The 141,785-nt window shown below is 40.9% G+C and overlaps 15 protein-coding genes across 19 annotated transcripts; 6 read left to right on the forward strand and 9 right to left on the reverse strand.

Annotated features, from left to right (window-relative positions):
* Nucleotides 1–9,409: 9,409 nt before the first annotated feature.
* On the reverse strand, nt 9,410–10,727 carry LOC108145345 (putative gustatory receptor 57a). Its single transcript, XM_017270735.2, has 2 exons — nt 9,582–10,727; nt 9,410–9,526 (listed from the first exon to the last, which is right to left on the reverse strand). The coding sequence occupies exons 1-2, from the start codon at nt 10,725–10,727 to the stop codon at nt 9,410–9,412; spliced, it is 1,263 nt and encodes a 420-aa protein (XP_017126224.2).
* A 7,021-nt stretch (nt 10,728–17,748) lies between these two features.
* Nucleotides 17,749–18,607, forward strand: LOC108145476. Its single transcript, XM_017270930.1, has 2 exons — nt 17,749–17,827; nt 18,015–18,607. The coding sequence occupies exons 1-2, from the start codon at nt 17,758–17,760 to the stop codon at nt 18,605–18,607; spliced, it is 663 nt and encodes a 220-aa protein (XP_017126419.1). The 5' UTR covers nt 17,749–17,757.
* A 5,127-nt stretch (nt 18,608–23,734) lies between these two features.
* On the forward strand, nt 23,735–75,515 carry LOC108145475 (zwei Ig domain protein zig-8). 2 transcript variants are annotated; one of them, XM_017270929.2, is made up of 8 exons: nt 23,735–24,443; nt 52,868–53,034; nt 61,731–61,808; nt 61,888–62,020; nt 69,073–69,192; nt 69,283–69,379; nt 70,925–71,022; nt 73,361–75,515. In XM_017270929.2, exons 1-8 carry the CDS (start codon nt 24,359–24,361, stop codon nt 73,675–73,677), a joined length of 1,095 nt encoding a protein of 364 aa, XP_017126418.1. In that variant the 5' UTR covers nt 23,735–24,358; the 3' UTR covers nt 73,678–75,515. The 2 variants fall into 2 exon arrangements, with proteins under 2 accessions (XP_017126418.1, XP_041565789.1); XM_041709855.1 differs by lacking the exon at nt 70,925–71,022.
* On the reverse strand, nt 54,739–57,968 carry LOC108145474. Of its 2 annotated transcripts, none has more exons than XM_017270927.2 (6): nt 57,791–57,968; nt 57,195–57,726; nt 56,658–56,792; nt 55,753–55,975; nt 55,637–55,698; nt 54,739–55,358 (listed from the first exon to the last, which is right to left on the reverse strand). In XM_017270927.2, exons 1-6 carry the CDS (start codon nt 57,807–57,809, stop codon nt 54,917–54,919), a joined length of 1,413 nt encoding a protein of 470 aa, XP_017126416.1. In that variant the 5' UTR covers nt 57,810–57,968; the 3' UTR covers nt 54,739–54,916. The 2 variants fall into 2 exon arrangements, with proteins under 2 accessions (XP_017126416.1, XP_017126417.1); XM_017270928.2 differs by having other exon boundaries at nt 55,756–55,975; nt 57,791–57,967.
* Nucleotides 75,516–75,611: 96 nt separating the features above from the next.
* LOC108145343 (neurosecretory protein VGF) lies at nt 75,612–77,261 on the forward strand. Its single transcript, XM_017270732.2, has 2 exons — nt 75,612–76,153; nt 76,210–77,261. The coding sequence occupies exons 1-2, from the start codon at nt 76,093–76,095 to the stop codon at nt 77,259–77,261; spliced, it is 1,113 nt and encodes a 370-aa protein (XP_017126221.1). The 5' UTR covers nt 75,612–76,092.
* A 383-nt stretch (nt 77,262–77,644) lies between these two features.
* LOC108145409 (oleosin-B3) lies at nt 77,645–78,917 on the forward strand. The gene is made up of 2 exons (XM_017270809.1): nt 77,645–77,837; nt 77,902–78,917. Exons 1-2 carry the CDS (start codon nt 77,780–77,782, stop codon nt 78,915–78,917), a joined length of 1,074 nt encoding a protein of 357 aa, XP_017126298.1. The 5' UTR covers nt 77,645–77,779.
* A 23,324-nt stretch (nt 78,918–102,241) lies between these two features.
* On the forward strand, nt 102,242–103,599 carry LOC108145412. Its single transcript, XM_017270814.2, has 2 exons — nt 102,242–102,296; nt 102,359–103,599. Exons 1-2 carry the CDS (start codon nt 102,242–102,244, stop codon nt 103,597–103,599), a joined length of 1,296 nt encoding a protein of 431 aa, XP_017126303.2.
* A 777-nt stretch (nt 103,600–104,376) lies between these two features.
* LOC108145411 lies at nt 104,377–104,839 on the reverse strand. The gene has a single exon (XM_017270813.1). The coding sequence runs from the start codon at nt 104,818–104,820 to the stop codon at nt 104,377–104,379; it is 444 nt and encodes a 147-aa protein (XP_017126302.1). The 5' UTR covers nt 104,821–104,839.
* A 911-nt stretch (nt 104,840–105,750) lies between these two features.
* LOC108145342 (mucin-2) lies at nt 105,751–106,968 on the reverse strand. The gene is made up of 2 exons (XM_017270731.1): nt 106,429–106,968; nt 105,751–106,344 (listed from the first exon to the last, which is right to left on the reverse strand). Exons 1-2 carry the CDS (start codon nt 106,966–106,968, stop codon nt 105,751–105,753), a joined length of 1,134 nt encoding a protein of 377 aa, XP_017126220.1.
* An 888-nt stretch (nt 106,969–107,856) lies between these two features.
* Nucleotides 107,857–108,962, reverse strand: LOC121467700 (flocculation protein FLO11). Its single transcript, XM_041709901.1, has one exon. The coding sequence runs from the start codon at nt 108,929–108,931 to the stop codon at nt 107,873–107,875; it is 1,059 nt and encodes a 352-aa protein (XP_041565835.1). The 5' UTR covers nt 108,932–108,962; the 3' UTR covers nt 107,857–107,872.
* Nucleotides 108,963–109,517: 555 nt separating this feature from the next.
* LOC108145341 (uncharacterized threonine-rich GPI-anchored glycoprotein PJ4664.02) lies at nt 109,518–114,930 on the reverse strand. Of its 3 annotated transcripts, none has more exons than XM_041709910.1 (2): nt 114,001–114,930; nt 109,518–112,956 (listed from the first exon to the last, which is right to left on the reverse strand). In XM_041709910.1, exons 1-2 carry the CDS (start codon nt 114,791–114,793, stop codon nt 109,658–109,660), a joined length of 4,092 nt encoding a protein of 1,363 aa, XP_041565844.1. In that variant the 5' UTR covers nt 114,794–114,930; the 3' UTR covers nt 109,518–109,657. The 3 variants fall into 3 exon arrangements, with proteins under 3 accessions (XP_041565844.1, XP_041565843.1, XP_041565842.1); XM_041709909.1 differs by having other exon boundaries at nt 109,518–111,603; nt 112,498–114,930; XM_041709908.1 differs by having other exon boundaries at nt 109,518–114,930.
* A 93-nt stretch (nt 114,931–115,023) lies between these two features.
* On the reverse strand, nt 115,024–116,324 carry LOC108145383 (cell wall protein DAN4-like). The gene has a single exon (XM_017270777.2). The coding sequence runs from the start codon at nt 116,250–116,252 to the stop codon at nt 115,233–115,235; it is 1,020 nt and encodes a 339-aa protein (XP_017126266.1). The 5' UTR covers nt 116,253–116,324; the 3' UTR covers nt 115,024–115,232.
* A 93-nt stretch (nt 116,325–116,417) lies between these two features.
* On the reverse strand, nt 116,418–117,265 carry LOC108145385. Its single transcript, XM_017270780.2, has one exon. The coding sequence runs from the start codon at nt 117,255–117,257 to the stop codon at nt 116,622–116,624; it is 636 nt and encodes a 211-aa protein (XP_017126269.1). The 5' UTR covers nt 117,258–117,265; the 3' UTR covers nt 116,418–116,621.
* A 667-nt stretch (nt 117,266–117,932) lies between these two features.
* LOC108145340 lies at nt 117,933–118,619 on the reverse strand. The gene is made up of 2 exons (XM_017270729.2): nt 118,065–118,619; nt 117,933–118,008 (listed from the first exon to the last, which is right to left on the reverse strand). Exons 1-2 carry the CDS (start codon nt 118,617–118,619, stop codon nt 117,985–117,987), a joined length of 579 nt encoding a protein of 192 aa, XP_017126218.1. The 3' UTR covers nt 117,933–117,984.
* A 935-nt stretch (nt 118,620–119,554) lies between these two features.
* Nucleotides 119,555–120,328, forward strand: LOC108145384 (early nodulin-75). The gene has a single exon (XM_017270778.1). The coding sequence runs from the start codon at nt 119,555–119,557 to the stop codon at nt 120,257–120,259; it is 705 nt and encodes a 234-aa protein (XP_017126267.1). The 3' UTR covers nt 120,260–120,328.
* Nucleotides 120,329–141,785: the final 21,457 nt, after the last annotated feature.

The following is a 141,785-nucleotide window of genomic DNA, read 5'->3' on the forward strand; positions in this document are numbered from 1 at the left end:
TTTGCTTGGCTTTCGAGTTGAGTCCTTAACGAGCGTGATTTAATTCAGACGAATCGCACGCTGCCAACAATCTGTCCATTTTCTAGTTAATAAAATTCCAATTAGTTGAAATTGCATCTTCGTCAGCGAGGATTTCACATTTGCTCACCTGTGTGTATCACCTGTATGTACATTTGTAAGCAAATATGGGTGTGTGATTTTAATTAGCATTAACTCATTAGCATTTTTCATAGTTGTTTGTTTTTGGTGGCTGGCGGCGAGACAAACTTTCTCTGTCGCGTTGTAAAATCCTACTCACTGCATTGACATTGCATTTACGAAAGTGCAGGGAAAAATCGGGAGTTCTGTAAACTGAGTTGTTGAATTTTTGGGAATGCAATATTAAAAATCAGCAAATATAAGAACGAGCTAAAAAATGATATATCAACAAAAAATATCGCTTTTATAAGAGTTTGTGCATACTTAAACTTTTGGAAAGCCTGTTTTTTTATTTTTTAACATTTTTATTTTAATCCTCCATATTAAAATTAGATTAATAATTTATTATAATTAAAATGTTTTGAAGATGAAATTTGTTTTTAAAAGGAGCAACATTTAAATATTTTTTGAAACACTACCATCTTATGTGGCAAAATAAATAAAAAGTTCAATTAAAATATAAAGTTTTCAAATAAAATAATAGTTCGTTAGGATGCATTGTTATTGACTTTTTCAATCCAAGTATGATATTAATAACTAACTATATAAACTAAATAAAAAACGATTTGTTTTGCCAATTGAAACATTCAATCATTCCAAGCCATAGTGTGTATTATATGGTTCTCCAAATAAATATTCTCTTATTGAATTCATTTCGTTTTATCATTTCCTGCTCATCTCTGTCGAGAGTTTTTGGTGGAATGGATGCAGACATACGAGTGCTATGCTGAAATTCTCCTGCCTCCATCGCCACCAGCAGAAAAGTTCAAATAAACAAAATGTTATTGCAATGAGAAGCACTGCGCAATGCAGTGGCTGAGTTAAAGAGGCGCGGTGAAAGGGGTCGAGAGGGGCTCAAAGCACTCTTACAGTTGGCATACAAAATTAACAACTTTTTTGTGCTGCGCCAGTTGCTAAGAAGAAGACAGAGCAAGGGCATAGTTTTAATATGAATTTGCATGTAAGATTAACGATGGCAACGCAGGATTCTCAAGGGACCCTTAGCTGCCTTGCGACTCCTTGGCTCCGCCATCTCCTCGAGTTGCTCCAGCTTAATTGAGTTCTTGAACTTGGCTGCTGTTGCTGCCTGTTTTCCTGTTGTTTACAGCATTACTAACTCGCTTATTATGTAATTGAGTTGCTCGAAATAGCAGCCACACATGCGACAGCCCATGAATAATGCAATTATTGTTGCAGGTGCTGGGATGTTGCAGCAACACCAACGGCTGCTTAATTAACTATTAATGTGGGTGGGTGTGCACATGAGCCTGGCTTTGACAAATGGTCATGTCACGCGTCTGGGCCTGGAATCTGGCCAACTCCGTAGTGGGACTCAGGGACTGAGCCATGAGAAATGGCAAATTCATTTACGCGACGCTGCATTTCCCACGCTGCTAAACGGAAAATGCAAAATGAAAGACTGGCAGTGGCATGGGGCCTGCAGATTTTGGGTGGTGTTCCGGGCGGCTAAGCGGAAGTGGCTGGCATGTACGTGGGGCAACAGCAGCTCTAACAAGTGACAACATCCAACCCACACCACCAGCACCAGCAACGAAAAGGAGAGGAAATGCCTGGAAAATTGCATTTTGAGTGCAAATATTAATTTCAGCTGCCGCCACAGCAACATACAAAGGCTGAAGCAACATCACTAGCGGCAACATCGACGCCAGCAACAACACACGGAGAAACTGTAGTTGAAGTTTAGCTCCATTTTATCACTTTAGATTTTTTTTTAATACAAGTTTGCAATTTTGTGGAAAATATAATATTTACTGAATAATAAGAAGATTTAAATGGTTCATTTAAGTTTTTATTTGAACTTACTATTATCAGAAATACAAAAAAATAGATACAATTAGAATGCTTGTAAAAATGGTCCTATATTCCTCATATTTTTAATATGCAATTTCAAAATACATATAATCATTATAATCATATATTACAACATTAACAGTTTCTAAAATGTTCAGCTTGGATGTTTAAAAAATATATAAACAAAAATGTATATACAAATACTTATTTAAACCTTACATTATTTTTTTTAGGAAAATTCTTTAATATTTGTCCATGTGCAGCTGGAAAAACTGTAGCACCAACAGCAGCGTTGGAAGGAATTGGTGCCTTTTTCAAAGCAATGTCCGGGCTGCAGCTCCATCTCCTGGTATTTGTGTTATGTAATTTTGAAAGCGTGGCCAACATTTGCTAAAACGCATTCCGCAGTGACAAATGCATTGCATATCCTGCAGCGAGTGCAGGATCCTTCTTCTTCGCACGGCACTTAGCTTAATGGTGCAGAGCTGCTCGGACATGTGGCTCTAGGAGGCGCTTGTGGTACTCCTGGCACATTTCCTCCGGGTGCGGCATGCGTCTCCAGCTTAAACGAATTAAAATGAAAGGCGTAAAAAGCATAAGTCAAATGCAAAGCTTGACCAAATGGGCCGACATCTGCTTAGGAGGGTTGAAGTGGGGAACCGGATGATGCGAATGTGGCGCGTAAAATGGCTCAAGGACATCTGGCTCAGCCAGCCAGATATATGACCCACATGCAGCCCCACATTTTAAGGCCGCACTCGGCCTCAGTCGAAACTCAGCTGAGATTTCCCGCCTGATTCCGTTTCGGATGCCGAAAAGGATGGCTTATTCCAAGGTGAAAATTATTTGATTTCAGAAAATGTTTCCTCCAAGTTTTTTTTATTGCTAAAATCTTAAAATATTTAATATATATTAATTCAAATTTATTTAGTTTTTTCATTAAGTTAAAATTAATAATTAAACAAATAGAATTTATTTAATGTTATTGTTATTTAATCTGTTAGGTGTAACAAAAATACATCAAAAAATGATCTTATTTTAGGTTATTGTTTCTGAACTGTTATTTAATTTTTTACACTTTATAAGTAGTCTTTCATTTTTTGGTTGCACTCTAAGTGTATGAGTAAGAGTCACTCTAAGTGTTTACCAATAAATGTGACCTTGCTTTGAACGGAAAGTATTAGAGTGTATACGGTTTAACCGAGTTCAACAAACATCTCGATTTCATTAGTTGAACTCAACCAATGGGTTGCCGTTTCATTTGTTGGCGAGACTGGGTCGCATTCGCCGCATCTGCGGCATCTTGGCTGGATTCAATTAAAGTTGACTTAAACCACACGCAGTCACACGCACCCGCACACACTTCGAATCCTTTGGAGGACATGGAGTGTTGCCGGGCATGTTGCAAATTGCATGCTGGTCGCCATTGCAACAGATTTGCGGGTGGCTCAAAACATTTTCGCTTTCTAGCGAGCTCAATGTTGCGCATACGCAACGTATGCCAGATGCTGCAGCAAAAGTTTACGATTGAGAAAGGGCGAGGGGAGTGGAGGGCAGGGGAGCGAGAAAGTCCTCGTTAGACGTTGACACAAAATGTTATTTCACTTCAATTAAATGGATGCGCGGGTCGAAAAGAGGAGGACTGCCTGACGGTGCCTGAAAAGATGGCGCCTAAGCCATTATGTGAACTTTGTGTAGGTGAATATGCGCGTATATGTGCTGCTACATTGTCAGTCAATTTGGCAAGTGCCGTAACCGCGAAACTTTCCTAACGCGCTTGCAGCTTGTTGCTATATACACTTTTAGAGTCTGCCGAAGGAGGAGTGCCTCCGTTTTTGTTATTTTATCAGCCACCCGCTTGTAATTACGTAAGCGAGGAAGTTTCTTCACAGCATGCGCTTTCAATTTCCGCATTCCAAAATGGTTTGCCAAAATCGAATTCAAATTACAAAACGATTTTCGCTTCTGTTGCTGGCATCTCACTCTGTCTTCATCCACCTGAGTACCTTATTGATTTTGGCAAACAGATCCGGCGGACGTGTTTGTCTCAGATTTCCCGATCTGGGCAAGTGACTGGGAATTCCGCTTTAAAATTGTTTCTAAATGCTGTTTGTGAGCGATTTTAAAGCAGTGCCTGCGGGACGACAAATTGCGGTCCGGCTTCGAATTGCAATCGAATTAGTGTCGCTGACTTGTCGCTTTGTCGAATCTGATCGCATTTTGTGCGAAACACGCATGACAAACTGCAATGGCAATCGCCTGCATTGGATAATACACCAAAAGAAAACAATTGACATGCATAAAACTGAAAATAGTGAAGGTTTTGAAGACCCTGTCTTACTTTTTTTAAAAAACCAAAATTACATTTCTTCATTTGGTTAAAAATAGGTCGAAGTTTGCCGGTTAAACTACCAGAAAAGAATTTTTTAATTTTTAAGTCTTAACTAATATTAAAAAAATATTATAAAAGTAACTTTGGCTTCGGATATTGAAATAGAATTTAAAAACTATAAGTTAACCTTTTGTTGCAAAGGGAAAAAAACTTCTTCTTTGATGTTCTTTCAAACTAAACACATTTTTTTCAGCAAATGAAGGCAATCAAATCGTAGCAACTTTCTTAATAAATTATAGTTCCTATAAAGGGAAGCACCTTTAAAGAAAGATCGTCATTTAAAATCGATTTAATTCCTAAGGTAGCCTTGTGACTGTCCTTTTTCTTTATGTGTACATACTGGGGTACTGCCGGGGAGATAGGCTGGACGCGGATTCCAAAGGGTATAAATAGAATAGAACGCTTTCTGATGTCTGGCCATTTGGCCAGTTACACAGAGTTTTTGGGTGAGGGCTTTGTTTGGTTCACGGTGTGGGGTAAGCGGCATTGATTTGGTTAGACCGCCACTAAGCCAACTGATTTCTATGGTTTGCATGTGCTTCATGAATGCGTTTGGCTTCCAAGGAAAGAATGCGCAAATCAAAATATTGGTATTTGAATTAAAGCGAAGCTTTTGACTCTACCGCGGCTCAAATGCATTAAATCAACGCTTAATTGATGGCTGATTGGGCTTACCGTTTTTCACACACCGACTGAAAATTCAAATAAAACCGTTTGGCAGATAATCTTTAAAACTCCAGAAAATATGCGCTGTGATACTTTGTTTTATTGCTGTTTTTCCCAATAAAATATTCTTTATTTTGTTCAACGATTCTGCAGAGAGTCGATCTTAATTGGAAAACTATAAAGCAATGAAAATGTTCTAAAGAAACAATTAAAGCAGGGGTTAAATTGCTTGAGTGAATGGCTTGGCCAAAAGTGGCCTTAACCCTTAACCTTTTTGTTGGCCCTTGGCTTTTTCCCTTTTTTTTTTTTTTTTTTTTGCTAAGCAGCCTGCACAAAATGCTCATAATTTGCTTGTTTCAGTGCACTTGAATTAGACGTGCAAGTGTGTCATTTTGAGCCATGTCCTTGCAGCTGCGACACTTGTGAAGTCGTTTGCTTGGACTGTGTAAACAAAATGAGCGAGCAGTAAAGAGTAGTAAATGCATTAATGGATGTGGATGCCAGCCAAAGCCTGGCCCACCTGCTCTTGCTCCGCCTTATCTCCTCAGCCTCCTCCGTGTGAGTGGGCCAGGTGCTCTTGACATTGCCCCGAGTGAAAGGAGGCTTCAGTGTTTACGCTGCGACATGGCGAATGCTTCAGCCTGGAGAGTTCTTCTTCGTCATCGTCAACGTCCTCGTCCTCATGCTCGTGCTCGCCGTCTTTCGTCTTTGATTGCGTGCTCGTCTCACTGGGATCAGAATACATATGTAGGTATATAGTATATGGTATATCACATATAGTGGGGACTCGTCTTGGGCTCGTTAAGTGTTGCCTCCTTATGGCATTTCATGCTATTTTAAATGCATTTGAATAAATAAACACTTGCACGCTCGTAAAATGTTTATTACGTGGGCAAATGTTTGTGTCTGGCCTCATTAGGAATGAAAGCCGAGGGCCGGGGGACATTGCGAGTGCAGCAAACTGCCGTTCGCACTTAATGCATTTTTAATTTAAAGCCGACACCCTAGACGTTCAAATTGCATCGAAATTGCTTTAATTGAGTGGATTTGCATGCGAGATTCGATGCAAACACAATCCGATTCAAAGTGTCCCCGAAGGCAATTCAATGGCACTTTAGGTGTGGCCAAGATTGGGCACAACTTTTTTTGCCCTTCCCTTTCCCGGAAGTAAGGAAGTGCGTTTTAATTGATTGCCCATCAATTATGCACATTGCGCGGCGCACGTGTTGTATGCGTGATATTGCAGTTGGTCTTTGATTAACTCACTGCCGCAAATATTTGCCGGCAAATCTGTTTAAATGTTTGCCCCCCAGAAGGATAACGAAACTATTATATTTGCATACGACCTGCCCCAGAAGCCCACTTCTCTTTCCTCTCGTCTCGACTGTCAAATGCTGAGCAAACATTGCAAAGACTCATGTATCTCGACTTTAGCTTGACACTTTAAGTGGAAGTTATGCAAATAAATAAATGTAGATTGCCTTGACAGACAGGGAGATACATATATGGATAGAAAGACACATGCAGAGTGGAATGACAGTTATGCCTGGAGTGAGGGCAAACATACAAAGCTAATTAAAGGATGTGGATAAGCTACTCCTTATTGACAAATGCCTTCAAATGACCGATTCTCTTTATCAAACTGACTCAGTGCCAGCCCGCTGGGCCGCATAATTATAATGAATCCTTTTTGTCAGCTAACTTAACCCTAATTTGTACCAGCTCGCATTATCCATTATCCCTGGGCGTAAACACATTGCCATTGTCTTGCACATACAGGTGCGAAAACGTTTGAGAGTCGTCGGTGCAAAAAGTCGCCGCCTGCTACGTCTGCTAATTAAGCACCAAAATGGAAAATGTCGAGGAGTCGAGGTGAAAAACTCAACTATTTGTGCATTGTTGCTGCGACTTTTGTGCACAAAGCCAAAGCAGATGCTGCCAGAGCCTCAGATTCATCCTCATAGCCACGCCCAGTCTAAAACCCCCCCTTTTTTCCCAGCTGATGCGGGCAGCTCGCGAGCTGTGAAAGCTTCAGCCCTGACCACATTTTAATTGGGCTAAGCACACGCCATGTGCTGCCGCTGCCTGTGTGACGTGCTATTAGTGAAACTTTTAAATGAGTTAGTTAAGTAAAGCGGGTTACGTTATTATGAGTTTTGGCTTGGACATTACAAAAGCTTGTCAGCTCTGCCTGAGCTAGGGCTTCCACACGCTTTCATTCTTCGCCTAAAACAATATGTACGGACCAGAGTCCTTGCCAGGGGGAAAACTTAGGAAGGTTTGAGGGGACTTTACCCACCTTCACGTTGTATTACAGCCCAGGGATGTTTCTTTGTTTTGCATTAAGAGTTGGGATATCATGTAGCATGCTTCTTTAAAGATCATTTCAAATTTATTTTTGGTCCCTGTTTGTTTTTATGAAAGAGTGAAAGCTTTTTATGCTAAAAAAACATATTGACTTAGACTCAGACGCAGAAAAAATATTGATTTTAAATGCAAAAAGTGGACCTAAAATTAGGTAATATGGCCAACATTTTGTCTCAAAAAATGAAACACTAAATTAAATTCAATCATAAGGGTATAAAAGTAGTCCAAAACAATACTTTAAAAATGGATATAATATAAGTATATGATGTGTTACTTAGTGTGAAACACTTGCATTGAAAACATTTTGTCGAATAACAATAAAACTACAAAAAGCAAATTAAACTAATATAAATTGATAGTAGTAAGCTTTTTTTGACATGTTTTCTAATTTTGTTGAAATTAAACAACTCTCTTGTTGTTCTATTGAGCTTTAATGTCACGTCCTGTATTAAATTATATACGAAATGTATTTGTTCTGTTACAGTTTAAGCTTAAACTAAACCTTTAGACCGAATAATTTGAAACTAAAATAAGCCAATGCCCACATTTGCTAAAATAATCCAATGACAAAATTTGCTTATTTTGTTGAAATCAAATAAATATGTTATAGTTAGTTGCCTTGTATAGGTTTTTCGCCACCATCAATAGCAGGCTGAATTTAATGCGAATGTTCTATGCGTCTCACATTCGATATTTTATTGGCGCAAACATTATTCGGGTGATTATTCGTCCAAAGTGGGCGCAATCAATTTTCAATTAGTCGCATGCAATAATTTCGAACACATTTCTTGAAAGGCAAAAAGGCCGTTGGTAATTATTGCAAATTATATGGCACCGAACATTTGTGTATAAATGCGAATCAGTATTGGCGTATACGAGAATTGCAGTCATTCCAATCGAAAATACTTGAATACAGCAAAGAAATGGAATGCGGCGAAATGAGCGAGTTGGTGGGAGGGCGAAAAAATATTATTCAATTACGCATCATGTCCAGGACAATGGTTACGACGAGCATAAAAGCCGTCTTCCCATAAATACACCAAGCCGCCCCTTCAGTCAGCCTCCAATGTGCTGGCCGTATGGTCGTAAATTCAAGTAATAACAGTCGTGTGGATCGCGCAGGAATACTCATAATAGTTTCGTCCCTTAAGCGAATGTTTCAACTTTGATTTCCGAAATTAAATCAATGTGTGAATGGTTGGTGCAAAAAAAACAGCATCGCATTCCATCGCACAAAAAGAAACAAAATGTCACGACATTTCCGAGGAATACTTCTCCTTGCCACATTCCTGATTGACCAGAAAAATCGATAGAAACCGTATGCCTCAGAAAATTAGCAGGGAGCAAACGCCCATGGATATTTTCACCTGAGGGGTTGGACTGCATTGATAAAACGGCCGCCTGCCCACAGGTCATTCCGTGAGGGAAATTTACATAAAATTCAAATAAAATAAAACGACAAACGTAATAATCATTAGGCGGCTCTCCTGGGTGCAGTCGACACAGGACACTGGACAGATGCCTGCAATTGGGAGTTTGGTAAGGAAGCTGACTTATTTATGGAGTTTCCATGCTAACGAACCACTCGCAGAGAATTAATTTAGTCCCTGATAAATAATACCTATGGGTCGGCCATAAATTCGAGACCATTTAAGATATCTACAAGTCAGCTATACTAAACGTAGATTTTTTATTTAATTTTAACACTAATATTTTGTTACTCGTGAGTTAAGAAATTAAAGTCCAAAATTGCGTTCACCTTAGAAATGTTATTATTTATTAATGAGAAGCTCAGATCTGAACATTCTTATATCGATGATTACTTTAATCTTTAAAACTGTAAAGCATTTTTATCATCACCAAAAAGACCACCGGTTGGATAATAAATATTTAAAAAAAATCCTAGATACTCTTTAAGTATAGGCATTTAAAATAGGTAACCTATATGTAAAATTGCTAAAGATTAATGACATCTTAGTTTCCAATCCACTCCTGCAGGGCAATCTTCTGCTGTTCGATTTGTTCACCCATCTTCTGGGTCATGGCGAACTGGATGAGGATAAGGAGATAGTTGACCAGAATTGTAGTGAACTGATTATATAAAACGAGTTAATTTCTTTCGTGTAATATTCTGCACATTACCCACCAGTCCGATGACCCGACGGTTGAGGACGACCCCGAGGCCACTGGTGAACTCGATCTTGGCCTGCAACTGCCAGGACATCAAGGATTTGACCAGGGGTCGCAGCGAGGTCGACTGGGGGAAGCAGTTGTCCATCTGCTCGGCGAGTCGAAGACACTTTCGAGCGTCGGAAATTGTGCGATCGCAGTAGAAGGGTGCAATCAAAAGCTTGTAGAGCGGCGGAATCATGCAGAGAGCCACGTATCCTAGCATTCGATATCTGCTCATCTGATCCTCCCCATCCTCTTCCTGCTGGTCAGGTGCGCCTCCTCCGATTCCCACGGACTGGCCAAACAGAATGTACAGCTCACTGGTGCTCATGGCTAGATCGTGGGCTATGGCTGACCAAAGACTGAAGGCATACACCCTGTTGATTTCCTGGACGAGGTAGTGCAGCTCCTGTACCATAGACACCACCTGGCGTATACGCAATTCTCGAACTTGCACCTGCGGAAATCGCCATTCCAGAAACTTCGGGCTGAGCAGCTGCTGCAGCAACCGGAAACGGATGCCCAGCATTTCGGCCAGATTCATGTGCACATATCCCGTGAAATGTGGTCCTCCTGTGACAATCGCATAGCAGAAGGCACATAGCAGGAAAAGAGCTCGGTCACCACTGGCCACCTGGATGGCAGCACAATTGATGGCCACCAAATAGATAGATGTGACCACAGCCAGCATTACTATGTTCTTTCTCAGCATCTTTCTGTAATTGAGATTGGCTCCAAAGTCTCCAATCAGCCTGCAGTCCAAGGCAGCCAATCTTAGATAGATTCCCAAATGGCGGTGTGCCGATATTTGCAGGGAAATCACAGTGGCCACAAAAACGAAAGTGGACATGACCAATTCCAGGACTGCAATGCCCAGGACCAGACTATCGGCTTTCATCAGACGTTCTTTTACATCCTCAACGGCCAGAAGGGCGCTCAGGGAGCTGAAGAGACCCGTTAATACCATTATGGCCACTGCCAGGGAGTAAACCCTCATCCACCGTCTGATATTGAAGTGCGGTCCGTGCCCGCTGCATCCCATCGTGAACTGCACCCCACAAATGAAGGCGGCACAATCGAAGACCGTTTCCGGTTCGCGAAAGAGGTACAACACGGCCATCCCACAGGATTACTGTTGTCAAACTAAAGTTCTATTTTGTACAAAAATCCAAAAAGCCGATTTGTATATTCTTGCACTTAAAGTAATGCCTATGAGTTTGACTCATTAATTATATAAAAATGTCCATACACCTAATAACAACAAGAATATTATAAAAGAAAATAAACTGTATCTCAATTACATTAAAACAAAAAACTGTTTGAAAAAAACAACGATTTTACTTCATTGTTTTATATGTTTTATTTTAATGTTTAAACAAAGATCACTAAATTAAGTTGATTATAAGTTAAATTTTTTTATTTTTAATTTTTGTAATTGTTTATTATTTATAACTTTAGAGTAAAAGTCTGCATTCATTTGCTGTGCATATTTTTTACAAATGAGTTACAGCCATTAAAGCAATATAGTAATTACCTTGATAACTTTTCTGATAACTTTTGACAAGTGCTTTTCCCAATTTATGAACAATTTATCATGTCCAATTGCCTATGGTATGCAATCTCGGTAAAAGCGGTAACCATAAACATGTTTTGAACATAAACCAGTAAGAATATAATGTTCGAGTGTCCCGACTAGCCAGTACTTACTGACCTCTTTCTAAATAGGTTAAGTACCCAAATAGATATTCTTAGTTGTGTGTTTGCAATTTGGCTTAACCTTACTGCCGAAAAGTTTCGGAGTTAATATAGATTTTATGGCTCCATAGATCTACAGAGGAAAAATTTAGTATGGTAAACAAATTCAGCAACAGTACCGGAAATGCCATTTTTTGTTTGTTCAAAAGTAGCATTTTGCAGAATAAACGACCGTTAGCGCAAAAACTGTCTAACCAAATTAATCGAAAAGTTGAATTTCAATTAAATTGGTTTTGTGGCGAGTTACTTGTTTGATAAATTTGGAAAATAAAACTACTGAAATCGAAATCGAATAACTTAATTTCCTCAGCCGGGAAAACAAAGTGAAAAAGCAGTCAGATTAAAGACCATAATCCAAGGGATTATGGCCAAGCTGGGAAAAGTTGTTAATGCCCGGTGACAGAGCTCAACCCTTCAAACTGGGCCAGTTCGGTGATATATAAGGCATGATTCACAGCTTGCCAAGGAAGGTGAAATCAACAGAGATGTGGGCCAGTTGGTGGGTCGCATTTGTTGGCTTTAATTAATAAAACTTGATTAACGGGAATTTTATGATTGTCCAAATGGTAGCAGGTGGCAATCAATCATCGCCTTCGCCCGTCCACTCTCGTCGCTGTTAATTATTTTGCATTAAATATTTATGAAATTCCCGAAAGAAAGTCGCGCCAAGGGACAATTCAGCTGGGAAGAAGTGTAAAATTAATTAGGCTGTGTCCGGATGAAAAAATGTCAAATGATTGCAAATGACAACCGAATGGAATGGAGTCGGTTAATAAATTGTTTGTTGCACATTGTGGTTCAGTGCACATGGACACAGACATAAATAAATTCGAACACGAAATTATTTATGCGCAACTGTTGATTTTCTGGCTGATTAACCTCTGGGAGCTTAACTAGGAAATAAATGTTATAAATGAAATGCATAAGCAAGTGATGCTGGAATAATCTGCATGAACTCCGCCCCAAATCAGTTAATGGAAACTATTTACAGCGGTCGGGAGTACAATCCTGTAATTAGTGTTTTTTGCAAATTGTATTTATTATTTATCGCCTTCCGCCTCAACGCACAGCCAGTAACATATGCATCCACATTTGCATTAACAATGGCAATTACCAAATCCAATCGGATCCAATTTAATTAAATTTACTTGGCTCAAGGGCCGTAGGCCTGTACTTTTTAGGATCTCCCCCGTACTTTTCCGGCCATTTGTCCTTGTCAATCGCCAACGCGCCAACTCCTTTTCCACACATTCACACACATCCACACACATCCTGACAGCTGGCTGACTGGCTGACTGACTGACTGATGAACCGCCTGATTGACTCACTGAAATGTCCGAAAGTAAAACAACACCGGGTCTCAAAAAAGGAAATCACATCTCCGCCCATATGGATTCAATTAACGCTAATTTAAAATGCCAACATATCTGGAGAGGACTACCGAAAATAGGAAAAATGGAAAATTCACAGTCAGTTTTCTACATGACCCCCATCAAAATTTCGTTGTCAGTGGTTCGGGTTTGTCTCTCCAAAGGGCAAAATCGGCAAAAACAGAAAGGACAACCGTTCCTTGTCAGCCTTGATTGAGGCCAATAAGTGAGCCAAATCAAATTTTGAGTTTCGAGTGTTTTAAAAAGGTTTATGAAAAAGCCAGCTTGAAGTGGTCGTAACCATGATCGAAAGGAAAAATATTTTAAAAATAGTGTGTCAGTTTTTTAGGGTATACATTCTGTTCTACACATATTCCAATACCTCTGAGCTTCAGATTGGGGTTAATCAAAACAAATTATTTCCCAAAATTTGACTTTCCATTTCGAAGCTTACGTTTGTAAAACTCTTTTTTAGCTAAAGAATAAAAAAATATTTGGTTTTTCTTTTGACGGGTTAGTTATTACCCAAGTTTTGTGTCGTATACAAATATGAATAAGTAGGTAACATTCCATAGTTTTTTCCTCAGCCAGGAACTGAGTTTACCATGAGTTTAAAAGCTGGAAACCAAATTGGCAATAAGAGAAACCCATTTGTAAGCAATTGCCCGACTGAGTGCGTCCTAATGCTGCTCACAATTAAATTAAATAACACCATAATTAATTACTGGCCACGCACACACTCACGTCACTTGATTTGCTGGCCAAGAAGGTGCTAATGTCCGGGCCCATTCATTGTGGATGGTGTGCGTGAGTGAAATAAAGAATGATTTATGGCGGTAAGCTAACTAACGTTCTGTTCGGACCACGCATGTTCCTGTTCTCACAATTAGATGCTGACCCCCCCAACCACCCGGGATGGAGTTGGGGGAAGAAGGCGCCTTTCCAGTGCCCATAAATCGCATCGTAAATAAAAGGGCCCGCATCACAATGGAGCCATCAACTTTTGATGCAACTTATAACCGTATTTGGCCATAACGAAGCCAATGGGCCTGCATTGATTGGATATATCGAGCAGAGCATCCTTTAAGCGTCCGCCCATCAACCTCTCAAATGTCCGCCCATCAAAGAGCAGTGATAACACGGCAGTCGGCAGCGTTCGTGCACAAAGACGCTTAATGTTAACGAGCAAATGGCCGTGGAGTAAGTGCACTCCTTTCTCCTTTTATAAATTGTGTTCTGCATAAAGTTTATGCGAACATAATACGTATAGATATATGTATATATATATATATAAATATATTTATAGTCAAGGGTTATCATCGCAGCTGTTTTATCTCGCACAGCTGCTGAAATATGCGCCAGTTCCTTCAGAAATGCTGCCCACTATCTTTGGCCCATCTTTTCCGCGCTGCATGTTCATTTGAAGCGGTTCACCTGCCACTGCCACTGCCACTGCCACTGCACAGCATAAAAACCACTCAGCCGTGCCACATAAAACCAGCAAAAAGCGATGAAATTATGGTGCCTGCTCATTGTGCTGCAGCTACTCACCTCTCGCACTCAATCCGCAACGCCTCGAAGTTGCACAGATGCCCTGCATTCCACGGGAGCTTCTCTGGCCTGGGTACATTAGTTCTCATCCTCCTCCAAATTCCCAGTAGTCTGTTCTATAACAATAAAGCAGGAGTACATAAGTACACACAGAACAAATAAATCATAAAAAATGCCATAAATTTCCATATCAAAATTGTTTTTTTTAAGAATTAGTTTCATTTATACACATTAAAATGCGTTACAGCAATAAAACTAAATACAAAATTAAAAAAAAATTCAGTTTTATAAAAAAGTATTTAATCAAAGATAACATTAGTTTATTTTAAATATATGGTTTGAATACCGAGTATAAAAAAGTAAGATTTAAAACAACTATGAATTCAATAATATATCGTAAAATTCTTATTTAAAGTTTTTATGTGATATTGCTAAAATGTTGCTTATTGACATAATTATAATAATATTCGCTAACTAAAGCATACACAAATTGTCTTATAGGTTAGTTATTAAACATTAAAAATTAGTCCATTAGGAAAAAATTATGGTAAGCTTGTCAAGAACAAAATTTAATTATATGAAATGCGATACTTTATGCACCGGCGGTATGGAAGTATTGGCGCTCCAGCCACGAAAAGTTGCCTTCGAGGCAGGCAACTCGATTATGCTGCAGGTTCCCAGGGAAACGGCAACTTTTCCTGCCACATGACGACTTGTCGGTAGCTGGTCTTGGTTTTTGTTTTGCAGCCCCACGTGCGTCAGAACTGATTAATGAGCTGCAAACGATGTTGAGCGCAACGCCCGCTGCCACGGCATAAATCAGGAACAATCGGGGTTGTACCACATCTATATAGGGGAGATTGCCTTGCAGGCGTGGCATAATTATGCTAATAATGGCGTTGAAGTGGCATTGTTCGCGTGCGCAGACAGCTTGGCATTCATCGCCTGCGTTTCACTTGTTGCCCGGCAGCTGGTTCGCCTTGACAGTTTTAATGTCCTCCAAAGTAAAGACCAGAGGGAGTTGCGAATCAGTTCCATTATATCTTCCTCTCCTAGGGGCCCATAGCCCAAAACTTCGCCGACAATTGGCAGATGTCAGCTTTAAGCCATTTTAAAAAGCAAATGTCTGACAAAGCTGCAACTAAAACTTTTTATACGCCACTTTGCCCGGCCATTCACAACTTGTACGTGGCAAATAAGAGTGCACCCGGGGACCGCTTGCGTATCGCTTGCCAAATGGGATAGACAACACTCCCTACTCGGCGCTGGCTTGGCCTGGAAACAGATTTAAGTATGCAGTTGTAAGCCATAAAATCAGCTTAATACTTCCGCCGAGCCACAAAATCTGAATTTATAGTCAACACAAGAAGAGCTCGCAAAAATTAGGTTCAGTTGAAGCAGTCGATTCACGGGTTACCCAACCGAATGCTCTTATGGCTTGTTTTAACAGATTTGTAAGTATAATGTTAAAGAAGAAGAAGACGTCACGTATTTTAAACAAAACTTAAAAATAAGTGATGCATAGTAAAAAGATTATTGTCTCTGGATAAAGTAAGATTACAATGATTTTACATTTGACTTAATAAAGACTTCTTTTTTAACAATCTTTCAAACTACACGCTACAATAGGAAATATGATTTATAATTTTTGCTGCAGCAGAGCGAATGAAAAAATGTTGTTTAATTTGTATTGTTTGTTGTTAAGACAATTGTATAACTACTTCACGTCACAAAGTTTGATAATTGATAAATGTTGCATGATGAATGTTACCTCGTTAAGAGGACATTGCATGAACAATAATGTTTGTTATATATTTTCTTATTTTTTTAATCTAAGTTTATATATTAATTTTTTTATTTTTAAACATAAAATGTTCTTCTATCTATAAGTTTGTTCTACAACTTATGAAACAACCTAAACTCTTTCTAAAAATACAACATCCCTTCGTAAGGGTATCAGAACTAAAGGTCTTAAATAAAAAGTAAGAGTCCTAACGAGAACAAATGTATTGCCGCTGTTGCATAAGACTCGTTTCTGGGTTTCTCTGGTGAGGAGCACCTTGTGACACGGTTCGATTGGCAGGTCAGTTGGTCACAGGAATTTCTGTTGTTGTTGCGCCTTTGATAAATGCAAAAACTGTCGACCTAGCATCAGGTTTGCTTTCGCCCTCTGTGCTGCTCATTTGCCAAGTTTCCATATTCATATCAAGCAAAGTGAAAGTGCTTGATTAGCAAAAAAAAAAAACAAAATAAAGAAATCTGCCTGCTTATGGGAGTATCGAGGTATAAACATATGTGTACGTGTGGAATGACTGATTGGCTGTCATGTCGGTGATTAGTGTTTATGCAAATGAGTTCTAAAGACTTGGCCCAGGCATATAAATCAATGCTGAGGTCGGGCCAAGACAAGTTTCCTGGAGCAAGATGAGCAGCAGCCACAAGTGGACGAGGCTGCTCTTGATGGGCCTGATTGTTCTTTTGAATTGCAAAGGCAATCCCTTGGGTAGAAATGATGATCCACCTTAACGAAGCCCATCAACTAATGAATTTTCTCTTCTCACTTAGCAAGGCGGCTAAGGTTGCGACCCCTGAGACAACCGGAGATTCAAGAACTGGAGAATTCTTTGCCGGAGGGTCGATCAGTTTCCAGTGGCTTCGCTGCCCTCTCTGGCTTTGCCCTGGGCTTGGGCAAGGCCCTCACTGGCGTCTTTATTTACGACGTCATAACTGCCAATATAACCGAGGTCGAACAGAGCAATGTTTCAGCGAACAGTGGTTCGATTAGGGAGATATGCTTTGATTCTGGCAACTCCAATTCAGATATAACTTGTATTGTTTATTACAATAATAACTAAGAGCTATCTAATACATTTTTATAAATTATTGTCGGTCCCATAGACATTTCTACGCCTAAAAAAATATTACAATTAAGTTCATGTTTGAATGCTTAAATTTGGTCATACTTATCTTCATAATTTGTATATAAGTTACAGCATTAAATAATGTTCGCTTTTTAATCGAGCTGGATTCCATCTTGAAAGTAAGTATTGTTCCAATTAACTAATCACTTAAAACTAATTTAGTAATTTAAAAATTATTGGATTCGAATGTTAAATGTTTTTTATAAACCTTTTATTAATTAGGCGTTCAAACTATTTCTTCCGATTTTAGAACTACATTTTTTTATATCAAAAAAACCTTTATAAGTCGCAATACCTCCAGATTGGCTGTGATTTTTAAACGAAGAAGTCACGCTTAAGCATTATCATTATTCTTATTAATGGTCCTAATAAAACCAGTTTTGGGGTCGCAGCCCCGTCTGGGGTCAAATCATTTTTTTCTGCGGAATTTGGGAATTTGCATATGCAAAGCTTGAAACTTTCTTTGGCTTCTCGTCACAGATAAAAGTGAAGCAGAACCCGTCGGCTGTTTCAGTTGGGTTTCTACGCGATTACGTGAAAGATCGTCGGGAAGATGAAATCGTTTGGGTATTTGACATTTGGCCTACTCATCATCACCGCGTGCATCAGTGCCGGTGTAGAAGGTGAGTTGTGAAAGTGTAACTACTTATTAAAATCCTACCAAAAATCCAGCCTATGTGAAAAGTGGCTTATGAAATATGAACGTTTCTTTTTTTTAAGGGAAAGAATACCGCAATTTTAAATTCAAATTTAAAGACCAAATTGGAATCAATTATTTGGCTAACTGAATTTACCTTTATCCATCTGCAGCTCGTCGCCTGGCCCTTCGCCCATTGTCTGGAAGGGAACTTCGCCGAGCTCTGAGGGAATCCGGCATAGACACGCATTCTGAAGCTGGAAGATCGGTAGCCTCTGCCTTGGCCGGGCTCAGTGGATTTGCCCTGGGCATCACCAAAGGAGTGGGCGGCTCCATTCTGTTCGATGTGGTCACCTCGAATGTGACGATTGACTACCTTACCAGTCTGCTGAACTCCACCGCCTCTTCAACGAATTCAAGCAGCACCGGCACCGCCCAGGAGATCTGCTTTAATAGCCGCAGTGTCGACGGAGAGGTGATCAATGGAAGGAGCAATGATGACATGGATGAAGGGCAATGGAGACAGGATACTACTACTGGCGTTAGCTCACCTACTACAACTTCACTAACTACTTCTCCAGGTACTACTACAGGTACTACTACAGGTACCGGTACCGGCAATCCTGGAATCACCTGCATCGTCCTCTCTAAAGGACGTCGCAGGCGTCAGCTGCAAATTCGACCTGGAACATTGCGTTCTGCGACCACCAAACGTCGTTCATCTCACCGCCCGTCACTGAAAAAGTACCGCAGGCATAGGCTCTAAGCCAACACAAGCCCTACTTTAAGTTAACTTATTTATTGATTTCGATTAGTTTATTAAAATTAAATTGTTCCGAATTTCGTGGTTGGCCCTTATTAATGGTCGGATGACTTGGAGAAATCCTGGATTGACATATTTTATGATTTGCTGACATGCACTCTGGGCTTCATCGAAAGACATTTGGCGGGGAAAGTGAACTCGCTATCGAAAACGAAACACACACGCTATCGCATGTGACACACACGAAGGCACCGAGAGAAAAGAAGGTTTGTTCATATACCTCGCCCTAAATAAACGATGGAAAATTCTTCTTTGTAATTGGAGCCTGTTAAATCCGTTTTCTTTTGGTCCAATATTTTTCCTCTGTGTGCCCATTTGCAGCGTCACGCATATCGCAGTGGCAGAATGGTTATTAATACAAACGGGCAGGCACGCAGTGTGCCACTCCCACTTCCCCTTTACTTTGCCTTCGGTCCTTATGTAAACATTGAAATGTCATTGCCGTCGAGGGCAGCGGCCCGGCCACATAAATCCTCCTTGGCCACAATTTATTAACTTTAACACTAGCCGATGTCAACGGCACCCCCTTTCCGGCATTTTCTTCGGCTCCGCTTATTGATTTGGATATTTGGATTTATGTGGTCCGAGGACCTCTACCCACAACTTTGAATCTTCTTTCACGACGAAGCTAAATGCAGTGTTTATGTTATTGTCTGATCCCAGTGTCTGTCAATGCTTAAGCAGGAGTTGCATTAGGGACCATTTATTATTTATGTTAATGCCTGGAAAGTTCTGTCATGGTCTGAAAAAGTAGTCAGTGATTAAAGTGCGGCAGCGACACGACCAAACTCAAATTACCATATCTTTGCCTCTTCAAACGGCCATTGAGACTTTCTCAAAGCGTACATATGGTAATGACAGTCAAAACTCTATAAAGTAAATTGAACTGGAACAAAGAAAATACACAATGTCCTAATGAAAAAAGTTTTAAAATGGTTGTATTAAATTTTTTGTAAGGTACAAACGTTGCATTTATTTTAAGAACTTTATTAAATTATTTGTATTAATTTAAATGCTTAATTATATATATCCCAAAAAAAGGTTGTTTTGATAATTCATTTTAGTTAGCATAATTTTTATACATTGAATTCGTAATAAGTTTTTATTTGCGCATACTTATCGCTCTTAAAAGATCTTATTTTAAAAGATATTTTTAACTAAGTTTAACTTATATTTTTGAAATAATTTATATTTTATAGACAAATTTGTATTGGTTTCATAGATTAAGCTTTGGTTACAAATTTCCTTATATCATTTTGTTTTCTTTGCCGAAAATTCGGCTTAAGGAAACTCGACTGTGTGCTTGTATATTCATGAGCGAATCAGCAGCAAAACTACAATTATTTTGCACTTTAGCAGCGCAGAGAAAGCCAGCTTAATGACCGGGGCCATGACCCCAGAAGGGCAGTTGGTGGTCCCCTCCTAAGCCTTTGCCAGAAATTGCGTACTAAATGCGCTAAATTACTAACTAAATGCCGCAAGTGCCGCCCCTGGGCATGGCTAGAATTTCACAAATGAACGCCCTTCTCGGGTTGGCGGGGGTGGAAAATGGCCAGAGGGGGTTGGTATTCTGGGTAGTAGCAAAGCCGAAAAACTGAAGTCAACCCAAAGCGAAAGCGAAAGCCAAAAACTGCCGACAGTCGATGACATTTGAGCGATAAGGGAAACTGTTGTGTGGCTTACTTGGTAGCTCCCCCAGTGATTTTCCATATTGGGCGGGGAGGGGAGGGAGGGGAGGGAGGAGGGAGAGGGGGTCAGAGTTCGAGGGCAGATGTGCTGCTCCTTGTGATTGTTGTTGGCATTAAGTATGCAGGCGTGTGAATTGTGAGGGGATGAAATACAAATAGTAAATGCTCCTCTGGCCTTGGTCTTTTGCAAGCATTTTTACAGTTGCTTTTTACAACATTGAAAATTGTTTTAAATGTTAATGTTGATGTTGCGGGCCTGATAATAAAATCGGGCGAAAGTGTGGCAGGATGGGCATTCCGAAGTCAACAAATAATTGAGATGTTTTGCGGAGGCCCTGAGTGTCGTCACACACGCATTTATTCAGCGCCACCGCCCCCAAATCCACCCAAATCCGCCCACTTTCTTTCCTTTCTCCCCGGTGGCTTCGAGTCAGCTGTGAAGAGTGCGCGCACTTGTGTTAAATTATGCGGGTTTGATTTTTATTGCACTGCCGCTCATTTCTTTTTCCCTTTTCCGTTTGTTTTCCTTGCTTTGGTTTCCTTTGTTTTATAGGTTTTCCCCGATGAGATGGGGGCCTCTCACACCCGCAATCAAATTCATCTCGAAAGTATAAACAAGTTGCAGGCCAGAAGTGGGGTGACGAGCACGCGTGTGTGTGTGCGGCCGTAATTTGGTCATGCCTCGTTGCCCCAACGAGCTGTTGCTTGGCATTTCAATTAATGGCACTTGCCACCCTCGTATCCCGCCTCCTCCGCCCACTCCTGCCCTCCAAGGGGTCATCTCGACCGCCGCTGCACTCCTAATGAAGCCATCTCCAGCTCCAGTTCCAGCTTGAGAACCAGGGACACAGCCCTGACTCCCCCAAAACGAAAGTTATGGTTTTTCCACATCTGGCTTGTTGTCAACAGAAGTCGAGGTACATCTATACACCGGAAAAAAACACAATTAAAATTGGATGGATTTAACTTACGGTCCTCGACTCCAAACCACAAAAAACTATCTCCGACCGCAATTTCTTTAGAATTAAGAAAAAATCGTTTTCTTGTGACCGAAGACAAATAAAGTAAAGTATCATAACTAATAAACCAACCAGAAATTTAAAAAGAATTAGAAACAATTGAAATAAGAGCATTTTGAAAATTTGGTTATGACTCCAACAAAAAAATAAAAATTTATTATTCAAATATATATTCAAAAAATATTTGCACATAAATAAAATATGTAACATTCATATATATTCTCAAAATACTATTTGCACACTTAAGTCCCTTATTATAATTGTTAATGGATTAAACATTTGCATTAACTATTTTGTCTATACTTGTTCTTGTTATGCACAGCTTTCAGTTACCTCAACACAACTGAAAGTACAAGCTCAGTCTGTTTTTTTTAGTGCACGATTGCAACTTCGCGACGACACGTGACCGCAGGGACAACGGCTGGGCCTGAATATGCCGCATCGCACGTCTTAATAGATTTTTGATTTGTTTGTTCACCCCCAGAATCATCCTCCCCTTTACTCCGGATCCATATCCGAATCCAAATCCAATTGTGAGCCGAGCGTGCGTCTCTGATTGGAATAATGATGTGGCAAACGAATCTGGAACATAAACGGAGCCAGATTTGTCGAATTTTTGGGGAGTTCCTTGTTTGTCAATATAGAAAATCAATACGGAGCGGAGCCTTTTCCTATTGTTTTGTCACTACCCCTCCGTTAAAGCAGCCGGGTAATTCAATAAAGAAATCACGGGAAATAGGGGGAACTGGGCTTCTGTCAGGTGGATTGAGCGCTCAAGGCCCCGAAAAGGAAGATTAAAAGCGAGACCTGAAAGTTTGTCTGTTCTGTTCTTTATTTCTGGCGGACAAGATGGATGTGGGATGGGAAGGTATTGGGCAAAATTTTACAAATTGTTTCAATTAAAAAGTTTACTGATTTTGCTTTTTCGCCTTTTACTTTATCTATAATCGGCTTGCGATTGACACGTGCCCCTACCACGCCACGCCCCCCCCCCCCCCAAAGCTCCTGCCTTAGTGTCTATCGTCTATCGAATGGTGTAATCGCTTTTGGGGCGCTAATTGCGGCGACCTTGGTTGTGGGGTGTTTATAAGTCCGCGTCCGCAAGTTGATTGCATAATACTGGAACTGTCCGTCCAATACAGTCCGACTTTGGGCAATAGGCAGTGGGATGTGGGAAGTGGGCCAGTCGTAAGCTGGGAAAGCCAAAAGCTGGACCAATTAATTAAATATAATCAGCTGGAAAAAAGTTCAGTCCAATCTGCAAATATATTTCACAGTCGCTAATTAATTTAATTGATTTAAACGCTTCGGCTTGATCAACGGCGGGGAGGTCGGCGGGGGCTATCGAGTGCATTTGATCTGTTTGTTTGTTCAAAATTAAATTGACTTGTAATTAAAAGTTTCGCCATTGATTGAAATTCTCGTGTGTGCTTTTTCTTTGTGTACGTGGCTGGGGGATGAGTGCCGACAATAAAACCGCCGAAGGGAGGTGGAAACAAAAAAACTGCTAATTACGAGCATTAATTAAAAATGAATTCTTTTTTGGTCGATTAAACTGCTGGAAACTTAGAGCTGAAACCAATTTCAAGCGCGGGGAAATTTTCTCTTCACCCTCAGCGCGTATAAGAGCGAACTCTTATACGGTGTCTTAACTGACCTACGCCAGGATATATTCCCTTGGCTTTTCTTACTGTTTAATATCCTAAGGTATTCCATAAAATATGGTTTATTGAGTTAAATATTCTTTTTATTATTATTGATCTAAAATTTGAATTTCAATATTTCATATTTATAGAAAAATTGCAAGTTTTTCATTTGCGTTTAGCTTGTAACATTTTTAAATACTTTATTAGTTATAACCCAAAATATCAATGTACACATACAGGATAAATAATAAAAAGTCACGTTCAAAAATTGCTTACTAAATGTTATTCAACCAGAGTCATACCTACTCTATACAGCTGCACAAATTTGTTATAAAACCTAAAAAATTTCATGTTTTGAGAAGTCAGTGATAAAAAATCCATATGAAAATTCACATGGTTGAATGTGGAAATTATCAACCTAAGGTATGGGAAAAAGCATTATTTACAAATATTTCAATGAAAAGGCAATAACGTGTGAGTGCCTGGAATTGCACTTGCAATAAACAAACAAAGAGTCTTAATAGCTCCACTCAAAAGTTGCTAAGCAATTTCGTGCTCCAATAACCCGGCTGAAGAGAGCATTTCTCTTGCCGCTTTCTCTCTTCGCTCTTAGCCCTTGGCCGAATGGGGCCGAGTGCCGAAGGCAGCCGAATGTGGAGCATTCGTCATACCACTGGCTGCACGAGCTCCGATTACTATTCAGTTCCATCCTGCGACTCGAAAGCGAAGCACGCGTTTCTTGATTTATGTGCGCGGAATTTTAGCCAAATATTTTGTCAGACTTGTGTTGTGTGGAGGGTGTCAGGCCTAATGAGTCTACAGGCCTGCGTGTTAATGGCGAATTAATGACGGGCGATTAAAATGCAATAGCCACATGCATGGGCCCAGTAATGAGCTGAACCAACCACCACTGTAAAGTGAACCAGTGCTATAAATTAGAGTCCCCTCCGAGTGTTGCCTACTTAGTGGCTTTTGGGCTTACGATCTGTTTGAAGTGTTCAGAGCCCGTTAAAACCTTTTAACCAACCTACACTCCCCCAACCCAAAAAAAAAAGTTGTGTAAAACGGTTTAAGCAAAACAAAACACCAGAAAGACCCAAAAAAAAAAAAAACAAAAAATAAAGGAAAACTCTTAGTGAAAGCGAACCAAAAACAGGGCCAAGCCGAGAATACACTTTCATTGCTCCCCAGGCAGAGCTTAGCCGAGAGTTGGGCCCGGCTCTAATTTGACGGAATCGTTAGTTGACCAGCCAAGTCCTCCCCCGTGCTGGCGGATCGCGTGCCGACTACAAGCGTAATAACAATAAACTTGCGGATAACAACCACAGATACAGCAGCAAAATGTCCCTGCCATCCAGAGCCAATTTCGGATTACTCAACTGGCTCATCGGCTGGCTGCTGCTGCTGTCGATGGTCCTGCTCAGAGGTGAGTCGTCGGGCTTTTTAATTAAATAATCCAATTTATTTTCATTTAATTTCGAATTAAATTTAATTTGTTTGCGCCAGGCGCTGGCAGTTCTAATTGCCCCCGACCCAGTGGCCCCATGCAAACCCTCTCGAAGGTTTTCCTTTGTCGCCTTCTAATTTCCGGAAAACATGGGCGTTCCGGAGCGGTTGGGGGTGTGGGCAGAATGCGAATTGAAATTCTTTAATTTTTGTGCTAAGAATTTTAATTTCGTTACAAAGTCGGAAAAGTTTCCCCTTTTGTCTCTGTTTGTTCTGGCGCAAGTCAAAAGGTGAAAGCATTTAGTGCCCATCTGTGTGTGAGCCCCAAAAGCGGAGAACCCACAAACGTTCAGGCCAAATAGAAGCATACACAGAGGAAAAATAATGACAGTCAGTTTTTTTTTTATATATATCCTTACCTTCGTTTTTTTAGGTTTCCTTATGTAAATCTTTACTTTTACTTAACTCAGAGCTTGGCAAAATAATAGAACTGTTTTTACAGCACACGTTGGCAACATTTATGTTTCCTTAACTGAATGAGTGTTACAAAGTTAAAAAAACAAACATTTTTTTATTTATTTACAAACTTTAAGTTTAAAGTTATAAGCTACAGCTACACAAATTGGCAGAGGCCATATTATATAATTGGGCTTTGGCAGACTTTATTGTGAAATCAATTTAACATTATTTTATTGATTGTCGTTGTTTAATGGGGTTAAATTGAATTCAATCGGATCGCCTTTGTTGGCCGATATATGTTTTTAATTAAATGTTTAAGACCAACTGTAAAATAACCATAATTATTGGTATAAAATTCTACTTCAATTTGTTTTAGTAAGATAAATTATTGATAAACAGTCCATTTAATGTTGCCATATTATATATGTGGTTTTCGTGTACCGGCTTTCAAATCAAACATTTAAATCAAGAGTTTAATACTTAAATGCAAATATGGTTATTAATTACTGTGCAATTATGACCCAATGAGTTTAAATTGAACATTTAATGCACAAAGTGCTGTGCAATCAAGAGCTCAATACTTAAGTGCAGATACGAGTTTTATTTCCCGTGCAGTCATGACCCAGTCCTAGTACTAGTCCCAGTCCTAGATTCGCCATCATCAAGGTTGGTCCAGCGACCGTTTGAAGGGTCTGGGGATGAATGGCGAACCGCAGAGTGCGGCTGCCACATGCAACGTGTGAGTTGGCGAGTGTGGGCTGGGCAAACAGTTTCGTATAATACTTCCCAACACTGGGCCAGAAGTCTCACTTTCAATGCATCAAATGGGAGGCACGCACAGCCACCGCGTTTGAGATAGAATTGTGGCAAAATAAAATATAAAGCAAAAACTAACAAATACTAACGAGCGACAGACCCTTGGAAAATGCTGTTGAAGCTTGGTCAGGGCCAAAACGCTGCTGGCTGCAGCTGCAGTTGCAATTGCTGTTGATGTTGCTGTTGATGTTGCTGCTGCGTTACATGTGGCATGTTGCAGTTGACACACGAAACTATTGCAATTGTGTTTGGCTTTTGGGTTTTCAGTTTCTGGTTTTAGCTGTCTGCTCGCTGGCTTTCAGCTTTCAGCTTTAAATTTTCTGCTCTCCGTTTTGCAGCCGCCGTTTGTCATTTCTGAAAACAGTAAATTGCATTTTTATACAATTTTGCATCATTTGCCTTGGCAGTGGTTCGTCTGGGCTTTGTAATTTTCAAATGAAATACTTTCCGAATGCAATTCACTTTTGCGAAATTGTTTCCCTTGTCTTGCTTTTCTTTGACTTGCCAGTTCGCCTTCCACTCGCCCATTTTGTTGGCCTTCTGGCATCTGTCTGGCCATTTCATTTGGCTAAAAGCTACTTGAAGTTGGTTAGGCACAGACAAACAGAAATTACTCATCTTGGCAATGGAAAATCTGCAGAAAGGCACGAAACCCAAGCAAATTCCTGGCGCATCATTGGGGAATGCATTCTGCTAAGACCCTTTGTTTTTGCTAAACTGATAAATTTAGGTAAAATGGCCATAGATATAATGATGATAATTATATTACCCTAGTAATGTTTTCATTATATGATTATGGATTTTAATATGAATGTGGAAATAGCAGAAACAAAAGGTATATTTATTAAATAATCTCGTCATGTTGTAGTTGTTGTGATAAAATAACTTAATATGCTAAGTAATAAATAATTCAGGGTAGTTGTAAGCGGTGCCTGCAATCTTAATTGTTTACAATATATTTCAGTTGCATATCGTCAATGTCAGTGTGTTTTAATATTTATCCTTGTATAAATATTATTCGTATATATATATATATATATTTTTAAACCTAATAGTCTTTATGATTTTTAAATTGCCAACTTTGACAGAAAGGCTTTATGATATTTTAAGGAATCTTTTTTTGGTCCAATAGACCAATAATTAAAAAATGGTATTTGCATGTCCAAAAAAAGTTTTTATTGAAAAAATGAATATATAAATTTTGTTGCATGTTTGTTTGCACAGAGATGGGAAGTTTTGTTTCTTTTCCTCAAATTAATTGACAGGGAAAACTCGATAAATTTTGGCAGATATTTCCATAATGAATTCATAAAAGTTTCGATCGTGTCCTTTCGCGGTCTCATGTTATTTGGTTTTCTGGTTTATTAATAAATAAATTTTGCCCTTGCGGTTTGGATGTTTGTATGTGCGTGTCACGCTGTATGCAAAACTGCACTTATTTGCACAGCTGTTTGCCATTTAAGGCAAACAAACGGGTTTCCCTTTTTTTACCACACAGCTCGCATGTCGCGAATTTTTGCCCAGTCGCTATTAAGTATTTTTGTAAATATTTCTCGTGATGCTAAAAAGGGAAAAATTATTGATTGAGCAGAGAAAAGATAATAGCTGACGTGATTTCCCGTTGAGTCCAGTTAATGCTGAAGTTATGCGCCTGTGGAGCGGCATAAAAATAATTGATTGTGGAGTGATTGCCAATGGGCGGAGCACATCATTCAGCGGTGTCAGACTGATGAATGAACCGACGCATTGGCCCAGACAAATGCCGAACAGCACGCACATTCATCCATTTCCATTCGCCGAGTTCTGCGGAGGCGCCTCAAAGTATGCAAAGCACATACTCAAGGGTTCGCAGGATCTATTTGCCGGCGGGTCCAGGTTATTCACACTTGCTTCGGGGAAAAACCCAGCGGCTTCTTCAAGGCCGACAAACAATATTCATTGGTCGTGGGCGGCAGACCTGATTTCTTCTTCATATTTTCCCTGCACACATAGATATGGGTACAAAATACACATATTTTTTATTCTCAAAAGCCGCTCCAAGAAATAAACTTTCTCTGTTGTTGATTTAAATGGCATATGGCTTTACATGAATTTGTGATAAATGTGTGGCTAAAAGTTCAACCGGAAGGGCTCCAGACTACGTTTTGCATACGGAGTTTAGAGAGCAGCTCAAAGAGTGTCATTAATCATTTAATTGACGAGGGGCTTCAGTCAAGGATGATCAAGGACTACATGAAGTGGTGTAAAGCTGTTGAAACTGGCTTTTAAATAATATATAATATGGTAGGTTTGATGCTAAAAAATTCGGTACATGTCCTCAGTTTAAAATCTACTATCACATTAATACGAAAAGAAAAATGTTTTAAAACGATTTTTTAGTTTTAAATACAAAAAGATTCAACTTACAACATATACAACACATTTTTTTGATCATACTTATTGTGTGTAATATTTATTTAATCGTGATTTAGAGTTGTTTTTATCTTTAATTGTGTATCTTGAAAAAATAACAATTGTTTTTGAGAAAATAATAATAATACTAATACCATGATATGATTTTAATATTTAAATTTTTAACTTGCAACAGTTTCTAATTTTTTTTTGTTTAATTTTAATGTTATATATGCACACAACTTATTAACTATTCATATGAAGGATTCACAACGTTTGCAATCGATTTTCAGTAGTTAAGTACTGTCAAATAGTTTCTTAATTAAACTGCTGCTTCAAAGTTTTGTGCCGAGAAATGTCGAAAAGTTTCGCAAGTTGTTGACATCAAAAGTATATATTTTTGTAGGCAAATCCAGGGGTTATCTTATTTCGCCCACATTTCTAGGCAGGTCAAACCGCCAAGATTATTTTTTTATAAATAACACTTATGGATTTGACATTTATATGACAGCCAAGGTTTTTGTGTGTTATATGTTGCAAGCAAGGTTGTGTTGTTGCCTCTTCGGCCCCTTGAGTGTGTGCTTTTGTTGTTTGTTTTTTAGGTTTTCGTCAGGAAAATATAAATGAAAATTGTTTTTATTTTGCCACAACCGGAGCTATGCTTCTGGGGATGCGGAACGCGGAATATGTGAGGCAGTGCGTAAATACATATATGAGCATTATTTTTTGATTCACTTGGCACAGAGTTTTCTAGCTGAACTCAACTATTTCGGTCACGTAACTATAGAGAAGAGCAGAGAAAACTTCGTCAGCCGAGAAAGAAGAAAATTTATGCATTTGATGTGAACTAATTTTCAGAGTCCAAGCATGGTTGCGAATTGTTTTGTTTATTGTCGGGCAAATTATATGCTGACATAAATTAGCTCAAACTAGAGTGCTTCGGGCCCCCTCTTCGTTTCGACTCCTGGCATTGTTTGGGCTTGTTTTTACGACCACCGAACAGCCTTGAGCCAGAATACTCGGCTATTAAAAAGCACTTCACAATCGAAAACTCTTCACCAGCTGCGCTTTCTCTCAGCTTTTAGCTCGATTTTATTTTAAAGCCTTTAGCCAAAGTGGCAACCCAAATTGAACCAAAACACTCGCAGACAGACAGACAAGGGTCGTAAAACGGATATACTCGCTATAAGTTTTGAGATGTCGATAAATCCACAGGAGCAACATAAACCAGTTGCGCGCCACTAAAAATCGTGTAGGCCCCAATGATTTCCCAAGTAAAATTCGTTTTATTAACACCGGGACACGTCACACGTGCTTAGGACAAAGTTTACGTGGTGGTCTGAGCTGCGATGCCTTTGCTGTTTTTCCCGGGGCGTGCCAGTAACCTACATGAGATGTTGCTTTGAGCCGCCTATCCTCGAGCCCGTCTGAGCCGCTTTTATTAAAAATTCCTCACACAATCGAGCGGGGGACTGTGGGGTTATAGTGAAGTCGGAGACGGAGTTTGTACACAGGATACAGAGCAAAGGATGCCGAAATAAGCATGTTTAAGGCAACCAACTAGCAGGAAACAACCAAAAATTGTCTGTGTGGCCGTTGGTGTTGCCGTTGTTCCTGCTGCGATGTAGCAGTTTTATTGCTATGTCATTCCAAAATATATCACACAGACACATCAGAAGCAACGGCGTCGACATTTCACAGAACTGAGCCGCATTGGTTGCTTATCCTTTCGTCGCTGTATTTTCGGTGTTATCCTGCAAACGCGATGGGGGTGACTCTGGGTACATAGAGTTGAAGGATATGCTTAAGATTTCCATTGTGGCTCAAAGGTTTAAAAGTACCGAGGAAAACTATTCACTAAACATGTATTCAATGCGAATTACCTCGTATTTTTTTTTATTTTACTAAGCTGCCGCTATTATTAGTTACAATTTAAAAAAAATATTAAGGCTGATTAAATTAGATATCTTTAATTTAATAATTGTGTTTTAAAAAAAATATTTTCTAAATTTACAAAACATTTTAAGCTTATTTTTTTCAGGATATTCAAAACTAAAAACTATTTGGATTTGCATTAGTAGTAGTAGTAGTAGAAGCTTATATTCTATCTTTTCTACAAATTGCTTTATTATTCCAAGCTCAAGAATATTTTGTAATTTACATGAAGGTAAATCCGCTAATATTAACTTATTTAACTTAAAAATGTAAGTTTATTTAACATTCCATAACACTCCATTTAAATTTATTTAAGCACTATCAATTTTCCGTTACTTTAAAATTGCGATAAAGTGCAAGCAATAAATATTTTGATAAGTCTACAAAATAAATAATTAGTTATCAATTTAATAAATTTTGTTCTGGTCTCGGCACTGTTATTTATGGCTTTTAAAGCTTATCGTTTAGTTTATATCAAACAAAATTAAAATGTTATACGTTTTCAAACACACAAAAATGACTTAATTGTGCAGAATTTATTTCTGACAAAAAATAAAGTGGTTGCATTTGGTGAGCAAACAATTTACCAGCTATGTGTGATAAAAAAAGAAGAGTTTGTATTTATTAAATTAATTGAGATATGACATTGTAATTTCGGAGGTCAGAGGTGTTAAGGAAAAATTCCTGTTTCGATTTGGAAATTTAAGGGGTATCAAATAGGCAACTGTTGAAGTGGGTGCGCCCCACTTGGCCCTTATTTATTTGCCGTACATGTCCGCCTCACTGGCTTGTTATTGTTGCTGCAGCCACAGTTGTTGGTATTGTCAACAGCGTTTGGCGCCCGGGGGCTTGACGCATTTCTCATGCGCTCGCGCGTGTCATATTTATTTATTTCGCCTTGGATCGCCCCTTCAACCAGTCCCTTTTTTTGTTGATGCTGCCGCTTGTGTGCCGCACATACGAACAGCTCGCAATTGTGTTGATGTGTCATTTCCTTTTTTTGAGCTCTTATACAGTCAAAGCGTTTTTCATTTCCCGTTTCCTTAGTCATTGTTGGCCGAAAGTTTGCCACGCCCCTCGAGTCGATTTCATGTCCTTTGATATTCGGCGACTGAGTGGGGGGCATCCGCTTCGAATTGATTTGCCCCACTCAAGGGACTCAGTGGCTGGGGAGCGATGGTTCGAAAACAGAGCGCACTTAATTAAACCAGCCGAAACAGTCCCGGCCAAAAGCTTCACCCGTTTATCCAGCTGCGAACACGAATTGACAGCCAACTAACATTTATGGGCGCTTGTCATGTTCTACATTTTTATGGCTCGGTTTCGACAATTATGCGCATTTGCTTTCTCTGAAAAGCGGAGCACATACACACATACTTTCACTCTGCGGAATGTAAAAATTATAAAAAAAAAGAATTAACGAAAACACAAGCAGGCAGCCAACCAACAACTGTTCCATATTTGGTTCACTGAACTCAAGCATTTGCCTTAATTTTGTGGTGTCCTTTGGCGAAAAAGAGAAACAGAGCGGTAGGCGTTACTTCGAGCACCCAAGCCGTCCTTGCGCATACTCTAAATTTATAGGAAAAACTTTTAATATTTTCATTTTAATCTCGTTAGCGCTTTGGATTCTATTTCAATTACCCTGTTCGACGGAAAAACAAACAACACAGTGTTAATACTTTATTGGATTGGGAAAATATTATTATTTAATCTTGATGTATATTTTTCTCTGCGCAAAATACCATAAACGGAACATTTTATCAAGTTATTTTCAGCCAATCTTCATTTTCATTATGACGCGGAATGATAAAAATCGAAAAGGATTTATATATATATATTATATGGTTAAGACTCAGGCGAGAGAGTTACGAAATTCAAAAGGTCGAAGATAGGTTATTTCCAAAGATTTATAGTCAATTTAATTGAACTCAATTCAATGAAGTACAAAAAAGTACAATTTTAATCGACTTAAATAATACCAAAAATCATATTTAGATAAAATATTCAATGCTATTTAAAGAAAATCATTAAAATAGTTCTTAAAAACTCAATTTAATAATTTATATTCTTAATATATTGTTCATTTTCGAATTTTTAATTTCTGCGACTACGTTTGATTAACCCTATCTTAGAGTATCGACCTGCAGTGCTTCTGAATATGCAACAGCGGCTGCATTGCAACTGCGTGCAGTTGTGTGAATTCGAGTGCATTGGCAAGTGGCCAACAGCGGCAACAATAACAAAGTAACAATTGGGTGGGCCGTTAAAAACAGCAGAAAGCAATTAAACTTGGGAACGAAAAAAAGGAGAGCGGAAGACGCTGCGTATACGTAATAAATGATGCCGAAAACTAGGCAAAGGTTGCCACAGCACCCGCAACCTTTGTTTTAAACTCTGAGTTATTTGCCGATGGAATGAGGCAGTATTTTCACGTCTAGTCTGGGGCAATTACAAGTTTTGTGTGCAGCGCAAGATTGAGCGGAAAACTTTTTACGCTGCCAGCTCGATGACCCCGAAAATTCGCTCAGTTCTTTGCCAGCCTATAAAGATTTGAATTTCATTTCAAATTACTCGGGGCTATATAGGTTATATGCCAGCGCTCTCTCATTGACATTCATAGAGCCGGGCCATCTATTGAACTTTTTACGCTCGCTCGCAAAATGTGCTTTTGTGAGTGGGTCGCGTTTGGCCGTGTTGTTTGGGGATTTTGCACTTGGCCATTTTGTTTGTTGGCCGGGTGTTTTGGGCCATCAAGCTGCCTGGTCGCAGTAATTAAGCCGCCTCAATGGCTGATCAAAACGGCATCGCTCGCAGACATTTTCAGTCCCGTCTGAGCGCGACAATTTGTTTGTGCTTTTCTGTGCGAGTGGCGTGGCGTTGGGCCAATGTTTGTTTTGGGCGAATTCCCATAACGGCCTGCCATTTTTGCGTTTTTTCTCGTTTGGCCTTTTTTGCGGTTTCTCCGAATATTAAGCTACAATTCGTGGCAGTTTTGGCGGCATTGTTATCTGAGAGCGCTGTGCTTTGACAGCTCTCTGAATTAATCCAAAAAAAATGGAGCTAACCATTTAAAAAACAAACTGTAGAACCCTGCTAGCGATGCCTGCGTGTAATTTAAGCGAGCCTGAAAGCAAATTGCTTTTATCTGGACCCAATGTTTTCGGCATCAGCTGCAAATTATTTGAACAAATATTGGCAACCTTGTGCAAATATGGAATGTGGCCGCCGTCTGACTCTTGATGTTAATTGCACAAACAGCTAATGGCCAAGACGAACGATTGGCCTGCGGCTGTTGGTCCTGCCAGGACCTCAATTCGGTTTCAATTTGTAGCCGCGCACTCCGTCTTTCTCCGATCCTGCCACAATAAATTACGGCATTAAATAAAGTTTGTCAAAAGGAATACATACTGGGCAAATGTTTCCGTCTCAAACCTCCAACTCCAGCTCAAGCTCCTTTCAGTCGCAATCTGATTATCCCTTGGGCCCGATGGGCGTGTGTGTGTGTGCGTGCGGCCTGAAAAATTGCACAATTCTCAAATACACAGGACACACTCTTACAAATTGGGGCACATATGTTAAATTTCACAGACCCAGAGGCCGGGCGTCCGGCTACGTGCGGACATTAGATGGCTCTCCCAGGGCCTCCTCCGGGCAATCCCTGAAGTCCAGGACAATGCGTAGGATGGATTTGATAATTTGCTGGCCGGGTCATAAGCAAAGCTTAGCTGAAAGCCGAGCCAATGGCCCCTAGAACGGCCTATGATGTATAGCAGCCCTTCTGTCCAAACTTTGAGCGACAATCTAAAATAATTTTAGCTTTAGCTGGAGCTAAATCTGGAGCAGGAGCACAAGCAGGGCTGGGCACGAGCTGCCCCTTTTGCTAAATGGTTGTCCTTGTTCATGTAGCACTTAAGCCACATCCCGTTATCCGACCGAGAATTGTCTACACGTGTTTCACCCGCAGACCCATTGAAGGAATAAGGGCCCCCAATGGAACTGGGTTTAATTATAATTTGGTTTGATTTCGAAATGCATGATTAAAAGTTATTCGAAGAAAGCAAAAGTCATAACATGCAAACTGAACTGGTGTGAAACTCCAAAAACTGATGAATTACTCAACACATCGTAACATTCCCATAACTTTGTTACGTACCGCATGGCGAATACGTTATGTGTGGCCTAAGTACTTGGCAAAAAAGGCAAATGGAGAATAAACTACATGCAATTGCTATTATTACGCATCTGCTGGAGTTCTCGAATGAAAGCCATTTCGTACACAGTAAAAAAGTTTTGAAGAGGCAATAGTGCATTAATCTTACCTTATTTACAAAAAATGTGGTTACTTAATTATTATTTGTATTTTACTATATTTTTATTAAAATTCAACCTAGTGGTTTTCTCTCTTTAATTGAAATTTGAATACTCAGAGACGAGAATGTTGTATAGTTCCCTAAACTATTTCTTTTAAGGACAAAGCTTGCCTTGACTCAGAGTTAAACACTCGAATTTCGGTTGAGCTTTTTCCTCTGTGCATATTTCACTATAGCTGCAGCTGAGAAAATCTGCAAAGAAATTACAGGGCCTGTTTGGCATGCTGTGTGTTTCTTTTTGGCTCGTATGTGCTGTTATTAATTTTGACTGCAACGACTACGACGACTACGACGACTGCCATTGGGCAGCTCAGAAAAAGAGACTTTAGACTGGCAGCAATTCTAGTCTCATATCCCCGGCAGGTCTAACTTCCATTCGGTAGTGCTGCTGCTGCCATGGTCGTAATTATTTTTAATTATTTCTGTTGGCAACCACAAGCTTGCTGCAGGTGCAGCCCGACTGCAGCTGCTCTGATGTATGCTGGGAAAGTTGTCAGGCAGTTAATAAGCCGACTCTTTTGTGGTTGTTGGCACAACAGTAGATGTTGCAGCCGAGAGGCAATTTTCAGTTGGTTTAACATGCCTCGATGGCTGTTGGTTTTATGTGTTCCTAGCTGCAGAAGGCCTTAAAGTTGATTTGTGTGCGAAAGTTGTTAAGCAAATGTTGACAGTCTCTTGATTTCTCGTTCTCGTTCTGGTTCTGGTCCTTCCCGAGGGACAGACAGTCGCACTCATGGGTGGATCATTTAATAACCTTCTGAAATAAAAATCCAATATGGGACCGCAGTCTAATCCCACTTTGGCTTTTAGCTGCCACGAAAGTCGCTTAATGTGCGGGTAGGGAGTCGAGTTGAGTCGAGTAGAGTCGACTCCTGTTGACAGCTTTTGCACAAAAAGTCGCAGCACCGAAAGTTTTGCATACTTTTTGGCGCATTATATATTAATGATACATTTGCCAACCGTCTGGCCCCGCAAGGGGTCCCTTAGAAAGCTGAAAAAAACGACCTTAGCTGCTGACTTGTCTTTTTCGCCAGCTCACTCCGCAGTCCTGCATCAGTCAGTCACTGGCACATTTTATAATCCACAATGATTGATATCAGTGTGTCTGTGCGAGGGATGAAGGATATGGGATGGTCGCATTAGGTGCACTCACTTGACGGAAGCAGCGGGACAAACGAGAAAACAAAGAGCCAGCGCCTAAAAGCCAGCAGCACGAAAAATATCGCCACAGTTAAAATGTCACAGTAAATTCATATTCATTCATTATGTTAAAATCCCCACGGGACAAACACAAAAGGTCCATGGAAAGTGCACAAAAACAGAGCACAGGACGAGTAGGATCCCCACACTCGCGCTCACACTCACACTCACATGTGCATAACATAGATTGTATATGACAAAAGTGTTGAGCCAGAGTAGGAAGAGCTGCGAGTGTCGCATTCATTTTCATTAACCCGTTTTTAGGCCTGGCCCAGGCCACTCCCTTTGCGGGCTTGTCCCGCCCCAACGCCCACTGCTGCCCCTTTCCGACCCAGCAGCTGATGTATCACTTGCCTTAATCTACGGCATTCCTGACAGCATTTTGTAGCTGCCTTTGTTACCTAGATACTTATATACACATGCATTGGGAGCAGAATCCCTAAATAAATGTATGAAATAAATTATATGTTTTAAGAAAAATTAAGGATTAAATGTACCTCTTAAAAAAGATTTTCTTTAGTTTGATGTGAATACCCAAAACAAAATCGTGTAATTTTTGTAGGCCGAATTTCCCTATCACGACAAAAATTATTGTATTAGGTTTTGGAAATACAAGGACACAAACACAACAACTACATCCTCTTTAGTACAAGATCTAATAATTGTAATAAATCGCAAGAGTAAACATGATTTCAATTACCAGCCAGGTTGATATTTTCACTTACCAAAACATCTAAATTGCATTTACCTATAAATATCCTTAAAAAAAACTTACTGTAGCTAGCCATAAGCCTTAGCCAAAGCATTACATTTATTTTGTATGATGGGACAGCTTGTAAATAAATAAATAAATATATATATTTATTGTGCAGAATAAGTTCGGTAGCAAATGCTTTAAGTTCAAACATGTTAGCCATACCACATTTTTATTAAATTTTTTTCTGCGAAATTTGATAGTTAATTAATTAAAAAAATATTTTTTCTCCTTGTGTACATCAGAAAGGGGCTTCGTGTGGAGCGGGAACACGCCAAGAGGCCAGTGACTTCCACCAACTCAACGTATTTCCACACGACCGAGGTTGTAGGCCCATTTCGCATGCCTGTGAATGTGACAAGTGTGCCACGTTGGAGATAATTGCGGGGTGGATATGCGTGTTACACGATTTCGTCCTTTCGATATTCATAAAGTGATCCAGTCGATGGGCTATTCATCGATTTATTGATCCCCCTTAAAACAACTTTCAATTGCTTTCCCTGAGGCTCGAGGCCCGAATAATTGAAATGCAGTGAAGCAGCGAAACGTCTATTTGTATGAATGTTTGCTTAGCTTAATCATCTGACAGGCATCTGTGTGCGTACTCATAGCTAAGGCACACACGTAATTGCTAAGCAGATACACAGATACACACTGAGGGAGAAGTCGCAGCTGCCATTAACCAATCAGGCGAAAGTTCGCAGAGGCACTCGGGCATTGAGATCCTCATTGAGATGTGTGCTGATTTCAGGTGGTTGCCGTTAATTAAATCGCTGGGATAGAAAATTAAAGCAACAGATGGACGGCAATGTACTCAGAAACAAATCAAAATTGTATGCGACATTGCAGCTAATTATCATTTTATACTGCAAATAAGAAACAAATAAATCTCTGTTTATTTGCGACTCTTGTGAGTTGGATACGGAGGCGTATACGTGATGTGGCCACAGTCGACGTCGCCCTAACTGTCAGCGTAAATATTTAATATGCTAATAAACAACCATATGGCATTTCATTAAATACATTATCATAAAAAAATTGCGCATGCACTCTCATAATTTCATTAGCACTCGCACTCTCACTGAGTTTGTGCTTCAGAAATTCTGTTTAAACCGTCAAAAGCTGGCAGAGAAAGAAAAGAAAGCTGTGCAAACAGAAGACCCGCCAGATGATGGCAACGAAATGGAAGATGTGTAATGGTGGTGGCAGAAAGAAAGAGAACCCTCTTAGCCACATCAGAGACGTGTTGGAATTTAATTCTACTTAATGTTGTTGAATGAGAAACATTGAGGCAGTGGAGCCCCGAGGGTGGCGAAATATTTCATTTTTGGGTTAGCCTTTCTATTGAATTAGCATAGATTGTTCACTCCGGAACGAATTCGACTATCGCTGACCCAACTGTAGTGGCTTCGAAGCAATCCACCAGTCACACGTGGCAGCCCTTAGTATCCACTCCTTCATTTCCGCTGAAATATGCAAATAATAAGCTGGAAACGAGAATGGGCCAACCAAAGGCATTGGGAAAAAGAAAAGCTTCTCAGCGGCAGCTTTGCTGAGCATTTACAAATAATTTCCACGGATGAGGCTCCCAGCAACAGCAACGACAAAGGAAGATTCTTTTTACACATCCTACACTTGTAATCATTTATTTTTTTTTTTTTTTGTAACTCGCCCCACCGCGTTCCCGGCTTAAACCGAAAAGGATTTATTCTCGTGCTTAAGTTGGCTTAGCTGACGGTTTTAAATGTAATTAGTATGCATGTTTGCATTTCGTTAGCGTTTCCGACCGGCGACTGTGAACTTTTCATTATAAATCACGCTCGCACAGCCGCAAGCAAAGGAAACTCGAGCGTGTCCTTGCAGGCATAATGATTGCCCAAAAAATGTATTTAAATACATTTTAATTAAAGCCGGTACGCAATATAAAATAAATAAAACGAAAGCGAAAGTGAGAGCGAAAGTGAGTCTCAGAGCTGCAAATTGCCTGAGTTGGCAATGAGGAGCATGGCAGTGGCAATCGTTGCTCTGTTGTTCTACTTACTTTGACTGATGAAGATTTATGTGGCAAAGTTGAGGTTATTGCTGTGGTTGCCAAGGTGCACGAGCCCCAGTCGAGTCAAGACGAGACATCCAGGATGTGGCAATTTGTTTCGAGTGCTTCTCGTTGTCTCATTGGCAACCAGGTGAGCGGCCAGGTGGAGTTAGCAGGTTAGGATCCAAGGCAGACCAGGGCTGAGCAGAGCAGAGCCGTCAGCCACTTATTGCCGACAAACCGCGACAGTGACAAATCCAAAATAATTTCATTTTCTCTTTATTTGCACTCGATTATTCATGGCCCTGGTCGAAAGTGGCGTTTAATTAAATTTGACATCGTCTACAAATTTCCATTTACCAGTTATGAGTTCACAACAAGTGAGTTGACCGGGTGTTTGCTTAAAAGCTTTATTTTTGGATCAAGAGTACTTATTAATTAAAGACAGCTGTCTGAGGGGCAAGAAATTAAATATTGTTTAAATTGATTTGATAGGTATAATAAGGTAATTATATTCTGTGGTAATTTTGTTAATTGTTATAAATAACTCACGTTTTTTACTTCGTACGGTTACTGCACCTGTTTTTATATGTGTTGTGAAAACTGACAAATGAATGCATTTTTTCTCTGAAAACTTATGGTAAGTGGTTTTGAAGTACCCACTCAAATTACAAATAAACATGTATAAAGCATTAATAATGATTACTGAAGTATTTTTTATGGAGTGATCCTTTAAAAAAATAATTCATCTCTGAACTTGATATACAATTTAAAAATCCTGTTTTACTTCTTGATTTCCTTTATTTGTTCGGAATGAAACAAATTGAAACAGAAATTTAAATATGTTTTTATTTATTCCATTTTAGTTTACTTACTACATTAACAAACAAAATGCAATATTTTTTCCCTATGTAGCGGTAGTCGGATGTCAAGGATTTCGCTGTTTAGTCCGTTGCTGTGTAAGATTAGCGAAAAGCGCACTCAAGTCCGGAAAAGTGTTGGCCAAGCAATTTGCCATTTGGCATCGGCTATTTCCACCCTTTTTTTTGGCCTCTTTTTCTCCTCTTGATTTTTGCTTGCCCACTGCAATTTGCAATTTGTTTATTTTGCCTGTTTTGGTGTATCCGCCAGCTCTCTGGGGCCTCGTCCTAATGAATCTGGATTATTAATGTGCTCTCGTATTTCTTCACTTGATTATACATGTAATTTGCGCCCAGCTTTCGCTTTGTCCATTTCGGTCCTTTTGCCGCCTTTCTTTTGCTGTTTGCTGATGCTTTCCTTTGGTTTACATTTCATGATTTCCCATTGTCAGTATCCGCATCCTGTGGCCCCCTCCTCCGCGTGTCGTGTCCTGTTTGCCAGAATGTAAACAAAAACTCGGCATCAGAAACAAAGTGGACACCGACAGCAGCTTATAAATTAGTGAGTGACTCAATTAATGAATGGGCCAAATTAATGGAACTTCTGCTTCGCTGCGGCGGCCTGAAAAGGCAAAAAAAAAAAAAAAAACAAAATAAAAGTGAATCGGCTGAGACGGAATCAGGTAAAACAGGCTTAAAGGCGTCCCAGTTTTTCCATTAAAACGGTTCCATGAACCTTTTAATTTACTTTGGTGGGGCGGGCTTTTCAACGAAGTTTGAATAAAATTTCATGAAAATTTTAAATCACTTCTCGCTTAGCCTTCCGGCACAAGTCTGCAGCACTTTGCAAAAAAATACTTAATCATTTAAATTGCATCAAGAGCCAGCCAGCCGGGCAATCCAAATGTATTTAGCCACAGAAAGTATGCCACAGCGAATTCCGTCCGTTGACCATAAAAAGCAAAAGAAGAAAAACACAGTGCAATTCAAAAGGCCGCAAGGAGGAAGGAGCCAAAACCAAGGAAGCGTAGTCGGAGTCGGAGTTGCAAAGATAAGTAAATCATGCAACCAGAGGAAGCTGAAAGGAGAAAACAAGGATAAAGCGAAAATGTATATAAATAAGTTTTGTATTAATCATAGAAATAGCCGGCAACAATGTGCCTGCTAATGGCGCAAACTTTATGGCTGCCGCTGCCCTCCCAAAAGTGTGCAACATTTAAAGGAGGGTAGAAGAGGACTCACAGGTGTTTTAACTGCATTGCGCTGCTGCTGCTGCTGGCTAAAAATTTTATTACATTTTCTGCTTAAAAAGCCGAGTAATTAGTTTGGATATTCAACCCCCGGGCAGTGACTCGAGTTTCCAGGACGCACTTGGGGCTTCCATGGCGGGCGCTATCCTTTCGCCTGGTGTGGAGTGTCCTTTTAGTGCTCGGACCAGGCTAATGAATAAGAATGTGTCTGCGGGCGCTTGGGTCCTGTGAAGGCGATAAACGTTTGCTGTGATTATTTGATTGGAAAGCCATAAAAACCCAAGACAAGGCTTCATTTCCGTCGGCAGGATGTGTTTGGTTCGCATGTGAACACATCCCGGCGTTTAATGGCCGCTTTTATGGATACTCACTGCAACGCATACTGTCTGCCATTGATCGCCCTTTTTCGTGAGTCATTAAAATGTTTATGCCTCTGTCCGTTGTGGCCTAATTGAAGAACTCTTGAGCTGGCCCACGCACTCCTTCGTTTCGGTTTGTCTCGGTTCGCTGGCCTTAATTAGGTTGTAAAACTTTAATTACGACTCGGCGCAATCAGCGCAAATCATTTGGAATTTATACCTATGGCCCAGCTCCCAGATCTAATTTGGATGGCCCTGGACTGGGTGACAATCAGCTGTCCCTGTCGGCGCATTAATGGAATATTCACATCCTGAAGCATTCATGGTCACTTTCGGCAAGTTTAAGTGATGAGCAGTGCTTAAAGTTGCCAAACTCGCTTAAAGCCCGCAGGAGAATGGGACGAGAGGCTGCTCCACCAGGGCGTAAAATCGATTTCGTGATATATTAGACACACACATTAACGTAGAAGTACACACAGAGACTCATGTGGAGTGAATGCCTTGCGAATAGTCGTAGTCAGACGGAAAAAGCCGTGGGCATAAATTGGATGTGCGCCCGATACTCGACGAAACTCATCAAAATGCAAAACAAAATACGCAAAAGTAATTCCCATCTACATCTAGTTATTTATTTTCTCATATTGCCACAAGATGTTCCATCCGAGCATCATTTACTTTAGTTGTATGTGCGGGGAAGGGATTTGGGGGGAATAACTTTGAAGGAGTAAGCTAACTGGTCCCACATCGTGGATATTAGTCAGCTTGGTGGGAATTCTTTAGCCTGTGAAACTGGCATTTAAGTTTTGTGATTGCATTGTCCAATTTTCAGCCTGGCTTTCATGTGGCTGCTGGCAATTCAGTGCTTGACAGCGGGTCAGAACTGTACCCACAGCAGTTACAGTGGCATGCCGACCGCAAAACGTTTTTGCCATACATATAATTAAGCAAACTATTCAAATATGACGCATACGCCATGTGGTCACGCATCAATTAGCGCCAGCGACTGCAGTTAAGCATACATAAATCAGGAATTGCGCATACGCCAGGTTGTCACAACCGATTTAAATTCCTTGTCACGCCGCCCAACCGCCAAACATTAAAAATGGTTGACAATATCGAAATGCCCTCAGTTAACCACTTTGCATTGCAGTTTCGGCCAAGGACAGTGTTCGCGTAAATTGACTATGTTTGACTTTAATCCCTCTTTGCACTCAATTACTTTGGCCAAGTTAAATTGGCTTTGTCCGACATCCAGCTAAGACAAACTTAAAGTGGCTTTTGTTTTTGCGGCTTCATCACATTTCAACTTTGGCGGTTTGCATCGCAAATTTCAATTCACGCTCACTCATTTGATCAATTAGAATATGTGTTGCATTCATATTTCATGGTTTCCTGCTAATTTAAATTGATTAACTTATAATTAGTGCGCTTTGCATATATTTTATGAGCATTGAAATAAACAACGCACCTAATTAAACACACAATTTGTAAATTATTGAATTAATTGATAGAGTGTGCTTATAGTTCATAACTTGTTTGTTCCGTGAATTGGGGAAAAAATGAAAACAAATGTGATGGAAACTTTTCATTCAACAAGAAAATTGAACAGGCAGTGTGCTGAGGAGTAGGATTAAAAGTTTCTGAGCCACAGGACTCATAAAGCCTTCGCCATAGAGACTGTTGTAAGTACCAAATCAGGTTTTGGTCTTATGCTTGTGCCGGGGTAAAAGGGGTTTAATGGGGCTTGCCTTCTCGGCTGAGTGAGCTGGTGAAGCAGTTCAATTAGTGGCCCAAACAAATGAGTTGCACTCGCTCATAGATGTTGTTCCTGTCCTAGTTGTTGTTGTTGTTGTGGCTTTGGGGTTACGCAATATGCCGTTCATAAGTTTCGAGGAGATGAAAGACGAATTCGGGGGCCGCAGAGTGCTAATTTTGGACTCCCGTGGCATATTAGTTGCCGCTACCATCGCTTTTACCCGGGAAATGATGTGGAAAATTATGCGGAGCATGCCTCATGCAAATTATGATTGTGTTGATTATAACGCATTAAAGCTAAACGAAGCAGAGACTTTGTTTTGCAGCCCGGCAACAGGAATTAGCATACAGATTCCCATTGGCGACACGTAGCCCCATTTGAAGTCTTAAAGTTTTCCGCTTTCCTTTGTCGTCGTTCAACCGGCTGTTGGATGTTGGTTGTTGGTGTTGATGTCGCAGGCCAGGCATAAAATTACAAAGGCCTACCGGAATGGCACACTTCCAGGCGCTTTTATGGGTGCTAACAAGCTCATAGAGCAGACCATTCCATTCCCGGCCAGACGGACCGACCCACACCAAAGTGAAGACATTAGCAGTGAGCCGGGCAAAGTAACCCAAAAATGAAGTAGATCCCCGGTACAAAGGCATCTAAGGGCAGGTTCCGAAATGAAAGCGAAATAGCCGGCTATGCAGAGGAAAAATTGCTGTCCAAAAAAACTAGGAAAAAAGGTGTACCGCAAGAAATAAATTTAGAAAACATTAGTTAATTATTTCCAAACCATTCCAAGCATCAGATGTTACTATAAAAGTCCTTGCAATAATTAAATGTTGTTAAAATTTGGGTAATTTAAAAAAATGTAATTTTTTTAACTGCAAGTCCGAAGTTTTATATATATATAGCACACTTTTCGATACATTCAAGCCGATATTACAAATGTCCAATACGAATTCCAAAACTGGTTCCTTTTTTTCCCTGTGCAGAATGCTAAAATACACCCCTCATTCCACTGTCAAGGATGGAGGAAAAATGCCGTCATTTGCATGCATTGTCAGGCGCAGGTTTTGGGGGTGGTGGCATCTAAAAAAAAAAAAGGTCAACTTGGGTCTCCAAATTGGCACAATAGTTGCGTAGGTGTTGAATTTGTGACCGGACTATGAATAAGCTCCCTGCTTGACAGTTTTTCCTGTTTTTTTCCTGGCTTTCCTCCAGCAAACATATTTATTTGCACACTTTCATTCGTTCGAGTCGTTATGCGTTCATTGTGTAGTTTGTGACCCTGAGATGGCAACAACGACAACAACAACTACAGCGTGGCCAACAACAATGACACTCAATGCAAATTGAATAGAAGACAGGACCAGAACAAGTCAGACCCTTCCGGCGTGGCGGGATGAACGGTGGCCAACTTGTTGACTTTTAAGCCCAATAGAGTCGACCATTAACTTGAGAGTTTTGTAAGTAGATATATTTACGTGACATTCGCCTGCGTTGGCCTTAAAGTGACGGCTCATTGTGGCGGAATATTTAAGAGATTCCCCCCACCGCCACCGAATGACGAAGCAGACCGTGCCGAAATCAATTCCAGGGAACATGAACAGCTCTCAGCCATTAAAAAAAAAACACACGAATATGTAAAGTAGCTGAGGCAGGAGATGAAGTACAAATCAATTTGCATTTACATTCTACTGATTTCCATGGAAGGCTTAACATCATGATGGTTTTCCGAGAACCGTTACACGCATCATTCTGTTTTTATGAGAGAACAACATGTGCGTCTGGAATTAGTTTAAAAAAAAATAAATATTTTTAATTTAAGAAGAGAGAATAAAACTTAAATTAAAATTGTAGATCCTTATTAAAAATTCGCAGTCAAACAGTGTAAAATTTGTACCTACAACCTTGACCTTTTCTCATTTTAAAATCCGAGTCATTCTGAAATAAATTATATTTTTGTGTCATCTTTTCACAACGTTATTTTCTTAGAACGTGTCCACTAATTGCTTTCGTCTTCTTGATGTTTACGTTGCAAAATAATTATAATGCTTGGCGCTTGTGTCTATGTCAAACCATTAAATGTAAAATTATGGCTGTCATTTACAAGCACTTTCCTCTGCTGTACGACAATTTTTCCCTAATCCCGTTGGCCTTGGACATTTATTTCGCTTTCATTCTGGCCAAAACGCCGGTAAAAATTTCAATAAACGCTTGTGCCATTCATTACAATTTATTCGCGGGATTTTCTTGTTAATTTTATTCGCAAAAGGAAAAGAGATGCAGATTGAGAAAGCTGCTGCTTGGCATAATTTCGTGGGAGTGAGTGCCGCAGTGTTCAGTCAGAGTTGACAGACATCCAGCATGTGCAAGGCCAAGCCGCACAATAAAGGAATCAGCTACGTGGCCGCAGGATTCCCTCGAAGAACTTCGAGCTGACTTAAGTCGCGGCTGAGTCTATTGTTTCGCAAAGAGGATGTCACCGACAGAGCCTGCGAAATGCAAACTGCAAACGCAGTAAATCCATTTTAAGGCGCATGTAAGGCGAGGAGGGAAGAGGAAAGACAGAAGTCAAGTAAAGAAAATGGTGCCCAAGAAAGAGCTCCCGATTTTCCCTTTTCCATGCAAGTGGCAGTTGAATATTTTACGCACTGATTAAAGCAAACGAAAGTTTGGCTTTGCCATTTGTATTCCCCCTTTTCGCGAATCCCTTGCGATGTTACTTGCGCATGCATATTAAATGGGATTTTTCCTCGCTTTTCTTTCGCTGATGCAGCATTTCGTTGTAAGTTGTTTACTTTGTCGGCGAAAACTTTTGCAGTGTTAATATGCTTAACAGTTGGGGCGACAAAAGCTTCATAAACATCGCGGGCTAATGAGCAGCAGCAGCAGCAGCTTCTGGGGATGCTGAAGGACGTCTAGACAAGGCTTAGTGGGTGCGGGCCAATATAAGCCTCAAACCCTAGGCCCAAATAAAAAGGCCATAAAAATCACTCATACGCAGTGATCAACCCCTCGGACGGGCGGAATAGCCTAATTTTATGTGGGAGTCTTCAAGGCGTCACTAACAACGACCACGACCTACGTCAGATGTATTGGCAATGGGCAAGGACTCTACACAGAAAACAAATTAATAATTTTTACCATTTATTTCATCACATTAAATAAGGGAAATTTTTGATAACGCTTGAAGAAATATGTTTTGAATTGTTAACGCTTTCATGCCCGAATTAAATTTAAATGCAATATCAATAATATATGTAGGCAAAAGTGGTAACGAAAGGATGTATTGAAATTTCTTTCTTCAAGCATTTGACTGCAGCCAGAGTTTGTCAAAAAAAAATTGCAATTATAAACGAATCGTTGTGTAGTAATGGTTTTCAATTAGGTCAGAAATCAAATTGAATATATGAATCAGTTCATTCATTTGAACAAAATTGTTACATTGTTTCTGTGCACGACTGACTGGTCTTATCGACCAAGCAAAAACGGCTAATAAAATGTGGTAAATTATGACAGGACACTGCCGCAACGCGTGAGATAGAGGGAAAGCCAGGCTCACAGAGATACAACACTCGCATAGGAATTGACCAAATGGCAATGGCCCAAGGGCCAGAGTTCCTAGCTGGCGGCATTTTGTTAAATTAAATCAGAGCGGCTAGCAAAAACTCCCGCTCTATATCCATGTCCCTCCGCAATGAGGGACATAATCATGAAAAAGTCAGCCATAGCTATGGACAACAACAACGGCAACCAGAGATAACCATAAAAGCGTCGCCCCAAAGTCTGCAGCACTTTTTGTGCCAGTGTGTGTGCTTTGTTTTCTATGTCCTGCTGCCTGCCGCCTGCTTTAACTTTTGCTCTCACTCACACAGACTCGAAATAGTGGCCCGTATTGTATTGTTTCCCCGTTGGCAGTTTCACTTCGGAGGAAAACTCGGCAAAGTTCAATGCCTGCATACAATACCATTCAGTATTGGCCCTCGACAAACCACCACAGCAATATTTGAGTGGGGCACTAGTTGTGAATGTCACTTTTGCATTTTTGCTTTGAAGTCAACCGGAAAATTTTCAAGGCAAACTCGTACTTTTGGCCAACTTAAAGGCAACGGAACAAAGCGTCAGAGAGGGATGGCACAAGTGGAAAGTCTGCCAAGATAGAAATCAATGCCAGGACTTGTTTATTGTTCAGTCAGAGCACTTTGTTCAGCTGAGTTGATTCCTCATCGGGCTTGGCATGACCGGCAACATCCGAAAACTATGTCATTGCCGGGTTATCTTATAGTGGTTTCATCTGCCACTGCAACTGTGTGGCTTCATAGTGGCTCCCTTCACTGCTGATTGCTTTGAGCTCGCTCTGCCGATTCAATCTACAAGCAATTAGCTCCCTTGTAACCAAACCTGTCACTGCCGCCGACCGACTAGGCAGTTGTGTGTAAGCATATCAGCGGGTAATTAATCAATACGATATCGGAGCGGGTTGCTCGATTAGTTTTGGGCTTTTGTGCAGTACAAGGTACAAGGGTAAGGGTGTAAGAATTTGCTTCCCAGCGCAGAGACTTTACTGAGAAATAAACTATTTAATTAAAAAATTTTTCATTCCGAAAGAAAAACATTTTAGAAAAAAAGGAAACAGTCAAAGAACACAATGAATTTTATTTTAAGTCAAAATAAGTCAGTTCAGCTTGCGTGTGTTTCTGTAATTTTTCGATAAATTTATTTATGGCAATTTTAATTTTACCAGAAGTACAGAAACTTGGCTCAGCTTTGTTATTGCGAGTAAAATGTTATAGTAATATACCTTAAATACCTTTTGAAATATAAAATATTTTTTTACTCAACACATTTTCATGAAAATAATTTTAAATAGAGAGACTAGTATCATTCATATTCTCCATTGTAATTTTGCTGTGTAATAATGCCAATGATTACGTAACCTTCCTGTGTATCAACTCTCGTTACTCATACGCCACGTTGTTCAATTATTGCAACCAGCCGGCATCGCTCCACTCTCCACTTGCTCTCTCCCGTTCTCATTGGCATTCGCAAGCATAATTTATGTGTTGGCAAAGCGTCTAGGCCATAAATTAATTGTCGCGCCTAAGTGCGCACACTGTCGTCTGAGCACTCGGTTCGACAGAATGGAGGCAAACTTAATAGAAAATTGCCAGCATCGGAGGACAAAACCAGGAGGTTCCGATGCAGAGCCAAAGTGAAATATGGCCATGGGCAAAATGGCTGCGTTTGCCGGCGATGGCCTGCAATATGCCAATGATAATTGCTCGAACATTACGCATACGCCGTGTGGTCAGGCTTTACGGTTTTATCATCGCCATTAAGTGTAATCAATTTTTCGAAAGTCGGTGCGAGGCAACAATTTTTATTCCTTGTCGGTTAACCAATATGGGATTTCATTCACAAACAATAAAGCAGTTGAAATTGTTTTTACAATTGCGTTCCGATTCGACTGCACTTGCCATTGCGAAAAGGAAGCGGAGTCAAATCGATTCCGATCATAAAGTATGTGTTTGAAGTGGAGCATGTAAACAGACCGCACTGTAGATGGGAGTAAGGATTCGGAGCTCAGAGCCCAGAGCTTGCAGCTTGGAGCTCCGATTAATGTCTGTATTTAAGTGAAGCACACTTTGAGGCGAAACTTGCTGAGCTCAGCTGGAGAGTCTCGACGTGGGAACTTGCCAGCGCCAGCAGTTGTGGTCCTAGAAAATGATTATGTGTGCTGGTGGCGTTGTCAACACGCTCGAGGGTGCAGCAGCATGTGGTGCCGACAAGGAGACATACATCTGGCAGATACGAGCACACACAGCCATCGGTGGCAAGTGTCCCCCACTTGCTCACCTTTGATTGAGCTGCGCGCCTTAAGCCGATTTCAGATAATTTCTGGCTTTTATTTTTCATTTGCCCAACGATCTCGCCATTCGCCCTTCGTCGAAGCATTTACGAGACACATCCGTCACTTGTCGCAGCATTCAGCGGGCGTTATCTGATTTCGTTTCCGATTTTTTCCACATTTTTTTGGCCCAGATTTTTTGCGTTTTTCTGCGTGACATGCGATGCGCATGCAAATGCGAACGGGCGGTTTTTAAATGAGGCACGCAGACAGACAGATTTGGGCACTTGGAGTGGGGATTGGGTGGTCTGGCGGTTCATCTTTGCAACATTTTCATGGGATTGTATGCTCATTGAAATGCGACATCGTTGGCGTTGTCTAACGAAGTTTTCCCAGAGCTGCCAAGAGTCGCAGTTTTCCACACATGATTGCCTAATATGTCGCCGCGCTCACTTATCGTGCCTCATTGTGAGTCATGACCGACTGTTTTTATAGTTTGGCCCGATTTGTATGCGTATTTGTATTTAAGCATTCATATGGCCATATTAGCTTGCCGGGACTCAAAAGGGATGGGGGCCAAAAGCGAAGGAAAAAATAATCATAAATTCCAAATGCGGCACTTATAATGCCAACTGAGTGATGAAATGGCTGGGCGGAGCGGAGGAAAGTGGGGAAAGGCAGACATTGTCGGCCATAAAAATGGCGACACACGACAAAAAACTTTGCCGCCCAAGACGAAAATCCCCGAGTCAAAGTCGGCTTTGAATTTATTTAAGCAAATTTGCTTTAAAAATCATCTCTGCTGTGAGCCAAATGACTTCTTGCCTTTCACTTTTTTGCATGTTCAAACATACATAACTTTTCTGATTATACGTTCAATGTTTTTTTTGTCAAATTTAAATTCGATTTAATTTGTCCTTGCAAATAGAGTGGCAAAGTGTCAGGAGCAATTTGCTGCACAAATATTTTGCTCTGTTCACTCGCTCGAAGCCAAAGCGGATACACTCAGCCAGTATAATCGATAGTTCGGCATATTTAAAGGAGCTCAAGCTGCGTTTCCATCTCCGCCCCCACCGCCCCCTTGCTCCATGGGGGTAGACATTTGTGGGCCAAGTTGAGAAAGGGCCCCGTCGAGTGCATCGACTGCCACTCAAGGCATCATTGCGATGTCACTGCAACTTAACCGTAAGTGCCGGGATCATGGACAATCCAAACATTCGTCGCTTCTCATCGAAGAGTCTTGGCTTTCGTCTTCGCTTCATGCTCACATGCTCCAATCGAGATTAAGGCCAAAGGCAAAGTTCTGTCAGCTTACAGAGAAGAAAACATTGTCAGTTCGATTATTGTTATCGAAGAATAAACAAAATAATTCAATAAATGTTAAAAAAGGAATGAAATGAAAAAATCATAACAGAATTAAAGCCAAAATAAACATACAGACTCTGTCGAAGAGTAAAATTGGATTCAATCACTGTAATACGTGGTTAAAAATAATATTTTTTCACATTGACCTTTTGCTATTACTAACCTAATATTGAACAGAAAATTTTAAAAGATGTATAAAATACAGAGACGTTTTTCTATACATTTTTTTAAATTAATTGATTACTGATTTTGGTTTTTTGGCTAAATAGTTTTCATTAATATTCCCAGTTTTAAAAGAAATTTGCATTGATGACCGTTGTGCTTTGAAATACTATGTACCCTAACTAAATTTCACGCTCAATTAAGGCGGCCTTGATTTAATGGTTTTCAAATCGATATCAGGCATTTTCGATTTATGGTCCAAGCAAAGCGCCGCTATAAATATGCATATGTTGTGCCACGCGAACCACACACAACCGCAAACATTTTCCACCACATTTGCTAATTTTCGGGTTGAAAGTCGACAAATATTTTTGGTCCCTTAACCGCAGCTCAGGGGCTTCGGTGTGACAGTTTTGAGGGGCCGGATACCCCTTGGCCCACCATGCATCATGTTAATTTGCAGGCGCCGAGCTTTTTTGATTAAGCGCACGCTTAAAGCCAAAGCCAAAATCTGACAGCCGCCAGCTGTTCGGCTGTTATCGATAGCCAAAGTGGGCCCAAATGACGGGGCAAACAAACTGGCTAACAACGAAATGGAGGCTTCGACAAGTTGGGCTAGGCATTTCCCGGCAGCCGCATCGTTAATTTTCACAGCGTGAGCAAATTTTCCATGCATAAACTTAAAATTAGCACAAGGCTCCCGTTCCCCATCGCCCACAAAATGGGTGGTTGGGCCAAAAATGTTGGTGAAAATCTTTTCAGGGCTGCCCATAAATTGCATGTTCGCTGATAAACAATAAATTAAGTTCTGTTCCACCCCCGCCATCCTGTCCCCTTGCCACCGCTTTGGCGTTGCGCGCTTTCCGCTCAGCGAATTTCCCACGCTTTTCCACGCCGTTTATGCGCCACGCACGCATACGTGCAACATTTCTAAGCTAATTTTCGCTCGCTTTTGATACCCTGTTACCTATCTCTGTGGATGCGGCAGTGGAGTAGAGTATAAGCGGGTACTTTGCCTAGGGAGTCGCTATCAAACCTTGCTGTCAAAATTAATTTAATATACATATAATAGTTATCTGTAAAATATATAACAAATTATTTAGAAGATTTTCCTTAGATTTATCTAACCTTATATCCTTTTTCAAACAAAACAATTTCTGTTTATGTAAGAGTACATATTCAAATTCAATCTTATTTTACATTACAAAATATTTCAAAATTAGTTACTGCTCTTATCTTTTTCATAAAAGTGCAACTCGACTTCGATTAACGAACAAAACTTTTCCCCGACGGTCCTCCTACGTTATTATCTATGCCGAAATGTTTTGCATATTACCCGAAGATGGAAAGCCGCACGTACGCAAATGTTGCGGGTGCGCATTAAATTTAACTTTGTGTTCGAAAATTTTCAAAAAGTAAATCGTAAAATTTGTCATGTCCCGACAGCCAGCAAACCACCCAAGCCCAAACCACCGTCGATGTGGTGGAGTCGATTCGTGTTTTCACGTTGCTACGCATGTGAAAAGTTTGCGTATGTCTTCCAGATGCCTCGGTGAAAGTGGTTGTGCGTGTGGGTGTGTGCGTGTGCGTGCCCTGGCGAAAGTTTTCACTTCTTTTTTTTTGCGCGCGTGCGGAAACGGAAATGTGCAACAGCAGTTTTCCTCTATCTTCTGACGATGGATGGAATTGGGGGAGGGGGAGGCGCTTGATTCCTTGCTGCCAGTTAGAGTTCAGCCCAGAGTTCGATAAACTGACGCCAGCAGGAGTTCGACTCGTCTTGCCTCATTCAATTATTCGTATTCCAGTTGGCTGCATGCGATCTGCGCCGATTTGTACAGGGCTTTGATGTGCAAAAGTTTTGCCAGCTTTTTCTTTGAGCCCCCCATCTGCCATCGCGTTGCGTATTGATGAACTTAGTTCAACCGTTTCGTGGCTCCCTGGCTGCCTGGCCGTTATCTAACTTGGCTCTTAGTGGACTGTAGGACACAACTTTGGTGCAGCTTTGACATATTTAGTGGACCAACTTTGCCGTGGCCATAAACTTGCCAAAGTGTGCTGATGACCGGAAAACATTTTTACCATCATAATTAGCATCTTTTCGGCTAGCGGAGAACAAAACGGCGCATAATTGCTTATATATTTCGCCCGATAACTTAAGAAAAATGGACTTCTGATTTCGTACACATCAAATAAAGGAAAAAGTTTTTTTTCGATCCGCAAATAGGGCTAGTAGTTGCTAGATTTATGTTTGTGTGTTAGTTTGTTATGTAAGTTTTTCAATCATATTATCCAAGTTTAAGTATTTTACTTTCTGTGGCAAATCTCACGAAATTGAAATGGGAAAATGTTTGAAATATTATCAAAATTTTCATGGGATGTGTAACTTTTGTTTGCATTTCTGTGGTTAAGCAAGGCACATTATTGGATATTTTTTAGTGAACATCCCCTAGGACTTTACTACCCTCTACTTTCCACCACTTCACTGCAATATGAAAAGCTCACGCATCAGCAAACAAATGCCAAAAGAAATATAAAAGAAAGTATAATTGTTTGTTGAGGATTTTTTGGTGGCATACACATGCTCGTCCATGTCCCTCTCAGCGTTCATTTATTTGTTTTTCTGCTTCGTTTTTGAGCAGAATTTTTATGCGAATTTTATTACTTTTCAGTTTCAGTTAGGGCTTTGGCAGCCACAAGGCTCGGGGCATTTGAATGCCCCGCTAAAACCAACAATACGCTGCTACGTATGTGCAAATGAAAATGAAAATAAATTTCCATTTGGCACAAGTTTTTATGCCGCTGCTCTCGCACCACTCCGCTGACCTCCATCCCTATTTTGTTTTTTATTTCCAGGCTACAGCGCAGCTATGGCACCCACGCCGCCCACAACGACGACAACAACAATCTCGCCCTCGAATCTGCTGCCCTACTTCGACTTTGATGTGCCGCGCAACTTGACCGTAACCGTCGGCCAGACCGGCTTTCTCCACTGCCGTGTGGAGCGGCTCGGCGATAAGGACGTAAGTAGAAATTTTCAACAAAAAGTGGAGAATCAAAGGACTGTTTCGGGGGCACTGCACTTATAATACCCCATTTGGCAAATAAAAATATTGCCAAGTTTGTTATTCCGGGAAACTATAATAAATAAATATTTAAAATATTTATATAATATTTATATTATATATAACGTAATTATATATTAAATAAAATATTAAAACACAGGAATATAGATTATTTCAAATTAAAAGAGAGTAGAAAAAACAAAGGTACTAAAATTGCAAAAAATATACAAATACTTTATTGCATCAAATGAAATAATTTGACATTTTTTCACATTTCATTTTGAGCTAAAATGAATAGAGTTAGAATTGTTTTTCAACTTATTTTTTTCAATGATTGTCTTATTTCTTTTTTTTTTAAAGACCTTTAATCAATAAATTAAGTCCAAATATTTTTTTCATTTTAAAAAAGAACATAAGCCTAGTAGGCATAGTTTATTAACGCTGTTATCCCTTAGGCAATATATTATTTTTTCCTAGTAAGGTTTGTTGAACATTGTGCTAATTAAATATAATGTATGTAATTAAAAAGAAATCTAATGGAAAAAATTTTTTCCTTAAATTTTAATTGCAAATTATTTCTGCATTGTGCCTAAGGTATAACTGTTGAAAAAACAAATGCTTTATATTATAAATTTAAAAATAGACTGGTAAGCGATGCGAAAATGCCTGAAAGCCAGGGTACGAAAGTCAAAGGCTTAACATATGGAAATTGTGCAAAATAAATGAAAATTCCGCAAGGGATTTGCAGGCACTCAATCATTCCGCCCGTGATTGCCAAACCATTGGGGTCCGGTCCGTTTCGTTTCGTTTCGTTTCGTTAGGTTTCGTCTCGGACTAGGACTAGTCGAAAGCCAAATGATTGAAGGTCGCAGTGGGTTGTTAACCCCTTGCCATATATGGCTGTACGCAAACGAGGGGGCGGGTGGGCGTGGTGCGGCCTAATATGTCAACATCACTGGCACATTAGGTGGGCGGCCAGCTCGCATCTCTTAGCCAGGATTAGCCCTTTGGCCAGCAGTGGTCCAAAGAGTGGTGACAGATAGTCCAATCATTCAAAATTCAGGCACTCCGCCGGGTCCTTGAACCAGTGTGCATTAGCAACCAGGACCCGTGCTGTTATTAAATGGCTTGCCATGGAAAAGGGGAAGTGTAAAGGGAGAGTTAGGGATAAGCATGGGTAGTAGGCCCCCCCTATTCCAAATTACCGGGTGATTTCGAGGCTGCACTCGAGGCTGGGAGAAAAATGGCCAAACAAGACAGGCGACAACCGAGTAACGTCCTGTGGGAGTTTCCTTCCCCTAACGAGTGCCTCCCACCCACTTTCCGCTTCGAAATACACATACACTCTAAAATAGACTGCCGCTCTGCTGCTCTGGCAAAATGACTAATTTATGAGCCATCAATCACGTGACTGGCTCAGCCATCAGCCTCGTGCACCCCGTGTTATCAGCTTTAATTTGCCCGCTTTAAGGTGGCCAAAGGGAGTGTGCGGGGTGAGAGCCGTAAGCCAAGGCCGGAAACCGGAAGTTGTGCGTCTTGAAGGAAGCAGCCAGAGTGCAGGCACGAACCCAGACAGGAAAAGGAAGAGCAACTAGAACAGGAGCTGCTCCGCCACCCAGAGACAACATCATCAGCACGCGGGCTCAAGTTTACCCATTTAACTCGAGCCCTCATCGGGAAAGTTCATTAAAAGCATTGAAACTACATTAAACAAATGACACGCAAACAACGAAAGCCAAGCAAAAATCCTTGCCCTTGGAGCCTTAATTACTTGCCCAGACCCGGGAGTGAGGAGCTCCCAATCCCCCCGAGACCGAGTCCAGTATTTGTCATTGCCCTTTCAGTTGCCACCTTCCGGCTGTTGTGCTTGCTGTTGCTGCTGAGCTTGATGTTGCTGCTGAGCTTGCTGTTGCTGCTGCTGCTGCGACTGATGTTGCTGCTGCTGCTGCTGCTGTTGCTCGGCTTGTTTGTCGCTCTCGCGGGCACTGGCGTCCGCAATCGATTCCACAGTGGCCGCCACAACTGCGGCAAGGACATCACTGTCCAGGCGGGTGCCCCATTTGTGGGCCAACCTCTCCTCAACCTCCTCTTCGCTGGAGCTGATCAAGCTGATGGCCGGCGGACGGCTGGGCATGGGCCCCTCCTGCTGATCGTGGTGGGTGAACATGGAGGCTGTTGTCGAGGCCGTCTCCAGGTGTAATGGCCGCAGAAAGCGACTCGGATTGGGAAAGGGCCGTCGGTTCTCCAGGATAAGTTTTATGTCTCGAGCAGACTGCCACCAGCTAAATGGACAGAATAATGATACAACAAAATATTAGATCAGACTATAGTTTTTGATAAATATAACTCAATCCACGAGTATGACCAAGTTATTTATATTAAGATACTGAAGGAAAATTAAGGAGTAAAGAATGTAAGAATGAAATTGATTTTTCCTTTTAAAATAGATATAAATTCAAAATTTCGTTTGTTAATTATGATCTTAAGTCCTTTATAAGAACAACAAATTAGTTTAAATAGTTTTAGAAAAGATTAAAGTAGTTAATATTAATTATCTTACCGATACCAGGGCGTCAGCTGGGACTTGATCAGCATGTAAATGTTGGCAAAGTAAACGATAATCTGAGGGCGGCGGGCACATTAGTCGTGATTTAGCGAAATTACGAGCAGCTTCACCACCGTCATGAACAAAAAGAACAGCATCCAGGACTTGGTCCAGAGTTTGCTCAGACCCCAGGAGTGGGTGTGCAGGGCGTAGTACTGGATGCCCACCAGCAGGGTGCCGATGATGCCGAATGCCACCAGGGTGAGCAGCGAGAACATCTGGCAGTCCTCCTGCAGCGCCCTGCGGCTCATGGCCCGTGAATACCACAGACGCAGCGACTGCACACAGGTGTACCTGCAACGGAAGCTGGAGAAGTGCACACCCCGCCCCGCACAACACAGCCGCACAACACGACCGCACAACAATGCTAACAAAGCCAAAGCCGACTGGCAATTAGAAGGAGCCGCTGCCACAGAAACAGGAGCTGGCGCCGAATCAGCCACAAAGCTGGCGCCAACTCAGCTGATTAAAAAGACCTGAGCCGCAGGCGTTTTTCATCTTCTTCCGCTTCAAACGGCACCTTTCAACTGCTGGCAGCTAAAGCCATATGCTAACTACACTCGGAAAAAAGTCTTTAGGGTGCTTAGTGTTTTTTTTAACCGTTTAAAGATAAATATCATTGAAAACATTTTTTTATGACAAAATTTTAGTTGTAATTGGTATTTAAAAACCTATTTTTTGAACTGGGGGTCTTGTAATTTCAACCGATTGAGCTTACATTTAGACTAAGTGGCAATGAGTTGGTTATAAAAGTGCCAATCGGAGAATCTGTTTTCTTTACCTTATACAGATGCAAATTTTTTCCAAAACTATATTTTTCCGGTTTTAAATTGTTTGAAAAAACATTTCTAGCAGAGCCACTTTATCTATACAAAAGTCCACATATTTTTGGGACCATGAAAGTGTCCCTTAAAGTATTTAGCTCAAAACAATAGGATTCCTTATTGACTTTTTTCGAGTGTGGTCTTAAACTTACCGCAGAGTCTGCTCGGTGTTGTACTGGAACTGGCAGAGCTCGCAGGTGGTGCAGCGCGAGGTGCTAATCCAACGCTCCAGGCAGTGCACATGGACATATGTCAGCGAGCCCTTGCACAAACACGGCGACACAAGTCTGCAAACAAATAGGAACGGTAGAGGCGGAAGTTTCAGAGGGGGGTGTGTGGGTGGGTAAACAGCGGCAACAATGAAAAATCAGGGGATTAAAAAGACAGCCAACCAGATAATCAGACATGTCGCGCTTGATCGGGATGAGAATGGTGGCTGCCTGCAGTGTTAATTTTAATAATTAAAATAAATAAATGCATTCGCTGGCGGGCCCTGCACTAAATGCATTAAATGCCGTGCAATTAATTTCTTGCACAATTTGCGGCTGCACGTACGTAATTAAATGGAAGTTACAGCACCGTGCGAACGTGCATATATTTAAATCGGGGCCTATAGATTGTTGATTGGGTATCACCTAGTGAATATTCTGTATCTCCCAACTCATTGGGGCGCCTGGAATTTAACTCACTGTTCGGGATTGTCGGCATTGTGGCAAATTCGACAGACCAGCGATCCCAGCGAGGGCATTGATTCGTTGGAAACGGAGTCGTAGGTCAGGTTGTTGCACTGCGTGGTTCCGTCGATGCAGTGGCGCAGTGTGGCAATGGACTCGGTAATTGATGGCTTCGGGGAGCAGGTGGCGACATAGGCGGGGCATGTGGCGACGGCCAGAGAGGCCTCCGTGCTGACCAGCGAATGAGTGGGGTGCGGCAGCTTCTGGAACTGGACATTGGGCTTCTTGCCCAGCGAAACGGAGCAGGCCGGCAGCTCAGGACCCTCAACATCCGTTGACGTGGCGTTCTTCTCGAAGGACTGATGGGGTCGCATCTTATCCCAGCAACTGATGTGCGTCTCTACCACGATCATTCCCGGCGGGGTGTCATCGGCACTACTCGAGGACAGGGCCTCCTCAATCTCCATCTCCAGGGTGGTTTCCGGCTTGAGGTCCACGGGATTCCTAGTCGGATCGAGTCTGTGGTCACCGGCATTGCTGGTAGTATCTGGAGGTCAAAAATTCGGGTGGCACATTTTGTGTGATTGATGTAAGGACCCCCAGAAACTTACCACACTTTTGGCACTCCATTCTGTGATTGGTTTGACGATTTTTGGGCAGTTGGATACCGAAATTAACCAAAAATTTTAATACATCTCTGTGTAAAATAGAGGTAGCTTTTGCTTTCTTTTTGTTTCGGATGGAATTTTTGTTAAGTTGTTCAGACTGTTGTCTATTTCAAGGAGTACTTGCTTTTAAGCAGATGCCGCTACTTCTTCTCTTCTTAAACTATAACAACATTTAAATATCAATATATATATTTATATATGAGAATTGACATGATATATTTTTGACGCAATTGGTGGTTATTGTAAGTAATAATTAAATTATAATTAAATTTTAAAAACAAATTAATTGCTTTTTCTTGCAGTTTTGCTAACTATGTTTAATTTCTTTTAATTTGTAATGATTTAATATATGCAGATAGTCTTTAAGCAATAACTTTTCGATTTTTTTCTCTTTATGTCGTCGTCTATTTTTCTATGGGAAGGTTGAGCATGTGCTGGCTGGAAAACAAACTTGTCCCGCAGCCAAGTCGCCCACATTAATTGTAATTGACGGACTGGAACCGTGCTGTCAGTGCCCACGCAAAAAGCCGGCTTCTGGGGGCATCCTGCCCCAAGTCATTCGCCGCCGCCTCTGCTGCATCCATAAACTCAAAATTGAAAGTGTAACAGTTACGGCAAATAACTTTGCCGGCGCTTGGCTTCCATTTTGCGCCACTCCACGCGAAGCCGGCATTCTCGGGTAATTTATGCCCGTGCCGTTAGTTCGTTAGCCGTGAGTTTTCCGGGCAGGCGGGGATTGTGGACCGAGGGATGGGTGCCATTTCCATATCAGCTGACACTGCCGGCGGAGCTCGGCTTTCGCGGCGTGCTTTTTTAATACCCTTACAGGGGGTTTGTGTTTTTCCCAACTCTCTTTGGCTTCTGAGCCATAATTACAATTATGGGAGTACCGGAAAAAAAATATTCTTTTTAATTTGAACACAACGTTTATAAGTCCGCCGCTTGAATTCATTGGAACTTCGTATAAGAGATCTAATGTAACGCTAAACTGTTAAAGTAATAATTGAATGAAGTGTAGGGTCGTTAACTATTTCAGGCTTTAGTGAAACCAATGTACAGAATTTGTGCACATGTTGAACGCTTTTCCAATTGAATATCAAATTCAGCTGCCTACGACATTTTAAGTTTTCCAACATTTAGTTAAGCGTTGGCTATCATACCTCGCCATAAGCCTAAAAGGCAATTAAATCGCTTGAGTGTCCAGCAAGGGTATGATAATCTTCGGTCCATGAAGCAAAACCTTCTGCTCTTGTTTTCGACCGCTCTTTGGCGGAAGCTGGCGTTGAATCCGCTTGTTCAACTTGACTTCACAGGATTGTTCGTTCACTGTTGATTTATTACGCGCCGAGTGCCGCCAACGTTTCCATAAACGCTCCACGGCTCCATCAGCGAACATGAGCACAAGCAATTTACTTGTGTAATACCGGCGGCATCAACAGCAATCGAGGCGCGCGGAAAAAAAGTATATTAAACAAAGTTTTAGGCTTTGTGAAAAGGCAGCGAACCCTTTTTAATGCCGACAGGACAACCTTTGTTCCCAGAAACAGCGGGAAAAAAAAGAAATCGAAATCTGTTTACAACTTTGTTTACAAAATGCTGCCATTGCCATTGAAGTCTTCATTTGTTTATTGTCAGGCCCGAAAAGTGGTTGACTCGCCGGAAAAACAATTTAATTTGGATCGCATGTTCATTAGGCGAATCCCCAGTAAATGGCGGATCGGGAACGCTTTCCGCAGCGCCTAATGGAACTTTTCACGCCATTTCCTAAGCTCGGACAAAGCCAGTGGCAACAAACTAACAACTGCAACTGCAACTATTTTTGGCTCTGTCGAGTTCGGCCAAGTTTAAAGTCTCTCTTGGTTAGAGACGCAGAAAATGCGTCAGCAAAGTTTTTAATGTATTTTCGCCAAGTTTTCCAAACGCTCGCACAAACACGAACACACACACACACAAACACACACTCAAACACACAGACAAACACACACACACTCTTTTTCCAGCAACCTCAGCTGAAACTTCTTTCATTTGGCATTTTGCTGAGAGATGACAGAAAAACAAAGGCAAAGCAAGGGTGGAAGGCGGACAGAGTGAAAGTTTCTGGCCGCAGCGAACACAAAGTGTTAAATAATATAAAACTATGCTTGTGGTATTTATTTAAACCTGAAGACATTACGAAAATTATACCCCGAGCAAAGTTTCAGCACTCACGGGACTGCAACCTGTCCCTCGCCGGAGAAATCCAACGTGCGGCAGAGATTGGGACAACTTCTTGAGAGGGGATATGGCTGTGAGCCGGGCTTTGGCTTGGGTGAAGTTGTAAAAGTTTTCACTTTTGATTTCCAGTCGTTTCCAGCTCAAAGATTAAATATTTAAGTGCCGGCCTGGAATATCTAATTGAGCGATCTTGAATCGGGCTGCGCTAAACTTACCCTTCCAATAGTTATTTAGTTGGTGCCGCCTGTCGCGTTTACAGTTAATTTCGAACTCACTTTACGGCGTGCAAAAACGCAATTTCTATGCATTACTCAAACGTACAGTGAGCCGGGGACATCAGCGAACGGGTAAATCGCATCAATGTTGCCGAGATTTGACCTTTTTCCCCGCCCATTTGCGCCGAGCTGTTTAATTTACATTCGGTCGAGACAATTCGCCTATGATCCTGAGGGGCGTAAAAGCGGCAGGCGCATAAAAGTTTTACAAGGGAATGATTTTTATTTTTACGTTTTACGTGACCGGTTTCGTTCGGCTGTGTGCCGATTTGGGCTCAAATCGAATGAATTTATTAGATGGCCAATAGTTGGCTGGCCTATTGGCAATCTGTATTTACGGAATAGTTTAGTGGCCAACTAAAGGGAAAAGCCCACGGGGCCGATTGCACTTAAATTTATTAATGAGGTAGCATATTTTCAACTTTAATGCTGACAGTCGACAAATATTTAAAGTTTCCTGCGGGAGTGTGGGAGTGTGGCACTCAAACCCAAACAAGAAGAGCAAAACTTTTTCCATGTAATTAAAATTGAGTATCACAATGGCCGAGAGCAACAGCAGCGGAAACTAAGGTCATCAAATAAATTGGAAACAATGTGCCAAAAAGGGGACAAAGCGAGTGGGCGGCGGGCTGCCATGAAATCACGGCCCGTTCGGGCAGTGGGACACACAAAATCATGGTTAATGGCTTTCCCCAGATGATTTTCCAGCTAAGGACGAAGGCCAATGCGAAGGCAAGGGCGCTAGGCAATCAAATGAAAATGTAATTCAAGCAATAATAAAAATGCTCCCAAATAAAGGCTGAAAATGGCGTCAAAGCTGTCTCATTGCTTGCCGTTTTTCTTTTCCTTTTCGTTTTCGCTGGGTTCAAAAAAGGATTGAAGGCTATTTGAAACAATTGGAAATCGCGCTGAGCAAGCAGCTTTGACAAAATTGAACCGCCGCCGACCCACTGACAGACTGACCTTACGACCTGTCTGGCTTTAAGAGTTTGCAATTGTCAAGGGCCATTTGTATGGGCATCGTTGTCCTTTTCACGCTGAGATGTACTCGGCTTAAGCTCGACAACTTTTTGGTTGTATTCCCCAGCTCAACCACGTTTTGTTTGTCTACTGATTAAATGCCAGCAACAAAAAGCAAAATGCTAAAGATTAACCAACGACGAACACGAACAAAAAAATAAAAGAAAAGTTAACTTTGCGCTTTGTTTTTCATTTTGCCACCTCATCTCAACTCCGGGGAGTGGTGTCAGCAGGCAGCAGACAAAACACGTTTAACTCACTTGTGAGAAAAAAAGTTTTAAGTGCGGAATTTGTAATGCCCCCGAAACTTTGCCAAGCGGCAAGCGGTCCAACTGCAAAACGCACTTCATTCCGATCCCTTGTTTTCGTTGTAGGTCTCCTGGATACGCAAACGTGATCTGCATATCCTCACCGCCGGCGGCACCACCTACACATCCGATCAGCGTTTCCAGGTGAGTGTCAACCCCCTTCCTCCCCTGCGCGGCCAAACTCCGGGTGGAGACTGAAAGTTTTTTTGCCCTTTCGCCGTAGGTTCTGAGACCCGATGGCTCCGCCAATTGGACCCTGCAAATCAAGTATCCACAGCCACGTGACTCCGGCGTCTACGAGTGCCAAATCAACACGGAGCCCAAGATGTCCCTGTCGTACACTTTCAACGTAGTCGGTGAGTTATGGCTACTGCCTTCTAACTAACGTTCCACTTCACACAGTAAACAACTTATTTTCTGTAGACCATTATACCAAATTTAAAGGAACAGATTTATTGTTCTAAATTTATTACACATAACCAAGCTTAGAACTAATAAACTATACAGACAACTAGATCTGATGAGTTGGTTAAAGCACAGCAACGAAAATAAAGTTCTTTGTTCTGTATGAATAAACTAATATTTGTTGTGGTATAAATATAAACAACAGCTAACCTACAGTTTTCCAGCACAAAATTCCAAAAAAATAAACTAATCTACGCTCAAAAGGTAACAAGTAAACAGTAACTATACGCGCTACGAGCTGTAACATATAAACAAATTAAATACAACGAAATCTAACCTTAATAAAAGCATGTGAAAATCTAGACTAACAAATTAAAAGATTTTAAAATTAATTATGAATTATATAAATTCCTATAACTTAGGGACTTCGAGTTGACTAAGGTTTATCTGTGGCTCTAAATAGAAAACAATGGGTGCTCGATAGTTATTAGTTTTATTTATTCCCTTAAATTTGGGTAAGCTAAGATAAATGCAACAGCTTGGAATATAACATAACCATAATCGCTGACTCATTTCCGAGCCTGGGGCTTATAATCAAAAGTTCGACCATTAGCCGGCACTGCAAAGTAGGCCAAATCGAAATGGAAGGAGGTGGAACAGGAGTCTTGCTCGAAATTGGTCACAAACCACTGAAGTGATTACTTTTATGGGCTAAGCTCTTGAAGCTTGCCGGCAGTTTTGAGCAAGCTATGCAGGTTTTTAGAGCTTAAGCAAGCCATACAATATGCATGTTATTTTCTCAATCTCCTCTGGCCCGGAAACATGTGAGCCCAGTTGGCAGCCATTCCGACCACCCGTCGAGCTGCCTTCTTCTGCTGCTCGTGATTATAAAATTTTCAATTCGATTATGTGCAAATTGGCTTGCTGAGCAGCACAAGTTGGGGGTTAAAAGTGAGCGAGTGCTCACCTTTTTGTCTTGGCAATTGGCCGGGTAATTAGTTTGCACTTGGTTCGGCAGGGTCACGACCCTTGTCACACTTCAGCAGCTGAGCCTGGATAGATGGCTGAGTCCTGAGTTCTGAGTTCTGAGTCCTGAGCCTTGTGTCCTGAAAGACGTTATCCTTGGAAGCACACACCACACTCATCCCTTTGCTTTTCTGGATTTTCGGTTTCGTTCCTGTTCGGTGCATTTTTATCGCATTTGATATTAGCAAAATGCATTTGACTAAAAGCTTCTGGTGCGGAAGAGTGCCCTCAATGAGCTTATTTGATCTCTGATTTCCCCACAACATGTTTGCCTAGTGTGTGCGTTGTTGTTTTAGCCACACGGACAAACGACTTTGGGGCCAGTATAAAATGCTCTGGTCAGCCCCCGACTCGGTTATGAATCTTTTAGTGCGCCCAGGAATATAACCGAGAGCTTTGAATATGAGTTTACACGTATGCCAGAGCTGGGATCCAGTAACTTGACAGGCTGACAAGTCAGCCTCAAACACTCACATAGACACATAGAGTCATAAATATTACATTTGCGGAAATGCAAATGACTGCGGAGCGGCTGCATATAGCCAGGCCACGCCCACATTAGTGGGCGGCTGAAACTCCCGGGCTGGCTGGAACTCATTTGAATGCCCAAAAAGAAATGTGCATATAAAATATTCGACATGCCACTCACGCGGAAACAGCAAACAGCAGTTCAGTGTAGACAGTGGTGGAAAAACCAATAAAATCATATAGTTCTAGTACTTTAAAATGCCATTACACTTTACCACATTAAATCTTATGGTTTTTTATTGGAAAATAAACTGTGCTCTAAAACGTGTCACATAAATGTGTTTAAAAAATAATTTCAATCAATAAAAAAAATGTCAAATATGTCAAGTTTATAAAGAGTAAACATTCCTACGCGCTTATTTGCTCCACATTTTTAGCAGCTCCACTGTGCTGGGTATGCCGTCATTGTCGTTGCAAACAAGTTTGTTGTTATGCCAGACTTTTTATGCGCTTATGCAAATAAAAAAATGTGCACTAAAAATTCCATAAATTTGTGTTTTTTCTTCACTGCTGTTTTGTTTCCAAGCCAGTGAAAATTCTATTACACGCCAGGCAGTCAGGCAAAAAACGGACAGTGAGATGAAAGCGGAGAGCGCGCCGAGTGATAAACAAAACAGCGCCAAGTTGACCAGAGCATCATAAACATAAATCGCCTCCAGTATGGGCCGCCTCTTCCGCTTTTGCGCCTTGTCCGCTCACCGCCCACCACCCACTGCCTTCCGCCTTGGCCGCAATATTTTTGACATTTTAATGCTGCAGCAGCCGCTCCAATTGCTTAAATTACCAACTTTATGTACTCGACTCGGCTCTCGAAAAGTGAAGGAAGGTACTGCCAACTAGGTGTCAGCAGTGGAAGCATGTTTATATGCACATAGACAACTTCAGACGACTCCGAGTTGTCGCCCCGACTCGATTTAATTTTGAATTTAAGGCAAATTACCAAACACGCTGATAAAGCGAGCAAATTGTAAATTAAATTATGTGTCCCTGTCCCACTCAAACTGAGCGACAACAAGAGAACAGGACCCAACTGACAGCCAAGGACGAGGAGCAGGCTATGTGCTGGGGCGAACAAAAATAAATCGAGAAAGCCAGTTAACTGCAGAAAGCCGACCTTGATATACACTCGCAGGTATTATTTAGATTCCTTCTAAAAATTATGACTTGTGCAAAACGTTTAAACTTGCAAAATTATTCTTTTCTAAAAAGCACTCTTCTTTTTTAACCACATAGTTCAAATAACACAAAGCATTCTCAATACGATGTTTTTAAATAATATCAAAATTAAATAGCTTAATTAGCTTAATAGCTTTTACACCATCTTGCACATTGAGCTGCAGTTTTTCAAATAGTTTTGTTTACGGGTGAAGTGTTCTTACTGAACGTCTTGAAAAGTCTGTACGAAACTACTTATAGAAAAGTTGTTGAGAAATAATGAAAATGAACAAATGAAACTGCACCGAATGTGTTTCCTATATATAAAAAGTGAAGTATACTTTACCGCATTACAAAAGCTTCCGAAAATTTCGCTTACCCCACATTAAGGGTATAATAAGAAAGGTGTTGTTGATGGTTCTGGAAAAATTTGTTTACCAGCGCGAATGTAATCAAGCGTAAGCACTACCTTGCTTAGTAAAAAGCGAGGGAAAGGTGGAGTGGAAAACAAATTGCACAGCCAGCGGAAGAGCTGCAGTCGGCCGAAGGATCGGGGAGCCGGAATGAAAGGCAATTTGAGTGCGTAGCTGACAAGATGGCGATGCCAAGTAGATGGCTCATTTTGGGCACCATAAACCAACACTTTAGATGGGAGATGCTGTTGACATTAGCAGCCAGCAAATTGCATGCAATCAAGCGCAAATAATAATCCACTGCATAAGCAAGCCAGGAGCAATAAAAAGCTTTAGGCTGCAGGTCTTCGTCCCTTTGAAGGACTTACGTTCAAATTTTCGTTTGAAGTACACAGCCGGAAGCGTCGAAAAATGGAATATGAACCATAGATTACCATTAACCTAAATTTACAAGGAGAAACAAACAACATGATATATATATTTGAACTTTGAATAAGTTAAGGTAAACTTAACTAATGCCATTATACGATGCTCGTATGCCGCCCTCACAAAATCGAGGGGATTTTCACAGTGTTTGATTTTAATTACTCTTAGCTTCATATGAAATTGCCATTAAAATTTGCCAACTTCTAAAACTGGAGCTTTAAACGACTTAACCGATAATAACTTCCACTGGGACACTTTCTTGAGAAGTGTCTCTTCACTTCGCTCGAGCAGCACTAAATTAGTTTCAGCTCGGGGAGTTTTCTTTGGCAGCATGAATGGAAAAATAATGGTGTGCCACAGAAATCCATTAACGTGGCCTTGCCAAAAACAAAGAAATTCGTTTCTCTCAATACTCGAAAGCAGTTGGCGAAGTTCGCCACTTTCTTTGCCACCCAAGACGGCAATTGTTTGCAGAGGTTAATTGACGAAAACCAAGAAAATGTTGGCAATTATGGATGCACATTGAATGCCCAAGAAGCGAACACTTGAGCAAGCTTAAAAGTTAAGCGATACTCATTGTCTTGCCAACAGCCATTTGTTGGTGCAGTTGTTTCTGTCTGACCCAGTTCGCATGCAAATTGTACGTGAGGTAAAGTTTTCCTTCGGTTAATATATACAATACCCAGCAGAGTGTTTTAAATACGCCCAGGTGAGATAGAGATGGAGATAGACTCAGCCATTTGTGGGAGCGAATGAAGGGGATAATGAATTTTTATAAATAAGTTGCAAGGACGAGGACGATGTCGGCTAAGCTGGGCCCCACAATTTGCCGGGCAATCAAATGTTTTACTTCCCATTTCGTTCATTTGCTGCTCAAATTACATTCTACGGCGAATGCCTAGCCCAAAAAATGCCCCAATGATAAATTACTAAGATATTGCCGTGAAGTAGAGCATGCTAGAGCGGAGGAGGAAATGATTAATGTCTCTGCAGCAATGTCGAATTATTAATAATAATAATAATCACAACAATGGAGACTACTGAAAAGGCCGAAACGGGACTCGGGCAATGATGATGTTTTGGCATTTTCATTTAGCCATTGTTGGGATGAGGATTGCCGGGCCTATGATCCTAGGAGCCTGACAGGCAAATGGAATGGAGCAGGGGCGAATACTTCATCAATTGTGCTGGCAGTGCGGCTGACTTTTACAAATTGAATTTGCTTATTTGATTTGACAATTAATTCCGAGCAATTGCACGTCCACGTCCGATTAATTGTCGGCGCCAGCATTTAAAGAGGTCCGGAGTTTAAAGAATATGCCCGCTTCGGCACGGCCCAGTTTGATATTGTTTTTCGGGCAATAAATACCGAGATGTTGTTACATGTGTGCAAACATGCATCAACACAGGCGAGGGTAATAAATTTTTACAGCCCGGCTCCGCAACGAGCAAGGAGTCAGCCCCAGTCAGTGCTGCACTGGCCCCAAAAAGTATGCCATGTTTTGTGCCCGGCCCTCTGCAAAGTTCATCGCTCCAAATGTTTATGGCCATATAGGCTTATGCGCATTTTATGCGCGAAATCAAGAAAAATGGAAATGCATTTCCCATCCCCATATCCCCATATCCCCACATCCCCCGACCACCATCCTCCGCCAGTGTTGATCCTTCGCTCTGCACTTTCTGCTGCGGCTGCACAAAAATTCTCCATAGTCTGAGCCTCTGAGCTGGCTGTGTGTAAACAAGACTCGGCAAGGACTTTGTTTGCCAGGACAACGGGGGCGTTTCGACTTTGGCATGTGGCCAGGAGTAGACTTTGCAACTTTTCGGCCTGGGTCAACTGCGGCCAGGTCTAATGAAAACTTCAAATAGCTGTGGGTTGACTTGGCCCCATTCCCTCATACACAATGCAGCTTGCCAATTGCCTTCCCCACTTAATCTAATTATAGTTAAATAAGCAATTTTCCGGGAGAGAACCTCCCGAAACGGTTCCCATTTATTTCGACTGCCAGGTGGAGGGAGCGACAAAGAAGCCACCTTATGCGGGTTCTCACCTGGGCTTCAACGCAGCTCCCAACTCCTTGGAAAACCCCAATTCATGGGAACCACAGGCGCGTTGTCAGCTGCATGTGTGTATGAGGTTGGATGGCAATAATTTTCGCAGACACGGCCTCCTGCACTGGGGTTCGCAGAAGTCATAGACGGTTAGCTTTTGCTGCCACAATTGTTTTGCCAGGTACAACAACGGCCATCAGCGACAACAACGTGCCACATTCAGCGCTTTTCTCGGAACTCGGCCCCCTTAGATATATGTGTGCGGGTCTATAAAACAGCCAGATAATCGCCCAGCATGTTCGAATTCCATTTGGGGTTGCTCCGGCCCATTCGTTGTGTTCCAGTTTTTTTGGTCTTCTCCTTTGTTTCGGCGATGTATATTACTTTTTCCACTTGGCATTTCATTTAGATTAACATTTTTGGGACGCAGCCCTCACACCTGATTTAAGGACCAAAGAATTAAAGCTTGGTCGGAGAGGAAGTTATGGAAAAGTCATCAGCCGTTTCTGGAGCATTCAAATTTCGTTTTATTCGGTTTTTGCCACACGATTGAATGGCAGCCAAGCCATAGCAAAAACATAGCCACATCCGTGCGGGAATGTGTGTGCCAGAGCCCGATACACAGATGTTCCAGTTGCAGTCCGCACTTTGGCTGCAATTTATTCCACGGGCTTTGGCGGTTGTTTAGGGCCTTAAAAGTTTCCCTTTGCAGCAGTTTACGAGAGTGAAAGTGGAGCAAAGCGGAAGAGTTGCTGCTAGATTCCCGTCCTCCGTTGTCGCATTTAGCACTCACTTTGCGGAAAATGGGTTTGAGGGAAAGCCGATTGGGACGTTTTCCATTAAAGCAACTGTCAGCCATCATAAGCTCTAAGTACAAATCGCATTTCGTGGCTGCCCACGATGATTTTTCTCAATTGAAATCATTGACGCTGTAACAACAAAAGGCACTTCAATGTTGACATTTTGATTTTGTGCCCCAAATGGAAAGCAGAAAATTCTCTCCAATCTGCCGGGCCAGGGCTTTGTCTTTTTTTTTTGTCTTTTTTTCCTTTTTTTGCCGACAATTCCGCTGAGAGCAGGACAGAGAACAACAGCGAGTTGCAGGTACCACGGGGCGTATGAGTCACCCGGTGCCCGACTGCCTTTTATATGGCATAACAGAAGCTTATCGCCAGCATAATAGAGACACGCGTCTGTGTAATAAAGTAGAGCCCAGCCTCAGTTCTCAGCCCTCAGTCCGCCGTCCCCACACTCGTACACTGTAGAGACAAACGTGCACTTGGACGTTATCATTAACATTATTATTATTATCATTGTTACGAAGAGAGGGAAAGACTTGGCTTTGTGTGCTAGCAACTAAAGTGACTTTTTGTTCGCCCGGTCCTCTTTATTTTTTTTTGCAGAACTCAAAGCGGAAATCTTCGGGCCCAGCGATCTGATGGTGAAAACCGGCAGCGACATTAACCTAACCTGTAAAATTATGCAGGGACCCCACGAGCTGGGCAACATATTCTGGTACAAAGGTGCGTATGCGTAATGAACTTCAGCATGCACCTTGCTCCATTTTCCGCACCTCATTTACGCAATTCAATTTGCTACTCTTCACATTCCAGGCAGCGAAATGCTCGATGGCAAGAGTGAGAACGAAATCGACAGTTCCATGGCCCGGATTCGCGTCGAGGATGATTGGACTGACGGGCTGACTTCGAGGTATGTAACGACTCACCCATCATTGCGCCATGCCATTCCGCCTGGCAAACGTGCAAATGTGTGCCGAGCATTTCAGTTATTTCGCATTAAAATACCGCCTCACTCAATTAAGGCCAGGTACATAGCATTCGGGTGGGGATTTTAAAGGCTCGCAGCCTGCACTTTTCCAGCCATGTCCTTACCAGCCGGCTGAGGGAAACACGGGCCCCGACTTTGAATGACATTTTAAGGCCAAAGCGAAGGACGAGTGGCGGCTAAAGGACCCTCCAGCAGTCTAGATCTGAACAGTTTTGAGGGGTGGGTTAGTCAGGGGACAGGCTCTGTCTATAGAACTAGCCGAAGTAGTCGTCAACTACAACTTATTGCTTCAATTTGAAATTACTTTCCTTGCTTTTAAAAGGAAAAAAGTATAGCATATAGCACTTTTGTGGTTAGTTATTTCTTTTAAATAATATACAAATTTGTTGTGACCGTTTTTAACAATACTTCCCCTTTGTTACGGTCTACAAAAACTAAATCTACAATAGATAAATAAATAGTCAAAATGGATTAATAGCCGGAAAACCCTTTTAATCCTATTTATAGTTCTTACTGCTCGACAATAACGAAAAGTTTTTGTAATTTCATTGTAGTTATAAATAGCATGATAAATTTTCTTAAAGGCATATTAATTTTTTTCTCACATTAAGGACACGCTTTTGGCTAAATTAAGCGTTGCTCGTTTTCCATTCCATCACTCCAGTGTGTGCTCGAGCTAGCCGTGTGTGACTTTTAATTTGCCTTACTCAAAGTCAGAGCTTAGTCACAGCCGGATTCGGATTCAGAGTCTGGGGCTGCAGTAGTTAGTTGCTTAGCTTGTGGTGCCGCCACGTGATCATTGCCCATTTGTGCTGTTAACTAACGACCCAGACGACCATAAAATGCAGGTGCCGCTGACAGAGATGAAAAGAGAGTGGCTTTTACCAGGGATTAGTAAGCTCTCTTTAAAAAAACCAAAGGATAACCACTGAAATAAAAGCAGGGCTATAGCTTAACAGAAATGTAAAAAAAATTAAAATTATGTGTAAACTTGTACCCCAAAAAACATTTTTTAAGTCAATAATATGACTTTTGAATTATACAAACAAATTTGTTTAATTGCTGGGATGGGGTATTATCTTTGTAATGCTTAAAATAATAATTTAAAAAAAACCGCGAATTTCACAAAAAAAGGCTTAAAGGTTTTTTTAACTAGCTTATAAAGTCAAAATATGTCTATTCAGGTCGTACGAATTGGTTTCAATAAATCTATCAAATAAATGAATCAAATATTTTGTCCCAGTGTAAAGTAACTTCGAATTAGAGTCAGTGGTAGAGGGAACTCGGTACACATTATGCTATCGCATAAAGTATCAAAAGTTTTGCATTTTTTCTTGATGTTTTTGCCTGGCATTCCGTGGCATTTTTCCCTTTTCCTTTGTTCCCATGCATTTCTCCACTGCCATTCACTTTCTCTATGCTTTCTTTCCCTTCCCGGTACCCCGGCACTCCGGTTCGCCGGCACAGATTAAAAATCAAGCGCGCCATGCCCGGCGATACTGGCAACTACACCTGTGTGCCGACGGTGGCAAAAACCTCGAGCGTCTATGTGCACGTAATTATCGGTAAGTAAGGACTACGGCGGCGGGCTTACCTGCGATGCAATTTCTGGTGCTCGTGCTGTCAGAGAGTTTTGCATGTTTATGACGGGAAGTGGAAGTTGGCTGTTAGCAGCGGCACATTCGCAATTTGTAATGCCAAGTGCAAAACGGGGCGTGGCCGTGTAGTAATTGCATTGCAGCAGACTCGGCGAGAATTTGCTGCTCGCCTTTTTTTCGACCTTTTTCGCAGCCCCGCATGTTTGTATTTGTGCAGCAGCACGGAAATTATTTCTAGTTGCCGCTGCAGCTGGAAACTTTGCTGCAGGCCAATAACACGGTACATGTGTGTGTGTGTGTGGCTAAAAAGTCGGGGGGCTTGAGGAGCTTGTCAGTTTTATGGCAGCAGCTTGTGAGCTCAAAAGCTCATCGAGAACTATAACAACTTCAGCTGCCGATGTTTTGCTTTGGCACAAACAGGAAATGCATGCATGCAAGCTGAAGCCAAAGTTATCTGTCGAAGAAAAGCCAGCTCAAAGGCAATCAGTGGAAGCAGGTAGCTGCTTTAAGCCCCGCTCGACTGCCAACCAATTATCCAATGAACTAAGAGAGCTTTCGCGTTCCATTGCTTAAATTTCTGTTCTATTCCTGTGTGGTAACATGTAGATGTGCAATGCCCAATATGGGGCATTAAAATCATTGAGTGCATTTATTAACAACAAGAAAGTTGTTAAGTTCATATACCCTTGCAGCTATTGCAAAAATAACATATTCTTGAAAACATTAATATTACGATTGACTTGCGTATATGTTTAAAACATTGAAGCTATGATGATTTGCAGCTCAATTATTTGATAGTTCATAGGGCAGCTATATGATATCGTTTTCCGATTTTAGTAAAATTAAAAACGTAATTTGAACTGTCAAATTATTAATTAATCAAAAAGAATTTCTAAAAAAATTTCAAAATAAAAATGTTATATTTAAAAATAAAATTTTTTAATATTTTTGTTTTTCACATGGGAGCTAAATGCTATAGTCGTCCGATCCGGCTGGTTCTGACTTATATACTACCTGCAATAGGAAGACAACTTTTGGGAAAGTTTCATGCAGACAGCTTTAAAACTGAAAATTTGAAAATCTGAAAAAACTGGTTTTTTAAAATCGATATTTTGAAGAAATTAATTTTATGACAATTTTTGCATTTTTGATAAGGGTTTTTTCAAAAATTTGAAAATCTGAAAAATTTTTAACTCAGACAATTTAATGACGAATTCAGCGATGTATGTATACATTCCAACATTTGAATAATACTACTCAGCGTTTTGATAGAAAAACTGATTTTTTAGGTGTTCTTTTAGGTTTTTGGAGACTTCTAAAAAAACAAAATCCGAAAGAGTCCTTTCGTTGTAACTTGGACAAAATTAGACGTATAGACCTATACTACACATCCAGAATCGGTTTAGAAAAAAACAAAATGGTGCAGAAACAAATTTTTAACAAGCAAAAAAGTCAACTTCAGCAAGCCGAAGTTCCTATACCCTTGCAGCTATTGCAAAAGTAACATATTCTTGAAAACAATAATATTATATGACAGAGGGACGGACAGACGGATGGACAGACGGACGTACAGACGGACATGGGTAGATCGACTCTATATATAATACCCTCTGCAAGGATATAAAAAGGAAGCAAGGTTCAGCAAGCCGATTTTGTTCTGAGTTCTCAAGGCAGCTATATGATAGCGTTTTCTGATTTTTTCAAAATTTTGAGTTATAACTCAAATTATAAAAAAGGTGAAGTTAAAATTTTTGTCAAAGTGATTAAATAAGCTTATTGGGCATGCTTCATCGAATTAATTAATCTTTTGGGCCACACATGCAATTTTTAATGCAGCGTGCCCCTGCTGAGTCCTGTTATTGTTAAATGAGAACGTTTTAAAAGTATATTTATTTGATAGAATGATACCTTATTTTTTGTTTCAAAATTTATTATTAGAAATATTGTATGTGGAAGGTGTGACCTTTACTGCGTTACTTTTGACTGAAATTAAAATACGCTCTGCAACGGAATATATATAAATACTACTATTTAAAAATCCTTGGTGACCGGTTTATAATATAAATATGTCATATAAATATATTTCTACAAAAATTACTAGAATCTGAAGAAATTTAAATGAAAATTTACCTTTGTAATAGTGTAACTTTTTGTTTTCATAACCCTTTCTTAAATAAAATGTTAAATAAAAGAGAGCAATATAGGTCATAGATCAATCTTAACTGTCGCTAAATATCGCTACTACAGATGATGCATCGAAAAGCCTGCCATCCCTAATTGACTGTTTGTTTTCGCTTTCTGACAGGCGAACACCCGGCGGCCATGCAACACAATTCGAGCAGCAACAGCAACAGCTTCTACTGCGGCATCTGCTGCATGCTGCTGAGCATTGTGTCCTGCTGCCTGCAGCACTTTTACGAGGCATATATCCATGTTGCGGCACCGTCGGTAAAATCGGCGGCACTGCGGCCCCCGAGGCGAGCATCGCTAACGACCAGCGAAACAGGAGGAATTGCATCAGCAGCAGCAGCAACTACAGCCACAGCAACAGCAGCAACATCCACATCAGCAACGTGCAACATGTTGAAAGAACGCCTAGCGGCAACTCGGTGTTTGAGATGAAGGAATAATCAACACGCAGCGAAACACTAAAAAGGCAAAACACACACCGTCACACACACAAGACACTCACACATACACACACATATTCAAGGTGATTTAAGTTTTCTATGTATCGCATGGGGGGCTCAACCATAAGTATTTACTAACTTCTAAGATTAATGCACTTAGTGGAAAACAAACATATTATCTGATAAGCGAACAAGTATTTAACAGTGTTAAGAGAGGATGCTAAGCCCTTGAAAACTAATAGCAAGTCTCAAAAAAACCTATGCATTTTCGTGGAGAATCCTAATGTAGTTTAATCTTTTAAAAAGTATATAGTTTTGTTTGAGCAATTCTTTCAAATTTGTTTCCAATCAAGAGGTATATATAACATATTTGTTTTGAGTATTTCATCAAATTTTGTTCTGAAATAATCGATTCACTTACAGTTTGAAATATTCGTTGAGTATCATTTGTTTTATTCTTTTACTAACTTTTTGACTGCCTAAAAATTGCTTTACATTGGTTAGAAAATAATTGATTAAAAACCTACAGAGACAATCGATGACCGTAAACAATACCCGAGATAAGAGATATTCAGCCACTGGATTTCTCTCTTTTGCTACAGATCATCGATTGCACACCCACAGCGAAACCTTCCACACCCTTTCATTATAAAATAAGACTTACTAGCTATAAAACCCCCTTACAGTCCGATTCACGGCAGGAAACCCAGTTCTTCGGAATCACAATACCCTAATTGTACGCAATATCTCTTACTGCCAACGAACTCGCACTCCAGTAGCCCATTGCATCAAGTTGTTGGATTCATATTTGCTGTATATAATTGCCATTCGAGAGAAATTTATTCAAGAGTACTTCGAACTGTTTATAAACTTGCCGACTCAGAACAAAATAAGAAGATTTTGTGTTCGAGTAGATCTGGTTTGGCTTTCCACTTTTATCAGTTCTAGGAATTAGCTATGGTTAAGAACGATTATAAATGAATGTTTAGCCAATAAGCGGATAAACTACAGCAGTCGATACTTGATTTCATTCGCCAGCACTCGAAAGTTATGGAAAAACCTTGTTTTTGTCTGACCCAATTGTGGGCGAAGCTCGTTTTATTGTATATAATTAGTTTTGGCTAGAAACAAAAAACCAACAAAAGAGGGGAAAATTGAAAATAAATGCAATTTATAATTGTGCTTATCGATAAAATTGATACGAATGCAATGCGAGTGTGTGCAGGCACTGTAAATAAATTCATTAGTAGACGAAATTGTAATTTTAATTAACTTAAATGATATAAACAGATAAAACCGATTCGAAAGTTGCGAATCGCCCTAGTTGTTAAGCCGCACGCTGAGGCAAAATTGGCATAGCTCACATGCAGAACTAAATTAACTTAACAACGTGACACATAACACACTTTAAATAATAGTCAAAATCTAGATAAATTTAATACGCTCTATCCCAGAGCCCGCATCTTGTAAATAGAGTGAATGGACATTACATTAATCAGAACAAGCTAAATCCGTACAGAAACGCCTAAAAGCGTCGGATTCGAATTGAGTGTCAAGTATTAAAGTCGGTCCCCGATCAAAAAACAATAACGAAACCCTAGCGACTACAATATGTACGAGGGTATGTCACAGCATTGCAGCTACAAGTATATTCACATATAAACCAGGTACTCTCAAATCATTTTTATGTGTGCGTATCGATAGGTACCCTACATATGCATATACAGATAGGATTGTTGAAAAGCGGCAACAACCACAGGGACACAGCAGGCGAGAGTTTTGTGAAATGAAACCAAATCGATTCAATAAAATTATTATTTAGAAAATTTATAAAGCCGCTTTAAAGTTATTTTTGGGCTGGGTAGAGTATAATATTTATCTAAAGTTTTGCCTCTGGATAAACCAAAATGTAATTATAAAATAATACATTTTCTTATATAAACACTTCTAACAATAGCTTACAGTCACCACATCTGGCAGCTTGTTTTTAGTGGGTATGAAACAAATAAAAGGGTGAGATAAAAATGAATTTTATTATATTTATGTTATATTTTGTTCACATGAACCCTTACAAAAATCATACATTCAGGTTAAAAACCAGTTCGACATAGCTAGACAAGGAATGCTAGTAATGCGTTCATTGACTCTACTTAGTGATGTCTGGGAACCTGTAAAAAGTTGGCTAATTTTATTCAAATTGATTCACTGGTGCGATGATGCCGAATATGATGATGCTGATGTGATGGGTGTCGTCCAATATTTATTTAATTGCAGTTCATCTCCAAATTTGGTGGGTATTTTATACCGTTCGATTTTATTCGCCTTGCCATTAATTCTAGCGAAAAGTATAAATAAAACTTGAGCCGGGCGGACTCAATTTAGTCCGTTGTTGTCCAGGTCTAAGAACATGTTGCAGCTGTCACTGGCCCTGCTGCTTTTTCTGGCTCTTTTTGCCAGCCTAGAGACAGGTGTGTGTTTTTGTTCGGACATCTTAGGAACTTATGCTAAATAATATTCCCAACAGCACCTTCTACGACGGCCAATCAAGAGAAACTGGTGCGAGTGTATGAAATCAATGAGGAGCAGTATGAGCGCGTTCTGAAGCTGACCAAGGGCAATAATGTTATATCAGAAGCCAGGTTGATCAACGGAGGTTTTGCCACTGTTAGCGAGTCCTTGAGTTCCGGCTGGAACTCTCTTTTGCGGATTGTGGGCTTAACCACTCTCAGCAGGACCGAAGAGGCCGAGAAGGTGGACTTTGAAAGTCAGCCTCTGTGTGTGATTAAGTCTCGAGAAGGTGAAGGCCGGGATGAGGAGGTGACCTCCGCCCGCAGCTCGGGAAAAGCCATCGAGGCCGACGACGAAGAATCCGCCATCCACTGCATAGTGGTGCTCAAGAAAGACAGTGACTTCGAGCTGCCCAGCCAGGATCCTCACCCGAACTACGCCCAGTACTGGAACAAACCTCAGATTCCTGAACTTTTGGCAGAATCCGCTGTGCAGACTCAGCCTGAAGAGATAATGGAAAAGGAAGAGTCAGTTGAGGAGGACACACCTGCTCCTTTAAGGAAGAAGAAAGTAAACAAGAGCACCTACCCCAAGGCTGCTCTTTTGGACGACGACTCCGATGATTCACGTCAATATCCAGGCGGATATCCACCAGTACCACCTCAATATGGTGCTCCCTATCCCTCTTATGGTGGCTATCCCTACCCTCCCTATCCCAGCCCCCAGCCTTATCCGAACCAGCAACAATATGGTCCCCAATTACCCTACGGACCATATCCATATGGACAATCTTCCTATGGCCCCTACCCACAACAGCCATATGGTCCGCAGCCGCCCATTGGTCCCTACAATCCACAGCAGTACTATGGATCTTACGGATATCCCTACTGGGATCAGACCCAGATGGGTCAAGCCAATGCCATGGAGGAAGTTGAGAAGGTCGAGGCTGATGACGACCAGGAGGAAGATGAGGACTCCTACGAAACCGAAAATGAAGATGACTATCGCTATAAGAATCGTTTGTACTCCTACAAACCTGTGTCCATTAACGAGCCCTATAATTACTGACAATAAAGATTTTATTTAAATATATTTTACGGTTGTATTTATTTAATTTTAGTTTGGAAAATTAGATAGAAAAAACAGTTATTCTAAGATCCTAGATATTTCTGGGATGTGTTCTGCAATCGAAATTGATCTCCGGCATTTTTGTGTGGAAACTATGGCTGATCCCAAGTCTAGTGAATGGACTAGAGATCTCTGCGTAGAGCTAAGCTAGAAACAAGAACATTATCATTAAATCAGTGAAACTAGTCTAGCGAGTCGTGTTTTGACCAAAGAGCCATTAATATAACGAGCATGGGCAGGGCGTTGCTCAGCGAGAACTGGGTCAACGCGTATTTTATGGAGATTGAAGTCGATTAGGGCGAAGCCATAACTGTAGATGAGCAGTTTGAATTGATCCATTTGAATGACAATGCCGAAAGGGAACTTTGACTCGTCAAGCCATCAACTTGGCGGCAGAGAAAGACTTTTGAAATATATAAGCAAGGGAACAGCGTGAGTGGAGCTTATTCGCAATCGCCATGAAGTTCTTACCAGGTCTGGCAGTGATCGTGCTCTGCATAGCGGCCGTCCAAGCTGGTGAGGTTTCCTAGGCTTAGTCCTAATGATAGTTTAGTAGCTAATGATTATCTCCTTGTGACAGCCACGAGTCGGCCTCAGCTGGTGCGTCTGCACCATGTGTCTCGGCAGGAGTACAACGAGCTCCTCCGGCTCACCCAGGGCAAGGCGGAGGTGTCGGAGGCCCGACTGCTCAGCAGCTCCATTGCCGGCATCAAGGGCTTGGCCTCTGGCTTCGCCGTGGGCAACTTCATTCCAGCCATCTTCAGTTCCGGTACCAAGGATCAGCCCAAGAAGGGCCGTCCCCTGTGCGTGATCTCCGCCAATGATCTGGATCACGATCAGGATGAGGAAAGACGCCTGGGTCGTGTGGTGAGCATTGAGTATGAGCCCAATACCGAATCCAGCTCAGGATCGGGAAGCGGCCATGGCAGTGGTCATGGAAGTGGTCATGGAAGTGGTCATGGAAGTGGACACGGCAGTGGACACGGCAGTGGACACGGCGGTGGTCATGGAAGTGGACACGGCGGTGGTCATGGAAGTGGCCATGGCAGTGGAAACGATGACGATGATGATGTGACCACTGTCAACTGCATCCTGATCGTCAACGCAACCGACACCACTACCACAACCACGCCCAAGCCAGATCACGAACATGGTCATGGAAACGGACACGGGCACGGACACGGACACGGACATGGTCATGGAAATGGACCCAAGCCAGGCTCAGGCTACTACCCACCATCACCCTACTATCCCTATCCTCCCTACTATGGCTACCCACCTTACTACCCGCCCTATCCCCACCCCTACCCACCACCACCACCTACCCCTAAGCCCCACCATCCCGGTGGAGGCAAGCGGTCTTTCGATGACGAAGAGGAGGAGGCGAGTCGTCTGATCGACGCCTACAATGGATTGTACTACCAGCCCGAGGGCTTCACTCTTAGGAGTGGAAAGCAGGAGCACTCCGCCTACCAGCCAGCCAGCTATCCCAAGCAGGAGTACGCCTCCACCTACCCCAAGGTCATCCGCAACTACGGACTGACCCATCCTGCTCCCGTCTACGTGCGATCCCCGCAATATGAACAGGAAAACTAAGAAAACCCTCCCTTAGACAAATGAAATGTTCTAACAAAATAAAGTAAATTATTATTTATAAAATTATGTTGGAGAAAATAATTTAAATTTAATTGAATACTTCTTGTAAGTTTCTTCGACATTTTCAGTTAGTTTTCAATTGAAAACAACAGAGGTAAGTTACTTGGTTGATTAAAACATTGTTTTAATTGAATCCAGTTGAACCTATATGTCATGGCATATACAATACATTTTTCACCCGACGCGGAACTCATCGCAGATAGACGAATCATTCAGAGAGCCATCAATCGCAGGCCCATGTGCCTTTATAATTGGACTTTGAATTGAGTGGCAGAATCGCTCATTTGTTGCATGTTTGTGTTAGATGGCCTGCGCCTGTGGATGTGTGTTCGTTCGCGTGCGTGTGACTGTGCGTGTTTGATCAAAAGTGTTACAAGGTCCTGCCACTAACAATGCCAGAAAGAAACGTTGATCTAGACAGCACAACAGAGCCACCATGTAAACAAGCAGGATTACACTTTCCTCTGCCACACACACTCGCGCATTTGGACCCACGCACACGCGCACACAGAAGAGTATTGGGGGACAGCGACAATTGAAAGTGTAACACATCGTTGCCTTTTGTAGAGCTGCTGTTGCCTCTGTACTGCAGCTGCACAGAGAAAAACTTACGTTCTTTCAAATTTAAATTTGTGTTTACGAATAACGTATATGTTTGCCTGCTTCCAATGGTGAAACGAAATTGCCTTAGAATAATTTTTTCCTAATGCTGGATACCACACTAACAATTTTTGGGTAATTGTTTTTAAAGACAAACTAAATTTTTTTCAAAATTCAAATTTTTATTTGTCGGATATAAAGAACATCAAAGAACTATCATAAAAATAATATTAAATAATTTTAATATTAGTTAAAATTCAAAAGATAATTAACTTCACTACGTAGATACTCTTAAAATGGAAAGTAACCCCACAAACTTTTTATACCCTTGCAGAGGGTATTATAATTTCAGTCAGAAGTTTGCAACGCAGTGAAGGAGACATCTCCGACCCTATAAAGTATATATATTCTTGATCAGCATCACTAGGCGAGTCGATCTAGCCATGTCCGTCTGTCCGTCCGTCTGTCCGTCTGTCCGTCTGTCCGTCTGTCCGTCCGTTTATATGCAAACTAGTCTCTCAGTTTTAAAGCTATATGCATGAAACTTTCCCAAAAGTTGTCTTTCTATTGCAGGTAGTATATAAGTCGGAACGAGCCGGATCGGACGTTTATAGCATATAGCTCCCATAGGAACAATCGGAAAAATAAAGGAAAAAAAATTAAAACTTTGCTGTTTTTTAATTTTTTGTTTAGTTCTTCGACATTTAGTAATGGTTAAATATTTCCGATTTACGGTTTAAATTTCATCAAAATCGGACGACTATAGCATATAGCTCCCATAGGAACAATCAGAAAAATAAATGAAAAAAAATTATAACTTTTCTGTTTTTTAATGTTTTGTTTAGTTCTTCGACATTTAGTAATGGTTACATATTTCCGATTTACGGTTTAAATTTCATCAAAGTCGGACGACTATATCATATAGCTCCCATAGGAACAATCGGAGAAATAAATGAAAAAAAATTATAACTTTTCTGTTTTTTAATTTTTTGTTTAGTTCTTCGACATATGGCAATGTTTAATTATTTCAGAATTATGGTTTAAATTTTATCAAAATCGGACGTCTATATCTTATAGCTCTTATAGCACTAATAAAAATATATAAAATAACTATCTAAAATTGAGCTGCAAATCATCATAGCTTCACTGTTTTTCAGTATATACTGAAGTAAATCATAATTTAAATGTTTTCAAAAGTATTTAATTCATGCAATAGCTGCAAGGGTATATGAACTTCGGCTTGCCGAAGTTTGCTTTCTTTCTTGTTAAATGTATTTTTTGTTTGATTGATTTAGTTATACTTTTAACAATTTTACTTATTAAAAGAATAAATAAGTTACAGTATATTACACAAAGCAATAATATTCCTGAAATTAAACAACAGATACTCCGATATATAGATTGGTGGGAAAAAAAGTTGCAAAATTTTTCTTGCTGTGTAAAAGTGATACTGACACACAGTCATGTGCTGGCGAAGGACAACTAACGCACTGGCGTAAAAGAGAATAAATTAAAGAACAACTCAAAATAACCGCGGGGCAATTGGCAGTGGTGCATCACATGTGGGCGGCACAGGCGGCGTGGGCGTGGCGATTTGAACGCCCGTTTGGCGTTAAGTGCAAGTGCATCGATGCTAGAAAGCGGTATGCAAGTGAGTGCGAGCGAGAGGGGGCGAGGGACGGTCGCCTTTGGCCTCATTGCGTTTTTAGCTGAGCCTGCCACGCCCAATGCCACGCCCAGTGCCACCGCCTACGCCCACCCATTTACGCCATGGCAGTGTTGTGTCTATGCACTGCAAAATAATTACTTTCATATCCTGCGGCAATTAAATTCATTTAGTTTGCCACCAATCTCCCCGTTTGCCCTGATTAAGACATTCATTCCGCCCGCATTCAACGGCTTACGCTTGTGGCTGTTGAACCCAACTCCCCCCCTTGACAAGAAACCCCCTCTCTGGCCACTCCACCCACTCCATCCACTTCACCACCACCTCCCCCCGTTGAAGCTTTCGTCTGACCAAGAAACTCTAAACTATGTCAACTGTTAACTTTTCCTTTCTATTTTTGCTATTTGTTGCGCTGTTGCGTTGTTTTTGCAGCCGCTGGCATTCCGCTCCTATGGCCTGCATGCTTTTCAAGGACTCTACGTAGTTTATCCAACAACATCCAGCACACACACAGTGTATAGAAGGGGAAAAGCTTGTAGCTGCCATTTTGGACATGGCTGTGTTGAATGTAAGCAAATTGCGAAAAGCACTACAAGTCTGCTGCCCGCACACAGACAAAAAATCGAATTGCCCGAAAATTGCTGTTGCCAAAGATGTCGTTAACGCCAGAGGAAAACGGATTGCTGGATTTAAGTGATTAGTCTTAACTAAAGTCAAAGTTAGCATGGACCGAAATATAAGACAAACATTTGTGGTTTCCTTTAAACAGAAATGATACTGTCAAAATGAGAATTTGGAAAAAATCAGAAAACTCCTAATTTTCATTCTTTTCAAACAATTTGTTCAAGCACATTTTTAAGACATTTTAGTGTGTCTTATGCATGTCCTAAATAATTAGCCTTATCTTATTGGTGACAATAAATCTTTTAAAATATCATCTTATGTGCTTTTCAACTTTGCTTTACATTGGTACATTAGTGGTTTGGTCGTAAACGCCAATAGAAAAGTTGCTCATTCAGTGGTGCTTAAGTAAAAAGTTAGTTAAGCACTTAAGTGAATTTGATTTAAGATTTTCTTAAATGTTTATTGCGTTGATGAAGATAAATTAGGTCATGAATAATTTCTCGGGGCAAAAGTCAAGGAACCATTCAGGGCGCACGTCAGCAGCATCATCGCAAGCACCAACGTAATCGTCTTCATCGTGTAAATGTCAATTTAACGGAATATTAATGCAGGGACGCCATTGAACCAACCACGCACATGTACGTATGTCTTTGATATTGAAACGGAAGTGCGCAGACAAATACGCGCTCGAGTGCCATTTTGTTAAGGCGCAAAAATTGATAAGTGCCTTGTGGTTATTGCGGTCTTTGGTGGCCATTAACACAGCGAAGGGGCTGGGGATATACTCGGAGGGGTGTACTGTATACACAGTACCCACACAAGGATAATAAAATGTGTACAATAAGAGGCTGTAGTAGCGGGAGTTCGCACGTCAATCAAACATGGCGTCAAATAGTCATTAACAAACGCTCGCGCACACGCACAAACAATGGTGTGATTTTTAAGGAATGGGCTTGCAAGCGATGTGTGTGTCTTGTGTTGGCTGTCATGTAGTTGTCCTGACGTTGGTTTTGCTTCCCCCTGATTTGGTGGCTCATCTGATTTGCGGTTGTCGAAGCTTCGAGAGCCGCCACTCCGACAGGCTTTTGTGATAACTGTCAAAGTGCGTAATTTAACTGTAGGAATTCGCTGTAAACTTTTAATGATTGGATTCTGTTAAAAAGGGAAAAGAAAATGAAAAACTGTATTTAACATTACTAAAATGAAAAGCGAGAGACTAACCGAATATATACACAAAAAGTTTACCAATACTAGAGTTGCAACAATATAATGCACACAACATGCAAGATTAACTAGCTTTAAAAAAAGTATAAGTAACAGTTATGTCAACACCAATAAAATACTACTACTTTCACTACATTCAAAAGTATTTCTTAAAGTTATAAGAGCATTGGTCAATTTATTCATGACAGAAAAAGAAATTAAGTAATAATAGGTTTATCTACTTACGGGCTAAACTAGAAAACAGATACAAACCGTTTTAATTGCCATGAATACCAATGATTATAAGTCTAGGTAAATCTTAGACATTCAAATATACATTTCGAAAATGCATCAATCCATTGAAAGATTGTAACCAAGCAAATATCTCTTGCCAAGTTAATTAATAAAAATCGATTCGATTCCCAAGAAATTATTTGAATTTAGTTTACTGACTTCGCATTTCTGATAGTTACAAGTATTTTTAGCAGCTTACAAAAATTCTAAGGATCCAATGTCCTATTTATACAGAAAAACATTCAATTCCTAACTGCACACGCCTGCCTTTGGCATTTAATAATCTGCTGTCAACTTGTGCTAACTGAAAGCAGGAATGGCAATTTGGCATCAATGGACACCCTGCCACGCCCTCACCTATTCTTACCACCTCCGAGTTGGAGACCTGAATCGTATATTCGCAGCACTAACGAGCTGTGATTTTTCTTGCCATCAGCAGAGGCTGAATGGAGTGACTGCAAGTCAATGCGATTGGCGTCAATTAAGTGCCATAAGCGACACAACAAGCCGTCAGTCAGTCAGTCCGCCATCCGGCCGGAGTTTAACGTTCTTCAGCTCAATCCGGCTTAGTTGGGCCCCGCTTTTGACACAGTTTTGCAGGAGAACAGCAGTAGCAGCAGCAGCAGCAGCAGATTGATTGGCGCCACTCAATTGGCAACCTTTTTGGCCTGGTCTGGTCTGGTCTTTCGGCTTTGGTTTACCGATGACTTCATGTGCAGCATCGTTACACGCATCGCTTCGCATCCATCGGCGTGCTTTTTTCTCCGACAAGCGATTAGAATAAATTGCAACATGCTGGCAAAACGACAGGCCTCCATATTGGGTGCTCAATGGGCTCCGCTTCTGGTTCTGGTACTGGTACTGGTACTGGTGCTGGGAATTGGTATCGGGCTCAACGTCATGCATTTGACAAGAGTGCCGATTTCTGCTTCAATAATTTGCCCAATATCTCAATGTGTAGCTCGCAAAGTTCTCGAGCCTCGAGTGCGTCTGTGTGGACTGGTGAGTGTAATCAATTTTAGTGGCAACGCAAAGTTTTTCAATGCGCTGCCATTCAATTAAAAATTTGTGCAGAACTTTATTTTGCTGTTAAGTGGCAATCTACATGCATCCCCTTCACCAATTCCCATTTCCCCATCAACTCGGATGTATATAAATGTGTGTGCGCTGAGTTTATTTTGTTGGCTGCACCGCGCGCACATCTGTAAGTACAACTATAAATGGCTTTGAAGGGTTTCCCTTTTTTGGCTTTCTTTTTTATGGTTTTGTTTGGGTTGATTTATGTGCACATGCCAGTCAAATTGATGAATTGCCTTTGAAAGACGATCAAATGAAATCAGAAGCGGAGCGAAAAGGGCGAAAAAGCTGCCTTATAAGTTGAACGATAAATTTTAGTAGAAAGAATTTCAAGCAATTAATGCCATTTCAAATGCACACAATTGAAAAGTGTAAAATTGTATGTTTTTATCCAATAAAATCTATTTTGATGTTGTTAAGATAAAAGCTTTTTTGGCCTTTTTCTTACGGCTGGTTTAAAATGATTCAATTTCGTTTGTGGGAAAAATGTTTGTGTCTTGATAACAACAAGAAGGATATTTTATGCAAAAGTTAATCAAAATTTGTTTAGCAATGCACGAGGTCCACACACGCACACACTCATAAGCGACTTGAAAGATGACATCAAACCTGGATAAGAAGCAGCCACATCGGCAGCAGCAACAGATGACGAAGAAATTGAAAAATAATATCAAAAAGTTACCTTGGCAGCCGTCGTTGTATCTCCGCTCTAATTTAATGTGATGGGTTCCCGGCACACTTTTTGTTTTAATTTATCCAGCAGCCCGCAGCACTTTCTCCACTTTCCCTTCTGCCAGGCACCTGCCTTTACATTCGAGAGGCTGCCATTATTCAATCTGTTGGTGTCCTGGCCACCATAGTTGCTGATGTTGCTGTTGCTGTTGTCAAAATCTTGTTTGTGTTTATGTTTTAATAAAACATTTCCCCACCCACCGATCTGCCCCGTTCGCACCCACTGCCACAGATGCTGGCAAAGTCAAGAGTAAGTCATGAGTAAATCTTATTATTTTATCCTTTGTTATTGCATTCTCGATGGCTTTTCCCGGCCAGGCTTAGGTTTTGGTCCTCGGTCCTTGGTCCTTGGTCCTTGGTCCTTGGTCCTTGGTCCTCGGTACCTCCCCCTTGGAATCCCCGCCACCCGATTGCGCTGTTATCATAAATCTGCATGCTGGCGAGGCATGTTTTGACTGCTCCGAGTTCGGCTCCCAATCCGATCCCGATGCACACAACGTCATATGTCAACTGCATCAATATTTGCATTTTGATTGAAACTTACAAGGAGGCAAAAGTCTGTCCCAATTTGCATATCCTTCCCTGCCAATCTTGCTTCAGTTCCAGCTCCAGCTCAAGCACTCTCCGTCCTGGCCACCGCCACCCCGTCATAATCCCCGGCCAACAAGCAGCTTAAATGGCTTTAAGATATGGAATTTATGTCTAAATTCGCAAATAGCAAATGGTGATGACCGAATGCAGTTTTGCTGTTAATTTCACTTACAACGCACATTAAATGCAGACACTGCAGCAGCAGCAACATCAGCACCAGGAAAATTCTACAGCAAATCCTCCCATGGAAGCCCACAAAAAGCTGTTTGTCCATAATCAGTGCAAAGTGCAGTGGCAGTCCGGTTCGAATGGAGTGTAAAGGGGAACTCTCCGACTTTGGATATTTGGGTTTTGGCTGCTAGTCCTCATCATCGTAGTATTCGTCGCCCTCGTCGATGTCGTTGTAGTTCGCATTGCCGTTGTTGTGCCAAATTAGGTCGAAATGCGTTCAATTCCGCACGAAATGTCAAAATAAACAAGTTAGCCAACGGCTAAATAGCCTGTCTTCCATTTGGAGATGAGTGTCTGGCTGTAACACCGCTGAACTAAAGTGATGGCGCAGTTGCAAATGTCATCTTCAAATGTGTTTCCCAGACGTATGCAGCATTTTAATAATACTTTTTTGTTTCAGATATTTAAATAAAACATTTATTCATAGGCACATTTGTTTTGGTAAATTTTTGTAACGCCCTTTAAACTATTTTAATTTTAACAAAATTTCTTGAAATAAAAAAGGTTTCTTAAAATCTTAGCTAAGTTCAAAATGTATAAATTAGTGGAAGGTCTCTTGTATTTTGTACTAAACCAACGATAAATTAATTTCCTAAACCAAACATGCTGGTTGCAGTTGTCTTTAAATTTCCTTATTTCTATTTTAACAAATCGCTTGCATTGGTAATCGAAATATTCTCGAGTTAGAAACTTGTATGTTTTCTTTTGTGGTTAGAACTGGAAAGCAAGTATTTTTAAACACTAATAACAAAGACAATCCCTCGTTTTTATACTATTTAAAACATATATAAACAAAAACCACGTGGGAACTATTTGATTTAAATATTTTTGAAAAGTAGTACTATACACATGCCAAATATATATATATTTTTCATTAACACAAGTCTACCGCTTTGTTCAAAAGCATTTGCCCAAACGCTAAAAAATATCAATCCATTAATTAACAGAATCGGATATTTATTAAATGTTGGTCCTACAAGTATTAAACGTTAAAAAAAAAATTTGTTAATTTCAAATAAAAAATAATTCAATATATATCAATTTTTCAATGGAAAAATATTGTTTTGGTTCAGTTTTTTAAATATTTACCAGGAAAATAGCGTATGCCCGTATCAGAGGAGAATAAAAATGCAATCCAATTAAAAACGAAACAATTAATTGTGAAACAGCCTCATTGGTTTTTTCACGGAAATCAGTTGTGTTTGGAAAAAATGTTTCTCTTATAAAATATGTTTTTTGCTTGTGGAGGGATATTACCTTGAAGGCAGCATATATAAAGTATATCAGCTACAATACGACTAAACCAAAATGCAGTCTTCCCCGATCACTTATGCGATTTAATGGCTAGATCGATTTACGCAATTGCACTGAAGTTTCATTGAACGGAGCCATGGGCAGATAGTTCAATTAATTGGCCCTTGCAGATGGCAGGCATTCAAATGACATGGGTAGAACTGTGCAAGGTGTTATTTGGAGGACTAGACAGACACATGCCCACCCACAGTGCTATATTTTCGTTTAATTAAGCCTAGGCCAAGGCTGTGTGCCCCTGCACTCGGGTGTATCGCATAATCCCGATACAATGTCTGAGCAGGAGTCTCAATTTGAGGAGGGGAGCGCTTTCCCAGGACAACAACAGCAATAGCAACAGCTGCATTTCATTACAATTTTTCAATTACTATTAACTTGATGCGGTCTCATTACAGAACTCTGCGTCTCGTCCTTTCCCTGTGGCTGGTTTATCGTAATTAATTTTGCGGCTTCTGCTTGTCTCCTGTCCCCTTTTCCGACCCCTCAGCCCCCGTTCGTTCCCGCGGGCAGACATTTCATTAGGAAAATTGTTTATTAAAAAATAAATAGAATTAAACAATAAGCAAGAAGTAAATGGCCGGGACGCTGTCGTCGCTCCAAGTTTTCCTTCGGATGCAAAGTCACGCCCCTCCGCCACCGCCCCCCCTTTTTTCAGTCTCTAAGTTGCGCTTATCACGGAGCATAATCATAAAAAGTTATGCGCTTGCTAATTTGATTAATGGCATTTCCTTGGCCGCAATCCAAATTCATAATGACCGTGCTCGGGCTAGGAAATTATTATTACTTCTAATTACAACGAGACAACTTCATTAAGCCAATGCCTAGTGCCCCGCCTCCAGGGTAACCGCAGGCTCACCACAACGGAAACACGACTGGACATTAAACCAATCGCATCTGGCAATCAACGGACGTAAATCATGAAATCCAATTATTGTTTGGAGCGCCTTTTCACCAGCTGTAAAAATCAAATTCAACTTTTCCCGCCTTTAATTGTTCGAGAGTCTGCCATCGCGTATAGGTAAGTCAATTAAAAACCAAACAAGCACTGCCGCCGCGAGCCTGTGGCCAATATAAATTCCAGCAAATACTAACAAAATCAGGATAAACTCTAAACCCCATTCACGTTTGACTGCTTCAAACAATCCAAAAATAAATCGTATCAAATTTACTTTGAATAACAACAACAATAAACTTTCGCGCAATCAATGGCCAAAATAATCGAATAACTAAAAGGCAAAACAATAAATACTCTGCAAATTTTCCGACCGGCCTGTTTTCAGAACTATAAATAGCAGTTTCAAATATTTGTTTATAGTTTTCTTAGCACATTTTTTATTAGAGAAGAGATTTTTTAATTTGTTATTAAAATATTTTATTTTAAATTTTAATGACATTGCAAGGATATTTAAATATCTGCTTGCCCAACATACCACCATTAAAATTAAATTTTTTAAAATACATTTGCAAGGGTATTTTAATATCAGCTTGCCGAACATAATAATACCATTTTTTTTGTTTGACGAAAACAAAAGTCAATTTAAGGCTCGCATTTTAAAATCAAATGAATGAAAATCCTTTGTAACGTTAAACTCAAATATTGGTAGGAAAACTCCAATAGTTTTGGCCAAATTGTTAACGCTTTACGGCACCGCTGCCAAAAAAAAGAAAAAATCAACGAATAAATATGTTTTTATTCACATTAAGGACAAACAAGTCAATTTCGTGGAAGCAACAATTAATAATCAGGAACCTTAACTGATTGGACTTCCACGTGGTCAGCGGAACCCTTTTAGCTGATGTTAATTATGATATCTGCTGCCTAATTGAAGCCACGCGTCACCACCCATGGCGATGGCTGTCTAATATAATTTGAGTCCCCGCTGAGAACTCAAGCGGAGCAAAGTGTTGCAGTAAACAATTGCTAAGTTTTGTGTCATCTCCGTCGATTGGATCAGCAAATATTTGCATGCTAGCACTGGAGTCGTGACGGGCAACATGTCCACACAACTTCATCTGAAATATGAGGGTGGATCGATTTGAGTGCTGTTTAACTATTAAGGTGGCTCATCTGGGTTTGTTCTAGGTTTAGATGCAGAACAATAAAATACCATACAAAAGACATCTAAATTACTTGTTTATGGAGAATATTTAATCACCTTTACAAATGGAAATGGAATAAATTACATCTAAAGTGGAGTTAAACCAAAGCAAGCCAAAATGGCATCCAAACTCCAGACAAATTTTCAGAAAGCTCTAAAATCTTGTCAGAAAAAAACTTTTTAAATCTATTTCTTAAGACATTATTTGTCTCTAAAGTTTTTTTCTTTAGAATACAAAAAGGAATATTTATTTTTCTGTCAGTTTCAGGGGCGTTCTTTATACGATATGACTACCTCCTACAGTTTTTGAGCTACAAAAAGGGGCACCCTAACAAACCGAACGTGCGTTACTCCGAAGCAACCATTTCAGGGAGGGATGGCAGAATGGCGGAGTTAGCATTCTGTGCTGACAAAAGCTGATTATTATGGCAATGACAAGCATATTGGTCACGTTAGCACGAATGGCCAGTGTCCGAATGGAACGTGGCATGCACTTTACAGGCTGCCGGGTCCCGTTAATAACTGAAACGTGCCTCAAATTGGCCGTGCAGCATTATGGGCTCGATATTCCGGGCTCTATTTGCCTGCCAGCTGCGATTGTCTGCGACCATCACTGTGACTTTGTTTTTGGGTGGCGGGATAGAGGGGGGGTGAGAAGTCATTGGATGGTAAAACTGGAAACTCCAGTTGTCGACCGCATTTTTTTTGGCGCTTCTTGGGATTTGCGTGCGAATTCCTAGTCCCCTGTCTTGGGCTCCTCTCACGTTTCCCCACTCATGCGCCGTTGCCTGACCAGCTGTGATTAAATTCCGCATACGCCCTGTGTACATTTCATTTAAATGCCGTCCTTAAATTCCACTCCACCCGCCTTCCGCCCGCTAATTGCATGCATGACTATTGAATAAGTGTCCCGATAGCATTATGCCGGCCAAGTCGGGCTCTAGATGCTGATTGATGCGCTGGAGCAGCCCAGCAAGGCACATAATAGCATCAGCCATAAACCCCAAAGCCAGCTGGGGGAAAAGCGGAACCGATGGCAAAATTGCATAATTAATCATGCGCGCATAAAAATGTCAACTGCTGGGGCAGGGAAAGGCAAGAGCAGTGGCAACATGTTGCTGTCGTCCACCCACCATTTACCCACCATCCACCCACTATCCACCCACCATCTACCCACTATCTACTCACCATCCAGCAACCCACGCCCCCTTTCCCATCAGTGATCGAGGGGAAAAGCGGGGAAAAAGTGCAAGTTTGGCTTGGCTGGGGTAGCATTGCAACGTCGAACATTTACAAACAAATCAAATTTGCATCAGAATTTCATTTATCTTGTTTTGCTACTATTGTGTGGATTTTGTGCTCACAGTCACAAGAGGACTAGAAAACGGGGAATCGTAGAAAAAGGATCGAGCCCGAAGCACTGGAACAGAGCAACAGCATAAAAGTGAAATTGCATTTGGCCAGTTGCAAAATCAGGAATAACAAGTAGAATAGCTACAGCCAATGAGAGTCTGACTATTGGCTTGAAATGCCCTGTAAAATAGTCGGCTATATTGGGCTATAATTGTAAAATAACTTGGACAACATAAGAAAGACTTTCTTAAAGTGATAACTGAAGAGATATTACTTTCCAAAATATCCTTATAGGGTTTTTAAGCAAACGTTTGGGTTATTTTTTATTCTTGAAACCAACTCATTGAGTCTTACCCTTGCAATTTTAGTTATGTTGCTAGCTCATATACCCTATATTTTTCATGAGAATTATATAAGGCACTATGCTGTGGCCTGCAACATGCCGAACTTGAACGATTTCAGCCCAACCCTGAATCTTAAGCTACGGCCCCTTTATGCCGCCCACTTCTGGGCCATTTATTAATGCCAAATGTTATTTCTTTGCATGGGGAACAAAGGGAAAAATGGCAAAGGACTATGCAAAAAACTCACATAATAAATTGAGTCAGTGTCCAGAAATGACTTTAATGAAATAAAACATTGTACGATGTGTCCGGGCTGGTTTTTCTATTCTATTTGTGTGCAACAAAGTTAATAACCGTTTTATGAGTCTATTAAAAAGGGATAATCGCCGGGTTCAGACTGATGTCTGGGTCCTGTGCATGGCACTTATGTAAATGGTTTCACAAAAACAGAGAAGTGAAAACAGAAACAGAAACAGAAGCGGCACAAACCCCCGCATACATCATCAACTAGGAGAGCTACAAACTAAGGACTCTAATCGTTTGCCCTTCCCATATGAGGTTCGAGGTATATTACCAAACCAACCTTTCCCCCTTTCCCCCTTTCGCCCCTTGCCCTTCGATCTCGTTGAACCACCTAAAATAAATAAACAAGTTGAGCGGTCAAACCCTTAAGGGAGGGCAACTTAAAAATTGTTTTTTATTCGCCGTCCGAGCCTTTTTAATGATTATACACTGTGTAAATCAAACCGCTTGTGAAAGGGGCCGAAAATTATGCAGATTAAGCGGCAGCATAAAAAAGGGTTCCACTACATAGTATATGTGGTTATATACCCATGCATGTGTGTGCGGGATAGATATTATTTATGGTGATATGCTCCCGACAAACTGGCAGCATAATAAATTATGAAAATGCCACAAAATCTACATCGAACTTTTATTTTTTGCCAGTTACAGGTGGAGCGTGTTGTGGTCTAGGTATGTGCCCTCTTTTCGCCCCCCCCTGTGCAGGCCAGAAATCAATAATCACCCGGACAGCAAACAAGGGACTATTTAATTAATTGTGTGCCTTATAAATGGCTCTCGAAACGATGCCAGCGGTTTGGTTTAAATGCATGTATGTGCAGCAGGATGCGGCAAGGGCCAAAAACTTCCTAACCATCCCCACCCCTTTTCTCTGGTTGCGGCGGAAAAGTTATAAAATCTAACGGCTACGAAGCCAACTTCCCTTTCCGCTGGGCATAAATAACAGCAAAAGTCGTTGCCCGTTCTGCCAGCGGCAATTGAGCAACACGCATACGCCGCGTACGCCCCAAACTTTGCAGCAGCTGCCACTAAATATTAAACATAAATATGTATGTACACACGGCCAAAGGACTCTATATCTCTCTGGCCATACATCTGCATATGCATGGTGTTGGCGGAAGGGAGAGCCCAGGACACAAACAGGACCCTCAGACACTTCCGCCGGCAGCAGAAGCGGCAAACACTGGGCTAAGTTGGTAACCACTTGGCTTCTGCCTAGCGAGCGCAGCCACAAGGAAAGGCAATATCTCTACACCCAAAAAAATCGTCCATCGAAATGACTTGAAAATTTAAAAAAAATAGGTGAGATCTCCTCCTTAATATAGCCCTATTAATTAAGGAATAAAAAGCCTTTCTTTTTCGTATGTGTTAGCATGGGAGAAATATACATTTCAACAAAACATTTCAGTAATTTTGAGTTTTTAAATGCTTACTCTCGATATGATCATTGCATTTACGAAAACCTAATGAAAAAATTAACAAAATATGGCTATAAAGTAAAAAGATAATTGATATGGAATTTACAAATTTAAAGGGCCCATCTCCTGAAATTTCGAATTTTCCAAATATACCTGGCTCTATTGGTTAAATTCTCTGTAGTAATGCTTGCAATTTCTAAATAAGCTAACTATTTAAAGTAAAACAGCATAATTTTCTTGAAACATAAACCAATTGTAAAAGATCGAGAATCATTTTCAATTTATTTATTTAGATTCCGCAAAATTTGATTAAAATGATTTTTTGAGTGCTCGATTTATAACCCAAACTTTTGCGCCCACCCGCTTTTTTATGCATATGCTTATGTTTATCTGTTCTGGGACTGGACCGCAACGTATGCTGATGTGAAAAATATTACTTCCGCCGTTGGGTTCGGCATTTTTCATGCCCCAGTCGCTGGGGTCCGGGGTACACCCCCACTCGGAACTCCATTTGCTTCCAGGAAATGGGAACTGCAGAAAGGCTGAGCCTAATTCCAACAAAACCTCAAAACTCAGAAATCTAAGTTACCCATTGGGGCACAGGCGCTGTTAGCCCTTGCTGCCCGGAATTACCTTCTCTGCGTAATTAGGAACGGTTCGACAGTGTCCATCTGGTGCAAACATGGGTCTCCATGTCCATATGTTGGCTGCAATGCCTCAGAATGCGGCTAGACGGCATAAATCTGGCCAATTGCAGGGGCAGCAGCTGCAATTGGAGGTCCTCTTCAGACTCTTCAGTCCTTGCACTTGCCAAACGGATGGGTTTGCCGCCTGGATGTGTTTGCCTGCATGCCCTGCCAGAAGCTAAATGGGGTTCACGTCAGCTGGCCCATGTTGAAAAACAAATATTGCAGTTGGCAACGGGAATCAGTCGTAGGTTTTGGCAGTCCTAAATCGTAGTCAGATGGGTGGAGGTTCCCTAAAATGGCTGGAAATCCATAATGCGCACCAGAAGTCTGTTTCCGTCACACATTCAATCGACCAATTAGATGATATTGCCCAGACCGGAGTTGCAATTTCCTCGTTTAATGCTCTGATTAATTTCAAAGTGGAAATCGTTTTGGGCATTCGATTGAATCAAATGTTTGTGGATTATCTGTTTGGTACTGGGAATTCATCAAATTGGCAGCCACTCGGCGGCTGTCCAATTCATTTGCGGCCCTCTCTGCGGTTATTCGGGCATGTCCAAAATGCAAAGCGTCCACTTTGCGGCAGCCAATTAAATATGCAACTTTTTGCTCAAAACACCCAAACACACAAGCACCCACACAGCTGCACACCGACAGCCATGCTGCATAATAACGCTGACTATGAGGCACGCACTAAATTGCTAATTGACATGTAAACGCATCGATTGCCCATCAGTTGCACTGGCAAATTGATAAAAACACAAGCTACAACTGAATGCTGCTGCTTCAGCAACATCAACATCAACCAAAACGACAACGACAACGGCGAGCAAACAATAACAATGAAACGTAGATATTGTGGATATTGAAAATGGAAAATTCAATTGTTGTGCAAATTGATTTCAAATGTCACATAAACGTCAAACTTTTGCGCTTCCATGATGCTTTTTTTCTCATTTTCCCATTTCTATTTCATTTTCTGTGGCTTTGCACCACCAAGCTATCCTGCCATCCTGCCATCCAACTTCCTTCCCCGTAGATCCGACCAGTGGCCACTGGCCACACACTAACAAGCTCCTGACTTTTGGTTATAGTTAGATAAATGGTTAGTCCGGCTGCGAGTGTAGCCATGAATTTAGGTGAGCACCAATCAATAATCACGTTCGTTCTGGGTCTCCGTCGCCGGCAACATGGCAACATGAAAAATGACGTATGCCGGTCAAAGGAGGTGGGCGATTCCCGCAAGCGGATGTGGGCGTGCCGCACCAGGGACAAGGGCAGGGGCCATTGGCCAGTTGACTTTGATTTACTTGGCCAGTATCGACAGTTTGACACAAATCACATCGGATAGGCATTTAAGAACAAAGCCCAGCCCACGATGAAGGCGAAAGTTTGCCCGACTTTCGAACAGCTCAAGCAACACACACACATTAGGATTGGAAAAGATTTCCCTTCCTATTTTATAATTAAATTTGTTTTTATTTGTTTTAAATAAAACTGAAAAGAGCAAGAGTATCAAGGCAAATTGTTCATTTATTTTATTTTGCTATAAAAACTAAGTCTAAAAGAAAATCGAGTCTAGAGAAAAAAAAACTGTAGGGACCTAAATTTCTGGAATAAATATTTTAAAGACCGATTTTTTTTTAATTGCTTAAAATAAATATGTTTTCCTTCTTCTATTTCCGGACTTTTTATAAAGAAGGGTTTCCCGGGAAACATCGTTTTTGCCAAATAAAGAAACCATAGAAAAACTACGTTGCTAGTTCATCCCCTTTCTGCCTTTCTGACAGCCTGCACTCTGCATAAAAAGGGCTGTCTGGCAAACATTTAATTTTCGCAACATACCTTTTGTTCCTGAGCAAACTTTTGGAAGTCCATGATGGTCACTGTTTACAATCATAACAAACAGGGCGCCTGGATGCCATGAAGTCTGGCCCGACGCGTTTGCCGTCTACCTGTCGGGAATAACAAAAATCTGGCCAAACTTCCGTTCGGCGACCGGAGTCAATGTCGCATGGCGCACTTAATCGTTATTAACGCCAGCTTTTTGCTCACACGTGTGTGAAAAAAAATCATAATAAATCTGGGTGTATGTGGTATATATGCCAGGGTTCAGAGGGCAGCCGAAATCGAAACAGAATCGGGGCGAGGCAGGAATGCAGATGAGCGGAATCACGTGCCAAAGATTTTCCGTCGCACGATGACAGCTTCCGGAGCTGGAATCCGGATCTTTTGTCTTCTCCGCGAAGACGGCTAAGCAGCAATTGGCGTTCATTAGAGATACTGGATGCTGACGGGATTTGTCAGACATTTGTCAAGTTCGCCGCATATCAAACTTTTGTCAGCATATCAGCTTACCACTCTCCTCTTGCAGCGAACTTTCCATTGTTTGAATTTCGACTGTTCGGCATAGCAAAGCAAAATTCGCGAAAAATCTGCGGTCCACATAGGCACACGTGTGCAGGTGGAAATAGGAGCGGGGCTATGCCCAACTTGTTCTACGATTGCGGGGCGGTAACCGGACAAGCCTACAGCGAACAGTGCTTCAAATTCAGTATATTTTGGAGTATACACTGGGCGAATATTGTACATCAAAAAAGTGATTCAAACATATAAGCTTAATGACGAGTATTAATCGCCATATATGCCAACAAACCGATGCTAATGTATTATTAAATATTTACTTTATGCCTCACTTTATCACAATTAATACGCCAAATTAAAATTTAGTTAAAAATCCAAAACTTTTTCAAATTGCTATGTATAAAGTGTCTTTGATCGAAAAACATAGGCATCGATTCCACGGCAAGGTGCCTGTTTTAAATGTGATTAATAATAAGAACTTTTATTTTAGTCAAAAAGAAGCCTCAAAAATAGAATTTTAAACGATGATTACAATTTTAAGAGGTTTCTATAGAGATTGCTTTTCGTAAAAAGTTAGAATCGTGTTAACGGAATATTAAATGCCTTGCAGAAAATAAAAGGATATTACGCTTAATTTGCGTTGGTGACAATTCTATTTTTTTTTGTGGATGTCCCTAATCCCACTGTCCAGGGCTTTGTGGAGGACTTTAGTTGGCTTCCGTGACATTGGGCGAGTGTGTGCCTGTGCGAGTTTGCGTTTGTGGGTGTGAGTCGTGGCGACAACTTCATCACTCAATGGACGCGGTCGCAGCTTGCGATGACAGTTACAAATTATGATTGATTGGGGACAAATTCACCAGTTCCCACAGATCGGATCTCCTTTGGTCTCACTCTGTGTCTTTCATCGAGCATTGTTCTCGCATTGCCGCCATAAATACGCATTAGAATTAGGTTTCATAAATTTCACATGGAAATCTGTTGGAATTTATTGCAAGCGTTTTAAATAAATTTAGAGCGTCACTTCATAAATAACTCTGCCGGGCATTATTTTGCTCCCAGACGAGACTATTAAAATTTAATGCCCGAACAGGGCATTTCTTGAAACGGGAGCTGCTTCTCCACCTCCAATAAGCCAAGCCACACCGAACAATCATAAATCATCTGGCCAGCTTCTTCAATACAGCACAAGACAGCGGGCCACAAAGTAAAGGAAAAAATAAAGGAACAATGTCCTTAGATGAAAATCCCCGACTAAAAGGTACCTGGTGGCTTAAAGATTTTCAGCAGGCGTTTTTAAGCCGAATTTTCATATTCTTTAATTTCTAACAACCATTACCTAAAATCCGTGCAATGATTTCATAAGGCCAAAGGAATATAATACACTCCTGGTACGCAGTATTAAAAGAAGTCAACTGGGCCTGGGTCCATTACACGCTCACTTGCTTAGATAATTGCCAACGGCGGTGGTGGGTGTGAATTTGGGGTGAGTGGAAAAGTGGGGTGGGTATAGCTCCTGCTGACTCTGGTTTAATCACCCCGAAAATGGTATTTGCAACGCTATAAATCAAACTGAAATAGTTCTCAGTCAGGACAAGGAATGTTTCAGTAAGCTCCCATCTGTTAGCCGAATCCCCAATCGGGGAAAATCGCATTACAGAGCTCAGCACTGCTGATAATTCTCAATAATTAAAATCATTTAAGTTTAAGAAATCCTTTTAGCTGACTTAACGGGCTTAGGGCACAAATTGAGTTTCGCTCGTTGTTAATAAATCATAAATTGCCCTGGCAGGCGATGGTCCTGCCTGCTTCCCCAGATGATTGCAAAAGTTAAATGAACTTAAAGTTTCTCCTTTTTTCGTGTTTTTGTGTTTTAAGCAGCTTAGTGGGGCGTTCGACTTGGCCCGAAACTTGCTCGGCTTTGCATATTGATGCGGCATTAGGTGGCAAAAGTTGTGGCAACGTTGTAGCAACAAGTTCGGCGGATATAACTATGAAATGCTGCGGCACGACGATAAACTGTATCGCGCATACGCACTGTGAGCCGCCTTGGGGCAGACTGCACATTGACATTCAGAAGGCGTTTGTCGCAGATTCAGATACAGATTCCGGAGGAGGGATGAAAAAATAGATAAAGACAGCCTGGGTGACGACTGCGAAAGGGGGTTTTTATGCCAGCCATAAAGTTGCCGACTGCATTTCGGTTTCGTTTTGTTTGGCCATTTGCTTTGTTTTGTTTTATTGTCCATAGAATCCTTGCCACTGCTACTGTGACTACTGCTATTCCCGACACTGTTCTGTTTGCTTGCCATTGTTCTTGCACTAAATCAAAGTGTCGTTTGTTTGCGGCATGCAAAGGGCACGCGGCAAATCAAACGCGATCTCGTCGGAGGGGGAAGGTTTATCGGCACTCGGATTCAGATTCGGGCTGGGAATCGGATTTTTATGGCCTCATTTTGGCTTTTGCATAACAATTAGCCAGCATGCTTTCGCACAGAAAGCCATTTTCTCCTCGCTTAAAGTGCGGAAATTGGAAAAGGAAAATAATCAGAGCCAAACAAGAGATAAACCAGAGTGAAATGGAAAAGATAAGCTTTACTTCTATCGAAGCGAACTACGACAACTTTGCTTTATGGTTCATTAGAGAATTCAAATGCAATATAAAGTTATAAATCGAAATGGGCAATGAAAGCAAAGTAAAATACGGGAAGTTGAAATTTACAATGTATTTTATATTTTATTCTTTTTCTTTACCAAAAACATTGCAAATTAGGACAAGGAGCGTGGTTGCCTACCCTTTTGATTTAATTAAAAAACTTTGTAACTTTAAAATATTTTTGTTGATGAATACCCATTATTCAAAGTTATAAATTTAACGGCCATATTTCCGTCGATAAAATTGAAAACAATCATCTACACAAATCCAACCAGCTTCAATTCGAGGGTATTCCCCCACCGAGAGGACCTGTTAGAAAGTTGAACTACCTTTTTGGGGGATATATCCACCGAGGAATACAAATATCAAATAAACGACAGCGCAGTGAACCACGAATGCTGCAAAATATACAAATGTACAAAAGTACACAAAGAAAATTGCAATAACAATTTGGCGCAGACGAAAGCTGGAACAAAAAAATAACGCAAAATAAAATAGAATTATTTAACGAAAAACAGTTGAATTTCGGATGCTTTTCTGTTGTTACCGCTCCTCGGTGCACAGCATTTGCATAGAAAAATTCAAATTAAGCGAAAATGTGCAAAATGCTGTGAATGGATATCAGTCCGTCCCGCTCCCTCCCGATAGGTGCGTCCCTTTCGCTCCCACTCGCCAATTATTTGGCCAGGCGAATGCAACAAATGAATGGTCAAATAAAAGCAGGACAAAGAAACGGCCAGCTGGAAATGAGCAGCCAAGGCAAAAGATGACAGAGATGGGCTGAGATAAAGAGCGCAGTCGAGTGCCTAAAGTGTTCGTCTAATGACAAAGCAAATTGTGTGTTTCTGCTGGCACAACAGCACAAGAAAAACACCGAAACCGTAAACAATCCGGCAACTTAAAGTGGAATTGGAAAAGTTTTAAAGTTCTCACCCATTTTCTTGCTGCAATTTCGATTGAAATAATTGTTGAATAAGTCTCGTCGTAAGCCAACCACAAGTGCAAGTAGTACAGCTCTGTTTCCCCTCTCCCTCTCTGCATTTCACTATCCTTTCACCTCGTTCTGTCACTCAGGACACTGCGAAAATAACAATCAACTTCGTCTGAGTCGCAACACGACTAATTGTTGTTGCTGTTTGAGCTGCTTAATTAAGACGCCAACAACAGTAACTTCATATCTTCTCCCTCCGCTCTCTGACTACACCGGAAAAAATGCTTCCGAAGTGGCTATCAATAAATTTTTGAAAAGAATGAAATGCTTAGGGTGTACAAACCAACTGCCTTTATCTAATTAATTAAGTTGAATTAACATTTTTTAAACTATTACAAAATTTTCTTAAACGTTTTTGCATCCTGCCGCGTTCAAATGATTTGAAACATATGTATCAAAAGTTGTCTTATTAAATAAACTTTTGTCTATACCTCCTACCAAAATTGATAAAAAATTTGAAAAATTTATTAATGTATGCCATTTTAGCCCACACAAACATTACTTTTTAAAATTTTATTGCTAAAAATTGGAATGTAAATGGAAAAATTTAAAATTTTTTTGAGACTTTATAAATATACCGGTATTGTGATAAAATTTTTTTCTTAGTGCTAAGCCCGTTTGTTTTCATTCCCTCTCATTTCGTCACCGCTCAACTCGCCCGGCCTCTCCTTGTTTTTATTTGCATAGGCCTGCCCCGCAACCCCATCCTCATCCTCATTCGCATAGCACTTGTCCAGTGCAAGGCATTTCAACGTCAGCGGATATGTCATCGTCTTTTCCATGCCCTCAACTCGATTGAAGAATCAAAAGTGCCACTTCAGATTACGTAAGGTTGGTATTGCAACTGTTTCCTGTAGACACTTTCTGACTTCTCCCATCGAAGCAATTTTTGTGTTTATCCTTTTTGAAGGTTCACCCTCTATTCAATCGCATTATCTGCGCAGTTCCCTTAATAAACCAGATATTTACATAAAATTCGACGCCATTCGAATTGCATATAACACAGAGTAAAGGCAATAAATTACACTGGAATAAAGACAAAATTCAAAATTATTGTATTTTAAGCAAGCCTTTTGTTTAAGTAACTAAATTGTTCATGAAAATTTGTTTCTGTGATTATGGTCCCATGAACGTTGAATGGAATTGAGATAATAATATTTTTGCAAATAAGTTTAGTGCTTACAATTACAATTATCGAAATTTACAAATGGTGCCAGTTTAGATTAAAAATATTATTTATCGAAAGGAAAAAGGTAAGAAAATATTGAATTCTAATAATTTTTTTTTTTGCAGCGCATCAAGGATAGAGATTTCGCCCGTTTTTTCAGCACTCGCCTCTTACAGGCCTTCCTTCACATGCCAGCACAATTGCCTTTGTCCTCCTTGGCCGCCTGTCATCTGGCTTTTTTCACTGTTCGCTTTCTGCTGGCCGCTTTTTCTCTCCTTCGATTCCTTTTGCATTATGTCCTGTGCAGTGTGGTCCTGCTGCTGCGGCCTGCATTGTTTGAATGTAAATTCCGCTGCCTTGAGTCCGCTCAGAGTTTACGGTTCGAAGAACTAAATGTCAACAGTTTTCATAAATCTGCCACTGGTGGTGGACATCATCAGCTCAGCTCAGACCGCCAACCACGCCCCGCCGCCCCCGTGATCCGGCCTGGCTCGTCGCAAAGTTATCTTAAGTGCTCCGAGTGGAAACTGTCAGCCGTTCTGTTCTCGGGTTGGCTTGTTTACCCGCTGTTTGTTTGCTTCTTGCTGACTCTTGGTCAACTGTTTTTGACAAGCTCTTTAAAGCAAATCACTTTTCCGAATGGTTGTTCGAATTAAATTTCCATTTTTCTTGCAGGGCAATTATAATTTCGTTTTTTTAGCATTTGTCACTAAAAAAATAAATAAAAACTTCTATTTTTTAAAATTTTTGTTTAGGTTTTGAATAACCTTTGTACGCATAAAAGTTCTTCCAAATTAATAGTTTTCGGTTTTAGTTGCTTTTAAAAAAGCCTAATTTATTAAAGTGTTTTATCCAGATATATGATTTAAAAATTAAATGGAATCGTTTTGAATTAAAGAAAGCCATCATATTCTATTTGTAAAATCTTTAGAAGCTCAAGATTTGTTTTGATAAAAATTCAATTTTCTTGGAATTTCTAAAAAAATTTCATAGATGATTAAGAGTTTCAATCAAACGTGAATTTAAGAATATTTTAAAATTAATGGATTCTTGTTTTGCATTCTCCGGAATTCGCTGGCAATTACTTTCCATTAGCAGGCATTGTAATGCTAAGCACAACTTTCAACTTTCGCTACTTTTGACCAAGCAACCGAAAACACAAACTGGCCAAGGCTCGACCAATGTGGCAACACAATTATATTTTATGGCACGGCATTAACTTGGCCATTGACAACAGGGCCGAAACTAAACCATTGTGTCTTGGCAAAAGTCAAAAGTGCCGTTGCTCGGAATCGATTCAGGAAAACCAGTTCCCCTGAACAGTGAACCGTCACGTCGACGAGATTCCATGTCCATACATGTTAGATTTCAATCGGTTTGAGCTTCGGTGGGGTCCACTGTGTTTTCACATTCCTAGAACATTGGCGAACATGAATCGCCAATGCAAATTAGTTGCGGACTGACCCAAATCGGATGGCCATAAAATTGGTCGAGTGGTCCAAAATCGGTTTAGTCGTAGCCGGGGCCAACGCCTAAAATATGTATTAGCCAGAATGAAGCTGCCCCTGCTGCTGTTGCTAATCCAGTCGTGTGCCTTTGTGGCCAAAGGTAAGCCCCCTAAACGGTGTTTAAGTGAAAGTACAGTGATTGCTCACTACCTTTTCCTGCAGCCACTCCTGCCCGACACTGGCGTCGAGCCCCCTCCCACGGAGTTTTCAACGTCGATGTCTATGCCTACAACAAGCCTCGGATGAACCTCGCCGGTCGCCGGGCGATGGCCAGTGGATCTTCGGCGGATCCGCCCCCCATGGATCACCTACTGCAGCAGATCTCCCAAAACAGTCGCCGATCCGCCGACCAGAGGTCCCACTATAGGAACCTTGACGATGAGTTTGAGGTCCTGGCAGTGGCAGGACAGAGTCGAGCCAGCGAGCTAAGCAAAACAATTGAGAACTCGGCCATAAATATGCAATTGATGCCGCTGCAAATGAACTCGGGTCTGCACGCACAGGAGAATTTATACTCGAACGAGTTCCATGTGCAAAGTGTAGGGACCAAGAAGATAGTGCAATTGAATACCCTGACTACCGACCATGAACGTAAACCAATCGTCGAGGAAGTTATGGCCCAAAGGCAGCACCAGGAGGAGCAGCAGGAGCCGCTAAAGGTGAAGCTGACACTGCCAGAGCTTCCCGAACACAATGCAGCAGAAACAGAAACCATGCTTGGACAGGATAGCATCGGCAAAAAAGATGGCCCAGTCTCAGACGCCACGACGACAGCTCCTGCGGCGGAGTCCCTGACAAGTGTGAAAAAAACTATGGCCCCGAGTGGGACAATTATCGATATGGCATCGACAGGAATGCAGCAGCTTGTCAGCAGGCCGACAGCGGAGAATGCCGGTGACACGAGCACAAAGGTTCACTCCGGCAAGAAGAGGAAGGACGAAACCAGAGCCCGAACCCCTCGACCGAAGGCCAAGCGAAAGCAAACTCCAACAGCAGCAAAGTTGTCCAATGAAACTGATACAAAGATGTCAGCGAGCCAAGCTGTCACCAGCCCAGCTCCTGCAGCTCCATCCCCTGAAACTAACCCAATCCTGAGACCAAGTCGTGGTCCATCGAAGGCGAAGCAACCGACGAAGGAATTGGAAACACAATCACCGGAAATCAGCACGCATCGTCCCTTAACAACGAAAAGCAAGGGTAAGGGCAAGGGTAAGGGCAAAGATAAACGTCGCCAGGAATCACAGCGACGTCCTGCAAACGCGGGAGTAATGGAGGAGGAAATTGAAACTACGACAAATTGGTGGCAGATTCTCCCGTATGCGGAAATTAGAAAATTTCTGAATACGATTTATGATACCATCGCCGATGATGCTGACGACGAACGTGCCACGGATGATATGTGAAGCCAGAGTTTTCGACGGTCGGGCCCTTTGGGTATTCGGGGTTTCGGGACTAGTGTTTATAGGGTGTCCGACCGAACGGTGAATTGAATTTCCGCTAGAAATCAACTTTGTGTACTGATCAAATAGCTAGTAAGTCGGCAATGTGACCATTTCTGTTTTATGGTCACAATGATTTGTAATAAAACAGACAATGAATATTGATTAAGTAAAAGGATTATTAAACCACTAATACTTTCAAACCCCCATTTTAACTCCCCCTTCCTTTTACCCACTTTTACTTTTAGTTAAAATATCTGCCCCTATTAATCATAATAACCATCACTTCACAGCACAGTCATCAACATCTCTATTTAATGCGTCAACAAAGATGACTTAATTAAAAGTCCCCTGATCAAAAACAATAACTCGTCTGGGCACTTAAAAACCCATCTATTCATATTTGAATAAACAAATAGAGGATGCCAGAACCGTGCCGGCATACTTCTAGTTAAATACTTGAAGACAGCTTAATGGGCATTAGACCCAACGCGTCGCAGGTTAAAGTTGAAAGTGGTCGGACGGCTTCCATGCGCGGCCCAAAGAGTTCACGGCAGGTAAAGCGTGAATCGAGCCGACATTAATGAGCTCAGAATCTTTTTTATGTCTGCGGAATTTATTTCACAGACTGGCTGCCTCCGAATTGTGAGTCAGCCGAAATAAATCTCTGCCCCTGATTGATTGGGCTTAATGAGAGATGATAATGTAAATGATTAAAGTGTGTATATTTATTTTGGTTATTTATTGAACGACCAGCAAGACAAATTTTTGTTTACTCAAGTAATTAAGAGTGGCTCGTCGTCGGAGTTTTCTTTTTCCTCGCACTTTTCGTCTCGACTTGGGCTCAACATCGGCCACAATAAACAGCTGCGGTCCATTTTCTTGACGGGTCAATCCAAAGACTTCTTGAGCAACATTCGACGGTGCTCGCGTGGTGGGATTTTGCACGGGCTGGATAAGTGGCACACTGAATCCGTGGCCCTCGTACAGATGCAGTTGCCAGCCGCAAAGATTTGGGGTAAGACTACACTTGGCGGAAGAATTATCCGCAATGAGCTTCGCCTGGGTCAAAGTCAGCTGCCTGAGTTGCTGCAGTGCCTCATCTTGGATCGTAGGGGCAGCTTCGCACCACAGAACTAGAATGCAAAACGTGAACAGGGCTCGAAAGCCAACGACGGAGCACATTTCCACTTCACCTACCACCTCCTCAGGAAGCCGAACTTGGACTGGTCGAATTGGAAAGATGACCAAGTGGAGTGGGGCAACTGAAACCTGTTTGCTTGAATAGAGTCGATTGAAGTGCTGTCAACTTTGTCATGTGAAAAGAATTGCGGATGAAGTTCCAATGGGCATCATATAGAAAGTAGAATTTGTATCTTACGAAATATTATTAGTCATTTCTTATTTAAATTTCTGATAGCCCCTACTGATTTTAATAATTACCATTGCAGTTTCAATGCCCTGTAATTTAGTGTTTTGATTTAATTTAAGCTTCAAGAACTGTATTTATCGCAGATTATATCAGCTTTGTTAATTTCGATCGCTCGGTAAGATATGTTTTTTATGGTCTCTGCCAGTCAGGTCTTCGCGTGGGTCTCAGTCATCCATTGTTTAAAAGCCCTGAGGGCAGTTTGTTTATTTCCCTCCCAGCTTGTACTGCCATCTCGCATTCAATGACAGAAACGAATAGTGACTCCTCGGGCTAGAACAGAGGTTTGGATAGCAAAAGCACGTGTTAAGTTCAGATTCCACATGAAATTCGGGAATACATTTGCCAAAAAAACCAACGTTTATCGATCATCAACCCAATTATCTAATATTCGTTGAATCCAGACGTGTTGAGCCAACTTTATTTCATTTTGTTGACCTTAAAAAAGATTTGCATTTAAACCTTAAAAGTTGTGAATTTTAACAGAAAATTTGCTGCTGTGGATCGATTTTACAAAATTGGAGGAGAGGTTCAACAAAGCAATACATGGTATTAGGTCTGTTAAAAATAATGGATTATTATATAAATAAAAAGAATCAGAGACAGATTTGATTCATATAAAATATGTTATTTATTCATTTTAAAAACGGTCATCTTTTAATTATTCGATTTGCGGATGTTAATGGCTAAGAAACTCTTTTTCCGTTTGGCCGAAACCTATTCTGCGCCAAAGATTGCGATGGTTTCCCATCAACTGGGGATATTAAAAGCAACGGTCTTCCGTTCTTGTCCGACAATCTTACGAACTGAGCTTCTTCGGGCTTCATGCACAAGCGGGGATAGTAGAAACAAAGCGATGTCACCGAGTGTGGCATAGTTTCGATCGAGAGCTTCTGTTCGGGCTGAAAAACATTGCTTAAATTATTGTTTTTCAGGTGCACTGATTTCATTTTCTGACACTCTGGAAGGTAGGGATATATTGAACAGAGGTTTCGGATAGGAGGATTTGTTGGTGCCTCAGTTGTTGCGTCCGTTGTTGCGTCTGTTGTTGCGTCCGTTGTTGCTTCTGTTGTAGCGTCCGTTGTTACAACAGTTGTTGCATCAGTGGTTGCATCCGTTGTTGCGTCCGTTGTTGCGTCCGTGGTTACAACAGTTGTTGCATCAGTGGTTGCATCCGTTGTTGCGTCCGTGGTAACAACAGTTGTTGCGTCCGTTGTTACAACAGTTGTTGAATCAGTTGTTGCGTCCGTTGTTACAACAGTTGTTGAATCAGTTGTTGCGTCCGTTGTTGCGTCTGTTGTTATCTCCGTTGTCACAACAGTTGTTGAATCAGTGGTTGCGTCCGTTGTTGAGTCTGTTGTTATCTCCGTTGTCACATCAGTTGTTGAATCGGTTGGAGGCTCTGTTGTCGTTGGTGGCTTAGTTGGTGGCTTCGTTGGTGGCTTAGTTGGTGGCTTAGTTGGTGGTTTTGTTGGTGGCTTGGTTGGTGGCTTGGTTGGTGGCTTAGTTGGTGGCTTAGTTGGTGGCTTAGTTGGACGTTTTGTTGGTGGTTTTGTTGGTGGCTTCGTTGGTGGCTTAGTTGGTGGTCCAGGTGTTGGCCACGGCGGACTGGTGGGTGGCACATACGGAGGATATGGATAGTAAGGTGGCGGCGGATAAATTGGCGGTGAAGGATCATAGTATCCATATGAGGGCGCCCAATACTCTTCATAGTTGGGTCGATCTTTCTTCTTCTGATTGTTGGCTTGCCCCTTGGTAAGACCCGTAACACGTGAGATAATGCCTCCAACATCCCACACGGGTATACGGACTTGGACCTGATAGCCCGCGGTTAACGAAATAAGACATTTAGGTCCAGCTGCTGCTAGCCAGATCCATAAGACAACACTTCTTAGCAGTTGCATGCTCCCAGTTAAAGCACAGACTGGTGTGGAGTGGTCATTAACGCCTTTTTATATTCCATAATGTTCCATGAAAGTGGATTATTAATCACTAATGACAATAAAATAAGAGGCCAACAAACTAAGAACTATTTCGGTCAATCCTTAAACTCATTATTTTATTTACTCCACGGTATTGGCATTTTCATGGGTTCATTCTATTTTTGTGATAAGCTAGTAGTGAGACTGGTGGCTTTCAGAACATAATAATTTATTGACTACAAGCTTATTTGTAATCTTTATCTCTGTCATCCTAGTCAAAATCTAGCAAGTAGTTTTGTTGTCTACTATGGATATGGCTGTCTTTAGTTCGATTGGATCTGAAACGGGTTCTTCATGCTTGGGAAGGCACTGATATCAGCAGCTTGCATTGTAGTTCTCAGTTAATCGGAAAGTTACATCAATTCATTGCATGCTTTTTGCATAGTTGGGAAAAATAAAATATCAATTACGCCTATATAGGTTAGCCCACAAAAACTTTGCGTTTTAAGATGGCTATACAAAAACGGGATGATATTTTGAATTTCTATCCCCGTTACTCATAGTGTAAATAGCTTCATCTGAAAATATGTTTTTTCGATAAAAATGCTCATCTTCCACCAAGCGGTCATCGTGCCTTTGCGCGAAATGAAAACCGTGAAGTGATTGTTAAAAGTCGTTTTAGGTTTATCTTAAAAAAACTTAAGAATTAAGCTAAATAGCTATAAATAAAACTGCTGCCATAAATTTCATTTAAGACCACGTTGGGGTCAAACTTTTTTGTTTTTTTACTCAAAAGTATTTATTCTTAAATGTATTGTTCTAGTATATATTTTGGTTCAATATAAAATGATTTGTAGGTTGTTTATTTGATTTAAACAGAAATTAGTTAGAGTCGTTGCTTATTCTTTGTTTTGATTAAACGGTAAATATATTTACTCCTAGAGGGATTCTTTCGTCGGGGTGGCCGCAAACCCAAAGGCCTTGGTTTTGAGTAAAGGGGACGTGCAATTGTGGTCGTAAAAAGTGCAGGTTTAGCTACGCCTCCAGGCGATATTAGAAGCATAGGCTTGCCAAATCCGTCAGTTAGCCTTACATATTGCGCTTCTTCGGGCTGCGAACACAGTCGTGGATAGTTTTGGCACAGCGTCGTCATGGACTGAGGCTCCGACTGCACAGTTAATTGCAACTCAGGACGGAGGGAGCCAGAGGAGGTTGGTTGTCCCTCGAAACTTAGAACCGTTGGAGTTAAAACGGCACTACTTTGCAGTTGACTATGATACGAATATAACGGGTTGCCTGTAGTAGCTTGTTTTAGTTTATTTCCTCTGATTCCTATAGTGGAAGAGCCTTCTGTTGTAGAGGATCCTCCCGTTGTCGATGATTGTTCTGTCGTTGAATTGGATGTGGGTGCGATTGTTGTGCTGTTAACCGTCTCAGTTGTTGTAGGAACACTAGTGGATGAAGAACTCGATACAGAAACTGAAGATGCCGTTGATGTGGTTGTTGTTTTTATAGTAGTTGTAGTTGGCCGCCTGGTTGTCGTGCTTCTTTTAGTGGGATTTCTAGTTGGCCTTGGTCTTGGCCGATTCGGAAGTTGAGGCCTCAGAGGCCTTAGAGGCCGAGGGGGACGAGGGAGGGGCATTGGGACAGGTACAGGCAGAGGCAAAGGATCAACAGGTTGCAGATTGCTTGAAGAGTATAACCCATTCTTTTTGTGGTAAGCTTCCTGAATTAGCGCGTTGTAATAAGCGTTCCAAGGAGCAGCTGCGGATGGATTTCCTTGGGACGCCTGTGGAGGTTGGGTGGTGCTTGCTGCGCCAAATAACCGTGAGTAAAAATCACTTACATCCCAGAGTGGCATGTTCAACCTGGAAGATCCTCCTGGACCGTCACCCCATACTGGTATTGTGATCACTAATATATAGAACGCGTATCTCGAAAACATCTCGAATCGATAAGGTTACTTTAAAGCCTTGAACCAAACTGAGCTTACTAAAATGTTTAATAACGTTTTTATAGACTTATCAGAATTTTAAAAAACCACTGATGATGCCCCAGAGCAATAGGCGACCCAATGGCTTTATATTTAATACAATTGTCAATAGAGCTGGTTGATTGTTTGCCATTGAACAAAGCAACAATGTTCGACGTTCTTTCTTAGTCAAAGTGTTAGACAAGCTGCTTTTTATTGGAGAATTCCGTATTTATATTTCTGTGCTGTACTAATACCAACATTTTCAAAATAACTAAAGCTTTTAATAAAATTAGCATATTTTAAATATGAAATAAATATTTAGCTACATGTTGAAGGCAATTTTTAGTACTTGGGCACGTAGCGAGTTTTCAATCTGGCACATTTCAAAACACATTGGGTTGACGCAGAGATGGTGACATCTCTGACCCTATTTTTTTCATCAAAAAATAATAATAATCTATATTTTTCATTGCTTTTTATCCTGCAAATAGTTTTTAGAATTTCTCGTATGTATCTATATTGCAGTATCATTCCGCACTATATTAACTTAAGAATTTTCGATTTGTTTCAAATTTTTAATTTAAATATAATTTTTGTCTTTTATTTATAGCAGATTATGGTCGTTCCTTGCCTGATATCTCTACTCGGCCAAAGATAATATTTTCCGTTATATGCCTACCTAGCCTACTTGATAGTTTAGTCATGTTGTCTAATGGTTCTACTTATAGCACGCCAAAGAGCTGGTTGCTGTTGAGATTGAGCGGATCGTCCTTCAACCGGTGATATCAGCAACAGGGGCTTTCCATTTCTGTCGGTGAGACGAACAAATTGGGCTTCCTCCGGTTTCAGGCACAGACGAGGGTAAAAGAAACAGAGCGAAGTCACTGATTGGGGCATCGAAGTTATTGCCAGTGGTTGCTCTGGCTTAAATACAGTGCCCGATGCCGCAATATCAGACATCCCAGGTTTACTTAATTCAAAGCTCAATGCTTTGGCAGACTGACAAATAGGAAGTTCAGGGAAAGTTATGCAAATTAATGTTGATGGGCCTTCAGTTGTCGATGCAGACTCCGTTGTTGGACTTGTAGTGGATGTTGTGGATGAATCTGTTGTTGTTGATGTGGGAATTGCAGTAGACGTTATCGGACTTTCAGTTGCATTGGAAGATTCTGTTGTTGAACTTGTAGTGGATGTTGTGGATGTGGGAATCGCAGTAGATGTTATTGGGCTTTTAGTTGTCGATGCGGATTCCGTTGTTGGACTTGTAGTGGATGTTGTGGAAGAATCTGGTGTTGTTGATGTGGGAATCGCAGTAGACGTTATCGGGTTTTCAGTTGTCGATGCGGACTCCGTTGTTGGACTTGTAGTGGATGTTGTGGGTGAATCTGGTGTTGTTGATGTGGGAATCGCAGTAGACGTTATCGGGCTTTCAGTTGTAGTTGAAGATTCTGTTGTTGAACTTGTAGTGGATGTTGTGGATGTGGGAATCGCAGTAGATGTTATTGGGCTTTTAGTTGTCGATGCGGATTCCGTTGTTGGACTTGTAGTGGATGTTGTGGAAGAATCTGGTGTTGTTGATGTGGGAATCGCAGTAGACGTTATCGGGTTTTCAGTTGTCGATGCGGACTCCGTTGTTGGACTTGTAGTGGATGTTGTGGGTGAATCTGGTGTTGTTGATGTGGGAATCGCAGTAGACGTTATCGGGCTTTCAGTTGTAGTTGAAGATTCTGTTGTTGAACTTGTAGTGGATGTTGTGGATGTGGGAATTGCAGTAGATGTTATTGGGCTTTCAGTTGTCGATGCGGATTCCGTTGTTGGACTTGTCGTGGATGTTGTCGAAGAATCTGGTGTTGTTGATGTGGGAATCGCAGTAGACGTTTTCGGGCTTTCAGTTGTCGATGCGGACTCCGTTGTTGAACTTGTAGTGGATGATGTGGATGAGTCTGTTGTTGTTGATGTGGGAATCGCAGTAGACGTTATTGGGCTTTCAGCTGTAGTTGAAGATTCTGTTGTTGAACTTAAAGCCGATGTTGTGGATGAGTCTGTTGTTGTGGATGTGGGAATTGCAGTAGACGTTATCGGACTTTCAGTTGTAGTTGAAGATTCTGTTGTTGAACTTGTAGTGGATGTTGTGGATGTGGGAATCGCAGTAGATGTTATTGGGCTTTCAGTTGTCGATGCGGACTCCGTTGTTGAACTTGTAGAGGATGATGTGGATGAGTCTGTTGTTGTGGATGTGGGAATTGCAGTAGACGTTATCGGGCTTTCAGTTGTCGATGCGGACTCCGTTGTTGAACTTGTAGTGGATGTTGTCGAAGAATCTGGTGTTGTCGATGTGGGAATCGCAGTAGACGTTATCGGGCTTTCAGTTGCAGTTGACGATTCTGTTGTTGAGCTTGTAGTGGATGTTGTGGATGAGTCAGTCGTTGTCGATGTGGGAATCGCAGTAGACGTTATCGGGCTTTCAGTTGTAGTTGAAGATTCTGTTGTTGAACTTGTAGTGGATGTTGTGGATGTGGAAATCGCAGTAGATGTTATTGGGCTTTCAGTTGTCGATGCGGACTCCGTTGTTGAACTTGTAGTGGATGATGTGGATGAGTCTGTTGTTGTGGATGTGGGAATTGCAGTAGACGTTATCGGACTTTCAGTTGTCGATGTTGTGGATGAATCTGGTGTTGTTGATGCGGGAATCGCAGTAGACGTTATCGGGCTTTCAGTTGTGGATGCGGACTCCGTTGTTGAACTTGTAGTGGATGAGTCTGTTGTTGTGGACGTGGGAATTGCAGTAGACGTTATCGGGCTTTCAATTGTAGTTGAAGATTCTGTTGTTGAACTTGTAGTGGATGTTGTGGATGTTGGAATGGCAGTAGATGTTATTGGGCTTTCAGTTGTCGATGCGGACTCCGTTGTTGAACTTGTAGTTGATGTTCTGGATGAATCTGGTGTTGTTGAAGTGGGAATTGCAGTAGACGTTATCAGGCTTTCAGTTGTCGATGTTGTGGATGTTGTGGATGAATCTGGTGTTGTTGATGTGGGAATTGCAGTAGATGTTATTGGGCTTTCAGTTGTTGATGTGGATTCCGTTGTAGGACTTGTAGTGGATGTTGTGGAAGAATCTGGTGTTGTTGATGTGGGAATCGCAGTAGACGTTATCGGGCTTTCAGTTGTCGATGCGGACTCCGTTGTTGAACTTGTAGTGGATGATGTGGATGAGTCTGTCGTTGTGGATGTGGGAATAGCAGTAGACGTTATCGGGCTTTCAGTTGCAGTTGAAGATTCTGTTGTTGATCTTGTAGTGGATGTTGTGGATGTGGGAATCGCAGTAGATGTTATTGGGCTTTCAGTTGTCGATGCGGATTCCGTTGTTGGACTTGTCGTGGATGTTGTCGAAGAATCTGGTGTTGTTGATGTGGGAATCGCAGTAGACGTTATTGGGCTTTCAGCTGTAGTTGAAGATTCTGTTGTTGAACTTAAAGTCGATGTTGTGGATGAGTCTGTTGTTGTGGATGTGGGAATTGCAGTAGACGTTATCGGACTTTCAGTTGTAGTTGAAGATTCTGTTGTTGAACTTGTAGTGGATGTTGTGGATGTGGGAATCGCAGTAGATGTTATTGGGCTTTCAGTTGTCGATGCGGACTCCGTTGTTGAACTTGTAGAGGATGATGTGGATGAGTCTGTTGTTGTGGATGTGGGAATTGCAGTAGACGTTATCGGGCTTTCAGTTGTCGATGCGGACTCCGTTGTTGAACTTGTAGTGGATGTTGTCGAAGAATCTGGTGTTGTTGATGTGGGAATCGCAGTAGACGTTATCGGGCTTTCAGTTGCAGTTGAAGATTCTGTTGTTGAACTTGTAGTGGATGTTGTGGATGTGGGAATCGCAGTAGATGTTATTGGGCTTTCAGTTGTCGATGCGGACTCCGTTGTTGAACTTGTAGTGGATGATGTGGATGAGTCTGTTGTTGTGGATGTGGGAATTGCAGTAGACGTTATCGGACTTTCAGTTGTCGATGTTGCGGATGAATCTGGTGTTGTTGATGCGGGAATCGCAGTAGACGTTATCGGGCTTTCAGTTGTGGATGCGGACTCCGTTGTTGAACTTGTAGTGGATGAGTCTGTTGTTGTGGACGTGGGAATTGCAGTAGACGTTATCGGGCTTTCAATTGTAGTTGAAGATTCTGTTGTTGAACTTGTAGTGGATGTTGTGGATGTTGGAATGGCAGTAGATGTTATTGGGCTTTCAGTTGTCGATGCGGACTCCGTTGTTGAACTTGTAGTTGATGTTGTGGATGAATCTGGTGTTGTTGAAGTGGGAATTGCAGTAGACGTTATCGGGCTTTCAGTAGTCGATGTTGTGAATGTTGTGGATGAATCTGGTGTTGTTGATGTGAGAATCGCAGTAGACGTTATTGGGCTTTCAGTTGTGGATGCGGACTCCGTTGTTGAACTTGTAGTGGATGATGTGGATGAGTCTGTTGTTGTGGATATGGGAATTGCAGTAGACGTTATCGGGCTTTCAGTTGTAGTTGAAGATTCTGTTGTTGAACTTGTAGTGGATGTTGTGGATGTGGGAATGGCAGTAGATGTTATTGGGCTTTCAGTTGTCGATGCGGACTCCGTTGTTGAACTTGTAGTTGATGTTGTGGTTGAATCTGGTGTTGTTGAAGTGGGAATTGCAGTAGACGTTATCGGGCTTTCAGTTGTCGATGTTGTGGATGAATCTGGTGTTGTTGATGTGGGAATCGCAGTAGACGTTATTGGGCTTTCAGTTGTGGATGCGGACTCCGTTGTTGAACTTGTAGTGGATGATGTGGATGAGTCTGTTGTTGTGGATGTGGGAATTGCAGTAGACGTTATCGGGCTTTCAGTTGTAGTTGAAGATTCTGTTGTTGAACTTGTAGTGGATGTTGTGGATGTGGGAATCGCAGTAGACGTTATCGGGCTTTCAGTTGTGGATGCGGACTCCGTTGTTGAACTTGTAGTGGATGATGTGGATGAGTCTGTTGTTGTGGATGTGGGAATTGCAGTAGACGTTATCGGACTTTCAGTTGTAGTTGAAGATTCTGTTGTTGAACTTGTAGTGGATGTTGTGGATGTGGAAATGGCAGTAGATGTTATTGGGCTTTCAGTTGTCGATGCGGACTCCGTTGTTGAACTTGTAGTGGATGATGTGGATGAGTCTGTTGTTGTGGATGTGGGAATTGCAGTAGACGTTATCGGGCTTTCAGTTGTCGATGTTGTGGATGTTGTGGATGAATCTGGTGTTGTTGATGTGGGAGTCGCAGTAGACGTTATTGGGCTTTCAGTTGTCGATGCGGACTCCGTTGTTGAACTTGTAGTTGATGTTGTGGATGAATCTGGTGTTGTTGATGTGGGAATCGCAGAAGACGTTATCGGGCTTTCAGTTGTCGACGCAGTTTCTGTAGTTATGGGTGGATTTGTTGATGTTGGTATAGTCGTTGGAGCTTGAGTTGATATTGTCACATCAGCAGTTGTAGTCAATGGAAAAGGTGTTGTTGTAGTTTGAAATTCGTTGGGGTCATAGGGGCCATATGGTCCGAAGTATCCATATCCATATGGATCATATTGTCCTGGATTCTGGTATGCATTTGCCCAATAGTTATTATAATAGTCGTTCAAATAATCAGTGTATTCGTTATACTGCTGGTTATTATTCGATGGGCTTGGATTGTTATTGTTTCCTAAGTTGATTCCAAGTCCGGTGATTCGCGTGAATATAGTTGAAGCATCCCACACAGGTATTCTTATTTTTATTGACTGCCCCCAAGCCTGACTGGCAAGCAGGATCAACAAACCGACGGTATTTAATATCATTCCGAGCTGAGATAAGTCGGAGCTCTGGTTAACCTAGAACTGATTTGATAGCGGCTGGACACCTGGAGCTTTATACAAGCCACTGAAGTCATAAAATTAAAATAATACTATTTATGTATAGTAACAAAAGGTTGAATAGATCTAACTTCATAAATTTTAACTGTTTATAGATTTTGGAAGTTTCGAGCCTTAGCGAACATCGTAATCGGTGCAGCTGATGCTAATTAGTTCTTAGCTTTACCATTTAGACTTAGCCATTCATTCGGCACGTTTTTGTGGTGTGACTTCTGCTTCTGAAAACGTCGTTTCCTAGATTTGGAATCAATTATCTGGAGAAAGAAATGCAAATAGTTTTTTGCTTTCTTTTGTTCGTTTTTATTGAATAAATTAATTGTCGCATGTGTAAGTTACACCAAAGATTTTTCGTTCTATGAGTCTTCTATTTTTTTCCGCCATATGCAAAGTATGGAGACGGCTGTCCCCCACGGTAAATGTTTTCGTATGGTATATATACTGGCGACGACTGAGCTGCAGACGAAGCCACTGCGGAGCCACGGACGTAAATTGGGTTGGAACTGATGCGGTGCAGATCATAGGGACTGTTCAGAGCGCTGGGAACATAGTGGTAGGGCAGAGGCGTAGTTTGAGACCGCATATTCGCCACTGCCGTTGAAGTCGTATCGGTGTTTGCGGGTGCCACAGCAGTGGAAGTTGTCGGAGATGCTGTAGTTGTGGGAGTGGTGGCCACCGCAGTGGAGGTGGCGTCGGATCCTGCTGTAGTAGCAACTGCCGTAGAAGTTGTTGGTGAAGCTGTCGTTGTGGGTGTGGTGGCTACTGCAGTGGAAGTGGTGTCGGATCCTGGAGAAGTAGCAACTGCAGTTGAAGTAGGTGGAGCTGCTGTGGTTGTAGATTCGCCGGCTACAGCGGTTGAAATAATTGGCGTTCCCGTACTTGTAGGAAGGGCAGTAGAGGTCGTTGGCGTTCCCGTACTTGTAGGAAGGGCAGTAGAGGTCGTTGGCGTTCCCGTACTTGTAGGAAGGGCAGTAGAGGTCATTGGAGTTGACGGCGGTGTGACAGGAGCTGCAGTGGTTGATTCCGGTACTGGCTGCGGTCCTTGTCCATTGTTTGCGTTAGGGCCGAAGGGTCCATAGTAATAGTTGTAATACTGGTTGTAAGCCTCCTGAGCTTGGTAGTACTGCTGAGCTTGGTAGTACTGTTGCCATAGATTGCTATAATATTGATTTAGATAGTCAGTGTAGTCCGCTTGAGCTTGAGCGTTGTTGCTGCTGCTTGAAGGACGTCCTGCACCTCCTCCACCTCCTCCACCTCCTCCACTGCCTCCACCGCCTCCAGTTAAAGCCGAGACAATACTTCCTACGGTGTAAACAGGAAAACTAATGGACTGCCCCCAAGCTTGACCAGCAAGCAGGAACAGCAGTCCTATGGCTTTTATCAGCATTATGAAGAGAGATTCTACGGTGCTCCGGTTAGTTCAGAACTAAAATGACGGCTTCTAAATGCGAACAGTTTTATACGGTCTGTCGGGTGTCATAAAGTGGATTGTCTCTAGACCTACAAAAGACCGGACTGGAACACGGGCGTCAAATCAAATTTCGAACTGGGCTTGGTGATGATCCGAATCGGTAATTTGAATTTTTATTGTTTTGAATAGTGAAATCACAGAAGTGAACCGAAAGCTTATTTCGCATAACTTAGCGGACTAATGGCCTGTCATAATACGAAAGTTCTACTTAACGGGCCTTTATTACAAGACATCGCTAATAGACTAATTTATCTTTATTGATCTCCACTGATTAGTAATATTTGCTTAGCCAACTCGGTAGTAATATGAGGCAGGCCTATATATAGGTCTGTAGTATACATATCTAGTTGGAGGTGTATAAAAGAGGACGCTTGCACTGCTTTGCGGGCGAGCCGTAGCTGGACGGCTTGTAGTCTGCTGAAGAATTTTGTTTACCGGCTGCTCAACCTCGTCCAAATCATATTTAATGCGAGATCCGTTCTTAAAGTCTATATAGTCGTAGTCCTCATCGTTACCGTTTAAATCTTTCTCAACCGCCGGCTTCCGAGTTGTTGTGGTGGCCTGAGCAACAAAGTCTGCCAGCAAAGCGGGGGAAATTGTGGGTGCACCCGTTCCGGCTCCTGACTGCTGTAGTCCCTGTAGAATTCCTTGCAGGAATTGCTCGCGTACCAAATTACTCGACTGCTGAGAGTTCACCATCTCATCCGACTGTGGTTGCCTTATAATCGCACTGTTTGTGCCGGTGATTGTCTCATCTTGCGGTCGGCGGATGGGAACCTGTGCCAGGGCTCCCGGGTATCCCAGTAGTAGAAGCCATGGTAAAGCTGTTCGGATCTGTTCCTGCTCTGAACTCACGGGACCTGCACTTACTCGAATACTGGTCCATACCACTAAGCACAGTAGAAATCCGATTTGTTTCATTTCGAAACGCGTTCGCCTTTGAACTAACTCTGTCTGGGCATTGGTCTTGCATATTTAGCAAATATTTGCACCCGATGATATGTAAAAGCTAATTTAGGTTCATTAATAAGTTCGCGATCGGAGAAATCGATCGAGTCTCTCTTAAGTTTCTTTCTTTTTTTTTTTTTTTGCATTTTGTTTACCTTTTTAATTCGTTTACAATCGGTTTATTGGAACTGAATCATCAACAAAGATTATAACCCGGTGAATGCTTTGTTAGGGCTACTGCTGCTATCGAAACTGGTTTTTTGTTTTGGTTTTTACACCTGAAAGTTATAACTATGTAGACATTTAAACTAATTTACAAAAATCATCTTGCGTTAATTAGTTATCCCTCTGAAGTTAAGAAAGCAATTGCTTTCTACTTTTTTGCGCCGAACTGAAAATGGTCATAAGGGATATAGACCGTCGATGTCTGAGCTAAGCATTAAAAGAAAATTTGAACCAACAAAACATATAAATCCTATACAACAAAATCATTCCTAAGGGGCATTTGAAGTTTTTATAAGTTCGCTATTTTAAGGAAGCATCATATCATATTTCGTATTCAATAGTAAAATTCTCTACATTTACTTAGTAAACATTTTTGTTTTAAATTTATATTTTATTTTTTTTTTTGTTTATAAAGAATGTAGGTTTTCTCCTAAGAGTCGACTTTAATTTCGTAGCAAGTTTCGAAATCAGGATATTATTCGGAAAATGTCGTGTCATACTGAAGGAAAAATGGATTATAGTTAAGTTTAATTCATGGCTCTATATCCCGCTCACCTGCCATTCGTCCTCGAAAACAGGAATCCTGTAAGTTTCCACATTGGTCATCTGAGCCTGGCTGGACTTGAGATTCCGTACCAAAATCCGGCGAGGCACACCCTGTCGCACAAACTTAACCCGTGTGCGGGGCAAAGCCACTGGACTGGCAAAGGGCTGATAATTACCCCAGTACTGTGGCTCCTGGGAACGGTCGTTGAAGGCTCTGCTATTCAGGTTCACATATTGGATATTGGGCTGGCGACCAAACAGGTTTCTCAGAAGATTTCGTAGAGGAGCGTTCCCGGAATTGTGGTTACTTGACAACGCAATATTTGCGTTGGCCGAAGGACTGACAAATTGTACATCCTGGCTAGTTGCATTTGCAGTGATCGTAAGATTTCTTACAATTTCCCATATCCCGCGCCGGAAGAACGGTCTTGAGCCTATGACTTGAACCTGCGACGAAGTCGGGTATATAACCTGCACATTGGGTGATCCATATACTTGGTATCCTTGTCCTGCTATTGAACTGACTTGCAGCAGCAGGGTAAGACCAATCGAAGCGACTAACATGACAAAAAATAGATTTAAGCCTCCTTAGTTCCTGAGTTCTATTTAAGACTACGTCAGGCACTGGTGGCCGCTCTAACTTTTATATTCCCAACGCATAGACTTATCTAAGTTGTAATTAATGGATCAATTTTTTCGGTTGAATGCTTATAAATTAAAGTCAATTTTGGGTGCCTAAACGATATATCCATAAACCAACAAGTGGCTAGAAGATATATGTATTCTGAAATATATGGTTCCAACTATTGAAAATCTATTAACCTTATGGCGGGCTGTAGGTGAGTAAAATTTAGAAAATTTAAAAAAAAGTCAAATAACATTTTTAATAACACAAAAGTAAGTTTATAATTACTCGAACCTTAATTGTTGCTTCATTACTTTTACTTAATGCTTTCAAAAAAAAAAGTATATTAAAATTATTATTAAAAAAATATTTGCTACCAAAATCTCCTTCAATTTGACAAGTTTCGTGGATCGAATCGGTACCTGTGAAGTAGCTTCATTCCGACATCTGCCGCAATGTAATAAAGAAATTAAATCACTTCATATCTCTGCATATTTAAGTAGAAGACAGCTTTGGCTTATAGCTATAAAAAAAGCAAAAAATAACCCTATCAAGCATGAACCGTTATTCCAGCAAGCTTATCCATTATGCCGATCTAAGCAAATAAAAGTTAGGAACTTGTTGGGCGTGTTCTGAGCTGGTTTTAATAGCTGAACTAATTTACATGCAAGCTAGCCGAAGCGGTGACTAAACACTTTTCGTGCAAAAGACTAGATGATTGTTTAAGATCTTTTGAAAATGCTAGCAAACTGGGTTAATGTTTATTGGCAACAACTCAGAGGGTGCCATCGCATTTCTTTTGGCGAATAGGACTAGTATAAAAGCGCAGCTGTTGCCATTTGTCAATCAGTTCGAAGTGAACATCATTCCCACCATGAGCACCAAGTTGGTACTCTGCCTGTGCCTGGCGCTCTGCGGAGCCGTGGCCATGGCTCGTCCCCAGGAGGAGGTCCTCGACCAGGAGTCACCGCTGGAGAACAGCCAGGAGCTGAACAGCGTTGAGGAGAACGACGCGGAGGCGGATCCCTCGTCGTGGCGCAAACTCTTCGGCAGCGAAGGCAGCAGCGGAAACCTGGTGGTGAGCTTCCCCCAGTCCTCCAGCACCACCAGGAAGCCAAAGACCACCAAGCGGCCGTACTACCCCTACCCGTCCAAGTACCCGTCTCATCCGCACTACCAGCCTTACCCACAGTACCCGCAGTTCCCGCATTACCCGCACTACCCTTACCCCGGCTACTATCCTCCTCCTCCTCCGCCCTATCCATTCCCCGGTCATGGCGGACATGGCGGACATGACGGTGGACACGAAGGCGGCCACGAAGGTGGACATCATCACCACACAACGACTACCACCACAACGACCACCAAGAAGCCAACCGTGAAACCCACTCCTCCTGATCACGGTCCTCATCACCCACACTATCCTCCACCACCTCCCTACTATCCACCTTTCCCGTACTATCCACCACCACCACCGCCACCACCACCAAGCCACCATCACGATTCGGACGAATCCACCGAATCCACCCCGCTGAAGCCCTGCAAAAAGATCTTCGGCATTGGATTGGTGTGCGTCTAAGCGATAGATCTTCAATCCGACACTCTCTGCTAGCTCAATATTTATTTATTTATAATTTATTAACCGAATAAAAAATTGACGCACATAAATTGTATTTGATTCCTAATGGGAAGCTCTGCTTCATCAAATCTTTTTCAGTTTCCTTCGAAATATATAAGAATATATTTATAAGCTTATGTTTCTTGACTTAAACGTTGCAACAACTAAGTTTTCGTTAATTTCCGAAATGTAACAAAAATGTTTTTTTTTTAATTAATCATTTATATTACATAACAAGGCTTCACAAAGTTCAGTTAGATGGTATGCGAAGCAATAGCAATAGTTTCACCACAAATTTGACAACCAACCCAGCATTCCACACTTGTCAACTTTAAATATATTCATTTAGATTTAGATTTATTGGGATCGACAAAATATGTCAATAAACATGACACCGTGTTCAGCGTTTTATGTCGCCACAGGTGCCCTGGAGATGCGTTCCTAATTGACAGCGACAGCCTCATTAACATGATTGTCAGCACCAGAATCGGTGTAGCCAAATGTAAGCTTTTGTTTGGCTTGCGATTAACATTTTCAATTCACTCGGGGCGCACATTACATATTCAAATTTTGTTTCGTGGCCCAACAATGTGAGCTACAGCCACCGAAAACGGACCGATGAAGTCGATGACTTCATTGCCAGTTTAAGGTGGTCGAGCTCATTATAAAGATAAAGTTCGAACAATAGTTGATGTCTGTCATCTAATAGTCGGCTTATTTATCGGGATCCTGTTTGCAGACTTTCTGGCGACACTAATTAAATGTCCGCCAGCCATTACTAAATCAAAACAGATCCAAGTCAGGACAAACAACAGACCGAAGATGGAGATACAAAGGCCAGGCTAGTTAACCATTTCCTCCGGCCCGCCGAACATAACTTTGATTCGCTCAGTGTGCGTGTTCCGAAAATCGTAAATTTCGGATGTTGTTAAAAAAGTTTTGGCAGCGGCATAAATCTGCGGCCAACGGGACAACAGCGGCCACGGCGAAGCCAGTTCACTAACGAGCCAAAATCGTTGACTGGAAATCCTTGAGTACAGAAATAATGCCTATAAATATGCTGAAGCAGTTGTCTGTGCCCCTTTGTGAGATTCAATTGAGTCGAGGCAGAACTTTTGCCAACCATCGTTCGAAGGTCAACAGCGCAATTTGTTTCCCCAAAACATGTGCCGGCAAGAGCTGTGGGTTAAGGGTGAAGCAATTGAAAGCCCAACCAAGGTGGCCCACAATTATGAGTGTTTGCGATGACTTGGGGCGATCCATCTGGGCCAATCGAAGAAGAGTTATGGAGTGCTTGGGCCCGTCCTGATTGTTCAAACAATGAGCGTAATTACGCATTTGCATCGGTAGGAAAGGAAGGGCAATTACACGCAGATTACCACGTAATTTATGAAATATGCAGGGACAAATAAAATACTATAAAACACGTACCTCGGACCCCATAAATAAGCCAACCGGGCTTAGCCAGCTGCCCATAAACTATTCGTTTGCCGGGGCCGTCCTCCGTTCAAATGTAAATGTATATGCCCCCTGCTGCCGGGGTCTCTTGGCCAAGTCAGTGGCTCTTCCATCTTGAGTTCGAGCCTGGCAACCGCCGGAAGTACTCGGAGTGGCGGAAACACAAATGAAGTTAGCCATATCAGTGGAACTTACTTAGCTGGCATTTTTATGGCATTTCGCATTGTTAGGACAACTTTTCGGCTCAAAAGAAAATAGCAGGCATTGCGCGTTTTACGCTCTTAGAGACAGTTATTAAAAATTTGATCTACCCGGAAGCCCCGAAACGTACTTTAATTGGTTGCCTTTAAAATGGTAAGGGGCAACAAAACAAATGAAGAGTGCCAGTGAAATGAAACAAATTCCTCACGATTCGTTTGTGCTGGCGTTTTTGTTGCACCAATTTGTTCAGTACATTTTTATACATTCATTGCTGTGTGTATTTCAAATATAATTTGCACTCAACAAATAAATCGGCCGACTCTCCTTCAATCAACCCTCGTCTCTACTTGGCCATTGTTCACGACAATAGACGTCTGCGTATGGCTTTTCACTTTAATTGTGTGAAATTATTTTGAAAAAGTGTTTCGCTTTTCATTTTGTTCTCCCCCCCGCTTTTTTACGCTTTTTTGCTGTCCAATTTCTTTTGCTCCCAGTTTTTGTTAACGATTCGTTTAGCACAAGGCCATATTTATTTGAATGGCAGCCTTTTAATGTCGATTTTTATTGTGCGCTTTATGGACTCAAATTGCCTAGACAAATGAGACAGAGAAAAACAATTTATTCATATATATATTTCATATAGATATACACATATTAAATACATTAAGATTGCTGAAAAATCATGTCGAGTTTAAGGCAAATAAAATATTTTTTTCTATTCTTTTGCGAAAAGCTATTGAAGTTTTAATTAAGAATCGACGCCGAAATGTGAATAGGTGAACATTAATTAAGGCCGCTCCCCTGACCCAGTCACCCTGTTCTAGATGGCATCGTCTTCTTTCGGTCCTGGCCGTGTTTTATGTGCTGGCCATCCTTGTGGGCCATTAGGTTTATATTTGGTAGCCACATTTACGTCAGAAGTGATTGTAATGAGTTTTTGATATTCCCCCATTGGCGTGAGTTCCCCCCTTTCCCCCAGGCTCTTCCTATTCTTGTCAATTTGAAAATGGCCCGGGTTCTTCCTTCTGTCCGAATGTCCGACTGTCGAAATGTCAGGCTCGGCCACAGTTGGCTGTCAAACATAAAAAATAGAAAAAAATATACCGTCCTGCCAGTTGCTGTCGAAGTAATCAAAATGTGGCCAGAGAAATCAAAGCATCTAGGATAAATACTGAATTAAATATCAGCTGGAGATATCCGGCCAATCGGGGGCAAAATTTAAAGGGCAATTTCGGCGCCTAGCCATTTAATTCCTATTGGCCTGGGAGCTCCTCTCCTTTTTTATCCTTGAGCATTAGGCGAAGACAAGCGAGTGTTTTAGAGAACACAGAGCTTTGGGTTTTGTTTTCGCTGAGGGCTCGAAGCGTCGAAAACAAAAACAAAGTCGTCTACGGAAAAGGCGCCAAAGCGAAAGGCACACACAAATACACACTCAGACGCACGCACACAAAGGAACACTCAAGGTCCTTCTAACTCGTGGTTTTCTTGTTCTTCACTTTCACTTGGGGGGTTTTCGAGCTGCTGCTTCTTTTTTTTAATTTCTTTAAGAGCTAAGCAGAAATGGCGAAATAAGCATAATTTCAGGCGCCATAAAAACAAAGGCAGCAAAAAAATAAATTCACACAATTTGAAAAACGCAAACACTCAACACGCCAGCCAAAGCAGGCTACAGCTGCTTAGCTCCAGCTCAATCGGCTGCTCCTTTTCTACACATTACAAAAAGTACAAAATAAATGTACGGTGCGATTTCCTGTTTTTAAATTGTTCTACTTTTATGCAAAAAGCACTTTTAACCAATAGATTGTTCACTACTTTCGAAAATTAATTTATATTAAATTATTTTTTCAAAGAGTTGAATTTTGTACAACTTTATTCCATAGGTCAAAATGTAACTACCTCAAACGAATATTCAACTTAAGTGTGGTTAATTGAACGGAAATGTATACCAGCATCAGGAAAACAATAAATTTAAATAAATAATTCAAATTCGCCTGCTTTCTGAATTAATGCTTCCGAATGTCAAATCGATTAACCAACCAAATTTTTCTTTTAAGTCTATCAAATTGCATTTAAGTTAAAATAGGGAAATAACGTTTAAGTCTTGAACTAAATAAATTATGCATTTTCGAAGACTTTAAAATGAAAATGTTAACTAAGAGTATTTCTCCAAGTGTAAATGTTGCCCCTGCAGCTGTTTAATGGGCTTCCCTTTCTAAGTGTAGGTGGGAGCGTAAGGGTGTGTGTGTGTGTGTGGGTGTGGTTGATGGCCAACATTTTTGCTTTCTCTCCAAGTGTTGGATGAGAATGAATTAAAAAAATGTTTACGAGTCGACCGCTTGATTTTCAGCACATTGGTAAAATAGCTGGTCGAAAGAAAAACTGAAAAACAACAACGGCGCGTAGAAGACCATAACTGAAAGAATGTGCAAAAGCACACCTCCCCATTATCGTCCAAGTCCAACCTGCTGCGGCCATTACCAGACCGACCAAAACCAAACCAAACCGAACCGAAGCGAGTGTGTAAGTGTTTGTGGTGACGGTTTTTGGGTTACGCTTAAATTTCCACCATTAAGTGGAACAGCAGGGCGTCGGCGGCGGCAATTTATTGAGTTGGCCAGGCATCGTTCTCAATTCCAATGGTTTTAGAGCAATGCAACTTATTTAATACTAATGAAAACTTTAACCTTGAAAGCTATGAAGCCGATAAGCATCGCATTGGCATTAATATAGCTAATTAGAAGTTTCAATATTGTCTTTTAAATTTCGCAGGACATTGCGACTTCTTAAACAATAAAATATATAGAGTACTTCTACAAAGAAGAGCTTATATTTATGTAAGTTTCTCCCCATATAATAAGTATTTTTGGCTATTACTTTAAGACAGTTATGCAAGTTTTCCCAGTTGAAGAATATTTTAAATAAATTAAATTGGTATAAGCCAAACAATTATACTTCTATCACTTAATTTGATTAAACTGAATTGTTTATAAGCCAAACAATTATACTTCTATCACTTAATTTGATTAAACTGAATGTTATAGATTGAAGTTATATAAATGAGTTGAATACAAAATAGCATTAAAATAATCGTAGAAGTTACATTTTCCAATTGCAATTATTGTTCAAAATTCCCATTCAAACGTACCTCAACTACTCTTCAGTTTCCAGCTCGAAATACTTAATAATTTTCTTTGTTTTACGGGCATCCTTCAGTTTGTAAAGAACCATCATCAGCCAGGGCAACTGTGAGTCAGCTTGTACTTATTTTTATATCTTTTCTAAGCTCCTTCTTTTTATTTTTTGTCGGCCGTAAAGTTTTAATTATTTCATGGCCCACTTGAAGACCCTCGCTGAATGGTCAGCATGTGCGGTAAATGAGGCTAGAATTTGCAGCTAGGAAAACAATTCAATAATTGGCAATCAGAGGGAGATACAGTAGTACAGAGGGCAATGGGATAAGCCTGAAAATTAATATTGAGTAACTTCGATGGCTGCCACACGAACTCGATAAACAAGTTAATTAGTTTCTGCTCTTTGGCAATGGGATTGTAATTAGCGGTCAGCGCGAAGCTACAGCTCGACTGCTACTGGACAGGGCCCAAATGAATAAATTGCTGCAGTGCCAGTTGCAGTAATCTGAGGTAAGGATGCTTAACAAAAGTACCCGCAACCAATTAACGGTCACATAGGCTGATCGCGGGCAGGCCACGCCCCTTTGCCCACAGAAAGGCCATAGTATATTGCAATTGCAATTTAATTGAGCGAAATGCTGCCGCACTCAACCCAATTCCGGGAATCAGGATAATCGTGCGTTTTGAATGGGTGGCGTTTGAAGACCGCCGAACAAAATGAGACAGAATGCACTGGGATCTAAGCGCCCCGATAAATTTCTGGCCACCACCACTGCTGCCACCTCTGGCATTTGCCAAATTATTTGCGAGTTTTTCAAAACCGAGCGGCGTGTGGCTTTGGCTTAAATTTATGCGGCAGTTCGCGCAGTTACAGGTAACCGCTCTTCAGTCTATTAAATCAGTTGCGAAAAAGAACTGAACGAATTATTTATGGCACGCATTTAGGCAGTGATAAAATATGATAAATGCCCGGCAGAATGCCGAGATCCTAGTGCCAGTGCACCATTATCTGGACCCCTCAGCTCCCTGCCATATGCATAATTTAAGACAAATTGACTATAAATCAGACTGCTCAACATTTTCGGTTGGCTTTGCCACCTTAAACGAATAACACAAAAAAAAAAAAAAACAGAACCGGAATGTCGAAATCGACATCAGCCTGAAAGCGCGCAGCACATCTGGACACAGGTGGCACAACAAAAAACAGCAACGACAAAAACAAAGCCGAAGGATGTGACACCAGGAGCGGCAGGAACCGCATGGCCATTGTGATGCCGCAAAACAAGCACAGACTGAGCAGACAACAGCGGCAAACGAGCAAACCGACCATTTATTTAAAAATGTTTTTATAATTGCGATGCCCTAGGCTAAAAGCAGAGTTCGTCGGTTTCTGGTAAGGAATCGGAGTTATTACAGGACGGTATCACAAAGGTGCTGTGAATTAAAATTGTCAATTTTCAAACTATTTCTTCAATTGTATAAAATTGAAAAAAAAAAATTTCGTTTGTATTTTATTTTAGAATTGTTTACAAAACAAGGACTAGCTTAAAACAATATATATATTTAAGGATTATGCCTATATTATGGAATATGTTTATGTATTTTTGTTTTTTTAATCATTTTATTTGAGACTATAGTATAGTTTGGTTTCTGTTTAGAAATCTGTAATTATTTTGATGTTTTCAGTTTATTGATATCACTTACCAGGTACTAAAATGTATTTCTTAAAAGTTATTATCCAATTTTATTTTGTTAATTGTGAACTGTTTTTGATTAGTAAGGTAAGGACTTTAAGTGACAGTCTTAGAAATCAATCACGAAATATTTCTGCTAAAATTACAATGGCCTTGTTAATTTATTGGAAAATATGTTCATTAATATTGAAAATCCTACAAGGGGACTTAGATTTCGTTGTTAGACTACAAGTGCTGAGTGGAACAACTGTGCTTTTTAAACTATTTCTGACAACGAATTCATTGACTTAACATATATAGGTTTTTATTGATCGAGGGATTCTAAATTTAGAATTCTTTTTAGACAATTTGTTGGCCTATTGTAGATTTTATAGTTATGTGCAACCCACAGCTTGTTTGCCCTTCTGTTTGTAATTGCAGGGAGGAAACATATAAATCTGCTGAAAAATACGAGGAAAAATGATTTTTCAGAGCGCGGCACGTGCTTGTCAGCTATTCCCCGGGCATCCCCCCGCGGGGATTCCCCAACTCCCACTCCCGCCGAATGCTGCAGCAGCTGTCCTCTGCACGCAATTAATCACCTGGCAACGTTGGCTGGCGACCCAGCGGACGGAAAACGCTGCCCCGAAATTCAATTTCCTAGCCAAACATGACCGCTCGTCCCTCATCCCGATTCATCTACATTGCACTATGGGTGGAATCCGTGTATTTTCAGCATTCTTTCAAGAAGGAGTAAAGAGTCGTTTTTTTAATACAACTTTGTTCATTAGTAAGACATTCAAGCACATAAAAACAAGAAAGGAATCAAACTTCGACAAGCTATTATTACCACTATATTTTAATTTCTGTGCGTATCAAACAATATATTCGATTCGTCACGGTGATATGTTCAAAAACAACAAAGCTATTTCGATTTTGAGCTGTATTTGTTGATTTTTTTAATGATCCGGACAAACAGACAGACCGTCAAGCGGATATGCCCAGATCAACTTTCCTAGTGTTGCTGACAAAGAATATTATAGGGTTGTAAATGTCTCTTTTATTGCTTTACAAACTTTAATTAAAATAACACGCCATTTAAGATAATTTGGCCTATATTTTAGCTGCGGGTTTTTAAAGGTTTTGAAATTGTTGTATTATGCTTAAACAAAGGTTCAAGGGCTTTAAATCTTAATTCTTGAAGACTTAACTAAAATAGTGCTAAACCCTTGTCAACGGAAAAGATTTTGGCTTTAACAAATTTATTCTAAATTGCGACCATAGTCCAAATGGTTGCAGTCGACGTCGACTGAGGGCCATCGAGCTGGCAAAACAGCTTGGCTCGTTTTGCCTTTCAGAGTCTGCGAATGTCTAAAGCCGCTAAATATGAGCGCAGTTCCTTCAGCTCCTCGCGCCCTCGAGTGGCTGAAGCACCTTTTAGACATCAGCCAGGCACTTAATTTTGCGCACTTTTTAGCAGTTGCCAAGCCGAGCCAAAAGCGAAGACCTAGCCCAAACAAAAACCAAGCAGACGGCCAAGAAGCTGGCGCGTCAGTCAAAGTGCAAGTGGCACTTGTTGCCACTCCAAGCGTGCGGGCACAAAACGGAAGCTGCTGCCAGAGGAAGCGCTCTCCTGCGGAATTTTTCCACCATCCCAACCCGTTGAGCTTTTCATTCTTGAACCTCGTCACTGGAAAACTAACCCTAATTGCTTGTACGCTGCATGGCTAGAGTGGAAAAACAGAGAGCCAAGGGTATTTTCACTTTTCCCTAAGGTAAGCTTGGCCACACACATATACTGTAAATAACAAACATCTCATGTGCCCCAGCAATTACTTGCCTCCAAAACTATTCAAACGAATTTTCGGGAAAATCGTATGAGCCCTTTGCTGACAGGCCACTGGGAAAGATGGGAGCTTTAGACTCTTACTTGAAGTCTGGTTACTCAACAAATTAAAAGTTCTGGCCGGGCTGTGACTCTCCAAAGAAACTATAAATTCTCAAACAAAAAATTTAAATTAACACCGAAATAAATTTAGTTCTTACTTTAAAAACTATCGACCTACCGAAATCAGTTCACGAAAGTTTTTTATGAAAACTAGATTGTACTAACAAATAATTTAGCAGGCCTATAAAAAAAAATCGAAATATATTTTTTTGACAATTAATGCTTGGGTTATAGAAAATTATTCCAGATTAAATTTATTTATTTACACACAAACTGTTTAGTTTTTTATTTGTTTCATTATTTTTGTTATTCACTGATTTTTTATTACAAAACTTCAATACTTACTTGTTCTAAAACAACTATAATCTGCAAAGATCTTGCATATTATTTTTCAGATCTTTGCAAACCAATTTTTTACTGTGTTTAAATGGTTTTAACTAGGAATTCTGTTGGCCACAAAACCCATGGCAATTTGGCTTCGTCCTTGAGCCCCGCCACCACACACATTTCAGTTTCAGCCCTGGGTATTGATGAAGGACATGGAGCGACGGGCAGTTCATAGGCCTGCCTTCCTCGAATCTGCATTAAGTGCAAGGATATTCATGCAACCATGTATCCGTGTATTTGTACAATTTCCCAGGGGAAATTTATGTAAATAAAATAACGAATAAAATTTACAATGTTACAATAATGTGCAGAATATTCGAGTCTGCATTCAGCCTGGTTTCCCTTTCAGACATCCATTCATTCATTCATTCATTCATTCATTCGTACAGTTGATTTTGTTTCGATTCACTGGAAACAGTGCACTGCAAACTCGCCCCTTTTCAGTTCTGTATGTTTACTAACTGTGTACTTCTCAATTGGTTTATTTTCTCCACGGATAGCATGGAAAATTCTGCGCAAAGGCCAACAAAGAGAAGGGGAGGACTCTACTGCTCTCAAGTCACTTGTCAGAACCATTAAATGTGTGGGGGTATAGCTGAAGCAACTGAATGTTTACTGAAATCCAGTCTAGACGGTGACCTTAGGACTCGGGAACAATGGTTACGCAATCGGTTTGATGGCCCGAAGAACAAACTTTAATTGCTTTGAGGCAGGAAAAGTTTTTTAATCATGATTTTGCGCATTTTACAGATGTGCGTTCTGGAATATTTTTAGACAAAGCCACCCACATGAGCCGAGGACTGGGAGATTTTTCACACTCAACTAGATGTGTAATAAGCAAAAGCTTCAATCGTTCCCTCGCCCGCCCGTCGAAATGGATTAGAAACAACTTTGTCTGCGCCAGAAAGTATGCAAAATTATTGAAATTGAGAATTCAATTTATTTGCAAATGGCTTGCCATATATATTCATCCGAACGAACAGCTTTTGCCTTGTTTTCCGTTTTCAGGACTTTGCTTTTTACCACATATATGTGATGGCAGAGTGGCAAAGGGAGGGAAAAAGTTTAAGGATAACTGAAATGTACGCACGAAGGCGCCAACATCTATTAAGCTCCAATGGAGAATCTAATACATTATACATATACAATATATATACACATATATTCGAGCATAACTTGGAGCTCGGTGTGTTTGTGCACGAATAACACAATCAATAATTATTTCCATATCATTAGATGCCAGATCGCAAAATGAAATGCAATAGCAAAACGTATGAGCAAAACAAAAAGTCGTAGATTCCTCTTCTATATTGGTTTATGAATCACCAAGCATAGCAAACCGGCCTCCTACAAAGTTGAAAATTTTATTTTGCTTCTTGTTGGTTCCGCCAGCTGTTTCTACATTCCGGGCGGGAAAGCTAAAAACAATAACAGAAATTTGTTAGCCAATATTGTTTCTATTAATTTAGCAGGAAGCGTTTGAGGAGAAAGCCAAATGGCATTCTTTTCCCCAAGATCCACACCGACAGGTCTCCTGAACTCAGGGGCCTAGAGACTAATGCCCCACACATATGTGCTCGCCATCAAAGTTGAAAATTTAAATGAACCGACAAAATGAAGTTCATTTCCAATTAAGCCAAATGCAACAAAAAGCCCAAAAGGAAAGCCCAAAAATACAGAAAAGAAAAAGAAAATGTCAAGTATTCGTAACTCGACTTAAAGAATACTGCATGATGTGATTTAATGTGCTATATTATCATTAACTTAAATAATCTGAGCTTTAACTTAAATTCAAAATTTTATTTATTACTCAGAACAAAAATATCAGGTAATTTTGATTAAAAATAAAAGTTGAGTAAGCTTAGATAAGTTTTTTTTAGCAACAAGCCCGAAATTTTAATTTGGTATTCACAAACCTTAAGGCAAAAAAAGCGATGCTACAATGCTGACAATGGCAGTTTAGAAAATGACCATAAAACCGATATACCCTAAATACCCAAAAATAATTCATACAAAGAAATAAAAGAACGCTGGAGAAAGCCATAAAAACAAGTGAGGAAAACACGTGGCAACCGCCAGCAAAAAAAAAACAACTTTCTAAAGGTGAAAATTTTCGGATTGCGTGCGAGGGGTGGGTGTTTGACTCCCTTGAGGCGACAAATGTGCACAGAAAAACACGCACACATGATGATAATTTAAAGCTGATTTTGCAGCTGATTAAAATTGAATGGCCGAAGGCAGAAGAAAAACAGGGTGAGAAAGTAATGGAATTTGTTTCAACAAACAGAGATAGAGTTACACTGCGTATGCGTAATGCGTTACAATGTGCAACGCAATGTCATTAAGAACAATGGTCGCACATGCTTGAAGATTTCAAAAACTTATAAACGAGCCCCATGTTGTGCAGGGCAGTGTTCTTTGACCCCGATTAATCAAGTTTGATTTATGAGGGAGCTGTAAGGTGCAGCGAGCACTTGGCTTTCAGCCAGTCACCCTGTCACATTTAATTGGGCCAGGCCAAGAGAGCCATTCGTTCGGCGGCAAAAAAAGGCAACTCACAAACAACTGGCAATTGCACTCTGCTCTCAAGTCCGATTAAGGATCGTTGGCAGCAGGCAGAAGGACATGAGTTCCTGGTTGCGCAAAGGTGGAAGAATAATTGTACGTATAAATAATTGATGGCTATAAACGGGACGAAGCAAAGTGCGAATGAGTCGGAGGGGGACCGCAAATGAGCGTCATCGAGTGTCGATGTGGCAATTGTTTCGCATTTGCTTTAATGCCCCGCACAAAGGGGGCCTATTAAGAGGATAAAAGAGTACGTATTCGCAAAAGTGGCCCTGCACAAACAGTAGAATGGCCTCAACACCCTTATCGAGGCTCCACTCTACTCCACACTTTTGTATAAACAATGCATTGATCCCTGTTTGCTTTAATTGACAACATCGTTTGCAGCTCGTATTCGAAATCATTTATGCATGTGCAGCTTTTCCTCTGTAATTACATTGTAAATTTAACGCCCCGAAACCGAGGTTTTGAGGAGAGGAAGGAACACATTATACCAGTGGCGTAAACTTTACAGAATTTAAAGGGGCATTACAGCCTTTAATGTAATTATATTGTTAGGAAATACGCTCAATAAAAAAAATTTACAGTAAGAATTACTTCTTTAATTTGGTTATAAACTATGTTGAAATGTAATCATACGGCAAGAAGTATTAAAGAGTAAATAAAAAGGTTTAAAGCTGGTTAAAATATACGTTTAATTTTCAGCAATTTAGAGATTCTGACGTTTCGGGAATACCCAGATAGAGTTCGGCTGACAATGTGTTTCGCACAAGAGTTAAAGAGAAATATATAGGATATAATAATTGTGGAACTTAACTTAGAGTATGTATATACATTATAATCCTTAGTACTAAAGTCAGGTGTGTATGTACATGTGTGTATGACCGCTTGCTACAATTTATAATTGTTTTAAAAACCGAATATTTAATGTTTGAAGAAACGGCTATAGATCATAAAGTTTGTTAATCATATAGCTATTATAAATAAAAAATCATATGTAAAATTCTCCCCCTTAAAACAAATCTGGCACCAGTTGCTGTTTTATACACCCCCTCTAGTGAAATTCAACACAGAACACCAAGTTTCCAAGTCCACTTGACTCGCTTGTAAGAAGCTGTTTGCGACATGCTTGTAAAACTGTTAACACACCGAGGCAATAACAAAAGCCAGAGTCAGACACTCACACACATACACGTTCGTGCACCGACAAGGACACAGACACCCGCCCCCCCAGTTATTGCGCGTGGGCGTGGCGGTGTCATTAGAGACGCTCAATCTCTGTGGCCTGTTTGCTCATGAGACGCAACACAAACACTTTGATTCAATTTCACTCAGGCAACTGTTCAACTGCAACATCAACTTTTTACCGCCCGCAAGGCCACCCTCAAAAACGACCCCCATGGAAGTTTTACCACCCCCTTTGGGGGAGCGAGGAAAAAGTTTCGGTCGGCACTAATGCAAAATTTAAGAGAGCATAAAATGCCAGCAAACGGCACGCACAAGTTAACAATCATTTAATTTCCATGTTTCAAATAACAATTTCGCCGGTCCAAACTTTTCGCCTGCCTGATAAACTGCTATTGCCTCCAACTTCTAATTACAAATGCAGAATAATGGCTGAACCGATGGCGAAGCACTCTACAACTTGAACAGGTCCAATGCCCACAGTGCACCCACAATCGAAAATTCTTTTCCAAGAAACGCAATAGTTTTGCAAATTCATAAGGTCCATTCTCCGAGGGAAATAGTTTACCGAAAGCAAAAATAGTTCTGGCAATTTCACAATAGCGATTTGCAAACAAAGTTAGGATTAGTATGCGTAGAGTAGAAATTCCTTTTTGAAAGAGAGGTCCATAAACGGTAGATCAATATGTAATCCGCAGTAATTAATCCAGTGAGGTCTTTTAGTTCAAAAGAAAATTTAATGCAAATAATTTTTATAACAATTTTTGTAATATGGAAATGTAATTTAAGCATATCAACTAAATTAGAAAAACTCGAATTGAAATGAGGATGAACAAATTCTCAAAACAATCCAGTCTGGTATACCCAGTTCAGACGGCAGACCCCTCAGCGAATGGTTATCCATCTCCATGTAATTGCATTGAAAACTCAGTACTTTATTTACGCAGCGCCCCCGTCCCAGTTCATTATGGGTTACGATGTGCATTTCCATTGGCTGTGCACTATTTATATTTGGTCGACGGTCCGATGGGCGGGTCATGCATTCATTTCGTTTTGATGAGGTCATATCTACGTACCAGATAAATGCTGCTTGGCTTAGTGATACAAGGCACGAGGAAATTACATGGTCAGACAACCACGAAAACCGAGATTTACAATATGAATTGGTCAAATATAAAGCTCGCTGCCTGCGTCGACTAGTCAATACACAATAAAAGGCTGTTTATGATTTGGAATTCTGATTCATTACGGCAAAATGAAATTAAATCGAGCTCAGATCGCAACCCCCCATCAATTAGGATGAAGCATTCGAACATATGTGATTTCCACGCTTCCTTATTATTATTATTATTGGTATGGTTATGGGGCCATAAGCAGAACATGCTACACATGCGATGGTTCATTGGATTGCCTCAACTTTGGCATTGGATATTTGAATTTAGTAACTGATACGCAAGCCCGCAACAATGGCCACATAACCAGGGTCCAGTTATAGCAGCAGGACCCAAAAGAAAGACATTGGGGGAAAGGGAGTCGTTTCCTGGCGAAATTGCCACAATAAATGCTAAAATGTGATTGTGCTTTAATAGTGCCGCCATCCACTTTGACTTTGACTGCGGCCAGAGACGAACATATCTATATCTATATGCTATATAGAACATTTATGGGAATGTGCGGGGCTCCATATGTGCCTGCACTAGACAGCACGTGCCAAGCCGAGAAAAAAAGGTTGCGCCGAGGCTAAAAAACTTGTCTGACTCCTTTGAGTTTGGCTCGTCACTGACCGAATTGCTGGCGCCTACATATAGTATTCCCTCCTGTGCCTTAAAGCGCTTGTGAGTTCCAGAGTGAGTGGAATGCGTATGCAACTTTAATAGACTTTCTGTCCAAAGGAATTTAAGACAACATGCAGCACAGCCTGATCCTGGGACAGCTGTCCCTCACCGTTCGCTTTGACAGTAAGTTTTGTTTTGGCATATGCGAATAGATTTCATAGCAGTGGTTAAAGTTTTAAAAGGCACTAATGGGTTCTAGAAATTATTTGTAAAGCTTTGGTAAATTATTCACAGTCACTAATTCAGCCATTTACTCAATGAATATTTCAAGCATAGACAAGTTAAATATTTAGTAACGTTTCTGGAACTATTTTCCAGTTTTAGCTGTATTTTTAAGATAGAAATTTTAGAGATATTTTATAAATACAATAAAACATTTTTATTTATGATAAATGCTATGAACTTTTAAGCGGCTCCTTATATTTATATTTATAATTATATTATATAATATTTAAATACTAAAGAGCATAATAGTTTTTCACTTAATTTAAGGAATAGAGCATCCAATATGAACGCTGCTCCAAGTGTTACCACAGCGCTCTTGGTTTTCTCAGAGCGTCAGCCTCTATATGAATGTCGGCTGTCAATAACCATTGTGGTGCTCATACATTGCTCTTGTCTAGCAAATTGGTTCAGTGGATTAGTGGTGCGGGTGTATTTCTGTCGTTCTGTGTGCGAGTGTGCCTGTCATTGTGTTGGGACATGACTCTGACAGCGACACAAAATGGCGATTCACTCGCACTCACAGAACTCACAGAATCACTTGCTGGATTTCAGAGCCCCGGCTAAAGGTTTCCCGTTTGTTCTTTTAAGTGGCAGGCCGAAAAAGGAAATAATTGGGCAAGCCAGGGGGCCACTCGGAAAGCAGCATCTTTCAAAATCTATCAAAATCTCGCTTGTGTGCACAATGAATCAGGCTGACTTTGGCTTTAAAAGGCTGTCGGAACTGAAACGAAATCGGGGCTCCGTTTTACGCTTCAATCCATCTGCACAATTCACACACAGCCGTGTTAATCCGCACTAATTTGTTGGCCATAATTCACTGGCCCGGGCGAAACAGAAAGCCAAATCCGTAGACGCAGTCGAAGAGCTGAGCCGTTTTCAAGTTGGCCCTCAGCCTCATCCTCATCGTCATCCTCATCTCCACAACCGCTGGGTTTGTTTGCCATTTGCAGTGTGATGGATATCATGGAAATTATCCTTTTTAATTGACAGCTGTTATGTGGATTTGGCCAGCCTCAGCATTAGGCCCTGATTACGCGCTAAATTTATTTTTTGGCCAGTCCCCACAGCCCACCAGTGAAATGTAACCGGATTCAGTTGGCCACAGCGAGGGGAGCACATTTTGATGGCCGTAACTTCTTGTTCTTGAATTCGCTTCCCAGCCGACGCCAAATATCCTTCGAAGCGCATTAGGCCGGCCATCCCTCTTGTTCTGCTCTTTCCCAGGCGATACTATCGCCGGCATAATGAAGGACCAAGGACCATGGACGAAGGACTTCCCCCCGAGACCACCGCATAAATAAGGCACGACTAACCGAGGCCAAAGCGGAACGAAGGATCCGAGGCGAGGGACAACAATGGGGACAACGCCGGGGATAACTAAGCCGGGCGGCCTTACGTGCGCAGGATTTAATCGATGGACTTAGTTTATTGTTTTCAAATTGAAATTGCAAATTCAAAACGCAACCCCGCGTCACTTGCCACCCCCCCAAGTAAATTCTGCTTCCTGGCCCAACGAGCTCAATTGCCCGCCCCCCGTAAATAATTCGCATTTGCCTCGTCTTTTTGTTATTAAATTCTGTACAACTGAAGTTTGAATTTGTAGCCTTTTAATAAGAAGTCGGAAGAGGGGAAAAAAACAACAGCTCACGATGTAATTCAAATCGAGTTGCAAGGCCCAAATCTGGGCCTGATTCTGCTTTATGGCATTTCTACCCAACAACATCTTTCCTTTGGGCCCTCTGGCACACCTTTTACTTTTATGGCAAAACGAGAAACTTTGCTGCCTCACCAAAAATATTTTTGGCACAAATTTCGAATGTTGCATAAAAACTTTGGCTATTAAATGGAAATAGAAATTGCCTGCCTGTAAAATCAACTTTTTTGGAGGATTCATTTAGTAACAACATGTTGTTACTGGAAGCTATGCTCTAAATAACCCAACTATATAACAACAACATCACAGAAGTTTGTCTGGCTGCAGACTCTGAGGTTGACTGACCCTTGATGATGATGGAAATATAATACTTAATCTAGAAAGAAAAAGCTTAAAAAAATAAGAAATATGTAAAGTTTGCTATTAAAGGATCAAATCATTATCTAAATGAAACATAATATTTGGCACTCTAAGCAAAAATAGCTATGACTTCGTTAAAGTATTGATAAACAATGGTATTTAACATAATTCTGTGATATAACTAAGAAAAAGTTGTTTTCCTTCTAATAATATTATACCCAAATTAGATTTAAAATTACTTTATATATAATTTAACTCCTTCAAAGCTATTGGGTAAAATAACTCTTTCATCACAAGTAACCTTTAAATGTAGCTTGGTATCTTGATTACTATGAATTATAAACGAAGTTTCTTACTTAACAAATCGTTTGTAATGTGAACCTTTCTGAAGAAAAAATAATTTGCCTACCAAGAAATTAAGTCGGAAATGACTTAAGCTCAATATGTCACAAAGATGTAATCTGATAATAATCGTAAAAGGAAAAGACAAAATATTCTAAGTGTCTTAAACTCAAATATTTAATAACAACTTATGAAACGTAAGCTTTTAATGCAGACTGTCTCAGTTTGAAACAAAATAACATTGCACTTTTAGTTAACTGAGTCGTATAATCACACTATGTCATTGCTTTCGAACGACATCAATTGGTATTTGGGCGATTATGGTCATATGTGTTTTGCACAATTTGGCCATAATGCTCACAGCCAGCTAATAAATGTTGCGATTACCATTTGTCTTGTGTCAGTTTCATAGATTTCCAAGAACACAAAATATTTGTCGCTTGACGGCAACGAAAGGATATTCCCAGGCGTGTGTGTGGGCGAGCCCTAATAATTTATGGCCCAGTGATATTTCAATTTGCAGAATATATGTGAGTACATTAATTTTGCTTTGTTTCTGATTGCAACTTTGTATTCAATTATCGCAAATGGTAAACCGAAGCATTTTCCCACCCAAAGAGAAAATTTCCCAACTCATAAGACTTTCGGCCGCTCTTTGCAGCTGCGCAACTACCAAGGACTCACCTTTTACTTGGATCCGAACAAATGAGTTTAACTAATTTCAATGCACATTTATTACCTGCCTCGAGGTAATTACAAATACCAAGGGTGTCGTTTCGGTCCTTGCGAGTTGTGTCCTTGAAATTCCACACCTCTGACGTCCTGGACAGCCTCCTGGTCGAAAAAAACCCAAAGAAAACTTTTACATTTTCCTATCAATTTTTGTGGGGAAAGTGCGCCGGGGAAAGGAAAAGTATGTGTGTGTGCGCCTCGGGGCTACAGTGTGGATGGAAGTTTGCCACAAAAAAAGAGCAAAATTGTTTGCCGAATCGAACCCTGTTCGCCTTCAAGGCTCCGTCTGGTGACAGACTTAACAAGCATACGCACTGGTGGCCACGACACCTTCGGAGTTGGCTACGTGTGCAAAATTAAGAGCTTAGTCCGACATGACCTTAAGTGTCAATTCAACGAAAATTTATAATTCGCCAGTCGACCGTGAGGCTTGTGAGTTTGCATAATGTCGTATTCCACAGAAAAAAAACAGGATATGTTGCTAAGAATAAAATGACTTAGAAACATTTATCCAAAATTTAATTGGCCGAAACATTTTTCAGACGAATTTCAATCATTTTCACTTGGTCACTTGATGTTTTATATTTTAATCTGTTTGCCTTTTGAAAAAAATTATAGTTAATGACACTTTAAGATTGCTTTAGTTTAATAGAAACATCAAATATCTAATTTTAATTTGTATTTGTAGTTTCAAGGATTCTCAAGTGACTTTGAAAATATTGTAATTTCCTTTTAAAAGGAGAATGAATATGGTTTTAACAAAAGTGTGTATTTTCGTTGGCCATTTATGGCCAGATTCTCAAATTTATTCACTTGTTTGTTGCTTTGGCTTTTGCTCAATTATGTCCGACCTTTTAGATTCATCAGTTCTAATATGCTTGGTTTTCAATTGGATTTGATGCGGTCGATGTGATATGAGTAATGCAAATAATTGCTCGTCTAGAAATCAAAACCAATCAAAGGTATATGGAAATGTTCAACATTTTGAACAGCCCAAAATTGTTCCGTAACATTTGTCACATCCTTCGCAGCCTGGGCTGAGAGCAGACAATTACCCTGTGCGTAAAAGAGCCGGGTAAATATTTTATTTGAAATACTTCTACTCAAGCACTATTCCGTCTTTATCCGCTTGTCTCCATCTCCCATCGACTTCCACGCCCACAAGACTTCACCTGAAGCGCCCACAACTATGCAACTCAGCTGGCTGACAAAAGGCCCACGACTCGCGGGGATGCATCCGGATGGAGGGCCTGCCGGGCTGAGGCAAAATAGGAAAAAATCAACCTGCACAGGGCTACGTTTTGCGGCATTTGTGCGCTATGCTCGGCCTCAGCTTGGTGCCTGGTGGCTTGCCAATGCAACTTATGCAAATTTATTGGAAAGTACTTCGTTATTTTTTTCCTCAGTTCTTTTCTCGCTTCACTTTGATGCAGAGAAAAAGGCGTTGCTCTTTTTGCGGCATAACTTTTAATACCCTTTGAAAACAGCATATGCACTTATATTAGAAGTTTTTTTGAAATATTATCAAAATTACAGATAATTTCCACTCGCTAATTGTGTAAAAAAATATTATTGTTATTAAATATATTGGCAGTTTAGTGAAAACCTAAATTAAACAATTTGAATAATGTTTGTTGCGAAACATACAAAACACAGGCAAGCAATTATGTTAAGGTCTCAGAATATGTTTATAAAATCTTATTTTAATTTCGTCTGATTTATAAGGACTTAGAAGAAGATTAGAATTATGTGTCAATCATAATAAGCTGTGATAAGCAATTAATTAAATCGCCTAAAATAGATGGTCATTCACACTTGGGTTGTCACGCAATCGAACTTTTCACAAGTCTTGACGTTTTCCCAAAATCCTTGAAGTGAATTCGAACTTCGGCTGACGACTATTCACCTGTTCATTTTTTTTTTCTCCCACCGCCATTCGGCATTTTACCTGTACATATCTGACGTCTTTTGCAGTTCGTCTTCAATTTTATTGTGGAAACCGAATTGTGGGCGTTTCACATCTATTTTCCATTTGAAATGCAAGTTATTTCGCCACGCAAGACAAAGGCTCAGCTATTGCTTATGAAAAACCCTATTTTCCCCGGCGAAAAAGGTGAAAAGTGGCAGGAGGGCGTGCAAGTTCTCACTTTGACTTTATGCATCTGCAACTGCAACAGCGACAGCATCTGCATACAAATTCGGTGCTAAGCCAACGAAAGGGCAATTAATCAAGCTGATCTGGACGTTGCAGAGCAGCTAGCTCCTCATTTGCTCGGTTCATTGTTCTGTTCTGTGCCATCATTAATTTGTTGGCCAATTGTTTGCCTTGGCTTTGGCCTCTCCGCTGGCTTCTCCTCCGCAAGCACCGCAGAATGGTATACAGCATTTTGCCTTTGTCATTCTGGCCATTTTCTGCACGACAGAGCAAACTATTTGTGCGGCATTTTTATTTCACTTTCTAATATGAATTGTTCTGCCTTAAGCTGCTTAAGCGGGTGAGATAGAAACGGAATAGAGGATTGAGGACTGGTTTAGGTGGGTGGATTCGTCGGGTGTTCAGCGTAATTAATTATAACGAAATTCATTTATTTTCCTCTTTATGTTCCACACAAATCTATGCAACATCTTAGAAACGCTGTCAACAATTTCTCTCACAGTTGCAACTTGTAGAGAGTCGTTAATTAATGAGTAAATTCTTGAAAGTGGTGGGCGAGCATTCAACTTTGGACCACTTCATAGAACATCTATTGGTACTTATGTGAAAAAGTTCGGACCACAAAGATGAAGATGGTTTTAAATCGAACAACTTGATTTGGTGTTTTACACCTAGTGAAGCCTAAAAATCACTAGTAGAATGAGATATTTTGTTCAGGGAATTTGTTTAGGCCTTCAACATTTTGTGTTGCAAAGTAATTTTAGTTTTTCTAAGTTTTCAAAATTAACCGCCTCAAAAAACAAACAATATTGTCGTGCTTATAAGTATTTAGATTTGCTATTTGTGAAAATATTGTTAATAAAATTATTATTGTAAATAAATAATCTTAATATAATCGTAGATTTCATTTCAAGTATTTTTAATTCGACTCCCAAATATATCTCGAACCCTTACTAATTTGGTTTCCTGTGGCTACTTATCCAATCTCTCAAACTTAGTACATAACCGCATTTTGAGGTGATGCAGGACAAGGGTGAATGCAAATTTGGTGCTTCAGCACCAAACACGTTTTGGATTGTTCTGCCACAGGGAGAGAACCGGGACATATACTCATTAATTTGCATAAAACCGGAGCAGGCAGTTGGAGTGAATGTTGTAATTTAATTAGCTGCCACTTCAACTTCACTCAGTGGTTGGTATCAGTTGTTGCAGTCTAATTGAAATTACCTGCGCTAATAAACAAGAGCACAGGTGGAAGAAATCTTCAGGGCAAACTGCACTTTGTCTGCTATAGATCTTAAAATAAAATTCCACAAATTAAGTGACGCAGCTGCATCGAGAACCAAAGCAACTATTAAATTTCTGGGTAACAATAGTGTAAAATGGTATTTTACTGGCCAAGGCATCAGTCAAACGTTTAGTAAGTATATGGACTATACAACCCGTCCCATAAATCACGTATGTGACGGGTTGGACTAAGTTGCCAAATCAGATATTTGCCAATTGCCGAAACTTCCACTTCTTCGTGGGCTGGTCCAATAAACATCAAGTTGCCCATTAAATTATCATAGAATTTCAATTAATCTCCCAAGCGAAACGAAGTGGATGGATCCCATCAAACAATTTCGATGGC

Source organism: Drosophila elegans, unplaced genomic scaffold (assembly GCF_018152505.1).
Source record: "Drosophila elegans isolate 14027-0461.03 unplaced genomic scaffold, ASM1815250v1 contig_520, whole genome shotgun sequence".
Taxonomy (NCBI): domain Eukaryota; kingdom Metazoa; phylum Arthropoda; class Insecta; order Diptera; family Drosophilidae; genus Drosophila; species Drosophila elegans.

Bases quoted from the DNA above. Each gene is read 5' to 3' on its own strand.
- LOC108145345 (XM_017270735.2), bottom strand. From the start codon at position 10,727: ATGGCCGTGTTGTACCTCTTTCGCGAACCGGAAACGGTCTTCGATTGT. The intron at 9,527-9,581 runs GTGGGTAATGTG...TTATATAATCAG, and splicing joins ACCGTCGGGTCATCGGACTG to TTCACTACAATTCTGGTCAA.
- LOC108145476 (XM_017270930.1), top strand. From the start codon at position 17,758: ATGAAATCGTTTGGGTATTTGACATTTGGCCTACTCATCATCACCGCG. The intron at 17,828-18,014 runs GTGAGTTGTGAA...ATCCATCTGCAG, and splicing joins CATCAGTGCCGGTGTAGAAG to CTCGTCGCCTGGCCCTTCGC.
- LOC108145475 (XM_017270929.2), top strand. From the start codon at position 24,359: ATGTCCCTGCCATCCAGAGCCAATTTCGGATTACTCAACTGGCTCATC. The intron at 24,444-52,867 runs GTGAGTCGTCGG...TTTTATTTCCAG, and splicing joins GTCGATGGTCCTGCTCAGAG to GCTACAGCGCAGCTATGGCA. The intron at 69,380-70,924 runs GTATGTAACGAC...TCGCCGGCACAG, and splicing joins ACTGACGGGCTGACTTCGAG to ATTAAAAATCAAGCGCGCCA.
- LOC108145474 (XM_017270927.2), bottom strand. The intron at 56,793-57,194 runs GTGAGTTAAATT...ATTTGTTTGCAG, and splicing joins AATGCCGACAATCCCGAACA to ACTTGTGTCGCCGTGTTTGT. The intron at 55,976-56,657 runs GTAAGTTTAAGA...CTTCCGTTGCAG, and splicing joins AACACCGAGCAGACTCTGCG to GTACACCTGTGTGCAGTCGC.
- LOC108145343 (XM_017270732.2), top strand. From the start codon at position 76,093: ATGTTGCAGCTGTCACTGGCCCTGCTGCTTTTTCTGGCTCTTTTTGCC. The intron at 76,154-76,209 runs GTGTGTGTTTTT...TATTCCCAACAG, and splicing joins TTTTGCCAGCCTAGAGACAG to CACCTTCTACGACGGCCAAT.
- LOC108145409 (XM_017270809.1), top strand. From the start codon at position 77,780: ATGAAGTTCTTACCAGGTCTGGCAGTGATCGTGCTCTGCATAGCGGCC. The intron at 77,838-77,901 runs GTGAGGTTTCCT...TCCTTGTGACAG, and splicing joins CATAGCGGCCGTCCAAGCTG to CCACGAGTCGGCCTCAGCTG.
- LOC108145412 (XM_017270814.2), top strand. From the start codon at position 102,242: ATGAAGCTGCCCCTGCTGCTGTTGCTAATCCAGTCGTGTGCCTTTGTG. The intron at 102,297-102,358 runs GTAAGCCCCCTA...CTTTTCCTGCAG, and splicing joins GTGTGCCTTTGTGGCCAAAG to CCACTCCTGCCCGACACTGG.
- LOC108145411 (XM_017270813.1), bottom strand. From the start codon at position 104,820: ATGTGCTCCGTCGTTGGCTTTCGAGCCCTGTTCACGTTTTGCATTCTA.
- LOC108145342 (XM_017270731.1), bottom strand. From the start codon at position 106,968: ATGCAACTGCTAAGAAGTGTTGTCTTATGGATCTGGCTAGCAGCAGCT. The intron at 106,345-106,428 runs ATAACAACAGAC...GCAACAACGGAC, and splicing joins CAACTGATGTGACAACGGAG to GCAACAACTGATTCAACAAC.
- LOC121467700 (XM_041709901.1), bottom strand. From the start codon at position 108,931: ATGTTTTCGAGATACGCGTTCTATATATTAGTGATCACAATACCAGTA.
- LOC108145341 (XM_041709908.1), bottom strand. From the start codon at position 114,793: ATGATATTAAATACCGTCGGTTTGTTGATCCTGCTTGCCAGTCAGGCT.
- LOC108145383 (XM_017270777.2), bottom strand. From the start codon at position 116,252: ATGCTGATAAAAGCCATAGGACTGCTGTTCCTGCTTGCTGGTCAAGCT.
- LOC108145385 (XM_017270780.2), bottom strand. From the start codon at position 117,257: ATGAAACAAATCGGATTTCTACTGTGCTTAGTGGTATGGACCAGTATT.
- LOC108145340 (XM_017270729.2), bottom strand. From the start codon at position 118,619: ATGTTAGTCGCTTCGATTGGTCTTACCCTGCTGCTGCAAGTCAGTTCA. The intron at 118,009-118,064 runs GTGAGCGGGATA...TTTTTCCTTCAG, and splicing joins TTTTCGAGGACGAATGGCAG to TATGACACGACATTTTCCGA.
- LOC108145384 (XM_017270778.1), top strand. From the start codon at position 119,555: ATGAGCACCAAGTTGGTACTCTGCCTGTGCCTGGCGCTCTGCGGAGCC.